The sequence below is a fragment of the Haliotis asinina genome, chromosome 9, assembly GCF_037392515.1.
Source record: "Haliotis asinina isolate JCU_RB_2024 chromosome 9, JCU_Hal_asi_v2, whole genome shotgun sequence".
In the NCBI taxonomy this organism is placed as follows: domain Eukaryota; kingdom Metazoa; phylum Mollusca; class Gastropoda; order Lepetellida; family Haliotidae; genus Haliotis; species Haliotis asinina.
The window spans coordinates 21,842,314-21,969,687 of record NC_090288.1 but is presented as its reverse complement, the minus strand read 5'-3'; the positions used below and the strand labels follow the sequence as shown (position 1 = coordinate 21,969,687).

Genomic DNA, 127,374 nt, shown 5'->3' with positions numbered 1-127,374 from the left:
ACTTTAAGAAAGCCTTTGACTCTGTGGATCGTTCTAAATTATGGTACTGCTTACGAAAATCTGGTTTACAGGGGAAAATGTACACTATTTTAAAATCTATGTACTTGAATATAAAATCATGTGTTCGTTGTGGTGATGATGTCACCGATTTTTTTGACTGCCCCATGGGAGTTCGGCAAGGGTGTATTTTAAGTCCAATATTGTTCTCCTTCTTTATAAGCGAACTGTATTATGATATTTCTAATTCAGGCAAACATGGTGTGCAAATGGTTCCAGATATTATTGAAATTTTTATCCTCCTTTTTGCCGATGATGTAATTTTAGTGTCATATACTATTGTTGGTCTACAAAACCAACTGAATATTTTGGAATGTTATACAAATGAATGGAAATTATCTGTAAATTTTGAAAAAACAAACATAGTTATCTTTAGAAGAGGGGGCCCTGTGGCCTCTAAAGAAAAATGGTTTTTGAATGGCAAACCTCTATCTGTTGTTAACCACTATACCTATCTCGGACTAGTGTTTTCTCATACCATGAACTTTAAAAAGAGTGTTATAGATTTGAAATCACGTGCTAAGAAGGCTCTGATTAACGTTATGTCAGTCTCCCAAAATATTGGAATTTTAACCCCGAAAATATATTTTAAATTGTTTGATGCACAAATTCAACCGATTATGCTCTATGGTTCTGAAATTTGGGGATTTCAACGTTATGAATGCCTGGAGAAACTGCACCTTTTAGCATGCAAAAGATTTTTAAATGTAGCGCAAGCAACACCATCTTGTATGGTTTATGGAGAATGCGGTAGATATCCGATCTATATAAATTCTCAAATCAGATGTCTAAAATATTGGTTAAAGATTCTTGGAATGCATGAACAAAGAATCCCAAAACTAGCTTATAATATGCTTGTATTTTTAGACGCTAGGGGTAAGACAACATGGGCTTCCTATATTAGAAATCTCTTGTTTTCTCATGGCTTTGGATTTGTTTGGCTAAATCAAACAGTTGGTAATATCAGTCTATTTCTTAAACAATTTCGAGATCAATCTGTAAATATGTATTATCAAGAATGGCATTTCTGTCTAGACAACAGTTCGAGATATCAGTTGTATAGATCTTTTAAGAGCTTAATCCAACCAGAATTATATCTGTCTGTATTGAGATCTAGAAATATCAGACGTATATTTGTTAATTTTCGATTGGGCCTATTAGACTTATCAGTCAATAAGGGCAGACGACTTTCAATAGAGAGACATTTAAGGTTATGTCCATTATGTAACTCGGCCATAGAAGACGAAATCCACTTCGCTTTTGTGTGTCCACATTACACTGATTTAAGAAAAAAATGTATCCCAAATAACTACCTGTTGAAATATCCATCAACTGCATTTACTTCCATTCTGTCCTCCAAAAATGAAAATGTAATACGTAATCTTGCCCTCTATGTGAAACATGCTGTTAACCTTAGAAGCAATATTTTATCTGCACTGTAAGTTCTTCCGTGAAATGTCTGTAACATGTGCTAACAATGTACTTGTATTACTTGTATATGGGCCGGAGGCCTTAAGTACAATAAATATCTTTGTCTTGTCTTGTCTGACAAGGGTTTCATCACACACGCCTTATGCGTACATGATCTGTGTGACAAGAGCTTCATCATGCTCGCCTTATGCGTACATGATCTGTGTGACAAGGGTTTCATCATGCTCGCCTTATGCGTACATGATCTGTGTGACAAGGGTTTCATCACACACGCCTTATGCGTACATGATTTGTGTGACAAGAGCTTCATCATGCTCGCGTTATGCGTACTTGATCTGTGTGACAAGGGTTTCATCACTCATGCCTTATGCGTACATGATCTGTGTGACAAGGGTTTCATCACACACGCCTTATGCGTACATGATCTGTGTGACAAGGGTTTCATCACACACGCCTTATGCGTACATGATCAGTGTGACAAGGGCTTCATCACGCTCAGAAAAGCTTTTACAAATGTAGGCATTAGGATTGCTATAAACAAATGATATAACGTGCTTCTATATAAACAGTGAGTCAGCTAGGCAAGTGCACGTGTTGTAAACACCATAAACAGATTGAATAAGTTTGTTAGTTCGACGTGTTAGTTCACGGAAATGGTCATGTGTAAGAATGTGCCATCGCCACACCTTGCTTCTCCACAGGACCAGTAACAACTCGTGCCGTCGTTTCACCTCACTGAGTCGGGTGAACAAAACAACTTTGTATATCGGGGACGTGTTTTGTCAGAGTAGTAGAACATGGCGCAAGGCAACATTCACGCCGTAATAAAATCTCAATTAGACCATTGACAGTTCTGTGTAGCAGATCCTTCCCACGATCTGGGGGTTTATAGGTATGCAGTTATATCATGGTGTGTATCAATACAACGCCTCGACAGTGTGATCAGTGAAAGGACTAACTTTATGTACTACAAATGCATACCGTCTGAGAGCTGTGTTGCGTCTATATAGTCACCGAGTATAACTTCTGAGCTTGGCGTAGCTGGTAAGTGTGTAAGCTCCTGTTATGGTCTTTTTAGTACGTTTTTTTCACACACCATTTGTTATAATGTCTAATACAATGTCTAATTGTATGTTTCAAGTGCCACCGTAAGCTACACTGTTAAAGACATTCACGATTTACCGTGTTGTGGTATCAAAAATGAAAATGCCGAATGACGTTTCCTAGTTATCGCAAGTTCAGTTTGACTTTGATTCTCTTCGTTTCGACTTCAGTGTTGTGGCACCATTGGCGCTGGGACATTATGAAACGCTTTTTAATATTTGGTTCCACGAAACAACATATTGCACAATAATAATAATAATGACTTCTTCAGTGAAGTAACTTTCCTAAATGGCCAGCTAATACTTCTAACACAGGTACTCGCGTCTATACGTATGAAAGATATTTGTCCGTAGAAACATTATATTACTGCCAAGAACAATACACACACACACACACACACACACACACACACACACACACACACACACACACACACACACACACACACACACACACACACACACACACACACACACACACACACACACACACACACACACACACACACACACACACACACACACACATATATACATCCACACTTATTGAATACTTTTAACACAGCTAAATTCAGTCACACTAGGAAGAGAAATTGGAAAAAAACCCGTTTATTTCAGTGCCGTTTTGTGGATCACAGGCTAGACCATTCAATGGCTATCGCTAACTATGCATGTAGTCCAACCTGACAGAATACCCAGTGTAAAGATCTTTCAGCATGTTTTACAAAGAGAGTGCAGGGTGTATATCGTGGTATGTCACGTTCATCAGGCAACACGCCATTGGAAATAAAAACCGGCGATAATCTTTATGCACACATTTGGGATTTTGTTTGTCTTTAGGTACACAGTTAGTGATTTGGTCTAGCATTATTGATTTCTTACTCATTTAATTTCTTTTACCTTAAAATATTTATTCGATGTTTAAGTAATCATTAGGATACAGGTACGGATTTGGTCTGTCTTTTGATAAGAATATGTGATTAAACAATCATATTCTCTTTAATTACCAACACTGTTAATGATTTTGTTTCTTTGTAACTACACGGTGAACAATTCGTTCCTCTTAAAGTATGCAGTTCTTGAACTTTGTTTATATCTGAGCAGAATGCGTGTTCTAGGACTTTATTATCTGTCAGGTTTTAGTAGAAGTTTAATAAATTTGTTGTAGAGTGGGAATTCAGCAACATTCGAAATACTTGCTGAAATACTTGCTGAAATACTTGCTGAAATAGTTCATTGATAGAATCCTAGAGTGAAAACTAGAGGAATGTAGGTATTTGTCAGAAGAACCATAACACAGAGCTAGATTCAAATTTACGTGGGGTATCTCTTTATGGAAATGTTACTAGTACTCATGATGTATGTTTAGTTGATGATTCTGGGGTGAGGTTACAAAGGAAAATTGATGTTCTTTGGTAGCTTTTGTAAGCAGTGGGGTTTACAAGTCAATATGACAAATACAGAAGTTGAGTGTTTTAGAAATGGTGGCATTTCACGGCACTATATGACAAGTGGTATATTGATGGTAGGTCAACGTATTACAATTATCTGGGTGTATTATGTACTCGTAGCCAAGGCAAGTAAGGCACTGTCTGGCATTAAGAAATTACAGTTTACTTTTACAAATGTCGTTTTTAATATAATGTTAAAAGTATTCGATACTTAAGTTAAACCCGTAATATTGAATGGGACCGAAGTGTGGGGATTCCAGCTACACCCAACTTTAAAATCGTTTCATTCTAAATTTTGTTAGTATGTGCTAGAAGCAGGAAAATATGTATCTAGTACTGCCTGCCATATTAACTGAGTTTGGGAGATGTGAAGTGTATAAAAATACTGGTGTAAACTTTTATATGTGAACAGTGGCAGGTACCCCTAAACACTGTTATTTGCTGATGAGAATGCTTGGTGAGGTTGGGAGAATAACCTGGGCAACTAATGTCAAATATTTACTATATAGCTATGGTTTCGGTGATGTCTGGCTACGTCAAGATATTGGTATTTTAGACTTTTTTCTGAAGTTATTTAGGCAACGCCTTCGTGATCGTAACACACTGAAAAATATTGGAAAACGTTTTGAATCGTCCAGGTTGACATATTATTCACAAATTAAAATTTTCAACGATACTGAATATTATATCACGAATATCAGATGTAGGAAATATAGAATATTACTGTGTTTACGTAGACTGGGCGTGCTGCCCATCCAGTCTACTTTAGGCCGTAGAAATGGAACTGATTCAGCTGACTGCTCATGCAGAGTCTGTAACTGTAACTATGTTGAGATGAGCAACATTTACTATTAGTTTGCCCTCAATCTGCAGTGTTAAGACAAATATATACCAGCCCAGTATTATATAAAACCTACTGTATTCTGTAATAAATGTTTGTTAAACTGTAAAAGGACTGATGTACTTGCGAATTTTGCAAAATATTTAAAGCAATGTTTACACATACGATCGTTATGCTTGTAAATTGCCCCTAGTTTGCAATATACACATACAGTTCTTATGTTATGTGTTGTACATGGGCCTATGGCCCAACTACCGAAATAAACTATCTACTAACTATCTACTAACACAGGGCCCAGAAGGAAATGATCGAGGTTTAGAGTCAAGATACGACCCTAGCCCAAAATGAATCTCCCCGGGTATGTCACAAACAAAGAAGCAATCATCAATGGTGGATTTTCCTTTTGCTCTGAAAGACTTTTAAAGAATACGGCATTTCTCTTTTCCATAACATATTGTCATTAGGTGTATTTCATTACAGAATACACATAGTTCAATGTTTTCATTGTTGACATGTATTGCAATAAAGGATAGAAAGTAATACCTATGACATCACGGACCCCACCTAGACAACAAACACGTTAGATAATGCTCAAAACTCACTGGATCGAAAACCTGTTTTGTTCTTGTGTCCAGTTTCTTTGTCTTGTTCGAGTCTTTTACATGTATGTTCTACCTGAGTCTTGTTACGGTCTTGTGCCTGTCTATTCTACCTGTGTCTTGTTACCGTCTTGTACATGTATGTTCTACCTGTGTCCTGTTACCATCGTGTACATGTATGTTCTACCTGTGTCCTGTTACCATCGTGTGCATGTATGTTCTACCTTTGTCCTTTTACCATCTTGTACGTGTATGTTCTACCTGTGTCTAGTTCCTGTCATGTACATGTATGTCCTACCTGAGTCTTGTTACCGTCTTGTACCTGTCTGTTCTACCTGTGTCCTGTTACCGTCTTGTACCTGTCTGTTCTACCTGTGTCCTGTTACCGTCTTGTACATGTATGTTCTGTCTGTGTCTTTTTCTGTCTTGTTCCTGTATGTTCTGTTTTTGTCTTGTTACCATCTTGTATGCTCTACCTCCCGTTTTGTACCTGTATCTTATACCTGTATTGTTTTCCTGTGCTTATTCCTGTCTTGAACAAAATTGTTGTACCTGTGTTTGACTCACATGTCTTATTCCTCCCTTGTAAGTGTGTCTTATATTTGTGTCACTGTGTTTCCCCAGAGTCACCGGGTACGATGTTGATATACCTGTTGTTGGCCATCCTGGCCTCGAATGCTGCAGCCCAGACCAATCTGTCGGCCCTCAACAGAGGTGAGTGTTTCATGTAGGGCGGCCCTGTTGCTAGCTTCTGGTGTCACGTCTTAACGAGAAGAACGGGAGTGAGAACGGGAGGTTCTCACAAACAGCGTTGTAAGCAACACGGTCGTACGATACATCCTGCTACTATGTAAATAAATATTAGGATACAACCATATTAACATACACGGGTGTAGGATACAACCATATTAACATACACGGGTGTAGGATACAACCATATTAACATACACGGGTGTAGGATACAACCATATTAACATACACGGGTGTAGGATACAACCATATTAACATACATCGGTGTAGGATACAACCATATTAACATACACGGGTGTAGGATACAACCATATTAACATACACGGGTGTAGGATACAACCATATTAACATACATCGGTGTAGGATACAAACATATTAACATACACGGGTGTAGGATACGACCATATTAACATACACGGGTGTAGGATACAAACATATTAACATACATCGGTGTAGGATACAACCAAATTAACATACACGGGTGTAGGACACAACCATATTAACATACACGGGTGTAGGATACAACCATATTAACATACACGGGTGTAGGATACAACCATATTAACATACATCGGTGTAGGATACAAACATATTAACATACACGGGTGTAGGATACAAACATATTAACATACATCGGTGTAGGATACAACCATATTAACATACATCGGTGTAGGATACATACTATACTAGCATACGATGGTGTAGGATATAACCACATTAACATACATCGGTGTAGGATACATACTATACTAGCATACGATGATGTAGGATACAACCATATTAACATACATCGGTGTAGGATACATACTATACTAGCATACGATGATGTAGGATACAACCATATTAACATACACGGGTGTAGGATACATACTATACTAGCATACGGTGATGTAGGATACAACCATATTAACATACACGGGTGTAGGATACAACCATATTAACATACACGGGTGTAGGATACAACCATATTAACATACATCGGTGTATGATACATACTATACTAGCATACGATGATGTAGGATATAACCACATCAACATACATCGGTGTAGGATACATACTATACTAGCATACGATGATGTAGGATACAACCATATTAACATACACGGGTGTAGGATACATACTATATCAGCTTATATAATCTACAGATATGCATAATACATACTGTTATAACCATGCAGAATACATACCTTTATTACCAGCAGGCTTGTCGAATACAGATTGTTTTATCATCCAAAACTGTGTTCCACAGGAGATATCGCTTGTGTGAGATCAGATCTCCTTTGAGATATTGCTTTGACAGTAGATTTTGCAACAAGCTTTAACAATGCTATGACGTCATGAACTTGATGATGTCACAATACTCTGGCATCATTGCACTGCAAATCAAATGCCAGTGTTGTGTTCAGAGATGTACATTTTTCATTACTTTATCAACTCGTGTTGATATATTTGATATCAGTAGACATTTGTGTGAGGTTCTATGTATATCCTACAGAAATGCAGAATATATACAGTCGAGCATCCTTGTATCGAACTTTGATAAGTCGGTATCTCGGTTTCGATATAACATCTCGGTCCCGGTAAAATCCTCCATGATTTATCATTATTCAAGTTGCTATAACTCGATATGGGTGTCTCGATATTTCGGATGTCCCAATATAATTTGATAGTCCCAACAAACAAAACAACCCTTTTAGTTTTATATTTACAAAGAAACTCGATATTCACCTACCTTTCGTGGGCAAGTTTTCCTCTGAACATTGTTTGTTTCCAGACGTTTTCACACAGTGGGGCATGAATCAAAGAGATACGCTAGTGTCAACTAACTAGGACTGATCGAGTTGACGGAGTCACTTGTTTGTTATTAAATTAGGATGGATTAAGATGGAGTTAATTGGGAAATACTCACTGTTACAACTAACAGCTACTGATAGCGGATCATGGTTTCGAATCAATTTGTGGTATGGGATGACATGCCCAGGTCGGTGGACGTCGAGTTAATTCTACAGGGTTTAATGGTCCCTTGAATATCGAGTCAACGCTGCTCGAATGTACTGTTAAGAAGGACAGGCGTGCAGAATACATACTGTTATAGCCCATAGAGATCCAGAATAAATACTCAATATATATAAACACATGATGCTTATCGACATTGTAAACACAAAAGTAAACAAAAGGGTTTTACTGTCTGCACTCGTTTACATCGAGTACTGGTACAGCAGTAAAGTGTCATCAGTAGGCCGTTTCAGCTGGTTCCCATGGTAGCGTCTGGAGTTGCTCATTTGTGACGTCATTCCAACTTTACGTCACAATATGATTTGAATGACGTCACCACTGTTGATGACTCAAGAACACAGTGACTTTTGGTTTACAATATATAATGTTATAACCTATAGACATCCAGAATATATACTGTTATGACCTACAGATACGCAGAATATATACTGTTATGACCTACAGCCCTGTAGAATATATACTGTTATGACCCGCAGACATGCAGAATATATACTGTTATGACCTACAGACATGCAGAATATATACTGTTATGACCTACAGATACGCAGAGTACATAATGTTATGACCTACAGAGATCCAGAATATATACTGTTATAACCTACAGAGATTCATGCAGAATACATATTGTAATAACCTACAGACATGCAGAATATATACTCCTTATAACCTACAGACATGCAGAAGATATACTTTTATAACCTACAGAAATGGAGAATACATACTATTACAACCTACAGACATGCAAATCATATACTGTTATAACCTACCTTCATGTAGAATACATACTGTTATAACAAGTACAAATAAGATGCGGGACAAGTGACCAGGGTTTCGTGTTTCAATGGGTTGTCCAGTCAGGCCATCAGAGCGGAATAATTTATCGTTGTGTTTTGTGAACTAATTAACTGGTCGTTGGAAATGTACTGGAAATGTACTCCTAGTATACCAAGCCGAAATGTTGCGGGAGGCTGAATGTAGACGGCGTGTCGGAGAGGGCCGGATATGAAACCATGCGGGTCTATAATTTCACGTGGCTAGGTGTACCTTACACATACCAAGCCGAAATGTTGCGGGAGGCTGAATGTAGACGGCGTGTCGGAGAGGGCCGGATATGAAACCATGCGGGTCTATAATTTCACGTGGCTTGGTGTACCTTACACATAAGTTTCATCTTGCGTCGCTCTGATAGAGCCTATTTCAACACATGTTTTGTAAACGGACGTGTTCCCCATCTCGTAAAGGGTAGGTATATCTCGGTAACTGCTGACCGGGTCGAGCGGAGAATTGGTCTCCAAGGGGAAAACTGTTCCTGGCAATAAAACACAAAATACACTAGAAAAACAGACATTAGCAGTGCACAGTGCGACACATCACTCGCAATATAATCATATAATAGTAATTAACTTGTACAGCGCCTAAGTTCCAGGCTAGGCCTGTTCAACAGCGCTTTTCAGGAAAGCAGTAGACGAATGTTACTGGATATACAAAACAAGTTTTAGAAACTTTTTGAAGGCTTGAACAGAGTCGACAGATTTGATGTCCACTGGGATGGAGTTGCAGAGTCGAGGAGCAGACTCAGAGAAGGCATTTACAGCGAGTTGAGTAGACGGGGATGGGATAGAGAGTTATTACATGGTTGAGGATCTGAGAGGTCTTGTGGGCTGGTACAGTTTATGCAGGTCTTTGAGATACTATGGTGATGACGAGACATATTTTTCGGTGTGTGATCGCCAAATGATGAGTGCGGTTTAACAACCCGATTACACTGGTATACTACACTTGATTACACTGGCATACTACACTTGATTACAGCTCAAATTATTTCCTATACACAGAAGAGAATAAATTTCTGTCAAATAAAACAACGCTTACGGACTTCGTGTTTCGTACCGTGTGTAGTTCTCCCCACACACGGCGTTTAGTAGTCCCCCTACAAACGGCATGTTGTAGTCCCCCTAGACATGGCATGTTGTAGTACCCCCTACACACCACACGTAGTAGTACCCCATACACACGACACGTAGTAGTACCCCATACACACGACACGTAGTAGTACCCCATACACACGAAACGTAGTAGTACCCCATAAACACGACACGCAGTAGTCCCCCATACACACGACACGTAGTAGTACCCCATACACACGACCCGCAGTAGTACCCCATAAACACGACACGTAGTAGTACCCCATAAACACGACAAGTAGTAGTACCCCATAAACACAAGTAGTAGTACCCCATACACACGACACGTAGTAGTACCCCATACACACCATACACACGATACGTAGTAGTACCCCATACACACGACACGGAGTAGTACCCCATACACACGACACGTAGTAGTACCCCATACACACGACACGCAGTAGTACCCCATACACACGACACGTATTAGTACCCCATACACACGACACGCAGTAGTACCCCATACACACGACACGTAGTAGTACCCATACACACGACACGTAGTAGTACCCCATACACACGACACGCAGTAGTACCCCATAAACACGACACGTAGTAGTACCCCATACACACCATAAACACGACACGTAGTAGTACCCCATAAACACGACAAGTAGTAGTACCCCATAAACACAAGTAGTAGTACCCCATACACACGACACGTAGTAGTCCCTCTACACACGGCATGTTGTAGTGCCTCTACACACGGCATGTTGTACACCCCCCTCCACCCCCCACCCCCCACCCCCCACACATGGCATGTGGCAGTCCCCTACACAGGCACGTTGTAGTCCCCCAAAAGAAAAGACGGCAAGTAATTCTGTTAACTGACAGTCGTAGACGAGCCATGTTGTAAGGTGTGGCAAAGAAACGGTATTTGTAATGGTAATCATCTCGACAATTCAGAGACGCGACTCTTGTTACACAACATTCCAAGGGAGGGGTGTGTTTAGGGGCTGGTTGTGTGTTAGGTCTGTCCTCATATAATGATATACTGTAACACAGATATGATATGACTGTCGAATTTGGGTTCTTAAAAGCAAGACATAGTTTTCGGCTTGTGATCGCCAAGTTATGAGAGTGATTCAACAATCAAAATGCACTGGTATACTACAGTTCCTTACAGCTTATGTTGTTTCCAACTCACATCATATTCTGTTTCCACCTTACAATGCAACATGATACTCTGTTGCAGACTGTTACTGACTTACAATACAACATGATATTCTGTTGGAGATTGTTACTGACTTACAATATAACATGATATTCTGTTGCACAATGTTACTACCTTACAATACAACATGATATTCTGTTGCAGAGTGTTACTTCCTTACAATACAACATGATATTCTGTTGGAGATTGTTACTGCCTTACAATACAACATGATATTCTGTTGCAGAATGTTACTACCTTACAATATAACATGATATTCTGTTGGAGATTGTTACTTCCTTACAATACAAAACGATATTCTGTTGCAGATTGTTTCCACCTTACAATACAGCATGATATTCTGTTGCAGAGTCTTACTTCCTTACAATACAACATGATATTCTGTTGTAGAGTGTTACTTCCTTTCAATGCATGATATTCTGTTGCAGAATGTTACTTCCTTACAATACAACATGACATTCTGTTGCAGAGCGTTACTTCCTTACAAAACAACATGACTTTCTGTTGCAGAGTGTTACTTCCTTACAATACAACATGATATTCTGTTGCAGATTGTTACTTCCTTACAATACAAAACGATATTCTGTTGCAGATTGTTTCCACCTTACAATACAACATGATATTCTGTTGCAGAGTCTTACTTCCTTACAATACAACATGATATTCTGTTGTAGAGTGTTACTTCCTTTCAATGCATGATATTCTGTTGCAGAGTGTAACTTCCTTACAATACAACATGATATTCTGTTGCAGAATGTTACTACCTTACAATATAACATGATATTCTGTTGCAGATTGTTACTTCCTTACAATACAACATGATATTCTGTTGCAGATTGTTACTTCCTTACAATACAACATGATATTCTGTTGCACAATGTTACTTCCTTACAATACAACATGGTATTCTGTTGCAGAGTGTTACTTCCTTACAATACAACATGATATTCTGTTGGAGATTGTTACTTCCTTACAATACAACATGATATTCTGTTGCAGAATGTTACTACCTTACAATATAACATGATATTCTGTTGCAGAGTGTTACTTCCATACAATACAACATGATATTCTGTTGCAGATTGTTACTTCCTTACAATATAACATGATATTCTGTTGCACAATGTTATTTCCTTACAATACAACATGATATTCTGTTGGAGATTGTTACTGCCTTACAATACAACATGATATTCTGTTGCAGAATGTTACTACCTTACAATATAACATGATATTCTGTTGGAGATTGTTACTTCCTTACAATACAAAACGATATTCTGTTGCAGATTGTTTCCACCTTACAATACAACATGATATTCTGTTGCAGAGTCTTACTTCCTTACAATACAACATGATATTCTGTTGTAGAGTGTTACTTCCTTTCAATACATGATATTCTGTTGCAGAATGTTACTTCCTTACAATACAACATGATATTCTGTTGCAGAGCGTTACTTCCTTACAAAACAACATGATATTCTGTTGCAGAGTGTTACTTCCTTACAATACAACATGATATTCTGTTGCAGAGTGTTACTTCCTTACAAAACAACATGATATTCTGTTGCAGAGTGTTACTTCCTTACAATATAACATGATATTCTGTTGGAGATTGTTACTTCCTTACAATACAAAACGATATTCTGTTGCAGATTGTTTCCACCTTACAATACAACATGATATTCTGTTGCAGAATGTTACTACCTTACAATATAACATGATATTCTGTTACACAATGTTACTTCCTTACAATACAACATGATATTCTGTTGCAGATTGTTACTTCCTTACAATACAACATGATATTCTGTTGCACAATGTTACTTCCTTACAATACAACATGGTATTCTGTTGCAGAGTGTTACTTCCTTACAATACAACATGATATTCTGTTGGAGATTGTTACTGACTTACAATACAACATGATATTCTGTTGCAGAATGTTACTACCTTACAATATAACATGATATTCTGTTGCAGAGTGTTACTTCCTTACAATACAACATGATATTCTGTTGCAGATTATTTCCACCTTACAATAAAACATGATATTCTGTTGCAGAGTGTTACTTCTTTACAATACAACATGATATTTCTATTGCAGAGTGTTAATTCCTTACAATACAACATGATATTCTGTTGCAGAATGTTACTTCCTTACAATACAACATGATATTCTGTTGCAGAATGTTACTTCCATACAATACAACATGATATTCTTTTGCAGATTGTTACTTCCCTACAATACAACATGATATTCTGTTGCAGAGTGTTACTTCCTTACAATATAACATGATATTCTGTTGCAGAGTGTTACTTCCTTACAATACAACATGATATTCTGTTGCAGAATGTTACTTCCTTACAATACAACACGATATTCTGTTGCAGAGTGTTACTTCCTTACAATACAAGACGATATTCTGTTGCAGATTGTTTCCACCTTACAATACAACATGATATTCTGTTGCAGAATGTTACTTCCTTACAATACAACACGATATTCTGTTGCAGAGTGTTACTTCCTTACAATACAAGACGATATTCTGTTGCAGATTGTTTCCACCTTACAATACAACATGATATTCTGTTGTAGAGTGTTACTACCTTACAGTATAACATGATATTCTGTTGCAGAATGTTACTACCTTACAATATAACATGATATTCTGTTGCAGATTATATCTGCCTTACAATACAACATGATATTCTGTTGCAGAATGTTACTTCCTTACAATACAACATGATATTCTGTTGCAGAATGTTGCTTCCTTACAATACATGATATTTTGTTGCAAAATGTTACTTCCATACAATACAACATGATATTCTGTTGCAGATTGTTACTTCCTTACAATACAAGATGATATTCTGTTGCAGATTGTTTCCACCTTACAATACAACATGATTTTCTGTTAGAGATTGTTACTGACTTACAATACAACATGATATTCTGTTGTAGAGTGTTACTTCCTTACAATATAACATGATATTCTGTTGCAGAATGTTACTACCTTACAATATAACATGATATTCTGTTGCAGAATGTTACTACCTTACAATATAACATGATATTCTGTTGGAGATTGTTACTTCCTTACAATACAACATGATATTCTGTTGCAGATTATTTCTGCCTTACAATACAACATGATATTCTGTTGCAGAATGTTACTACCTTACAATACAACATGACATTCTGTTGCAGAGTGTAACTTCCTTACAATACAAGATGATATTCTGTTGCAGAATGTTACTTCCTTACAATACAACATGATATTCTGTTGCAGATTATTACTGCCTTACAATACAACACGATTTTCCGTTGCAGAATGTCACTACCTCACAATAGACCACGGTAATCTGTTGCAGATTGTTCCTGCCTTACAATAAAACATGACATTCTGTTGCAGAGTGTAACTTCCTTACAATACAACATGATATTCTGTTGCAGAATGTTACTTCCTTACAATACAACATGATATTCTGTTGCAGAGTGTTACTTCCTTACAATACAACATGATATTCTGTTGCAGATTATTACTGCCTTACAATACAACACGATTTTCCGTTGCAGAATGTCACTACCTCACAATAGACCACGGTAATCTGTTGCAGATTGTTCCTGCCTTACAATACAACATGATATTCTGTTGCAGATTGTTCCTGCCTTACAATACAACATGATATTCTGTTGCAGATTGTTCCTGCCTTACAATACAACACGGTAATCTGTTGCAGATTGTCACTACCTCACAATACAACACGGTAATCTGTTGCAGATTGTTCCTGCCTTACAATACAACATGATTTTCTGTTGCAGATTGTCACTCCATCTATGATGCTGTGCTGGTTGTTGACGGATCCGAGAGTATTGGTGCCAGTAACTTCATCACCGTGAAGCGAGCCCTGATGGAGTTCATAAACACCACGCTGCAGACGAACGAGGACGTTCACGTGGGCGTTGTGTTGTACAGCACGGCGGTCACAGAAACCGTGAACATGACTCATGACTGGCGGTTCTTGGACAACAAGATCGAGAACATGTCGTACCCTGCCCGATCCACGTTCACGGACCACGGCATCGACTCGGCGACCGATATGCTGCTGACACAGGGCAGGAAGGTCGTGCCCCGCATCATGATTGTAGTCACAGACGGTCTCTCCACACGTCCTGAGAGGACACTGGAAGCGGCACAAAGGGCTAAAGACAGCAGCATCACCATCTATACAGTTGGAATAGAATTTTATGTTAAACGAAACGCCGGCATCTTGGCTCGATATCAAAGTGAGCTAGAGAGTATTGCGTCAGACGAAGGTCACGTGATACACCTGTCAGATTTCCAAACGTTCGAGGACACTGCCCCAGAACTCGCAGAGAAATTCTGTGCTGTAATTGGTATGTGGTCTTCTAGTTATTTCAAGCCTGTCTTTAAACAATACCATACCCACTCTTGTTTTATGGACACAATAAAACCATTACACCATCCACAAACACCCACACTCAACCAAGCACACTTACAACATATGTCATATTTGGGATTTCACTTTCTTATTACACACCTACCCACGTACACACTAACATGCATCCTACTGTACAGTTTTCACCCCAACACCCATTCGTGACAACTCGTGCTATTCCTGGACAAGCCGAATATCGACCCGTGCCATCCTAGATGGATTTCACGCTGGCGCATCAACATAAGAACTGCTCTTAGAAAGAACGATAACTCTATGTTACTTAAGACCACCTGTGCACTCGTGTATCGTATTGCTTTTTTTGTTAAAAACCCCCAGCTATATTAAATCTTAAGGCAGATATAAAAAAGTGAACATATTTCTCAAATTGAACATATAACCTTGCTGCCCTGGTAGAGTTTTAAAATGAATAGACTGAAAATCATATAAATGACCCCCCAAAAGTCAGTCTAAAATACCCCAACATAGGAAATCTAGTCCAGTGTTACAGATTAAAGTTGCTTAGTTACATAGAGATAAAATTTTATTGTTTTGAAGGTCGTAGCGATTTATAAGATTATTTCCTAAATATGCTCGAAAACGCACGTATAATCTCCAAAAGAAGCCCGTAAGTTCGTCAGAAATACTCCCAACTGTCACAGACACAGATCCCCAACTCTGCAACTGTCACAGACACAGATCCCCAACTCTGCAACTGTCACAGACACAGATCCCCAACTCTGCAACTGTCACAGACACAGATCCCCAGATCGCACACTGTTCCTCTTTCCTACTAAATGTCCATCTGTCCCTTCAGCTGAGGTCTTGACGGGTCTCCAGAACCTGACTGTGTACGAGGGGGAGAGATTCAACCTGACGGCCGAGATGAGTCATATCGCCGTGGTTGGGGGCAACTGGAGCCAGAACGGGAAGCTCCTTAATGCGGGGGGACGCTACAGCATCTCCAAGAATGGCTCTTTCCTTTCATTCTACGTACAGGGAGCGCAGTTGTCTGACGCCGGGAACTACACCTTCACAGCTGGGGGGCAGACAGCACACGGCTTCGTCACTGTTCTCAGTGAGTTTCTTTAACGCTTTGCAACAAAACCACGAAGAGTCGTGTGGCAAATCAAATAAGGACAAATGAAATAGTGTAACAGAATAGCAGTACCAGTGAAAGAAAGGCATTAGAAGGGATGCTAGAGTTGACAATGTTAAGTCATTGACATATGACATTACAGGGTTCACAGTGGTCAGTCACTGACTTAGGACATTACAGGGGTCACAATGTTAAGTCACTGACATAGGACATTTCAGGGGTCACAATGTTAAGTAATTAAAATTGCGGTGGGTACCGGCAGTAGAACCATGTGGACAGTGGAACCAGGTTGACAGTGACACCAGTCCATATATTCTCAGTCAAAGTAAAAATTTCACACACAGAAATTAGTAAAAATATGTTTTGAAATTTGCCGACAGTTGTCATGAATATTGACGGCAAAGACATTGTCAAAGACGACACGCCGCACATCAATTCACCTATCTGTATCATGCGAACGAGTTTTGAACCAGTGGTGTGTTTCACGTGCCACTTGTCACGTGACCACATGAGACACGTGCTTTCGTGCTGACTTACGCACGGTAGAGTGAAAACCAGGAAAACGAGTCCAAACAAAGACTGATACCTTGAATTTCAATGCCACGACTGTCAAATGTTCAGTGTCAACGTTCCGTTGGCATGGTGTACACGGGTACGTCCGTAGCTGACGTTGCGAGGGTGATGGGATGCAGTTGCCGTACAGTCTGTCCCCGTCCTGGTATATCACGTGTGACGTCACGATCAGAAATCCGCCATATTGAGTTGTCTCAACTTCGCAATGGATTTGTCGCGGCACCATCCACCAGAAATGAATTGTCCCAAGGTCGTGTGTTTGCGCAAACCTGCGAGTAGCACATGTTTCTGTACAGCGACCATATTATGGACCTATTTGACACCCATACACCGACGTCAACGGCAGCTCTGAACGGATGGACTCAGATGACGTGGAATAGGGGTGCAATTACTGATGAATCCAGATTTTCCCTACGATTATTTGATGGCAGGATCAGAGTATGGAAGGGACATGGTGAACGTCATGCCCAGTGTTGCGTTGGAGGCGGAAGTGTTATGACTTGGGGTGCATTGTGTGGACATGCCCGTTCCCGACTGCTTGCTATACAGGGAAACCTTAAATGTGCAGGATATGGTGACGAAATGCTAACTCCGGAGCTTCTACCCATGATAGCAGGTCATGGCCTAGGCCTGGTCTTTCAACACGATAACGCCAGGCCTCGTATTGCTTCCGGAACGATGTAACGAGTATCGATGTTATGGAATGGCCCTCATGACGCTCTTCTTACATGAATCCCATCAAACACGCCTGAGATGTGCTTGGCAGACGTCTCCGCCAAGTATCGAACCCCCAACAGAATTTACAGGAACTTGGTTCCATGCAGTAATGGCGTCCTATCCATCATGGCGTGTTTCGGCGCACCAGTCACTCCATGAGGGGACGATGCATCGGAGTTGTAAACGCACGCAAGGGGCATACGCGTTGTAAGCATTCAGCTCTGGGGACGGTGTCCAAGTTGTGAATTACAATATTAAGTCTTAGACGATTGGATGACTGTTCTGGTCGGAATGGTCACACGATGGACCTGATATCTAGGGTACTTTGCCAATGGGGTGCTCAGAATTAAACAATACCTTAGTCAATGCATCCTTTACTCATATGTTCTAACTAACGACTGTCAAACAGGTGTGAAGTTTTAAATTTGGCTGAGTTTAGTTCCAACTGGCTGTAGTTCCAACAGCTACATTTATGAGAGATGCCAATAAGTCCTCTAACGTCATGTGTTTGTAAAAACTGAAAGTTAGACCTCCGTCACATGTAAGTATCTATCTGTTAGGGGCCCTAAATGAGTTCAGTTTTACGCTGCACTCAGCAGTATTCCAGCTATATGACGGCGGTCTGTAAATAATCGAGTCTGGACCAGACAAACCAGTGATCAACAACATGAGCATCGATCTGCGCAACTAAGAACCGATGACATGTGTCAACCAAGTCAGCGAGCCTGACCACCCGATCTCGTTAGTCTCTTCTAACGACAATCATAGTCGCCTTTAACGGCAAGCATGTGTTGCTGAACGGCCATTCTACACTGGACCGTTACTGAAAGTTAGTGACATGTTTTACTACTCCTTATTTGATAATCTTGTGGAGAAGGGATGAGACATCAGAAAAGCCCAAACACAATGGTAGTCAGAACCACGTTATACATTGAACCTCGAGGTGTTTAGCTCATTTATCATGTTCTGTCGACTGAGTACTACTGTCAGGAATCAGGTCAATATATTAGTCTGGATTAAGGGTTTTCAGTTTTTGACTGTAGATTTTGATTCTCGGCACAGAGCGTTGGAGCGACTGGTCAGAGTGGAGTCAACTCCGATGTCGAGCAACCTGCGGAGTCAATATCATTGGAGACAGAGAGCGCACGCGCACATGTGAAAAGCCGGAATGTGTAGGAAACAACAGTGAAACGGAGACTGGGGCGTGTACATCAGTCGCTCCCTGCGATGGTAAGCTTGCTGTGCTGTTCATTATTTTCAAGGTTCAAGATTTATATTACCATGTTAGGGCGAGTAAGTGAGTGAGTTTAGTTTTATGCTGCACTCAGCAATATTTCAACTATATGGCGACGGTCTGTAAATATACGAGTCTGAACTAGACTATTCAGTGATCAACAGCATAAGAATTGATTTACACTACTGATAATCGATGACGTGTGTCAACCAAGCCAGCGAGCCTGACCCTCCGATCTCGTTAGTCGCGTCTTACAACAAGCATGGATCACTGAAGATCAGTTCTGACCAGAATCTTCACGGGTCTACATTACTAGAAGCCTCCAGCCCAAATGTTTTGTCTGACAAACCTATTTTCACAGAAAGCTTACATTAGAACAGTAATGAATGAATACAAACAAATGCTACAGATACAATACAAGAGAATACACTATGTGTGTCATCTCTCTTATTTGTGCTATATGACAACACTGGCAGACATCCACAAACAACATTGGACGTCAGGCAGAATGCCTAACCACAATACAATACATTAGACGCCAGGCAGAATGCCCAACCACAATACCATACATTAGACGTCAGACAGAATGTCCAACCACAATACCATACATTAGACGTCAGGCAGAATGTCCAACCACAATACCATACATTAGACGTCAGGCAGAATACCCAACCACAATACCATACATTAGACGTCAGGCAGAATGCCCAACCACAATACCATACATTAGACGTCAGGCAGAATGCCCAACCACAATACCATACATTAGACGTCAGGCAGAATGCCCAACCACAATACCATACATTAAACGTCAGGCAGAATGCCCAACCACAATACCATACATAAGACGTCAGACAGAATGTCCAACCACAATACCATACATTAGACGTCAGGCAGAATACCCAACCATAATACCATACATTAGACGTCAGGCAGAATGCCCAACCACAATACCATACATTAGACGTCAGGCAGAATGCCCAACCACAATACCATACATTAGACGTCAGGCAGAATGCCCAACCACAATACCATACATTAGACGTCAGGCAGAATGCCCAACCACAATACCATACATTAGACGTCAGGCAGAATGCCCAACCACAATATCATACATTAGACGTCAGGCAGAATGCCCAACCACAATACCATACATTAGACGTCAGACAGAATGTCCAACCACAATACCATACATTACACGTCAGACAGAATGTCCAACCACAATACCATACATTAGACGTCAGGCAGAATGCCCAACCACAATACCATACATTAGACGTCAGGCAGAATACCCAACCACAATACCATACATTAGACGTCAGGCAGAATACCCAACCACAATACCATACATTAGACGTCAGGCAGAATACCCAACCACAATATCATACATTAGTCGCTATATTCACAGAGGGCATCAGACATTAGATGCTATAACCACAGAGAGCATCAGACATTAGATGCTATATCCACAGAGATCATCAGACATTAGATGCTATATCCACATACAGCATCAGACATTAGATGCTATATCCACATACAGCATCAGACATTAGATGCTATATCCACAGAGAGCATCAGACATTAGATGCTATATCCACAGAGATCATCAGACATTAGATGCTATATCCACAGACAGCATCAGACATTAGATGCTATATCCACAGAGATCATCAGACATTAGATGCTATATCCACAGAGAGCATCAGACATTAGATGCTATACCCACAGAAAACATCAGACATTAGATGCTATACCCACAGAAAACATCAGACATAAGATGCTATATCCACAGTGAGCATTAGACATTAGATGCTATATCCACAGAGACCATCAGATGCAAATTTAATGTTCACTGATAGCATTAGACATTAGATGCTATATCCACAGAGATCATCAGACATTAGACGCTGTATCCACAAAGAGCATCAGACATTAGATGCTCTATTTATAGAAAGCATCAGACATTAGATGCCATATCCACAGAAACATCAGACATTAGACGCTCTATTTACAGAGAGCATCAGACATTAGATGCCACATCCACAGACAGCATCAGACATTAGATGCTCTATTTACGGAGAGCATCAGACATTAGATGCGATATCCATAGACAACATCAGACATTAGACGCTGTATACAAATAGAGCATCAGATGTAATATTTAATCTACACTGATAGCATTAGGCGTCAGATGCATGATATACAAACTACCTTGCATAAACTATCGACAAAAGACAACCGTTGACATAGTTCCTGCCACACACCCTCAAACAGCTGTAACAATCACGCCGATCATCAGTCAAACATGTATTTCAGCTAGAAATATTTCTGATCATTACATGGCGGCCCGGAGTATAGCATTGAGTCAGACACCTTGTCCTTGCAGTCAGCTTCACCACAGAGTTAAATAACGTGACGGTTCGCGGTGGAGACGACTTTACGTTGACCGCAACGGTCAGCGACACAGACAAGACAGACTGGCAGTGGTCAAAGGGAGGCACTGTGCTCACAGAGAGTGGCAGGATCAAGTTTGTGCAAGATGGTTCCGGGAAATATTCTCTGAATGTGATCGGAGCTGAGACAGCAGACGAAGGGGAATATACATTCTCCATTGGAGGCAAATCTACAAAGGGCTACGTCACAGTGACAGGTGAGAAAGCACGCGGTGTTCCTATTGTACACCTAACTAGCTTATCACACATCGTTAGGTGAGGATCTCTATCGAAATACGTCACCGGGGATGTTGATCAATTCTCACCACCCTGTTGACCTCACAGTCACCCAGTACACACCCCTCATCATTGATAACTTTTTCCCTTCAGTAATTCCACGTCTCTCATTACAGCTGAGATTTTGGACGGCCTGAAAGACATCCGAGTTCGCCAGGGGGATAACATCAGCCAGGCTGTCCTTCTGGTGGGCAGTGGGTACTCGGGGTGGCGCTGGATGAAGGACGGGGTGGCCATTACGGAGAATGACCGGATCAAGTTCGGCAGTGGTGATAGTTCCTACAGAATGGAAGTCATTGGAGCGAGACTGGCCGACTCCGGGAAATACTCCTTCATAGTCGCCAGGAAGACCTCCGAGGGAACAGTCACTGTGTATGGTGAGTTAAGAAGCTGCAAATACGTTCTCATCAACAACCAGGGTGTGAACCCCCTAGCCAGGTTCTTCACTACATAGGCAATGTATGTCTAGCCCATGCCTGCTCGCGTTACCATGGCAATGTTCCTGCAAGGCTAAAAGCGACTTAAGACCATACTGTTAAAATTTTGATACATTTTTCAGTTGATGGTGGATGGAGTGAGTGGGCGGCATGGACGCTGGGCTGCTCGTCCGACTGCAGTTCGGCCACCGCCACGGACACGAGGTCCAGGACCTGCAGCAATCCAGCCCCTGTCAATAACGGAAGCACTTGTTCTGGGAACGCTGAAGACCAGAGAACCGTTCAGTGTGACACTTCCACCTGTGGTGACTACCAACAATCATTGTTACCGACATAACGTCACCAAGACATTTTTGCTGAAATATTGTTACCGACACATTGTTACTGACACGTCACCGACACGTTGTTACCAACACATAGTTACTGACATGTCACTGACACACTGTTAGTGACATGTCGCGGACACATTGTTACTGACATACTGCCACCGACACAATGTCACTGACAGATTGTTACCAACATATTGTTAATAGTACATTGCTACTGGCATAATATCACCAGTACATACGATTGACATATTGTTCCTGACACATTGTTGCTGACACTTTGCTACTGGCACATTGCTGCTGATACATTGTTACATTCACATTGTTACTTACATAATGCCACCGACACATTGTTACCGACACGTTTGTTACTGACATTAGCACCGTCACATTGTAACTGACACGTTGTTACCGTCGTCTCCTTACTTCGTACTTTGTGGGGCTCAACACGTGGAAAGCTTCATCATGCTTATACTATCTGTTATTTCCAGCAACGTGTTACTTTATGACACGTGTGAGTTTGAAATGTGTTCCACGTTTAGATCCGTGTCACTTTGAGATACATGTAACTTTATGATACGTCAGACTGAGATGTGTTAAATGCGGGTTACTTTGAAAGGTATGAAAGCTTGGTATAAATGTTACTTTAAGATACGTGTTCACCTTATTGTGAACAAGTGACTTTCCTGTACAATGTTTGCGACAGGCGAAACGGTGAGACAGGTTGCTCTCACCTTTTCACCATGTTCTCACACAGTATGTATGACGATATACACTTTTAGCACATTGAAGTGCACCAGCTTATTACACATAGTTCATGCTATACATCTTCATCATACTGATTTAACCAAGGTGATGTTTCTTCAGTATACACAGTGATGCAAACTATTTGGTGCTGGCGGTCGGTACATACAGCCAGATGTGTAGTGCCGCACATTGCCAGTAGTACATAATACTGATGGACTCGAGCGTGCATGGGTGCAGAGACTGCCACTAGTAATCTGTAGGGCGGAATGTTAGGGCGGTACACATTAGTTAGCAGACATCAGACACCAGACGCCAGACATCAGACACCAGACATCAGACTCCAGACACCAGACATCAGACACCAGTCATCATGCACCAGACATCAGACACCAGTCATCAGACACCAGACATCAGACACCAGACGCATAATCCAGCTTACCAAGCAGTGTCACAAGATATGAATTCATGACATCTGATGTTCGACAAGCAGAAACATTTCAAACCTTTGACCACCTCAGTATAATATGTGTTTACAGTGAGCTTCACCACGCAGCTGAACAACGTCACTGTCCAGAGTGGAGGCGACTTCACTCTGACCGCCGAAGTCAGCGGAACAACTTCATCGGCCGGAGAGTGGTCGCTGGACGGCAGAGTTCTAGCGGAGAGTGACAGGATGAAGTTTGGACAAGATGGTTCCGGGAAATATACACTGGGTGTTACCGGGGCGACCTACGCAGACGACGGAGAATACACGTTCACTATTGGAGGAAAATCCACAAAAGGCACAGTCACAGTAGTAGGTGAGTTCCGATATCAAGTTACGTTCTTCAATGAGTTTTTACAGCCATGTCTAATTTATGTCTGACGCTAGGATACGGGCAGGCGGGGACTGGTGACACAGACGTCTGAGGCGACGGGATTCCGGAGTATTCTTCGAAGGCAGAGCGTGGCCACCTATTTTTCCTGGTGCCAGCTACACACTTCTGTTCCCCTCCACACACCAGATTGTCAGTACCAGTCATCATTGTGTCATATTTCTCCTGCTGTTCAGTAATATATTCATCATGTATGTTTATTTGTTTTAGTCGACGGCGGCTGGGACGCTTGGACCACCTGGCATATAGTCAGCTGCTCAGCCACGTGCGGCGTGAACGTGGCCGGAGTGTCAAGACGTGTCCGTTACTGTGACAAACCAACTCCAAGAAATGGCGGGAAAGACTGTGAAGGGGAAAGAGTGGAGAGAAACGCCACCACGTGCGAACTGCCCGAGTGTATCAGTACGTGTCAGCTGACAAACATGTGTCTGCACAACGTGTATGACGTACCTAGTACAACAACACTTGTGACTGTACAAATGTATGACGTACCTAGTACAACAACACTTGTGACTGTACAAATGTATGACGTACCTAGTACAACAACACTTGTGACTGTACAAATGTATGACGTACCTAGTACAACAACACTTGTGACTGTACAAATGTATGACGTACCTAGTACAACACTTATGACTGTACAAATGTATGAAGTATCTAGTACAACAACACTTGTGATTGTACAAATGTATGAAGTACCTAGTACAACACTTATGACTGTACAAATGTATGACGTACCTAGTACAACAACACTTGTGACTGTACAAATGTATGACGTACCTAGTACAACACTTATGACTGTACAAATGTATGAAGTATCTAGTACAACAACACTTATGACTGTACAAATGTATATCGTACCTAGTACAACAACACTTGTGACTGTACAAATGTATGTCGTACCTAGTAGAACAACACTTGTGACTGTACAAATGTATGACGTACCTAGTACAACAACACTTGTGACTGTACAAATGTATGACGTACCTAGTACAACACTTATGACTGTACAAATGTATGAAGTATCTAGTACAACAACACTTATGACTGTACAAATGTATATCGTACCTAGTACAACAACACTTGTGACTGTACAAATGTATGTCGTACCTAGTAGAACAACACTTATGACTGTACAAATGTATATCGTACCTAGTACAACAACACTTGTGACTGTACAAATGTATGTCGTACCTAGTACAACAACACTTGTGACTGTACAAATGTATGTCGTACCTAGTACAACAACACTTGTGACTGTACAAATGTATGTCGTACCTAGTACAACACTTATGACTGTACAAATGTATGACGTACCTAGTACAACACTTGTGACTGTACAAATGTATGACGTACCTAGTACAACACTTGTGACTGTACAAATGTATGAAGTATCTAGTACAACAACACTTGTGACTGTACAAATGTATGTCGTACCTAGTACAACACTTATGACTGTACAAATGTATGTCGTACCTAGTACAACAGCACTTGTGACTGTACAAATGTATGACGTACCTAGTACAACACTTATGACTGTACAAATGTATGAAGTATCTAGTACAACAACACTTGTGATTGTACAAATGTATGAAGTACCTAGTACAACAACACTTGTGTCTGTACAATATGCACAGCGTACCCAGTACGTCAACAACACTTGTGTCTCTACAACATGTGTGTCGCATCTAGTACAACCACGTGTGTGCATACAACATGTATGACATACCTAGGACAAGAACACTTGTCTGTACAACATGTAAAACGTACCTAGTACAAGAACAACATTTGTGTCTGTACAACAAGTATGACGTCCCTGCTACAACAACAACACTGTTTGGTAGTGACTCACTTCTACCAAAGAACACCTCGTTATACCATGACTTGTCAGACGGTTAATCGGTTACACAATGGCTGCCTCAAAGCTTCCAGATATATGTTGTGCCTTTCCAGTTCTTAGCGGGCTTCAGAACCTTACACTGCGAGCCGGTGAGGTGATGACAATGAACGCCGTCACCAAAGCGTCAGTGACGGGAGCGGCAGAGTGGTACCGCCACGGCCATCTTCTCCATGATAGTAGCAGAGTGGGCATAGTCAAAGACAACGCCAACCACACACTGACCCTACGCGACCTCACAGTTGGTGACACCGGCGCATACACATTTAGCATAGAGGGGCAGACAGCCGAGGGACACTTGGTGGTTGTAGGTAAGGCATATCGTCACAACACCGATTTATTTCCTTAATGAGAGTAATGCGAAGTGCGTGACAGGATGTACTAGAAGGCGTGATGTGTGTGACATGGCGCCATAGTTACTGGATATACAACACAGCCTGTGTAGGCTAAAACACACCTGCATTATATGTAGCACAACCCAGAAAACGATACCGACCCTGTATATAACACCAATCAAAAGTTTAGACTTACCAGTGTAGATGTTCGTTTTAAAAGTACTGTTTACACATCACCTGATGTCATGATGATGACCTGATGTCATGATGATGACCTGATGTCATGATGATATTGTTAAACAAATTCGTAACGTGGAAAGATTGTTATTTTTTCTGACTTCAGTAAATGATGAAACGTGGTGAATATTGTTGAAGTCTTTAAAAAACCCAAAACATTTGCACATGCTTTTCAGCAATTCGACGCATTATCAATTCAATTGAATTAAATTCTCATAAACCACTGTGGTGGTACAAGAGCATGTATTGTAAACTAATATGCAAATACAAAATCAGATTCAAACTCAACATGGCAGGAAAACAACATATTTAACATCTTTTTTTCTGACAAGAGATGATTGACGTAGAATGTGGTATGACTCATTACATCTTAAGAAGGTTTTACAGATAATATTTTCGTGAACTTTGTTCATCGGGAAAAGAGGTTAGATTGTGGGTGTATAATCTAAGTATCTAATATCAACAATGGCAATAAAACACGTTTTGGAAATGGGACATATGCATCAAGAGTAGGAAACGGCTTTAGATGTTGATAGTAAAGTCCCTTGGGGCTAGAAATAATGTCATTGTGTCAGTTTTGGATAAACTGGATAAAATGTGTTCAACTTTTGAGACCAGCCATTGGGTTGTATAATTTGATGGAGTTTCTTAATCCCGTAATGAGTCTTAAGAATTTTAATGAATTTTCTCTAAAATTTCAAGGTTTTTGAAAGAGCGTGCTTCATCAGAAATTGCATTATGACGAGTAGCCTTGTGTACAAGAATATTTACAATATCCTCCTCCCCGTCATCACTGTCAACAACGTCAACGTCGCCATCATCATCAACATCATCAGTATTCATTAACATCTTCATTATGGCCGTTCTGAATAGCCTTATGCACAATATTATCTATATGTACTTCTAGAATATATGGCTTATTTTTTTTATCCAAGGACAGTTCATCTACAGAATGTTTGTTAATTCTCTCAAGTTAGATGAGAAAATCATCTTCGATGTAACCATATATAGCTACATAACATAAAGTGAGGGCTTAAAGTGAGTCTAAACGTTTGACTGGTGGTACATGACAGAGACCCCGTATACAATACTGCCTCTGTAAACAAGTTGATATATGTATGCAATACAACCACTAACTACTACCACAGCTGACGGCGGCTGGAGCGTGTGGACCAGCTGGAAGAGAACTTGTAGCGCCACCTGTGGGAACAACCTCCCAGGGACGCGGGCCAGAAATCGGACCTGTGACAATCCGGCACCAGCTAATGGCGGCAATGACTGTGATGGAAGCGCGTCGGAAAACATCACTGCGGTGTGCAACCTGGGATCTTGTGAAACTGGTAGGTACCAACAGTGTCCACACTTATAGTCTGTACGTCAACTGTAAATGTAATCTGACAAATTTTAGGCACCACTTACAGATTAGAGATAACATCAAATACAGACACATCTATTAACAGATGCATGTTAGACGGTCACGAATCACAAAAAAAAAAAGATATGTGGTATAGAGATTTTGTATCATTGAAATCAAAGCAGGCACTCCTGTACTGAGCGGCGGTTTACTGTAGACGGTATCTATATCCAGGGTACTGAGTGTCTGCTTACTGGAAACGGTATGCGTATCCATGTACTGAGTGTCAGTTTCATGTGTTCTGTGTGGCATTCTACTGTATACGATAGGGGTATGCCTGCGCTAAGCGGCAGTCTATTGTAGACAGTAGGAGCATGAACGTGCTAAGCGACAGTCAACTGTAGACGTTAGGATTATCAATGTACTAAGCAACAGTGTACTGTAGACGGTAGAGGGTATCCCTGTTCTAAGCGGCACTCTGCTGTATACAGTAGGGGCATGAACGTGCTAAGCGGCGGTCCACAGTAGACAGGAGAGGGTATCCCTGTTCTAAGCGACAGTCTAATGTAGACGGTAGGTGTATGAACGTACTAAGCGGCAGTCTACTGTAGACGGTAGAGAGTATCCCTGGTCCAAGCGCCAGTCTCCTGTATACAGTAGGAGCATGAACGTGCTAAGCGGTAGCTTACTGTAGACGGTAGAATTATCCCTGTTCTAAGCGGTAGCTTACTGTAGACGGTAGAGGGTATCCCTGTTGTAAGCGACAGTCTGCTGTATACAGTAGGGGCATGAACGTGCTAAGCGGCGGTCTACAGTGGACGGTAGAGGGTATCCCTGTGCAATGCGGCAATTTAGTGTAGACGGGAGAGGGTATCCTTGTGCTAAGCGGCAGTCCACTGTAGACGGTAGAAGGTATCAATGTGCTAAGCGGTAGTCTCCTATAGACACTTCTCTTATCACCATGTTATACACCAGTCATTAAATACAGGACCTGTCGATGGAGGCTGGGATGAATGGACGAGCTGGCGCACCACGTCGTGTTCGGCAACCTGTGGTGTCAACGTTGCCGGTGAATTACGACGTGTCCGGTACTGCGACCATCCGAGGCCACGCAACGGCGGGGCCGAGTGCGTCGGGGAGCGAGTGCAGACCAATACGACAATCTGTTCCACGTTGCCCAAGTGTTTAAGTGAGTACACTATTTACAACCTAGTGAGACAGAAGCTGTGTTTTCTGAAGTCAAGTGAATAATTTGTTGATGCAAACTGAAGTGACTTTACGCCAGCCGTTGCCTCTCCATTCCGTTGACTAACACGTACCAGTGTCGGGACACAATGTCAATGAGGTAGCATGCAGACGTTCGTAACTATAAATGTCATGAAATATCGATGTCGACAGACAAACTTGTGTCAAATAAGAGAAACAAATGTTTTTGTTCCCGCAGTTCTGGTTGGGCCAAAGAACGTAACGCTTCGGTCTGGGGAGAAATTAACCTTGACTGCTGACGTGGACGAGAGCGTCCACTCCAAGGCGGAATGGCTCCAGAAGGGCAAAGCTCTTCACCCCGACACAAGAGTGAAGATCTACCACGACAAGGGCAACAACACGATTACTGTAGATCAAGTTACCGACGCCGACAGCGGAGCCTACACGTTCAGAATTGAAGGCCATACGTCGGCGGGTTACGTCACAGTGATTGGTAAAACATGACGTCACGTGATTGTAACCACTACTGTAGTCGTTATATTTACACTCGTGAACATGTGTACCGTATAACTGTGAGCTGATACTTAGTGTGTCTATCACCCGGGGGTGGGTGGGGTATACTAGGGGTTAAAGCGTTCGCTTGTCATCCCCAAGTCCCGGGTTCGATTCCCCACATGGGTACAATGTGTGACACCCATTTCTTACGTCATTATCGATACATTGCTGGAATATTGGTAAAAGCGGCGTAAAGCGAAAGTCACTCACTCACTCACACCCGGCTCAATATATGGTGGGTACGTCCGTGACGATGTTCTTGTATTCTATGGCCACTGTGAACATCCGCATGTCGTGGACGGGTAACGGGGCCGGGTCGCCAGACTCTCTGACTTGAAGCATGTCCATGTATCTTAATCTCGTAGACCGATACACAGATCGCAGTCATGAAGGAAATAGCTGCTTTCATCGTTAAACAATATACTAGAATATATCACATGTATATGCATATATAACCTGAAGTTCCAGTACTTTAACCCCTGTGATATTTGTATGTTCAGTGGACGGCGGTTGGGGTGCCTGGACGGAGTGGGTGGGGTCGTGTACTGTTACCTGTGGGAACAACATCACAGTGCAGAGGAAGAGGAACAGAACCTGTGACAACCCCACACCTGCAAGTGGTGGGAACGACTGCGCTGGCGATGCAACAGAGGAGACAACAACACCATGTGACGTGCCGCCCTGTGTTCCCAATAGTAGGTGACATAATCCCATGTGACGTGCCGCCCTGTGTACCTTGTAGTTGGTGACATTACCATGTGACATGCCGCCCTTTGTTCCCTGTAATGGGTGACATTACAATGTGACGTGCCGCCCTTTGTTCCCTGTAATGGGTGACATTACCATGTGTTCCTTGTAGTAGGTTACATTACCATGTGTTCCTTGTAGTAGGTTACATTACCATGTGATGTGCCGCCCTGTGTTGGTATTTCGAGTGACTGTATCTCAGTAGATCCCCATGGTAGGTCACGTTTTGGGTGGCTGTATGTCAGTAGATCTCAATAGTAGCTGCCTTTTTAGATGACTCTAGTTTTGGTAGATCCCAATAGTAGGTGTCTTTGAGGGTGACTGTGTATTTCAGTAGATCCCAGCAGTAGGTGAGATTGTGGGTAACTGTGGTTTCCTCGGTAGATCTCAGTCTGCAGGTTTACTCGTACTCCCGTAGAGAGGCAACAGGTCGTGTTTGAGTGGTGATGTACTCCAGTAGAGAGGCAGCAGGTCGTGTTTGGGTGGTGATGTACTCCAGTAGAGAGGCAACAGGTCGTGTTTGGGTGGTGATGTACTCCAGTAGAGAGGCAACAGGTCGTGTTTGGGTGGTGATGTACTGCAGTAGAGAGGCAGCAGGTCGTGTTTGGGTGGTGATGTACTCCGGTAGAGAGGCAACAGGTCGTGTTTGGGTGGTGATGTACTCCGGTAGAGAGGCAACAGGTCGTGTTTGGGTGGTGATGTACTCCAGTAGAGAGGCAACAGGTCGTGTTTGGGTGGTGATGTACTGCAGTAGAGAGGCAGCAGGTCGTGTTTGGGTGGTGATGTACTGCAGTAGAGAGGCAGCAGGTCGTGTTTGGGTGGTGATGTAGTCCAGTAGAGAGGCAACAGGTCGTGTTTGGGTGGTGATGTACTGCAGTAGAGAGGCAACAGGTCGTGTTTGGGTGGTGATGTACTCCAGTAGAGAGGCAGCAGGTCGTGTTTGGGTGGTGATGTACTGCAGTAGAGAGGCGACAGGTCGTCTTTGGGTGGTGATATACTGCAGTAGAGAGGCAACAGGTCGTGTTTGGGTGGTGATGTACTCCAGTAGAGAGGCAACAGGTCGTGTTTGGGTGGTGATGTACTCCGGTAGAGAGGCAACAGGTCGTGTTTGGGTGGTGATGTACTCCAGTAGAGAGGCAGCAGGTCGTGTTTGGGTGGTGATGTACTCCAGTAGAGAGGCAACAGGTCGTGTTTGGGTGGTGATGTACTGCAGTAGAGAGGCAACAGGTCGTGTTTGGGTGGTGATGTACTCCAGTAGAGAGGCAGCAGGTCGTGTTTGGGTGGTGATGTACTGCAGTAGAGAGGCGACAGGTCGTCTTTGGGTGGTGATGTACTCCAGTAGAGAGGCGACAGGTCGTCTTTGGGTGGTGATGTACTCCAGTAGAGAGGCAGCAGGTCGTGTTTGGGTGGTGATGTACTCCAGTAGAGAGGCGACAGGTCGTGTTTGGGTGGTGATGTACTCCAGTAGAGAGGCAACAGGTCGTGTTTGGGTGGTGATGTACTCCAGTAGAGAGGCGACAGGTCGTGTTTGGGTGGTGATGTACTGCAGTAGAGAGGCGACAGGTCGTGTTTGGGTGGTGATGTACTCCAGTAGAGAGGCAACAGGTCGTGTTTGGGCGGTGATGTACTCCAGTAGAGAGGCAACAGGTCGTGTTTGGGTGGTGATGTACTCCAGTAGAGAGGCAGCAGGTCGTGTTTGGGTGGTGATGTACTCCAGTAGAGGGGCAGCAGGTCGTGTTTGGGTGGTGATGTACTCCAGTAGAGAGGCAACAGGTCGTGTTTGGGTGGTGATGTACTCCAGTAGAGAGGCAACAGGTCGTGTTTGGGTGGTGATGTACTCCAGTAGAGAGGCAGCAGGTCGTGTTTGGGTGGTGATGTACTCCAGTAGAGAGGCAGCAGGTCGTGTTTGGGTGGTGATGTACTCCAGTAGAGAGGCAACAGGTCGTGTTTGGGTGGTGATGTACTCCAGTAGAGAGGCGACAGGTCGTGTTTGGGTGGTGATGTACTGCAGTAGAGAGGCAGCAGGTCGTGTTTGGGTGGTGATGTACTCCAGTAGAGAGGCGACAGGTCGTGTTTGGGTGGTGATGTACTCCAGTAGAGAGGCGACAGGTCGTCTTTGGGTGGTGATGTACTCCAGTAGAGAGGCAACAGGTCGTGTTTGGGTGGTGATGTACTCCAGTGGAGAGGCAACAGGTCGTGTTTGGGTGGTGATGTACTCCGGTAGAGAGGCAACAGGTCGTGTTTGGGTGGTGATGTACTCCAGTAGAGAGGCAGCAGGTCGTGTTTGGGTGGTGATGTACTCCAGTAGAGAGGCAACAGGTCGTGTTTGGGTGGTGATGTACTGCAGTAGAGAGGCAGCAGGTCGTGTTTGGGTGGTGATGTAGTCCAGTAGAGAGGCAACAGGTCGTGTTTGGGTGGTGATGTACTGCAGTAGAGAGGCAACAGGTCGTGTTTGGGTGGTGATGTACTCCAGTAGAGAGGCAGCAGGTCGTGTTTGGGTGGTGATGTACTGCAGTAGAGAGGCGACAGGTCGTCTTTGGGTGGTGATATACTGCAGTAGAGAGGCAACAGGTCGTGTTTGGGTGGTGATGTACTCCAGTAGAGAGGCAACAGGTCGTGTTTGGGTGGTGATGTACTCCGGTAGAGAGGCAACAGGTCGTGTTTGGGTGGTGATGTACTCCAGTAGAGAGGCAGCAGGTCGTGTTTGGGTGGTGATGTACTCCAGTAGAGAGGCAACAGGTCGTGTTTGGGTGGTGATGTACTGCAGTAGAGAGGCAACAGGTCGTGTTTGGGTGGTGATGTACTCCAGTAGAGAGGCAGCAGGTCGTGTTTGGGTGGTGATGTACTGCAGTAGAGAGGCGACAGGTCGTCTTTGGGTGGTGATGTACTCCAGTAGAGAGGCGACAGGTCGTCTTTGGGTGGTGATGTACTCCAGTAGAGAGGCAACAGGTCGTGTTTGGGTGGTGATGTACTCCAGTAGAGAGGCAACAGGTCGTGTTTGGGTGGTGATGTACTCCGGTAGAGAGGCAACAGGTCGTGTTTGGGTGGTGATGTACTGCAGTAGAGAGGCAGCAGGTCGTGTTTGGGTGGTGATGTAGTCCAGTAGAGAGGCAACAGGTCGTGTTTGGGTGGTGATGTACTCCAGTAGAGAGGCAACAGGTCGTGTTTGGGTGGTGATGTACTCCAGTAGAGAGGCAACAGGTCGTGTTTGGGTGGTGATGTACTGCAGTAGAGAGGCAGCAGGTCGTGTTTGGGTGGTGATGTAGTCCAGTAGAGAGGCAACAGGTCGTGTTTGGGTGGTGATGTACTCCAGTAGAGAGGCAGCAGGTCGTGTTTGGGTGGTGATGTACTCCAGTAGAGGGGCAGCAGGTCGTGTTTGGGTGGTGATGTACTCCAGTAGAGAGGCAACAGGTCGTGTTTGGGTGGTGATGTACTCCAGTAGAGAGGCAACAGGTCGTGTTTGGGTGGTGATGTACTCCAGTAGAGAGGCAACAGGTCGTGTTTGGGTGGTGATGTACTCCAGTAGAGAGGCAGCAGGTCGTGTTTGGGTGGTGATGTACTCCAGTAGAGAGGCAACAGGTCGTGTTTGGGTGGTGATGTACTCCAGTAGAGAGGCAACAGGTCGTGTTTGGGTGGTGATGTACTCCAGTAGAGAGGCAACAGGTCATGTTTGGGTGGTGATGTACTCGAGTATGTGGATGACAAGTTGTGTTTCTTTGTTTTAAATGTGGAGAGTTTGTAACAACAAATGTACATTTCTCTTTATCTTTACCGTTTATCTTTAACAGCGACTGTAAATATATGACGCTCCTCTTTTGTGCTCTTCAATTTTCATATCTTGAATCTGCCACAGTTAACGGAGGCTGGAGTGAGTGGTCGTCGGCGACGAGGGCCTGCAGTGCTACCTGTGGTCAGTCCGTCAGTGGGACGGATACGAGAACACGGACATGTACCAACCCTGTTCCCAGTGGCACCGGAAGTCAATGTGTCGGAGCTTCAGATGACACTCAAACTGTTACCTGTCCTGATATAATATGTCCAGGTTTGGAAAACCGTCTTTCCATATCATCAATGATATCAGCTGAAATTAATGTGGTGGCCCCACTGTCTTGGGGTTCTGTTTGAGTCTGACATTGCGCGTTTGTATGTGTGTCTGCTGTGTGTGTTTGTGTGTACGTGTGTGCGTCTATCTGCCTCCATGAGATCTAACACGGCTGCTGCATCCACCACGTCAGTGCCAGGTAACATCCATCTTCCAGGAGTCCTGGAGTATCACACTTGGTATGTTGCAGTGAACGGTGGGTGGAGCTTGTGGACGACATGGGCTAGGGTCTGTGACGCCGACTGTGGTGTAGCGGTCAGCGGGACAGACACGAGGTCGCGGACGTGTACCAATCCTGTTCCAGCTGGTACAGGCAGACCATGTGAGGGGGAGAGAACCCAGATAAACAGCATCACCTGTCAGGTTCAAGAATGTCCAGGTAAGACCTTTTGATTGCTTCCAGATTGTCCAGACAACAGTATTGACAGATTGGTCAGGTTTTATAACGTTGCTTGTCTGTATCCAGAATGTCCTGGTTAGATGTGTTACCTGTGGTTGTCTGAATGACTGAGTAAGATATGTTAGGCGTTGCTATCAAAAGGAGAAGGGTCTGTGTGACTCCCTTTCTAATATTCGGGTATTATTTTCAGTTGTTTTCAGGCAAGGCTTGCAAGATGTCCGCGTCCCTATTGGGGAAACTGTAGCATTGACAGCGGCGTTGACCACCGCCGGCCACACGGGGTGGACCTGGCAGAAGGACGGGGTAGCTCTCACTGAGAAGGACAATGTCAAGTTTTCCGAAAACGGGGATTCATACGGGCTAACTATAACTGGGGCAGGAGTTGCCGACTCAGGGACGTATACCTTCACCGTCGGCGGAAAGAAGTCGGAGGCAACTGTCACAGTGTTTGGTAAGATGTTTGTAATGATGACAGTGTGTGGTACTAGTTGGGCTTCGGCTTTATTGCTTGCCTGTTTCGTATGAGTGAGTGAGTTAATATTTATCGTCACATCTGCAGTATCTCAGCCATATTGTGACGAGAACAATACAAAAAACATGATATATATCAATAATACTTGAAACAATCTAAACTCTGTTGACAAAGAACAGCAAAATCACTAGTATATCACAGACATTCATTTAAATCTAGTAATGATATCTAAAACAGTTTAATTACTGAGAACACTACAATATAAAAACGGGCTATAGATTGCCAACAACTGAAGGTAGATCACCATACTAGGGACCATGGGGACTTACAGTACTTTTGCTACCTGCATGGACCCTAGCTGGATTTACATCATCCCTTCAGCCGTTAGCAATTTCGTCATATCTAGCCATATATTAAAACTACACGTATGCTACGAGTAAAACAGTGGAGAGCTTTAATTTACTTCGAATGTTATGGAGCTTACGTACCCTCTCGGGAGGACAATAATTTTACTGTACTTTAACCCCCCTTGAGGATACTGCCACTAACAATGTCAGTTACTAATTGAAACTTCCAGTCGTAAAATATTTATCTATTTACAGCTCAGACAACAAATCTGACTCTTTTAAAAAAGCAATAATTAAATGAGAACTATGATTAATAAAAAGATCCTGCAAAGTTTGTGATGTAAAATATTTATCCCTTGTGATGGAATACTCAACACAGTCAAGCAAGAGATGCTTGACCGTGATTCGTTCATCACAAGGGATACAAAACGGAGGATCTTCACCTTTCAATAGGTATTGATGTGTATACCTGGTGTGGCCAATACGGCATCGTCGGATGATGACCTCCTCAAATCTGGACTGACAACCCAAGTAGGTGTAACCAACATAGGGTTTTACCGCATGTAATTTATTGATACCTACTTGAGTGTCCCACCTCTTCTGCATGATATCCTGGATATAAGATCTGATAACAGCTTTATAATCAGAGTAGGGGATAAGAAGTGGTGTCACAGATTTGTTGAGTGCTACCTTCGCAGCACGATCGGCCATTGTGTTCCCAGTAATACCAACGTGGCTGGGTAACCAACAAAAGACGATGTCGTACTGGCCAGTAGCAAGATCATTATATAATTGAATAATTTCTATTAAAAGTGGATGTTTACATGATACGTTTTTAATAGCCTCAAGGCAAGAAAGAGAGTCTGAATAGATTATATATTGTTGATGTTTAGGGTGTCTTTGAATATATTTAAGAGCCGTCAATATGGCGTTTGCTTCAGCCGTGAAAATTGAACTGCTATCGGGTAATCTAGAAGATATTGTTTTAGATCCAATGACAGTAGCACAAGCCACTGCGCCACCGTCCTTGGATCCGTCTGTAAATAAGGATTTGTAATTGCAATATTTATTTTTTAGTTGATTATATTCTTGTTTATATTGTAATTCATTAGTTTCTGATTTTTTTAAATGTAGTCAGTGTAAGGTCTACTTGTGGCCTAACCAACTAATCAGACGGGAGGGAGCTATGTTGTCTAACTCTATGCCAGCAGCAGAAAGGAAAGGTTTCACTCTTAGTCCAAGAGGCGGAACAAGGGAAGACTTCTTGTTATACAAATCCTCATACAGAGGCTTAAAGACACAGTTAAATGCAGGGTTTGACTCGCTGGAATATAATTTGGTTATATACTGTAAAGATAATTTTATACGGCGTTGTTTAAGAGATGGTTCATCAACCTCAACGTACAGGCTGTCGACGGGTGAAGTTCGAAATGAGTCAAGACAAAGTCTTAGACCTTGATTGTGAACAGAATCTAAAAGTTTTAGGTTGCTTTTGCAGGCTCCGCCATAGACGATGCAGCCGTAATCAAGTTTTGAACGTATCAATGATCGATAAAGTTGCAGGAGGGTAGCTTGATTCCCTCCCCACTTACAATTAGAAATGACTTTCAACAAGTCAAGGGCCTTCAGGCATTTAGTTTTAAGGGACTTAATATGCGGTAAAAAGGTTAAATGCGAGTCAAAAACTATACCTAAGAACTTAGCTTCCTTTACCACTTTGATGGGAGTGCCATTGAGAAATAGTTCAGGGTCCTTATGTAGTTTATATCTTCTACAAAAATGTATACAATTAGTTTTCGATTTAGAAAATTTAAAACCGTTTTCAAGACACCACTTGTTAATTTTGTTTAAACACAACTGCAGTTGTCTTTCAATAGTACGCATATTTTTACCGCGACAAGAAATATTAAAATCATCAACAAAAAGTGATCCATCAATCGAATCATTTAAAACCTTAGATAAACTGTTGATTTTAATGCTAAATAAAGTGACAGATAAAATGCTGCCTTGTGGAACACCCTGATCCTGATTATAATGATCAGACAGGGTAGAACCCACTCGGACTTGAAATTGTCTGTCATTTAAAAAGTTGGAAATAAATTGAGGCAGTCGGCCTCGCAGTCCAAAGTCATGCAAATCTTTCAAAATGCCACATTTCCATGTAGTGTCATAGGCTTTTTCTAAATAAAAAAATATAGAGACTGCATGTTGTTTATTAATTATAGCGTTTTTAACAAATGATTCTAAACGCACTAAGTGATCAATGGTACTTCTGTTTTTACGAAAACCACACTGAATATCTGTTATGAGGTTATTGGTCTCTAAGTACCAAACTAGTCTATTGTTTATCATTCGTTCCATGGTTTTGCAAACACAGCTTGTGAGAGAAATTGGTCGATAATTTGAAGGATCAGTATGATCACGTCCAGGTTTAGGGATTGGGACTACAATAGCATCTCGCCACGAAGACGGAAATTTTCCCGAAGTCCAAATGTCATCAAATATATTTAAAAGGGTTTCTAAGCAAGATTCTGGTAAGTGTTTCAGGAGTTGATAATGTATATGATCAGCTCCTGTAGCAGTATCATGAGCTTGTTCAAGAGCAGTATGAAGCTCATGAATAGAGAATATTTCATTATAATCTTCACCATTATTTGAACTGAAATTTATAGCTTTCTTTTCTTGCTGACTTTTATATTTCTGAAATTCAGGCACATAATTTGAAGAAGAGGAGTGTTTGGCGAGGGTTTCACCTAGTTTATTTGCGATATCGGATTTGTTTGTCAGTAGCTGATCACCATCTTGAAGGTGTTGAATGCTGGATTTAGTGCCCTTACCCTTGATTTTCTGAATCATGTTCCATACTTTTGATATCGGCGTACGTGCATTGATCTTTGATACATACGTTCGCCAAGAATGGCGTTTACTTTGCTTAAAAGTACGCCGAGCTTTAGCATTAAGAATTTTATATTTGTTCAAATTGTGGACCATAGGATGGCGGCGGAAATAATGTTCAGCTTTTTTCCGTGCCTTCCGAGCCTGTTTGCAATCATCGTTGAACCACGGTTTTCTAATATGTGGAGTTGCGGAGGACTTAGGGATACACTCATTGGCTTTGTTGTTCACCTCATCAGTAAAACACTTTATAGCGTCAGCAACATCAGTGAAAAGTTCAGGTTTAAGTTTGTCAGCACAGAGAGTTTCATATAAAGGTCAGTTAGCCTTCTTAAAATTCCATCTGGATGACGGAGGAATATCAGAAGGGGTTACAGGTGTTAGAACTGTAGGAAAGTGATCACTTCCACAAAGGTCGTCATGGACGGACCATTCAAATTCATTCACGAGGATTGAGTCAGTGACAGATAAATCAAGACTAGAATAAGTACCATTCCCAGGATGTAGATAAGTGTGAGAGACATCGTTATAGATGCATAAATCATTATTTGAAATGAACTCTTCAGGTAACCTTCCTTTATTGCTTGTATGCACACTACCCCATAGTGGGTCTGTTTCGTATGGTATTGGTTGGGTATTGTTACGGTTTTTTAAGAATTGTGCCGTGTCAAAGGGTGTAAGAAATCTCCTGTGAACCATCAAAACAGAACAAAGACAAGTCTAAAATATTCAAATATTGTATTATTTAGCAAAGAGAGTAAGGTATACAAAGTCACAAGTCAATTTCACACTGCCGATTTCAAATACAATACAAATGAAACAAAATCTAAGGCAATGGGTCATAAAATATATATAGCAACCCACCAAAGTCTTAGTGCGAGAGAAAAACAGTTATGCAGAATGTAACACAGCGAGTGGTCTGACGGTGGCTATGCAGATCAAGCGTTGGCAGCGACTTCGTACATGTCTGGTTAGCTGGTTGCATGTTTGGTCAGGCATTGGTAGAGTATTGGGTTTCTTGCACACACACACCCACACACCTGCCTTTGTTGCATGTAATGTATTGATGGAGTATTGGAGTTTGCTGGTTGCAAATTGTGTATGGTATATGTTGGGGGTTGTTTTTTAGCACCACGTTCTACATTGTATCTACAGCTGACGGCAGCTGGTCGAATTGGGGATCATGGCGGAGGTTCTGCTTTGCTTCATGTGGAGTTGCTGATGGTGTTGACAATAGAACACGTGCGTGTAACAACCCTGCTCCTTCCAACGGTGGGGCTGCGTGTCCAGGAAAGGCAGTTGACAGCAAAGATGCACAGTGTGTGCTGCCACCTTGTCCCAATATAGGTAACGTCATGCCCTGGTACAGGTAGCACTGTGAATACTACAGGAAGCATGATGCTCCTCTACAGGCAGCACCTTGTCACAGTAAATGTAACTGAATGATCCTATACAGGTAACAACATAATCCAATACAAGTAGCTCCTTGTCCCAGTACATGTAACAAAATGATCCTATACAGGTAACAACATAATCCGACACAAGTAGCACTTGCCCCAGTACATGTAACTGAATGATCCTATACAGGTAACAACATAACCCAACACAAGTAGCACTTGCCCCAGTACATGTAACAGAGTGATCCTATACAGGTAACAACATAACCCAACACAAGTAGCTCCTTGTCCCAGTACATGTAACAGAATGATCCTATACAGGTAACAACATAACCCAACACAAGTAGCACTTGCCCCAGTACATGTAACTGAATGATCCTATACAGGAAACAACATAATCCAACACAAGTAGCTCCTTGTCCCAGTACATGTAGCAGAATGATCCTATACAGGTAACAACATAACCCAACACAAGTAGCACTTGCCCCAGTACATGTAACTGAATGATCCTATACAGGTAACAACATAACCCAACACAAGTAGCACTTGCCCCAGTACATGTAACTGAATGATCCTATACAGGTAACAGCATAATCCAACATAAGTAGCTCCTTGTCCCAGTACATGTAACAGAATGATCCTATACAGGTAAAAACATAATCCAACACAAGTAGCACTTGCCCCAGTACATGTAACTGAATGATCCTATACAGGTAACAACATAACCCAACACAAGTAGCACTTGCCCCAGTACATGTAACTGAATGATCCTATGCCCCAGTACATGTAACAGAATGATCCTATACAGGTAACAACATAACCCAACACAGGGAGCTCCTTCTTCCCAGTACATGTAACTGAATGATCCCATACAGGTAACACCATACCCAACACAAGTAGCTCCTTGTCCCAGTACATGTAACAGAATGATCCTATACAGGTAACAACATAACCCAACACAAGTAGCACTTGCCCCAGTACATGTAACTGAATGATCCTATACAGGTAACAACATAACCCAACACAAGTTGCACTTGCCCCAGTACATGTAACTGAATGATCCTATACAGGTAACAACATAACCCAACACAAGTAGCACTTGCCCCAGTACATGTAACTGAATGATCCTATACAGGTAACAACATAACCCAACACAAGTAGCACTTGCCCCAGTACATGTAACTGAATGATCCTATACAGGTAACAGCATAATCCAACATAAGTAGCTCCTTGTCCCAGTACATGTAACAGAATGATCCTATACAGGTAACAACATAATCCAACACAAGTAGCACTTGCCCCAGTACATGTAACTGAATGATCCTATACAGGTAACAACATAACCCAATACAAGTAGCACTTGCCCCAGTACATGTAACTGAATGATCCTATGCCCCAGTACATGTAACAGAATGATCCTATACAGGTAACAACATAACCCAACACAGGGAGCTCCTTCTTCCCAGTACATGTAACTGAATGATCCCATACAGGTAACACCATACCCAACACAAGTAGCTCCTTGTCCCAGTACATGTAACAGAATGATCCTATACAGGTAACAACATAACCCAACACAAGTAGCACTTGCCCCAGTTCATGTAACTGAATGATCCTATACAAGTAACAACATAACCCAACACAAGTTGCACTTGCCCCAGTTCATGTAACTGAATGATCCTATACAGGTAACAACATAACCCAACACAAGTAGCACTTGCCCCAGTACATGTAACTGAATGATCCTATACAGGTAACAACATAACCCAACACAAGTAGCACTTGCCCCAGTACATGTAACTGAATGATCCTATACAGGTAACGACATAACCCAACACAAGTAGTACCATGACCCACTACAGGTAGCACTATGACAGTCACGCTTATTGTGTGTGTGTGTGTGTGTGTGTGTGTGTGTGTGTGTGTGTGTGTGTGTGTGACACTGACACTCAGTCTGTGTGCGTCTGTGACACTGACACTTACTCAGTGTGTGTGTGTGTGTGTGTGTGTGTGTGTGTGTGTGTGTGTGTGTATGTGTGTGTGTGTTACGCTTACTGGGTGTGTGTGACCGAACTTGGTGCTGGTGACAGTGACATTGTGTCTGTGTACAGTAATTACTGCCCTCTGTGTGTACAGTTGATGGAGGCTGGAGTGAGTGGGGCGAGTGGGTTGTTGTCTGCGCCGGATCCTGCGGTTCTGTCAACGGAGAAGCAAACCGAACTCGCACATGTGACAACCCCCCGCCGAGTACCAGTGGCAGACCGTGTTCTGGTGGTTACATACAGAGGAGATACCAAGTGTGTCACCTCGACGCGTGCATTGGTACAGGTTGGTCTTATAATTTTCAGGATGATAAATAGACACACAACTGCGGCTGTATCAATAATGTTTTCTAATTTCTCGTATGTTTTAGTCAGTAAGGTATTTCATATCCGCACTGAAGATCAAAACTGACTCTGGCGAAGGGTATCTATTTCCCTGTAGTTTGTGACAAGATTGTTGACAACCATGGATATCTGTTTCCCTGGGGACCGTATTGAAGTAAGTTGGGTTGTCGTTAACGCCGCTATCAGCAATATTCCAGCTACATAGCGGCAGTCGGAAAATTATCAAGTCTGAACCAGATACCACAGTGATCAACAGCATGAGCATCGACCTACACAAATGGCATACGATGACATGTATCAACGAAGTCGGCAAATCTGTCCTTGTTTAACCACTGCCATGAAAAAGATTTCCAGGTATGAACTGTTACCTGTGTCATGACAGCGTTACCTGTGTCATGACATAATGTCTTTGCTGGGAGTGTTACCTGTGTCGAGGTAAGAAAATCGGCTGCTTTTTAAGTATGGCCAGCTATTTCCATCTTGCCCCACCCAGTGTCTCATTATATATTGTCGATTGCTGCCACAGTTAACGGAGGCTGGAGTGAGTGGTCGTCGGCGACGAGGGCGTGCAGTGCCACGTGTGGTCAGTCTGTGAATGGGACGGACACGAGGACACGGACATGTACCAACCCCGTTCCAGTGAATGGCGGCAGGGTCTGTTCTGGAAACCCACTGGACACTCAGATAGTAACCTGTCAAGTACCTACATGTGACAATGGTAAGATGTGTTACCCTGTCATGCCTGTCATGCCATCACGTACAGGTAAGATGTGTTACCCTGTCATGCCTGTCATGCCATCACGTACAGGTAAGATGTGTTACCCTGTCATGCCTGTCATGCCATCACGTACAGGTAAGATGTGTTACCCTGTCATGACAAAATATCCAGGTAAGGAGTTGTACTTACCCTAGTTCCAGACAAAAAGACCGACAACGTAATATGTGATGTAAACTTTGAGTAAGAAACTAGCGGTTAAAGCTGTGATACGTGGGAATACGGTGGTAAGACTTTTTGCCAGGTGTTAAAAAACAGAACCGACAAGGGCAAGAACCGAAAAGCTAAGCACACAAACAAGGTTACAATCTAGTGGGTTAGAGATTGCGTACGGAACGGTACTGTCCACGTGGAAAAAGTAATTGTACTGACCTCTATTGATGTGTGTTGGACGCGTCTATAGTTTCTTTAAGCGACTGAAGACAAGTGAATGTTCATTAGCGCTATGTTTGGTTTTCTTGTTGTTTAACGCCACACTCAGCAATGTTCCAGCTACATGGCGGCGGTCTGTAAATAATCGAGTCTGGACCAGGCAATCCAGTAATTAACAGCATGAACATCGTTATACGTAAATGGTACAAGATGACATGTCAACAAAGTCATCGAACCTGACCACCCGATCCCGTTAGTCGACTCTTACGACAATCAGGGGTTGCTGAAGATCAATTGTAACCCTGATCTTCACGGGTCGTGTTGGACATTGTTGAGTGAGTCGAAAGTTGAATGGACACTCAAATTTCTAAGTTTTTCCAAAAGTCTGAATTAAATGGTCAGTTACCATTTCTACATCTCCAGGTCAGGTTGCCATAGTTTCCGGTGTGAGCGACACTCAGGTTGAAGCAGGAGGTCCTATCGTGTTGTCTGCGCAGCTAAATCAACCAGTCGAAACCAACTGGCAGTGGCTGAAGGACGGCGTTCCCGTGTCCCAGGATTCTCGGAACGTGATGACACGAAACGGAAACGTCTACCGCTTGACCAGACTCCAGGCTGCCGTTTCCGACACCGGCAACTATACCTTCATCGCGGGAGGGGCAACATCGGATGGATCGGTGACGGTGTATGGTACGTAGCCTGTCTGTGTTAGGTGTAGTGTAAGGTCGTTACAGGAATCGGTTGGATGTTAGAGTATGGCCAGCTATTTCCATCTTGCCCCACCCAGCGTCTCATTATATATTGTCGTTTGCTGCCACAGTTAACGGAGGCTGGAGTGAGTGGTCGTCGGTGACGAGGGCGTGCAGTGCCACGTGTGGCCAGTCTGTGAATGGGACGGACACGAGGACACGGACATGTACCAACCCCGTTCCAGTGAATGGCGGCAGGGTCTGTTCTGGAAACCCACTGGACACTCAGATAGTAACCTGTCAAGTACCTACATGTGAGAGTAAGTAACATCGTTTTCAACAGAACACTCAAGTAAAAAGTTACCCTCTTTAAAATGTAGTTAATGATAGAAGACATTATATAAACCTAAAGTGTGCATCTCACGATATATTGGGTCATCTCTTGTTTTCCCAGAATAACAACATTTGAGGCTTTTGTTCTGGAGAGACGGGTTTTACTTTTCGTTAGTAAGACCGCTTCCCAGGGTTTACTTTTCGTTAGTAAGACCGCTTCCCAGGGTTTACTTTTCGTTAGTAAGACCGCTTCCCAGGGTTTACTTTTCGTTAGTAAGACCGCTTCCCAGGGTTTACTTTTCGTTAGTAAGACCGCTTCCCAGGTTTTACTTTTCCTAACTTTATATGAACATCAACATTCAAATGATACATGAGTGTTTGAAATCAACTGGAACGTATCGTTCAAGATTAAAGTCACAATACGAAGGATTTCCGAAGCGGGATTAGAACCGCAATTCCCCCATCCGTAGGCAGACGCTCTAACGCACGGCCACCTGCGAGTGGAGGGGTTAAATTATCTACTTATAGTTACTGTCATTATATTGATTTTACGCGCGCTTCAGTTATTGTCATGTAGCTTCATTAAATGATCATCTACATTGTAATTATGAATCATTGACGCTTTATATGTTAGAGAAAACACTTCTCCTCGGTTTTGAAAGACAATGTAAAACTATTGGGGTCGGGAAATCCCCCCCTCTCCGGTTTTACGTTGTCTACCAAACCTCGGAGGTGTGTTTTCTCCTATACTACACACACATCCCAGTTATATCACACCCAGTTGATGTTGACACTGCCTGTACAGATGTATCACAGCCTTACTAAACACAGCTGATGTTGACACTACTTGTACGGATGTATCACAGCCTTACTAAACACAGCTGATGTTGATACTACTTGTACAGAGGTATTACAGCCTTAGTAAACACAGCTGATGTTGACACTACTTGTACAGAGGTATTACAGCCTTAGTAAACACAGCTGATGTTGACACTACTTGTACAGAGGTATTACAGCCTTAGTAAACACAGCTAATGTTGATACTACCTGCACAGAGGTATTACAGCCTTAGTAAACACAGCTGATGTTGACACTACCTGTACAGAGGTATTACAGCCTTAGTAAACACAGCTGATGTTGACACTACTTGTACAGAGGTACTACAGCCTTAGTAAACACAGCTGATGTTGACACTACTTGTGCAAAGGTATTATAGCCTTAGTAAACACAGCTGATGTTGACACTACCTGTACAGAGGTATTACAGCCTTAGTAAACACAGCTGATGTTGACACTACCTGTACAGAGGTATTACAGCCTTAGTAAACACAGCTGATGTTGACACTACTTGTACAGAGGTACTACAGCCTTAGTAAACACAGCTGATTTTGACACTACTTGTACAGAGGTATTATAGCCTTAGTAAACACAGCTGATGTTGACACTACCTGTACAGAGGTATTACAGCCTTAGTAAACACAGCTGATGTTGACACTACTTGTACAGAGGTATTACAGCCTTAGTAAACACAGCTGATGTTGACACTACTTGTACAGAGGTATTACAGCCTTAATAAACACAGCTGATGTTGACACTACCTGTACAGAGGTATTACAGCCTTAGTAAACACAGCTGATGTTGACACTACCTGTACAGAGGTACTACAGCCTTAGTAAACACAGCTGATGTTGACACTACTTGTACAGAGGTATTACAGCCTTACTAAACACAGCTGATGTTGACATTACCTGTACAGAGGTATTACAGCCTTAGTAAACACAGCTGATGTTGACATTACCTTACAGAGGTATTACAGCCTTAGGAAACACAGCTGATATTGATACTACCTGTACAGAGGTATTACAGCCTTAGTAATCACAGCTGATGTTGACATTACCTGTACAGAGGTATTACAGCCTCAGTAAACACAGCTGATGTTGACACTACTTGTACAGAGGTATTACAGCCTTAGTAAACACAGCTGATGTTGATACTACCTGTAGCTGTGATACTACCTGTACAGAGGTATTACAGCCTTAGTAAACACAGCTGATGTTGATACTACCTGTACAGAGGTATTACAGCCTTTGTAAACACAGCTGATGTTGACATTACCTGTACAGAGGCATCCGAGCCTTAGTGAACACAGCTGATGTTGATACTACCTGTACAGAGGTATTACAGCCTTAGTAAACACAGCTGATATTGATACTACCGGTACATAAGTATCAGAGCGTTAGTAAACACAGCTGATGTTGACACTACCTGTACAGAGGTATTACAGTCTTAGTAAACACAGCTGATGTTGATACTACCTGTACAGAGGTATCAGAGCCTTAGTAAACACAGCTGATGTTGACACTACTTGTACAGAGGTATTACAGCCTTAGTAAACACAGCTGATGTTGATACTACCTGTACAGAGGTATCAGAGCCTTAGTAAACACAGCTGATGTTGACACTACCTGTACAGAGGTATCAGAGCCTTAGTAAACACAGCTGATGTTGATACTACCTGTACAGAGGTATCAGAGCCTTAGTAAACACAGCTGATGTTGACACTACTTGTACAGAGGTATTACAGCCTTAGTAAACACAGCTGATGTTGATACTACCTGTACAGAGGTATCAGAGCCTGAGTAAACACAGCTGATGTTGACACTACTTGTGCAGAGGTATCAGGGCCTTAGTAAACACAGCTGATGTTGACACTACCTGTACAGAGGTATCAGAGCCTTAGTAAACACAGCTGATGTTGACACTACTTGTACAGAGGTATTACAGCCTTACAGAGGTATTACAGCCTTACTAAACACAGCGGGTGAGTGAGTGAGTGAGTTAGTATTTAACGTCACATCGGCAGTATTGCAGCCATATCGTGACGAGAACGATTAATTATAAAAACACAAATGAATTACTAGCACGGACATTGTAAAACCCTGTCAACGAAGGACAGTAAAACTGACTAGAATATCACAGAATAGAATATAAAACTAGTGAATAGACCTAAAACAATGTATCTATGGAGGACATTGCGTTACAGGAAATACCTACGTGGCTGGATAACCAACAAAAGACGATGTCGTATTGGCCAGTGGCAAGATTATTATACAATTCAATAATTTCTATTAAAAGTGGATGTTTACAAGATATATTTTTAATAGCCTGAAGGCAAGAAAGAGAGTCGGAATAGATTATATATTGTTTACGTTTAGGGTGTCTTTGAATATATTTAAGAGCTGTTAGTATGGCGTTAGCTTCAGCTGTAAAAATAGAACTGTTATCTGGTAATCGAGATGATATTGTTCTGGATCCAGTGACAGTGGCACAAGCCACTGCGCCACCGTCCTTGGACCCATCTGTAAATAAGGATTTATAATTGCTATATTTATGTTTCAGTTGATTATATTCTTGTTTATACTGTAATTCATTCGTTTCTGATTTTTTAAAAGTCGTTAATGTTAGGTCAACTTGTGGCCTAACAAACTGCCAAGGAGGAGAAGAAAGAAGACGGGAAGGAGCTATGTTTTCCAGTTCAATACTGGCAGCAGAAATAAGTGGTTTTATTCTTAAACCAAGAGGCGGAACGAAAGAAGATTTCTTTTTGTATAAATCCTCATACAGGGGATTGAAAACACAGTTATATGCAGGGTTAGACTCATTTGAATATAGTTTTGTTACATACTGTAAAGCTAATTTTATACGTCGCTGCTCAAGAGATGGTTCGTCAGCCTCGACATACAGGCTGTCAAGAGGTGAAGTTCTAAAGGAGCCAAGACAAAGTCTTAGACCTTGATGATGGACTGAATCTAATAATTTTAAGTTGCTTTTGCAGGCTCCACCATAAACAATGGAGCCATAATCGAGTTTCGAACGCACGAGAGATCGATATAGATGGAGAAGGGTAGCTTGATCCCCTCCCCATTTTGAATTTGAAACCACTTTCAACAAGTCAAGTGCTTTCAGGCATTTAGTTTTAAGTGATTTAATATGCGGTAAAAACGTTAAGTGTGAGTCAAAAATGAGACCCAAGAACTTAGCTTCCTTCACAACTTTAATTGGTGTGCCATCTAGAGATAGTTCAGGGTCTTTATGTGGTTTATATTTACGACAAAAATGTATACAATTAGTTTTCGATTTAGAAAATTTAAAGCCGTTTTCAAGACACCATTTATTAATCTTGTTTAAACATAACTGTAGTTGTCGTTCAATGGTATTCATATTTTTACCACGACAAGAAATATTAAAATCATCCACAAATAATGATCCATCAATTGAATCGTTTAAAACTTTTGATAAACTGTTTATCTTGATACTAAAAAGTGTGACTGACAAAATACTGCCTTGTGGAACACCCTGATCCTGATTGTAATGATCAGACAGGGTAGAACCCACGCGGACTTGAAATTGTCTGTTATTTAAAAATTTGCATATGAATTCAGGCAAACGACCTCGCAAACCGAAATCATGTAAATCTCTCAAAATGCCATATTTCCAGGTTGTGTCGTATGCCTTCTCGAGATCAAAAAAGATAGACACAGCGTGTTGTTTGTTAATTAGTGCGTTTTTAACAAATGAGTCTAAACGCACTAAGTGATCGACAGTACTTCTGTTTTTACGGAAACCACATTGTATATCTGTGATAAGGTTATTAGTTTCCAAATACCAAACAAGTCGATTATTTATCATGCGTTCCATGGTCTTGCAAACACAGCTTGTTAATGAAATCGGACGATAATTGGACGGATCCGTATGATCACGTCCAGGTTTAGGTATTGGTACTACTATGGCGTCACGCCATGACGGAGGAAAGTTACCCGATGTCCAAATATCATCAAAAATATTTAGGAGAGTTTCTAGGCAGGATTCTGGTAAATGCTTCAGGAGTTGATAATGTATGTTATCAGCTCCAGTAGCAGTGTCATGAGCCTGATCAAGAGCAGTATGGAGTTCATGAATAGAAAACGTTTCATTATAATCTTCCCCATTATCAGAATTGAAATTAATAGTTTTCTTTTCTTGCTGTTTTTGATACTGCTGGAATTTAGGTAAATAATTAGAAGAGGAAGAGTGTTTAGCGAGGGTTTCGCCCAGTTTATTTGCGATATCTGATTTATCAGTAAGTAACTGATCTCCATGTTTAAGATGATGGACAGTAGATTTAGTGCCTCTACCTTTAACTTTTTGGACCATGTTCCATACCTTGGACATGGGTGTCCGAGAATTTATTTTAGATACATAATTTTGCCAAGATTGGCGTTTGTTCTGTTTAAAAGTACGCCGTGCTTTAGCATTTAAAATTTAAAATTTATTTAAATTATGCACCATAGGATGGCGACGGAAATAATGTTCTGCCTTTTTCCTTGCCTTCCTAGCTTGTTTGCAGTCATCGTTGAACCATGGTTTTCGAATATGTGGAACTGCAGAGGACGTTGGTATACACTCATCAGCTATGGAATTCAATGCATCAGAAAAGCATTTAATAGCATCAGGAACGTCAATAAACCGTTCGGGTTTAAGTTTTTCAGCACACAGTGTTTCATATAAAGCCCAGTTAGCCTTTTTAAAATTCCGCCTTGATGATGGAGGAACATCAGATGGAGTTACAGACTTTAGGATAGTAGGAAAATGGTCACTTCCACAGAGGTCATCGTGAACTGACCATTCAAATTCATTTAGTAGTTCTGAATTTGTAAGTGACAAGTCGAGAGCAGAATAAATTCCTGTACCAGGGTGTAAATATGTGTTTGAACCGTCATTATATAAGCATAAATCGTTATCTGAACAGAACTCTTCTAATAGTTTACCTTTAGTATTCGTAGTTGTACCGCCCCAGAGTGGGTTGTGGCCATTCAAATCTCCCATAATAATACACGGTTTGGGGAGTTGATCGTAGAGGGTTTGAAGGTCGGTCCTCTGAAGAGTTGTAGACGGTGACACATACAAAGAACATAATGCCTTTACCTTTGCCTTTAGCAGTTTGTTGCACGTTACACAACAACTGAGACCTTGTGGTAGACTGAGATAACAAATTTTGATCACGATCTGGCTCTGGCTGACTTTGAGACGTGCCAGGAAGTGGCTCAGCAGTTTGTGTAGATATTGCAGGTGCTAAAGTCTGTGGGGAATCAGTGTTCACCCACGTCAAATCTGTTTGACAGCCTGAAGTTGATCTGGTTGCTTTATTCGTCGCCTCAGATGATGTCTTAGTTTTTGAAGCATATGTTTCTGTTAATTCAGATCTCTGAACAAGCTGTTTTGCCTCTGAAAAACTAATATTTTGAGTAAATTTCAGTTTGTTGATCTCCATCTTCTGCTTCCATACTGGACACTCTTTTGAAAAAGAGGAATGGTCTCCTGAACAGTTAGTGCATTTCTTATAACTACTGTCACAATCTTCTGTTGTGTGTGTCTTCTCACCACAGTGAGCACACACAACAGACAATGTGCAAGTATTGACGCCATGCCCATACTTCTGGCACTTGAAACATCTCGGTGGATTCGGAATATATGTTTCCACTTTGATATGACAGTAACCAGCCTTTATCGATTTAGGAGCAGTCGGAGTAGAGAAAGAAAACAAATAGGTGTTTGTTTGTTGGATCTCATTGTGTTAACGGGTAGTGAAACGTTTTACATACAACACACCTTGTTCCTTCATCTCTGAGGCAATATCAATTTCCAGCATATCAGCAAAAAGGCGGTCTCGGTCTCTCACTATGCCTTTGCTGGTGTTAAGCGTTCGGTGGGCAGAGACTGATATGGGAATGCCAACAAAAGATTTAGTTGACAGGAGGTTATTTGCCTGTTGTCTCTTACTACATTCAATAAGAAATGAACCTGTACGCAAACGTCTAACATTTTTAACATCTCCTGCTATATGCCTTGTACGCCTTTTGAAACAGCAAAAGGGTTCAGCTTCAAGGGAGTCTTGTCAACAGTCTCAAGTACTATAAAACGTGGCCAATAGTCAATAGATGTGGACGGTCTTTGATCATTAACATCAGGATCCGTGTCAAGAGGACGTTTTTTCTTGGTCATAGGGGTTTCGTAAGCCATAGTTAGTGTTTTAAGGTTCATCATCCGAGCTCCCCACCCACCACGGAGTATCACAAGGACAATGTTAAAAACAAGTGGGTCTCCAACTTGCAGCACCAAGGATACTCGGATGATATACTCCAGCAGAAAAGTTATAAATAGCTAATCCACCAGATTGGCCCATGAGCCACCGCCTTCTGGCATAAGACTCTAGGCAAAGAGCAAAACATCACATTGCAAATCATTGACATCTGATATGTATAAATGTACCGAGTCCAAATGTAAAACATTTTCAAATTAAACGTACATGTTTAACGTACATGAGTGACGTACAAGTCCATACACAGGGCTTGGCGTGACCAGCCGATTGATAGAATCGGGCCGATTCTACCACCCGTCTAGGTGAAGTAAGGGTCGAAGTGGTGTGTTGAGCAACAGGAACACGGTTCAGGCTCCTACTGCCCTCAACCACCAGACTACCGTCCTCCACCGACACGGGACGCAACCCACGGCAAACAGGTTGCCCAATTGCAATGGGGTGCTATGGACCTAGTTGACCCGGGTCCACACGGGGGTTTGAACGGCTCTTTGCGTTACCCAGCACCCACCACGAGGAGGTGGCCGTTCACGGGTGCCTCAGAGCCTTAGTAAACACAGCTGATGTTGACACTACCTTACAGCGGTATTACAGCCTTAGTGAACACACCTGATATTGATACTACCTGTACAGAGGTATTACAGCCTTAGTAAACACAGCTGATGTTGATACTACCTGTACAGAGGTATCAGAGCCTTAGTAAACACAGCTGATGTTGACATTACCTGTACAGAGGTATCACAGCCTTACTAAACACAGCTGATATTGACACTACTTGTACAGAGGTATTACAGCCATAGTAAACACAGCTGATGTTGATACTACTTGTACAGAGGTATCAGAGCCTTAGTAAACACAGCTGATATTGATACTACCTGTACAGAGGTAATACAGCCTTAGTAAACACAGCTGATGTTGACACTTCTTGTACAGAGGTATTACTGCCTTAGTAAACACAGCTGATGTTGATACTACCTGTACAGAGGTATCAGAGCCTTAGTATACACAGTTGATCTTGACACTACTTGTACAGAGGTATTACAGCCTTAGTAAACACAGCTGATGTTGATACTACCTGTACAGAGGTATCAGAGCCTTAGCAAACACAGCTGATGTTGACACTACTTGTACAGAGGTATCACAGCCTTAGTAAACACAGCTGATGTTGACATTACCTGTACAGAGGTATCAGAGCCTTAGTAAACACAGCTGATGTTGACACTACCTGTACAGAGGTATTACAGCCTTAGTAAACACAGCTGATGTTGATACTACTTGTACAGAGGTATTACAGCCTTAGTAAACACAGCTGATATTGATACTCTCTGTACAGAGGTATTACAGCCTTAGTTAACACAGCTGATGTTGACATTACCTGTACAGAGGTATTACAGCCTTAGTAAACACAGCTGATATTGATACTACCTGTACAGAGGTATCAGAGCCTTAGTAAACACAGCTGATGTTGACAATGCCATTATACGGCTGCCACGGAGGGTGCTTGCATATATGGACAAGGAAAAATTGAAATCAGTTTTAAATTCTCGTGTTCTAATTGTTTAGATTCCTGCGGGTTTGTCAGCCCTGACCCAGACAACCCTGAAGGCTTCATCGTGACAGTGGGCAACATCAGCCAGAAATTGTCCTGTACTGCCGGGACCTCCTTCAACCCCACCAGTTGTCTGTGTGACCGAGGTAATGTTCTCTACGAACCTGAGGGTTGACAAGATCAAGCATGCTACCCAGCAGAGCTTGGTCTCCCTAGACATAGTGCATCAGTAAAATGTAAAGGTTACGTTACTTAATCGTTTGTGTTTATTTCTGACGTTCTTTCATGCATATTGAATAAAGTAATAATACACACCCTTTATCCCTGTGGTTAACGTACACCAAGAATTAACACATACACATAGTAAGAGTACAAATACAGTTAGTGTTTGGTTCAGCTCAGTGGCTCCTGACATTCATACCGGTATTAATCCCGTAGTGAACGGCGGCTGGGGACCATGGTCTGCATTCAGGAGATACTGCTCTGGGACTTGCGGATCTGTTTCCGGCATTCAGAACAGAACTAGGGAATGCAATAACCCACCTCCTCGTAATGGCGGTGCTCAATGTGCAGGCGAATCCGTAGATCAGGCAGTTGTCACGTGTTCCCTGACACCGTGTTCAAGTAAGTCACGTGATAGTCCAGATTGATATGTATTCTTAATTTCACGTATAACAGTATTGCAATAAAGAAGCACTTGCTTGTTGTGTCGGTTTCCATGTTAAATGGTCTTTTCCCATTTCTACATCTCCAGGTCAGGTTGCCATAGTTTCCGGTGTGAGCGACACTCAGGTTGAAGCAGGAGGTCCTATCGTGTTGTCTGCGGAGCTAAATCAACCAGTCGAAACCAACTGGCAGTGGCTGAAGGACGGCGTTCCCGTGTCCCAGGATTCTCGGAACGTGATGACACGAAACGGAAACGTCTACCGCTTGACCAGACTCCAGGCTGCCGTTTCCGACACCGGCAACTATACCTTCATCGCGGGAGGGGCAACATCGGATGGATCGGTGACGGTGTATGGTACGTAGCCTATCTGTGTTAGGTGTAGTGTAAGGTCGTTACAGGAATCGGTTGGATGTTAGAGTATGGCCAGCTATTTCCATCTTGCCCCACCCAGCGTCTCATTATATATTGTCCATTGCTGCCACAGTTAACGGAGGCTGGAGTGAGTGGTCGTCGGTGACGAGGGCGTGCAGTGCCACGTGTGGTCAGTCTGTGAATGGGACGGACACGAGGACACGGACATGTACCAACCCCGTTCCAGTGAATGGCGGCAGGGCCTGTTCTGGAAACCCACTGGACACTCAGATCGTAACCTGTCAAGTACCTACATGTGAGAGTAAGTAACATCGTCTCCAACAGAACACTCAAGTAAAAAGTTACCTTCTTTAAAAAAAGTGCAGTTAGTGATAGAAGACATTTACACACACATCTCAGCTATAACATGTGCAGTTGATATTGACACTACCTTTACATAGGTATCACAGCCTTACTAAACACAGGTGATGTTGACATTACTTCTACAGAGGTATCACAGCCCCACTAAACACAGCTGATGTTGACACTACTTGTACAGAGGTATCACAGCCCTACTAAACACAGCTGATGTTGACACTACCTTACAGAGGTATCACAGCTCTAATAAACACAGCTGATGTTGACACTACTTGTACAGATGTATCACAGCTCTCCTAAACACAGCTGATGTTGACACTACTTGTACAGAGGTATCACAGCTCTCCTAAACACAGCTGATGTTGACATTACCTTACAGAGGTATCACAGCCTTACTAAACACAGATTATGTTGACACTACTTGTACAGAGGTATCACAGCTCTACTAAACACAGGTGGTGTTGACACTACTTGTACAGAGGTATCAGAGCCTTAGTAAACACAGCTGATGTCGACACTACTTGTACAGAGGTATCACAGCCCTACTAAACACAGCTGATGTTGACACTACCTGTACAGAGGTATTACAGCCTTAGTAAACACAGCTGATGTTGATACTCTCTGTACAGAGGTATCAGAGCCTTGGTAAACACAGCTGATGTTGACATTACCTGTACAGAGGTATCAGAGCCTCAGTAAACACAGCTGATGTTGACACTACCTGTACAGAGGTATCAGAGCCTTAGTAAACACAGCTGATGTTGACAATGCCATTATACGGCTGCCACGGAGGGTGCTTGCATATATGGACAAGGAAAAATTGAAATCAGTTTTAAATTCTCGTGTTCTAATTGTTTAGATTCCTGCGGGTTTGTCAGCCCTGACCCAGACAACCCTGAAGGCTTCATCGTGACAGTGGGCAACATCAGCCAGAAATTGTCCTGTACTGCCGGGACCTCCTTCAACCCCACCAGTTGTCTGTGTGACCGAGGTAATGTTCTCTACGAACCTGAGGGTTGACAAGATCAAGCATGCTACCCAGCAGAGCTTGGTCTCCCTAGACATAGTGCATCAGTAAAATGTAAAGGTTACGTTACTTAATCGTTTGTGTTTATTTCTGACGTTCTTTCATGCATATTGAATAAAGTAATAATACACACCCTTTATCCCTGTGGTTAACGTACACCAAGAATTGACACATACACATAGTAAGAGTACAAATACAGTTAGTGTTTGGTCCAGCTCAGTGGCTCCTGACATTCATACCGGTATTAATCCCGTAGTGAACGGCGGCTGGGGACCATGGTCTGCATTCAGGAGATACTGCTCTGGGACTTGCGGATCTGTTTCCGGCATTCAGAACAGAACTAGGGAATGCAATAACCCACCTCCTCGTAATGGCGGTGCTCAATGTGCAGGCGAATCCGTAGATCAGGCAGTTGTCACGTGTTCCCTGACACCGTGTTCAAGTAAGTCACGTGATAGTCCAGATTGATATGTATTCTTAATTTCACGTATAACAGTATTGCAATAAAGAAGCACTTGCTTGTTGTGTCGGTTTCCATGTTAAATGGTCTTTTCCCATTTCTACATCTCCAGGTCAGGTTGCCATAGTTTCCGGTGTGAGCGACACTCAGGTTGAAGCAGGAGGTCCTATCGTGTTGTCTGCGGAGCTAAATCAACCAGTCGAAACCAACTGGCAGTGGCTGAAGGACGGCGTTCCCGTGTCCCAGGATTCTCGGAACGTGATGACACGAAACGGAAACGTCTACCGCTTGACCAGACTCCAGGCTGCCGTTTCCGACACCGGCAACTATACCTTCATCGCGGGAGGGGCAACATCGGATGGATCGGTGACAGTGTATGGTACGTAGCCTATCTGTGTTAGGTGTAGTGTAAGGTCGTTACAGGAATCGATTGGATGTTAGAGTATGGCCAGCTATTTCCATCTTGCCCCACCCAGCGTCTCATTATATATTGTCCATTGCTGCCACAGTTAACGGAGGCTGGAGTGAGTGGTCGTCGGTGACGAGGGCGTGCAGTGCCACGTGTGGTCAGTCTGTGAATGGGACGGACACGAGGACACGGACATGTACCAACCCCGTTCCAGTGAATGGCGGCAGGGCCTGTTCTGGAAACCCACTGGACACTCAGATCGTAACCTGTCAAGTACCTACATGTGACAATGGTAAGATGTGTTACCATGTCATGCCTGTCATGCCATCACGTACAGGTAAGACGTGTTACCTGTGTGATGACATAATGTCCAAGGAAAGAGTGTTACCTTTATGTTGATATAACGTTCAAATTTTATGTTCTTGATAACAAACTGTCTATATTTTTGTCAGTACCTCAAAGTACAGGTAACTCCCTGGAAGATGGTTTGCAACAGCGTCCTCCCCGAATGGGATTGTAAGACTCAGTGACTTGCCTTGCACATGTCAGTCAATTAAATTGCTGGAATATTTCTTAGTTATTGCACCTTGCAGGACATTCTACATGATTGTTTTGATGTGAAACAGGACTGAGCGCCAGCCTTTCTGTCTCTCAGGCTCTTTTGATTATTAACAATAGAAAACTGTTAAAACGTCTCGTGTCTCATATCCGAACCTCTGACGTGAGGTGAAACTTGATGTTAATCTGTTCAAAAAGACCCATCACCTCAGTGTTTGTTAATGTTTACGCAGATGTGTGCGCGTGTGAGCCATATTTTTAAATGCATATGTGCAAGAGTGTTTTGATGTATGCTTGGCTGTGCGCGTGATCATTTGCGTACACGTGCATGTGCAGGTGTGCGTCGATGTAAAGCCTCCCGCCTCATTTCACTACCCATAGTGGGCGACCTGATGTCGCCCCTTCAATCACCGATCTCATGTCACGCCTTCATGTCACCAACGCAAACCACTGTAACCCGTGGGGAGTATTTACTACTCCTGTATCTGCCACCAGCTACCACGGTTGTAAGGATTTTCAACAACAGGTAGCCAATAAACTGAATCTTTGATGTCTTTGAACATTCTGTACCAATTCTGCAAGACTAAATCTTTACTTTAGGAAGACTGTAACACTGTCTTGTCTCTATTGTCAGGTTGGGGAGAATGGTCATTCTGGAGACGGTACTGTTCAGCCACGTGTGGAGGGCAAGTCTTTGGTGTAGAGAACAGAACCCGAGTGTGTCTGACCCAGCCCTGCACGGGGGAGTCGAGTGAACAGAGAAATGCAGTCTGCACCCTCGACCCGTGTACAGGTAGGTGTGATTGTTATATTAATTCCTGGATGTGTGATTGCTGTATCGTCTGCATGTGATTGTTGTACCACCTCCATGTGAGTGTAATTGTTGTACCAAGTGCAGGTATGTGAGTAATTCTTGTACCACGTCCAGGCATGTGTGATTGTTGTTGAGGCTGCCACCAATTGCTTTTAATACCTGTCTCAACGTAAACTTCGACCAGTCACGCCTCAGAATGAGGATATGAATTTGTCGAAGTATTGTCGAGGTTTCAGTGTGAGGCTACGAACGTGGCAAAGTGTTTTCCATATCTCTGCTTGGGAATACGAACATGCCCACGTGTTGTCCATGTCTCAGTATGAGGCTGTGAACATGCCCACGTGTTGTCCATGTCTCAGTATGAGGCTGTGAACATGCCCATGTGTTGTCCATGTCTCAGTATGAGGCTGTGAACATGCCCACGTGTTGTCCATGTCTCAGTATGAGGCTGTGAACATGCCCACGTGTTGTCCACGTCTCAGTATGAGGCTGTGAACATGCCCACGTGTTGTCCATGTCTCAGTATGAGGCTGTGAACATGCCCATGTGTTGTCCATGTCTCAATATGAGGCTGTGAACATGCCCACGTGTTGTCCATGTCTCAGTATGAGGCTGTGAACATGCCCATGTGTTGTCCATGTCTCAATATGAGGCTGTGAACATGCCCACGTGTTGTCCATGTCTCAGTATGAGGCTGTGAACTTGTCCACCTTTTGTGCATGTGTCAGTGTGAGGCTACGAACTTGTCCACGCGTTGTGCACGTCTTCATTGTGAGACTACCAACCTGCACACGTGCTGTCCATGTCTCAGTATGCGGTTAAGAGTACCCGCCACTCCGTTTGAGGTGTTAAGAAGGATACTCTGTAAACGATTTCAAAGGAGATCCAATGATGGCAGAAAAGTCGACGTCCTAGTCGTTTAGAAGTTGCGTCGAAGATGAAATATATAACTTTATGGATGACAACTTCTTCTTGTTGCATACAACGTTTACGTGTCATAAATAAGAAGTCGACATCTGTAAAGTTGTATGTTGTGTGTTGTATGTAAGTAGGGATCCGATACAATTCCACAAGCTGTCTTACATCACTGGTTCCCGTGGCTTCCTGTCTATCTTGCAAGTGTTTGTGACGGATGCCCCACATGGATCATAATACGCTCACCTTATCACGTTCATCTTGTCACATTCATCTTGTCACACTCACCTTTTCACGCTGACCTTGTCCCGTTCCCTTTGTGATGCTCACGTTGTCATGCTCACCTTCTCACGCTGGCCATGTCACACTCACGTTGTCATGCTGACCTTGTCACATTTGCCTTGTCACACTCACTTTGTCATACTCCCGTTTGCCTTGTCCTATCTACCTTGCTGGTGGTGATGCATACACGTCTGAGTATTTGAGTCAAAGTGAAATTGTTAAAATGTCTATTTTGATGGAATGGCTTTGACGATTGTATTTCCAGGTCCATGCAGTACCAACAGCCCAGACCCAGACAACGCGTTTGGTTACATACTGAGGACCAGCAGCGCCACCTACCGTGTTAACTGTCCGGGAGGGAACTTATTCAATCCCATCACTTGCCTCTGCGACACTTCAAATCAATTAGGTAACACAGACCTTAGCATAGACTTCACACACACGTCACCATCTTATGACCACCAGTACCTTCACACACACGTCACCATCTTATGACCACCAGGTACTGTGGACCTGTATATGTCCTACGTACCTGTCTATATCCTATTTACCTTCACACACACGTCACTGTCTTGTCATCATCTTATGACCACCAGGTACTGGGGACCTATCTATTTACTACATACCTGTCTATATACTACATACCCTCCTACACACGTCACCATCTTGTCACCATCTTGTCAGCACCAGGTGTTGACTATATATCTTCACACACACGTCACCATCTTGTCACCATTGGTGTTCTAGGCAGGAGACACACAGGTCTGTTTAGTGTTCTAGACAGTTGACACAGGTCTGTTTCGTGTTCTAGACAGTAGACACACGGGTATGTTCCATGTTCAAGGTAATAGACACATGCCTGTTTCCTGTTCTAGGCAGTAGACAAACAGGTCTGTTTCCTGTTCTAGGCAGTAGTCACACGGGTATGTTTCGTATTCAAGGTAATAGACACAGGTCTATTTCGTGTTCTAGGCAGTAGACACACAGGTCTGTTTCGTGTTGTAGACAGTAGACACACGGGTATGGTCTGTGTTCAAGGTAATAGACACAGGTCTGTTTCGTGTTCTAGGCAGTTGACGCAAAGGGATGTTTTGTGTTCTGGGAATTTACACACAGGTCTGTTTCATGTACTAGGCAGCAGACACACAGGTCGGTTTCGTGTTCTAGGCAGTTGACGCAAAGATATGTTTAGTGTTCTAGGCAGCAGACACACATGTCTGTTTCGTTTTCTAGGCAGTGGACACACTGGTCTGTTTCGTGTTCTAGGCAGCGGACGCTAAGGTACGTTTCGTGTTCTAGGGAATTTACACACAGGTTTGTTTCGTGTTCTAAGCAGTTGACACATAGGTATGTTTCGTGTTCTAGGCTGCAGACACACAGGTTGGTTCCGTGTTCTAGGCAGTATATACAGATATGTTTCGTGTCCTTGGTAGTAGATACACAGATATGTTTTTGATTCATATAGATTGTAGACACATATATGATTCATGTTCTAGGTAGTAGACAAACAGACGTTTCATGCCCGAAGTAGTAGACATGTGTTTCGTGGTTTAGGTACAAAACGAAAATTTCGTGTCGTAGGTACAAGATACACAGATATGTTCCATACTCAAGGCACTAGACACAGATATGTTTCATACTCAAGGGGCCAGACACAGATATGTTTCATACTCAAGGGGCTAGACACAGATATGTTTCATACCCAAGAGGCTAGACACAGATATGTTTCATACTCAAGAGGCTAGACACAGATATGTTTCATGTTGCAGGTAGTAGAGCCACAGACATGGTTCGTGTTCTAGGTAGCAGACACATACGTCAGTTTTTCACCAACACTTTTCACTTTTCGCTGGTACAAGAAGCAGATCCTCCATTTCCAGTGTCGGACAATATACACAAACCTACACAAATGTCCGGACACCTCAAACTGCAATGACCCATTAACCTTCACGGTGTGCGGATTATCATCTTCATATCTTCTTATGTCAGGTTGGGGAGAATGGTCATTCTGGAGACGGTACTGTTCAGCCACGTGTGGAGGGCAAGTCTCTGGTGTAGAGAACAGAACCCGAGTGTGTCTGATGCAGCCCTGCACGGGGGAGTCGAGTGAACAGAGAAATGCAACCTGCACCCTCGACCCGTGTACAGGTAGGTGTGACTGATATACCTCCTCCAGATAGGCATGATTGTTGTCTTCTCTCCAGGTACACGTGTATTGATGTATCGCCTCCAGGTACACGTGTATTGATGTATCGCCTCCAGGTACATGTGGCTGTTGTATCTGCACGGTAGGTTATTGTACCACGCCCAGATACGTGTATTGTTGTTGATTGTTGTATTACCCACAGCATGTGTGATTGCTGTATTAATTACAGGACATGTGATTGTTGTACCACCTCAAAGTACGTGTATTGTACTGTCACCTCCAGTATGTGTGATTGTTATATAACCTCAAGGTACTTGTATTGTTGTATCACCTGCATGTACGTGTGATTGCTGTATCACTTCCCAGTAGGTATGGATGTATAGGTAGTGATTGTTTCAGCACCAGACATGTTTAATTGTTCAGGCACTATTGACTGTTGAACCAGAAGCTGGTTGATATCATTGTTGGGCAGCAGTGGAAGACTTAAAAATAATTCAACAATTTTCAAAGCTCATGTAGTGTTACTTGCATACCTTTGAATCGACGAAATATTCCAACGTCACTATATTCCCCAACATGTCCTGATTTGACACGACACACGACACGATATAGACAACGGTCCTTATGTGACTACTGAACCATCTTGTGGTATAAAATTGAAGTCCTTATTTGACTTCTAATACTTGTGCTCTGATTTGGCACTGTATGCGAGACAGTCACCGATGGCGTGGCTGCCCCAACGAAAACATATCTAAACCTCTCCCTGCTCAGTGGCCGTATACACCGATGCAGGCGTCTGCGCGTGATGCACGTTTTTTACGAATCGCTGGCCACCGTGTTCAAGTGGTGCGTTCGTTCGAATGTTTTGTGTTCGTTCGGACCTTCTGTCCAATCATTGTTGCATCACTGCAGGTGCAGGTTGGGGAGAATGGTCATTCTGGAGACGGTACTGCTCAGCCACGTGTGGAGGGCAAGTCTTTGGTGTAGAGAACAGAACCCGAGTGTGTCTGACCCAGCCCTGCACGGGGGAGTCGAGTGAACAGAGAAATGCAGTCTGCACCCTCGACCCGTGTACTGGTAGGTGTGACTGATATACCTCCTCCAGATAGGATGTATGTATGATACTTGTACCACCTGCAGATAACTGTGATTGTACTATCATCTGTAGGTACATGTGATTGTTCCATCACCTGCAATTAAGTGTTTAGTTGCATCACCTCACGTGAATTTTGTACCGCCTCCAGGTACGTATACTTATTTTATCACCATAAGGTGCGCATAGTGTTGTATCACCTCAACGTGAATGTTGTCTTACCTCCACTAATTGTTGTATCACCTCAAAGTATGTGTGATCGATGCATGGCTTCCAGTTATGGATGATTGTTGGATCACCTCCAATGCGTGTGGTTGTTGTATCACATTCAGGAACGTGTGATTGTTGTATCACCTCCACTATGTGTGATTGCTGTATCATCTTACTAAGCGTGATTGTTGTATTACCTCCAGTATGTCTGATGTTTCACTTCCAGAGACCCGTGAAGGTCCCGGGGTAGAATAGGCCTTCAGCAACCCATGCTTGCCATAAAAGGCGACTCAGCTTCTCGTAAGAGGCGACTAACGGGATCGGGTGGTCAGGCTCGCTGACTTGGTTGACACATGTCATCGGTTCCCAATTGCGCAGATCGATGGTCATGTTGTTGATCACTGGATAGTCTGGTCCAGGCTCGATTATTTTCAGACCGCCGCCATATAGCTGGAATATTGCTGAGTGCGGCGTAAAACTAAACTCACTCACTCACTCACTTCACTTCCAGAAATGTGTGATTTTTGTGCCATCACAATGTAATTGTACTGTTACATCACATCCAGTACTGATGATTATTGCATCACTTCCAGGTGCATGTGATTGTTATATTACCTCCAGATATATGCGATTGTTGCATCACTTCCAGGTGCATGTGATTGTTATATTACCTCCAGATATGTGCGATTGTTGTATCACTCCAAGGTGCATGTGATTGTTATGTTACCTCAAGGTATGTGTAATTGTTGTATTACCTTCAGCACGTGTGATTGTTGTATTACCTTCAGCACGTGTGGTTGTTGCATCACCTCCAGTATGTGTGATTGTTGCATCACCTCCAGTATGTGTGATTATTGCATCACCTCCAGTATGTGTGATTGTTGCATCACGTCCAGTATGTGTGATTATTGCATCACCTCCAGTATGTGTGATTGTTGCATCACCTGCAGTATGTGTGATTGTTGCATCACCTCCAGTATGTGTGGTTGTTGCATCTCCTCCAGTATGTGTGGTTGTTGCATCACCTCCAGTATGTGTGGTTGTGGCATCACCTCCAGTATGCGTGGTTGTTGCATCACGTCCAGTATGTGTGATTGTTGCATCACGTCCAGTATGTGTGATTTTTGCATCACGTCCAGCATGTGTGATTGTTGCATCACCTCTAGTATGTGTGATTGTTGCATCATCTTACTACGCGTGATTGTTTTATCACCTGCAGGTATGTGTGATTGTTGTATCATCACAATGTATGTGTATTGTTGTATCATATCCAGGTACATGTGGTTGTTGTACCACCTCCAGGTATGTGAGACTGTTGTATCACCTGCAGGTGTGTCTGATTGTTGTATCACCTGCAGATATGTGTGACTGTTGTATCACCTGCAGATATGTGTGATTGTTGTATCACCTCCAGCATGTGTGATTGTTGCATCACCTCCAGTATGCGTGATTGTTGTATCATCTTACTACGCGTGATTGTTTTATCACCTGCAGGTATGTGTGATTGTTTTATCATCACAATGTATGTGTATTGTTGTATCATATCCAGGTACATGTGGTTGTTGTACCACCTCCAGGTATGTGAGACTGTTGTATCACCTGCAGGTATGTCTGATTGTTGTATCACCTGCAGGTATGTGTGACTGTTGTATCACCTGCAGGTATGTGTGATTGTTGTATTATCTCCAGGTATGTGTGATTGTTGTGTCACCCCTGTGTGTGTGAGTGTTGTATCACTTGCAGGTAGGCGTGATTGTTGTATTACCTCCAGGATTGTATATATGATTGTATTACCTGCGGGTAGGTGTGATTGATGTATCACCTGCAGGTATATGTAATTGTTGTATATCCTCCAGTATGTATGATTGTTATATAACCTCAAGGTACTTGTATTGTTGTATCACCTGCATGTACGTGTGATTGCTGTATCATCACAATGTATGTGTATTGTATCATATCCAGGTACATGTGGTTGTTGTACCACCTCCAGGTATGTAAGACTGTTGTATCACCTCCAGGTATGTAAGACTGTTGTATCACCTGCAGGTATGTCTGATTGTTGTATCACCTCCAGCATGTGTGATTGTTGCATCACCTCCAGTATGCGTGATTGTTGTATCATCTTACTACGCGTGATTGTTTTATCACCTGCAGGTATGTGTGATTGTTTTATCATCACAATGTATGTGTATTGTTGTATCATATCCAGGTACATGTGGTTGTTGTACCACCTCCAGGTATGTGAGACTGTTGTATCACCTGCAGGTATGTCTGATTGTTGTATCACCTGCAGGTATGTGTGACTGTTGTATCACCTGCAGGTATGTGTGATTGTTGTATTATCTCCAGGTATGTGTGATTGTTGTGTCACCCCTGTGTGTGTGAGTGTTGTATCACTTGCAGGTAGGCGTGATTGTTGTATTACCTCCAGGATTGTATATATGATTGTATTACCTGCGGGTAGGTGTGATTGATGTATCACCTGCAGGTATATGTAATTGTTGTATATCCTCCAGTATGTATGATTGTTATATAACCTCAAGGTACTTGTATTGTTGTATCACCTGCATGTACGTGTGATTGCTGTATCACTTCCCAGTACGTATGGATGTATAGGTAGTGATTGTTTCAGCACCAGACATGTTTAATTGTTCAGGCACGATTGACAGTTGATTGTTGAACCAGAAACTGGTTGATATCATTATTGCATCACTGCAGGTGCAGGTTGGGGAGAATGGTCATTCTGGAGACGGTACTGCTCAGCCACGTGTGGAGGGCAAGTCTTTGGTGTAGAGAACAGAACCCGAGTGTGTCTGACCCAGCCCTGCACGGGGGAGTCGAGTGAACAGAGAAATGCAGTCTGCACCCTCGACCCGTGTACAGGTAGGTGTGACTGATATACCTCCTCCAGATAGATGTGATTGTTGTATCTCCTCCAGGTATCTCCTCCAGGTATCACCTCCAGGTACGTGTTTTGCTGTATCCCCTTCAGGAATGTGTGATTATTGTAATACCTCCAGTTATGTGTGATTGTTGTATCACGATCTGGTAGGAGTGATTGTGATATCACTCGCCGATACATATATTGTTGCGCCACCTTCAGGCAAGTGATTGTTGTATTATCTGGATTGTACAAGCAGGTGTGAGATCTGTGTGTGATACACGTGCAGTATAGCCATGTACCACACCTGTTACACTGCCTGATCCACTGGTAGCACAGGTATTCCGGCTGTGACTGTCATCGTGCTATTCTGATGACAGGTGTCCCTGGACTTTTGTTGTCCCGGAGCTATTCTTGTTTCGGAACACCACATTGAAAGTATAACGAGCGAACAAAGAAGACAAAACATGCGCCTGCATGTTATTTGTGCCACTTTTCACTGTAGGGGGAGAATGGGGCCAGTGGTCGTCATGGACGCCGCAGTGCACAGGGAGCTGTGCAGCAGCGACATTGTCACAGTTTCGCCGACGAACATGCACAACAACGAGCTGTAGTGGACGTGGGTTTGAACAGAGAGACTATGTCTGCCCCACACCATCGTCATGCAATGGTAAGTCACTACGCCGTGGTTTTAATAGTAATGTTAATCCTTCCAGCGTCTAAGAATATGACACGCTCAACTTTGACAACTGGTTATGAATGACATGTAGTTACTGATAGCTGACATCTTGCAGCTGTTGATGGGTGACACGTAACTACTGATAGCTGACATCTTGCAGCTGTTGATGGGTGACAAGTAACTACTGATAGCTGACATCTTGCAGCTGTTGATGGGTGACACGTAACTACTGATAGCTGACATCTTGCAGCTGTTGATGGGTGACACGTCACTTCTGATAGCTGACATCTTGCAGCTGTTGATGGGTGACACGTAACTACTGATAGCTGACATCTTGCAGCTGTTGATGGGTGACACGTAACTACTGATAGCTGACATCTTGCAGCTGTTGATGGGTGACACGTAACTACTGATAGCTGACATCTTGCAGCTGTTGATGGGTGACACGTAACTACTGATAGCTGACATCTTGCAGCTGTTGATGGGTGACACGTAACTACTGATAGCTGACATCTTGCAGCTGTTGATGGGTGACAAGTAACTACTGATAGCTGACATCTTGCAGCTGTTGATGGGTGACAAGTAACTACTGATAGCTGACATCTTGCAGCTGTTGATGGGTGACACGTAACTACTGATAGCTGACATCTTGCAGCTGTTGATGGGTGACACGTAACTACTGATAGCTGACATCTTGCAGCTGTTGATGGGTGACAAGTAACTACTGATAGCTGACATCTTGCAGCTGTTGATGGGTGACACGTAACTACTGATAGCTGACATCTTGCAGCTGTTGATGGGTGACACGTCACTTCTGATAGCTGACATCTTGCAGCTGTTGATGTGTGACACGTAACTTCTGATAGCTGACATCTCGCAGCTGTTGATGGGTGACACGTCACTTCTGATAGCTGACATCACGCAGCTGCTGATAGGTGACAAGTAACTACTGATAGCTGACATCTTGCAGCTGTTGATGGGTGACACGTAACTACTGATAGCTGACATCTTGCAGCTGTTGATGATTGACACGTCACTTCTGATAGCTGACATCACGCAGTTGTTGGTAGGTGACAAGTAACTACTTATAGCTGACATCTTGCAGCTGTTGATGGGTGACGCGTAACTACTGATAGCTGACATCTTGCAGCTGTTGATGATTGACACGTAACTTCTGATAGCTGACATCACGCAGTTGTTTGTAGGTGACACGTAACTACTGATAGCTGACATCTTGCAGCTGTTGATGGGTGACACGTAACTACTGATAGCTGACATCTTGCAGCTGTTGATGATTGACACGTAACTTCTGATAGCTGACATCACGCAGTTGTTGGTAGGTGACAAGTAACTACTGATAGCTGACATCTTGCAGCTGTTGATATGTGACACGTAACTACTGATAGCTGACATCTTGCAGCTGTTGATGGTTGACATATAGCTACTGATAGCTGACATCACGCAGTTGTTGGTAGGTGATATGTAGATAATGATTGGTGACATGTCTTCTAGGTACAGTCAATGGTGGTTGGGGTGTGTGGGGCAACTGGACCAGAGAGAGCTGTTCAGCGTCCTGTGGTGAACTGGTGACGGGGACTGTGAGGAGGGAACGGCGCTGTGACAACCCCCGACCGACCGGTAATGGATTACCGTGTTTTGGGAAATCCTTTGAAATCAAAGACAGCCCCTGCTCTGTCCCGGCATGCCCTTTATCACAAGGTGAGGTAGTAATACACCCAGACACAAGAAGGCACAAACCCACTTTGGCAGGCACACATGGGCACACACCAACACATGCAGGCGTACTTGGGCACACAGCAACACATGCAGGCACACATACATGCAGACACACACACACCGACCCATGCAGGCACACACACACGATCCCACTGAGAAAAGCAAGAACAGACACACCCAGTTATAGTAGGGCACACACAGAGACACATAAGCAGACACGAGTAGGCCCAGAATGGCACACACAGACACGAGTAGGCCCAGACTGGCACACACACAGACACGAGTAGGCCCAGAATGGCACACATACTGACACGAGTAGGCCCAGACTGGCACACACACAGACACGAGTAGGCCCAGACTGGCACACACACAGACACGAGTAGGCCCAGAATGGCACACACAGACATGAGTAGGCCCAGAATGGCACACACACAGACTAGAGTAGGCCCAGAATGGCACTCACAGACACGAGTAGGCCCAGACTGGCACACATACAGACACGAGTAGGCCCAGAATGGCACACACACAGACACGAGTAGGCCCAGGATGGCACACACAGACACGAGTAGGCCCAGACTGGCACACACACAGACACGAGTAGGCCCAGAATGGCACACACAGACACGAGTAGGCCCAGAATGGCACACATACAGACACGAGTAGGCCCAGACTGGCACACACACAGACACGAGTAAGCCCAGACTGGCACACACACAGACACGAGTAGGCCCAGACTGGCACACATACAGACACGAGTAGGCCCAGAATGGCACACACAGACACGAGTAGGCCCAGACTGGCACACATACAGACACGAGTAGGCCCAGACTGGCACACACATGTGTTAACAAAGGCGTTATTCACCTACTGTCAATTCATCACTGAAGTGATGCGGTCAGACGCAAAGTACATAATCATCCGTTAACCTACAAAGACACATGCTACATGTGACCCTGGTTACAGAGGAGTAATAGCCTAATTTCATAGAAAAACCTGCAAGTTCAGCTTAGATCACAACCATAAAAAATACAAACGTCATGAATTTCTTCCCTCAGAATACAGCATTAATACTAACGTATTTTGAAGACACAGGGATAATGATCCATCAATGGAAACAAGACGGCATAGTAACTGGTAACCATCATAAGTCGCTGCCTGGAACAATGCACAGAAAATATTAACCTGATAGCCTAGCAACGCAGAAATATGGAATCTTTCCACTGGTAGTACCCAGGTAGTAAGTCACTGAGTGGGTTGTGGTCCTGTACAGCCTGCCCGAACAACATCAGTGGCCGTGTCATGTCTGATGCTATTTTGTTCTTACTAACAGTTGGGCTCTGTAGCGACGTCTTCAACGCAAGTGGAGTGGGGTATCGCTACCACCCTACTGCATGTGACAAGTACCTGCAGTGTTACTATGGTCCAGGTGGTGAGGTGAGGGGTCTTTATCGCACCTGCCCCTTCGGACATCACTGGGACCAGCTCACCCGTAGATGCAACAACGTCTGGGAGGTTGACTGTCCTATGGGTAAGTAGTCCATGTATAGAGAGCTGATGTGTCTCTGTCCCTTGTGTGACCAGTCCTGTCATGAAGCTAGGTTCCAAGCTGCACTACAGGCAACGTCTCTGAGTGGCGTTTTAGACGCTGGGAAGTACAAAATTGACAGACTTTATGGATACCAGCTTCTTTATTACGAGAGTGTGACATTCCTGCTTGACCACGCTACAAGAATCCGTATCGAAACGTCGCACACTCGTAATAAAGAAGCTGTTATCCACAAGGTTTGTCAGTTTTGCACAACAGACATTAACCCATCTTATGGAGCAGTCCAGCATAAGCCTTTCCGTCCCGTAACAGTATGAGGATCACACGACCCTATATGGACTAGAGAAAGAGTGATGTGTGGTTGTGTAACGGTATATTAATGGAATGGTGCCCTGGTATGTTAGAGATATGGTGTCCTGTTATGTTACTGGTATGGTGTGCTAGTATATTACAGATATTGTCGTCTCGTATGTTACTAAAATGGTGTCCTGGTATGTTACTGATGTGGTGTCCTGGTGTATTACAGGTATGGTCTCCTGCTATGTTACTAAAATTATACCCTGGGTTGTTACTGATGTGGTGTTCTGATAGGCTACTAATGTGGTGTCCTGGTATGTTACTAAAATGGTTTCCTGGTATGTTACTGGTATGGTGCCCTGTTACGAGCCTTGGCTGAAAAGTTCTAAGCCTCACTGTGAAAAAAAGTTACAAAGTCCACGTTTGTAATTTATTTTTCTACATAGTCCCCTTCCAAGTTCACACACTTTTGCCAGCGATGCTGCAAGGCCCGAATCCCGGTTAGGAAGAAATCTTCTTCAGCTACCCTAAAAAAAATCAGTCACAGCGGAAATGACGTCATCATTACTTGCAAAATGGCGACCGGCGAGTTCCTTTTTCATTTGGGGGAACAGGTGGAAGTCAGAAGGAGCCAAATCAGGTGAATAGGGAGGATGGTCAATGAGTTCAAAGCCACAATCGCGGATTGTTGACATGGCCACCACAGATTTGTGAACAGGCGCATTGTCTTGGTGGAAGAGGACACCTTTAGCGATCATCCCTCGTCGTTTGGCTTTGATTGCTTCTCGCAACTGGTTCAGTAGATCAGCATAGTATCTGCCGTTGATAGTTTGACCTTTTTCAAGATAATCAATGAGCAGAATACCCCTGGAATCCCAAAAGACTGATGCCATCACCTTTCCAGCTGAAGGAACAGACTTGGCTTTCTTCGGAGCTGGTGAATCAGGATGCTTCCACTGTTTTGACTGTAGTTTTGTTTCTGGTTGAAAGTGATGTATCCAGGTCTCATGCATGGTTACAAATCGTGCCACAAAATCATCGGGATCTGCTTCAAAACGACGCAAATTGTCAACGGACATCTGGAATCTGACACGTTTCTGTTCTGCTGTCAAGAGCTTTGACACCCATCTTGCAGAAACTTTAGTCATTCCTAATTCGTTGGTGATAATATGCTCAACCCTCTCATGAGAGATGCCCACTACACTAACAATATGTCGAGTAGTCAATCGTCGATCATCCATCAACATATCGAGCACTCGCGTGATCTTTTCTGGAGTGGTTGCTGTTGAAGGCCTTCCTGAGCGTGGGTCATCATCAAGGCTTTGTCTGCCACGCTTAAATTCTGCAGCCCACTTCTTTACTGTGGAAATGAAGGAGCATGATCCCCTAGAGTGGAGACCATGTCAGCATGTATCTGTGTTGGGGACATCCCTTTCTTTTGCAAGTACTTGATGACTGCCCTGTATTCAGTTTTGTCCATTTCTGATGATTTCAGAGGGTAGGTTTACCAAAAGAGCTGTAGTTGAGATAAAACTATTAGTATGTTTGTAGTTCTTGTGTCTATGATTCACTAAATGATTGTCCTCATTGGTGGCAAACACCTGTCTCTGCCTGGTGGGGAAAAACCACTAAGGCTGAGAACTTTTCAGCCAACACTCGTATGTTACTGTATTGTGTCCTGGTATGTTACTGGTATCGTGACCTGGTACGTTACTGGCATGGTGTCCTGTTATGTTACTGGTATTGTGTCCTGTTATGTTACTGGTATTGTGTCTTGTTATGTTACTGGTATTGTGTCTTGTTATGTTACTGGTATTGTGTCCTGCTATGTTCCTAGTATCGTGACCTGGTATGTTACTTGTATGGTGTACTGGTATATTACAGATATGGCGTCATGGTAAATTACAAAAATGGTGTCCTGGTACGTTACTGATGTGGTGTCCTGGCATGTTATTGATTTGTCATGGTATGTTACTGATGTGTCTCGGCATGTTACTGATGTTTTGTCCTGGTATGTTACCGGTATGCTGTTGTGGCATGTTGCTGGTGTGGTGTCTTTGTACGTTTCTGATGTGGTGTCCTGGTATGTTACTGATGTGGTGTCCTTATATGTGACTGATGTGTTGTCCTGGTATGTTACTGATGTTTTGTCCTGGTATGTTACTGATGTGGTGTCCTGGTATGTTACTGATGTTTTGTCCTGGTATGTTACCGATATGCTGTTGTGGCATGTCACTGGTGTGGTGTCCTGGTACGTTTCTGATGTGGTGTCCTGGTATGTTACTGACATGGTGTCCTGGTATGTTACTGATGTGGTGTCCTGGTATGTTACTGATGTGGTGTCGTGGTATGTTGCTGATGTGGTGTCCTGGTATGTTACAGATGTTTTGTCCTGGAATGTTACTGATGTTTTGTCCTGGTATGTTACTGATGTGGTGTCCTGGTATGTTGCTGATGTTTTGTCCTGGTATGTTACTGATGTGGTGTCCTGGTATGTTTCTGGTGTGGTGTCCTGGTATGTTACTGATGTGGTGTCCTGGTATGTTACTGATGTTTTGTCCTAGTATGTTACTGATGTGGTGTCCTGGTATGTTGCTGATTTTTTGTCCTGGAATGTTACTGATGTGGTGTCCTGGTATGTCACTGATGTGGTGTCCTGGTATGTTACTGATGTTTTGTCCTGGTATGTTACCGATATGCTGTTGTGGCATGTCACTGATGTGGTGTCCTGGTACGTTACAGGTGTGGTGTCCTGGTATGTTACTGATGTGGTGTCCTGGTACGTTTCTGATGTGGTGTCCTGGTATGTTACTGGTGTGGTGTCCTGGTTTGTTACTGATGTGGTGTCCTGGTATGTTACTGACGTTTTGTCCTGGTATGTAACGGATATGCTGTTGTGGCATGTCACTGGTGTGGTGTCCTGGTACGTTACTGGTGTGGTGTCCTGGTATGTTGCTGATGTTTTGTTCTGGTGTGTTACTGATGTTTTGTCCTGGTATGTTACCGATATGCTGTTGTGGCATGTTCCTGATATTTTGTCCTGGTATGTTACTGATGTTTTGTCCTGGTATGTTGCTGATGTGGTGTCCTGGTATGTTACTGATGTCTTGTCCTGGTGTGTTACTGATGTTTTGTCCTGGTATGTTACCGATATGCTGTTGTAGCATGTTTACTGGTGTGGTGTCCTGGTACGTTCGTGATGTGGTGTCCTGGTATGTTACTGATGTGGTGTCCTGGTATGTTACTGATGTTTTCTCCTGGTATTCCTGATGTGGTGTCCTGGTATGTTACTGATGTTTTGTCCTGGTATGTTCCTGATGTGGTATCCTGGTATGTTACTGATGTTTTGTCTTGGTGTGTTACTGATGTGGTGTCCTGGTATGTTACTGATGTGTTGTCCTGGTATGTTACTGATGTTTTGTCCTGGTATGTTGCCGATGTGCTGTTGTGGCATGTTGCTGGTGTGGTGTCCTGGTACGTTTCTGATGTGGTGTCCTGGTATGTTACTGATGTGGAGTCCTGGTATGTTACTGATGTGGTGTCCTGGTATGTTACTGATGTTTTGTCCTGGTATGTTACTGATGTGGTGTCCTGGTATGTTACTGGTGTGGTGTCCTGGTATGTTACTGATGTGGTGTCCTGGTATGTAACTGATGTGGTGTCCTGGTATGTCACTGATGTGGTGTCCTGGTATGTTACTGATGTGGTGTCCTGGTATGTTACTGATGTGGTGTCCTGGTATGTTAGTGATGTTTTGTCCTGGTATGTTACTGATGTGGTGTCCTGGTATGTTTCTGGTGTGGTGTCCTGTTATGTTACTGATGTTTTGTCCTGGCATGTTACTGGTGTGGTGTCCTGGTATGTTGCTGATGTGGTGTCCTGGTACGTTTCTGATGTGGTGTCCTGGTATGTTGCTGGTGTGGTGTCCTGGTATGTTTCTGATGTGGTGTGCTGGTATGTTTCTGATGTGGTGTCCTGGTATGTTACTGATGTTTTGTCCTTGTATGTTACTGATGTTTTGTCGTGGTATGTTACTGATGTTTTGTCCTGGTATGTTTCTGATGTGGTGTCCTGGTATGTTACTTTTGTGGTGTCCTGGTATGTTACTGATGTTTTGTCCTGGTATGTTACTGATGTGGTGTCCTGGTATGTTACAGATGTTTTGTCCTGGTATGTTACTGATGTTTTGTCCTGGTATGTTTCTGATGTGGTGTCCTGGTATGTTACTGATGTTTTGTCCTGGTATGTTGCTGATGTTTTGTCCTGGTATGTTACTGATGTTTTGTCCTGGTATGTTGCTGATGTGGTGTCCTGGTATGTTACTTTTGTGGTGTCCTGGTTTGTTACTGATGTGGTGTCCTGGTATGTTACCGATATGCTGTTGTGATATGTTCTTGGTGTGATGTCCTGGGATGTCACTGATGTGTTGTCCTGGTATGTTACTGATGTTTTGTCCTGGTATGTTTCTGATGTGGTGTCCTGGCATGTTGCTGGTGTGGTGTCTTGGTACGTTTCTGATGTGGTGTGCTGGTATGTTACTGATGTTTTGTCCTGGTATGTTACTGAGGTGGTGTCCTGGTATGTTACTGATGTTTTGTCCTGGTTTGTTGCTGATGTGGTGTCCTGGTATGTTGCTGATGTGGTGTCGTGGTATGTTACTGATGTTTGTCCTGGTATGTTCCTGATGTGGTGTCCTGGTATGTTACTGATGTTTTGTCTTGGTTTGTTACTGATGTGGTGTCCTGGTATGTTACTGATGTGGTGTCCTGGTATGTTACTGATGTTTTGTCCTGGTATGTTACTGATGTTTTGTCCTGGTATGTTACTGATGTTTTGTCCTGGTATGTTGCCGATATGCTGTTGTGGCATGTTACTGGTGTGGTGTCCTGATACTTTTCTGATGTGGTGTCCTGGTATGTTACTGATGTGGTGTCCTGGTATGTTACTGATGTGGTGTCCTGGTATGTTACTGATGTGGTGTCCTGGTATGTTACTGATGTTTTGTCCTGGTATGTTACTGATGTGGTGTCCTGGTATGTTACTGATGTTTTGTCCTGGTATGTTGCTGATGTGGTGTCCTGGTATGTTACTGGTGTGGTGTCCTGGTATGTTACTTATGTGGTGTCCTGGTATGTTACTGATGTTTTGTCCTGGTATGTTACTGATGTGGTGTCCTGGTATGTTACTGATGTTTTGTCCTGGTATGTTACTGATGTGGTGTCCTGGTATGTTACTGGTGTGGTGTCCTGGTATGTTACTGATGTTTTGTCCTGGTATGTTACTGATGTTTTGTCCTGGTATGTTACTGATGTTTTGTCCTGGTATGTTGCCGATATGCTGTTGTGGCATGTTACTGGTGTGGTGTCCTGATACTTTTCTGATGTGGTGTCCTGGTATGTTACTGATGTGGTGTCCTGGTATGTTACTGATGTGGTGTCCTGGTATGTTACTGATGTGGTGTCCTGGTATGTTACTGATGTTTTGTCCTGGTATGTTACTGATGTGGTGTCCTGGTATGTTACTGATGTTTTGTCCTGGTATGTTGCTGATGTGGTGTCCTGGTATGTTACTGGTGTGGTGTCCTGGTATGTTACTGATGTGGTGTCCTGGTACGTTTCTGATGTTTTGTCGTGGTATGTTGCTGATGTGGTGTCCTGGTATGTTACTGATGTTTTGTCCTGGTATGTTACTGATGTTTTGTTCTGGTGTGTTACTGATGCTTTGTCCTGGTATGTTACCGATATGCTGTTGTGGCATGTTACTGGTGTGGTGTCCTGGTATATTACAGATATAGTGTCTTGTCTTTATGTGGTGTGTCTCTGTGTTTCAGAGAAATGTCGGTCGGGGAACGTGCTGAGTTATGCCATGGACGGAAACTGTCGTGGCTTCTGGTCCTGTGACTCCAACGGAAGGGCGGCGGCGGAATGCTGTCCAGAAGGGTACAGATACACTACCCGAGGTTGCAAGCCGGATTTCAACTGCCAGGACCACTGTCCTTCATCCTGCTTCGGAACAGGTAAGTCATGTATATACATGTTGATGATACCGGCAAGTGAACCATCTGGAACGTGTGGTGTGTACTTGTGTATGTGGCAGATATGAAGATATTAACGTTGTGTGTCCTGTGACAGGTGGCTGTGAGAGATGGGTCTGTGTGTCAGATATGAAGATATTATCGTTGTGTGTCCTGTGACAGGTGGCTGTGAGAGATGGGTCTGTGTGTCAGATATGAAGATATTATCGTTGTGTGTCCTTTGACAGGTGTCTGTGAGAGATGGGTCTGTGTGTCAGATATGAAGGTATTATCGTTGTGTGTCCTGTGACAGGTGTCTGTGAGAGATAGGTCTGTGTGTCAGATATGAAGATATTATCGTTGTGTGTCCTGTGACAGGTGTCTGTGAGAGATGGGTCTGTGTGTCAGATATGAAGGTATTATCGTTGTGTGTCCTGTGACAGATGTCTGTGAGAGATGGGTCTGTGTATCAGATATGAAGGTATTATCGTTGTGTGTCCTGTGACAGGTGTCTGTGAGAGATGGGTCTGTGTGTCAGATATGAAGGTATTATCGTTGTGTGTCCTGTGGCAGGTGTCTGTGAGAGATGGATCTGTGTGTCAGTTATGAAGGTATTATCGTTGTGTGTCCTGTGACAGGTGGCTGTGAGAGATGGATCTGTGTGTCAGATATGAAGGTATTATCGTTGTGTGTCCTGTGACAGGTGGCTGTGAGAGATGGGGTTGTGTTTCAGATATGAAGGTATTATGGTTGTGTCCTGTGACACGGGTCTGTGTGGCAGATATGAAGATGTTATTGAAGAGTGTTCTGTGGCAGATGGCTGTGAGAAATGGGTGTGTGTGGCAGATATTAACGCTGTATATTCTGCGACAGGGGTCTGTGACAAGCTGCCAGTGTGGGGTGACTCCTCCAAGTTCCAGATAGATGGAGGTCAGAATGGATGGCTCTCCGCCGATTGTCCAAACGGAACAGAATTCAGCATCCTGGAATGTGCATGCATGAAGCGACGAAACCATGGTAACAACCTTCGTGCTGTCTATTTTGACTTTTGTCTCGAATCATTGCTCTTAACATTTTCACTGTGTCACAGTCCCTCGCTGTCCCGATTACATGCCACCTCTACCCCTCCCCTCGGACCAGCCTCTGAATCTCCTCCCAACTCCTTTCAGACTGCAGTCCTCAAGCGTTTGTGGTATTTGATGAAGCCTTCATCAATTCTACTTCTTGGGTCAGAGCTTCTAACATGAGGTTTCAAGGCGGCATCGCCCAGTTTGGCCAGGGCCGGATTGATGTTGACTTGACCACAGCAGCTGCGACTCCACAAAACCCACAGGTGTTGTTTCTGAGGTACAGGGAGGCCGCCCAGATGGACCCTACCAGACAAGTGCTTGTCTCCGGCACCGACTGTAACGGCAAAGAAAACCTAGTAATAGCCCTGGAGAATAGACACCTGGTGTTTGAAATAACGTCATGGGTAGGAACTACGCACTCAGTTACCATGGCAACACAGGTAAGTTTTAGAACAGAAGTCCATAACGCCCATAGCGCCTACACGCTACTCCGCCGGTTTCCAAATGGTATACACGGACATACATACATACATACCGCTCACGTCTTTCACGGATGATATAAACATACATGCCGATATGAGGTGCCCACACCTAACTCACTCGGCTCCCTGATAGTTACCTCAGTAATCACCTGTGAATCCTAAAGAGTAGGTATCAGAAATCTCAAATGCATTTAGAAAAGGATGTGATCTGAAGTTTACTGAAAGAACCTGAAACAAGATACTGTGGATAGGAAAACTTTTGAAACACCACACAATTAGATGTGGAAGCTGTGTACCAAGTACGATGGTGTTTGGGCATTGCGCACAAAACTGCTGAGTTAATTGTTATTTTTATTTACATACCGCCAATATCCAGATCACCTTCTCGTCGATCAATCAATGTCAGTTATCAATCTCAACCCCCTGGGGATCATACAATGTGGCTTTCCCATCCTTAAGAGGTACCCCTTCACAGCTGGGTGGACTCATTATGTGAAGTTGCCCGGCAGATTGGTAAATCAAAAAGTGTAATTTCACGCCTGTGGGATAAGTACCGTCAAACGGGTGGGGTTGCAACGAGACCTGGGCGTGGTAGACCAAAATCAACGACACCACGACAGGATCGTCTCATTACGTTAATTGCTCTACGCGATAGGTTTAAATCGGCCCCTGCCATCAATTGAGAATTCTGCACACTCACTGGAAGACGCATTTCAACCTCAACCGTTAAAAACCGACTCTATCAAGCTCGTCTGAAAGCAAGACGGACTTTTAAGGGTGTCACCCTTCCAGCTCACCATAAGCGCCAAAGATTGGCATGGGCTATGCAGCATCAGGGGCGGGCTATGCGCCACTGGCGTTACACCATGTTCTCTGATGATTCACAGATGGCAGAAAACGTTGTTGGCGTCGGAGCGGGGAGCGATATGCCAGAGCAGCAATTCTTGACCATGATCGATATGGAGGTATATGTGTGTCATGGTGTGGGGTGGGATTACACATGACAGACGATCAGATTTGGTCATCATTAACGGAGCCATGACTGGTCAGCGATACGTTGACCAAATATTGCGTCCTGTTGTGGCTGCATTGGCTAGAGTTATCGGCCGAAATTTTGTATTCCAAGATGATAATGCCAGACCACATCGGGCCCGAAATGTCTCCGCTTATCTTCCATAAGAAGGTATCCAGACATTGGACTGGCCCTCTAAGTCCCCAGACCTGTCCCCAATTGAACATCTCTGGGACGTTCTTGGTCGAAGGGTGTACGCCAGGGACCCAGGACCCGCCAACCTGGCCCAGCTAGGTGCAGCTCTCCAAGAGGAATGGCGGGCAATACCACGGGCAACCATCCGGAAATTGATTAACAGCATGCCATCAAGGTGCCGTGAATGTGTTGCCCAACATGGTGGACACACCAGATATTGAACTTGACGCCTAAAATTGATTTAGTGGATATTTCAAGCAGTTTCAAAGTCGCTATTATTTCATTAGTTCCCTTATTTCTTGTCGGTAGTATATTTAATGAAGCTACATAACAATAACTGAAGCGCGCGTAAAATCAATTTAATGACAGTAACTGTAAGTAGATAATTTAACTCTACCACTTTCTCCCCGGTGGCCGTGCGGTAGACAGTCTGCCTACGGATGTGTGATTTGCGGATCCCGCTAGTGAAAACATTTATATTGTGAGTTTAATCTTGAACGATATTTTTCAGTTGATTTCAAACACTCATTTGAATGTTGATGTTCATATAAAGTTAGGAAAAGTAAAACCTGGGAAGCGGTCTTACTAACGAAAAGTAAAGCCTGTCCCCCACAACAAAAGCCTCAAATGCGGTTATTCTGGGAAAACAAGAGATGACCTAATATATAGTGAGAAGCACACTTTAGGTTTATATACCCGGTCAAGGGTGAGCTCGACTCTGTCACCAAGCTGGCTGGATCACTAACCTGGCGCTTTAGACGGCTCTCCCACCATGTCCCCAGTATTCCGAATGTCCTCTAACTGCAGCCATGACTGTTAGCAGTACTACGTGAAAATATTTGACAGTTATGTCAATACATTCTTGTTGATATCTGACACGGTTGTTACTTCCACGATGTTCAATATACTCGAGTTGCACAAATGCAAGGTTATTGACAAGTTGTAAAATGAACCCACGCTTGAACTGAGCATAGTAGAGGTTTGAGAACGAAATAGATTGTGAAATTCACCGTCAGCACAAGACGAGTTACACCACGTACACAATGAATTATCTTTTCCCCAACAACCGAGTGGAGCTTCTAATATTGTTATATTGTTATTTAAAAACTGGTACTTCACAAATAAGGGTAACTATGTTTGGTTTTCTTAACCTTCTAAAGAAGTTCTTAAAAATCACAATTGCAAATATTAAGTATTCAATGTAACCTTGCAGGTAATGCCCAGATATTTTGTGTTTTAGATACAGGAACGTTTACATTAGTTGTCAGTAAGAACACATTTATACCGCACTTTTCTGTATGCCTTTCCCAGTTGAAAGAGCTTCCAGTAATCAAATCAAATAATGTAACCTTGTTGGTGCCAAGTAAAATCATGATGTAAGTCATTTGTGTCGTCTGTCCTGTCAGTATAAGGAGTGCTCGTCACCATCACCAATTCCAAGACCTCAGTCACAAGTATCACAATCAAAACCTGTCATTACATTACTGAACTGAATATAAAGACCTTCCAATAATTTACACATGATGGCTGTTGCGGTTTCTACTGTAAGATGTGGTAGTTATACACGTGGGTCAATCCTGCAGGGGTTCCCTCTCTCAGACTGGAAGGATGTGATCCTGATGTACAACGGCAACACAATGGTCGGCATCATCAAGTCGGACAAGACCAGGTTCTTCAGCCATACATTGGGTGAGTGAGTGAGTAAGTTAGTGAGTTACTGAGTGTCAGGACGTGTGTGAAGGACTGATGTGCATAATAGTCATCTGACTGAATGTTTAAGACTTGCACCGTCCTAAATTTAACACACCCTGACCTACAGCCTAGTCTGTCTATGTATGTTATTATGTCCACCCACTTACTTCGATCCTATACCCTAGACTGTCATGTATGTTGTTATGTCCACCCACTTACTTCGATCCTACAGCCTAGACTGTCTATGTATGTTGTTATGTCCACCCACTTACTTCGATCCAACACCCAAGTCTGTCTATGTATGTTGACATATCCATCCACTAACTTCGATCCAACACCCAAGTCTGTCTATGTATGTTGTTATATCCGTCCACTAACTTCGATCCTACACCCAAGTCTGTCTATGTATGTTGTTTTGTCCGTCCACTAACTTCGATCCTACACCCAAGCCTGTCTATGTATGTTGTTATATCCGCCCGCTGACTTAGTTCCTACGCCGTAGCTTGTCTGTTTATAGTGCTATATAATCTCATTTTTAAGATCGGTATTTCTTTTCTGCCTTCGTATTTTTGTACAACTTCACAAAAGTACACACAGTTCGGCGTCCTGTACAAACCACTTCTCTAGCAGTTTCAAACATACGTAATGTCACTGACATGGCTAATGTGTTTGTCGGATCTCAACCTTGGCTAATGTGTTTGTCGGATATCACACTTGGCTAATGTGTTTGACGGATCTCAAACTTGGCTGATCTGTTTGTCGGATCTCACACTTGGCTAATGTGTTTGTCGGATATCACGCTTGGCTAATGTGTTTGTCGGATATCTCACTTGGCTAATGTGTTTGTCGCATCTCAAACTTGGCTAATGTGTTTGTCGGATATCACACTTGACTAATGTGTTTGTCGCATCTCAAACTTGGCTAATGTGTTTGTCGGATATCAAACTTGGCTATTGTGTTTGTCAGATATCAAACTTGGCTAATGTGCTTGTCGGATATCACACTTGGCTAATGTGTTTGTCAGATATCAAACTTGGCTAATGTGTTTGGACGTTATTAAACATGGCTAATGTGTTTTTTATGTTTTTACACGACTCGTGTTAAAATATCTCGTTTACGAGTTATCGGATCTAAACAATATGAAACAAAACCATTTTTTGTTTTTTCAGCTCCCAAGAGTAGCATCATGGAGTGTGGGGTGACCCTTGGTACTGACCTCACGCGAACTAGGAACTTCATGGGCGAAATCACCATGGTATGTGTGTAGACAAACCTACATGGCCGTGATATGTATGTAGTGAAAATAGACCTAGATAGGTTTACTTCTTTCAACTGAAAGGTTAATATAAGTTTGCTATTGTTGTAGCTATGGGCCTACAACTTTCTGTCATAATTTCCCACTCTGCTTAAGAGTTTACTTTAATATGCACTTTTGCTTTCACTGTGGAAACTTGTAGTATACTTACTGAATGTTCTGCTTCCATGTTCTTGCAGCTGGACATCTACCAGTGTGACCCCGACTATCTGACCTAGCGCCTCTATGCCACAAACCCCTGCAGGAAGGGGAATAACTCTGACGACTAATTGTCAGGGTTGATAGACAAGCACGGAGGTTGCCAGTGTATATACTAGCCGTACTAGAGCTACATGTTACTGTGTATATAGAAACATGTGTACGCCACTGCACTCGTAGGTACAGTATGCATGTGCAGTACTTGTGTGTTTCGTCTAAGTAGTGTTGCCTAGCAGTCGTCATGTCCGTTTCGGACATGCCTGTATATGTACGCGCCGGGTGTTTTGCAGACGTGTCGTGGTAGTCTCCCCTTGTGTTGTTGAGACATGCTCGCATCAGAAGACCACGGTAAGGTAACCAGATGGTGAATAACCGTAATGAATATAGGTATTTCGCATCATTATCTGCTGGTTAAGATATTGTATGTGACGTCACATCCGGTGTTTTCTGGCGGTTGCCTCTTGTGTTTTGAAGTTCGAAAGTCGCGTTTGTAGCGTGGAGTCTTCCATATGGGACTTGTGGAGTCTGAACTGAATATCGGACTTGGCCATTCACTAGCGTTGATTGGATGGTCACTTCGATCTAGATCTACAGCCCCATACAGCTCTGCATTACACGCACCGACCCTAGTGTTGACTGTATCCAATTTGCATCAACCGTAGTGCTGGACGCCTAGTGGCGCCGTTACCTGGGTTACATAACTGCCCAATCACAGGCATTAACAGATAGCCACTGCGGCATATACATTTTTCGGGGACTCACAATAGCTCACCGATCTGAGGGCAAATCGCAGTGATTAATCAGTGCCACTGGCAGCTGATCATTGGTCAGCCAGCCAATCACAGTTGTTCCCAGGTCAACAAAACTGTCCATTGATCGATCCTCCTGCCAATCCTAGGCCTGAGCTGCTGGTGTGTGTATATTCAGCAGATGAAGAGGAGACAACGGTTTCCCCTGAGAGACTCATCTATTATTATACTACAATCCTAATGTTCCAAACTTAAATTCGAAATGTGTTAAAATATCTATGGATGGTAAAGTGAGATTGTAAACGTGTGTACAGTAAAGCGACTGTGCAGAGATTAGGAAAAGGTCTCGTGTGTGTATCAACAATCTATTTGCTTTCGGCAATGAAGTACACCGACCTAAGTAGGTATGATTGTTAGCGCTGGTTCACAAACAGTCCTTTAGTCGCTGATACGAGGTGATGTCAGAAAGTAGTTAGCCTAACTATATTCCCGATGTTTAATGTTTGAAAAGTTTCCGTTTTATTGTGCAGGTATCAATAGGAAAGCCATATTCAAAGTTTCACATAAATTTATGTAGGTAATGTGGTTCGCGAGATAATAATATTTGTCAAATAAATGCATTAAATGAAAACGATATGTCATTTTATTACCTCTTGAATAATGATATGTCTTCAGATGATATCATATGTTCAGAATGATGTTGAATTTATTCCCGTCATAATCAACAGACAAACATTTGGATTACAGCAATGTTTGATTTGGATTTAGACAGGGGTCGTATTTTTAAGGACACTCACGCTCTAATCTTTCAGAAACACTGTTATGTTTCAATGTACATGAAGGGGCGCTCACATTAACGAGAGATTGTAGTTTCAAATTGCTTTTTTATGCACATTAATATATTTAAATATAGTTTGATTTTAGCGAACTTCTACCTACCTCATCACACACTGGGGTATGATATTATTAAAATAAATTAATTCCAGGTAAAGAAAACGATGTCATTTGGTACCTCTTGAATAATGATATGTCTTCAGATGATATCATATGTTCAGAATGATATTGAATTTATTCCCGTCATAATCAGCAGACAAATATTTGGATTACAGCAATGCTTGATTTAGATTTAGACAGGGGTCGTATTTTTAAGGACACTCATGCTCTAATCTTTCAGAAACACTGTTATGTTTCAATGTACATGAAGGGGCGCTCACATTAACGAGAGATTGTAGTTTCAAATTGCTTTTTTATGCACATTAATATATTTAAATATAGTTTGATTTTAGCGAACTTCTACCTACCTCATCACACATTGGGGTATGATATTATTAAAATAAAATAATTCCAGGTAAAGAAAACGATGTCATTTGGTACCTCTTGAATAATGATATGTCTTCAGATGATATCATATGTTCAGAATGATATTGAATTTATTCCCGTCATAATCAGCAGACAAATATTTGGATTACAGCAATGCTTGATTTAGATTTAGACAGGGGCCGTATTTTTAAGGACACTCACGCTCTAATCTTTCAGAAACACTGTTATGACCAGATATTGAAGCTTGCAATGTTTGCAGTATATTAGGAGCTGACCATTTAGTATTTAGCTTGAACCGTTGGCACCATGTAAGAATAGTGAAAACATTATGTACAGTCAGTTATGTCCTTATAGTGAAGTCATCTGGAAGATGGCGGGTAGTGTCTCCAAAACAAGCTCTTTCAGTAAACATGAAGCGGGGACTCACTGTAACAAGAGATTATAGTTTCAAATCGCTTTAGTATAATCCATAAGGTTGCTTTAAGCGGACTTCTACCTACCTAAAACACACATAATGTTTCATGCATACTTTGTTTCCTGTAATTTGTGATGCATTTATTGTCGATTTTGCGCTTTTTGATTTTGGGAGTAGTACCCGGTTTTAAAGTAGTAGTATCCGGTTTTAAAGTAGTAGTACCCGGTTTTAAAGTAGTAGTACCCGGTTTTATAAGAGTAGTACCCGGTTCTAAAGTCAACCAAAATGGGAATCGTGAGGCAGGTGCACAGCAAATCAGTTTGCTTGAGTTGACAGAAATTATGTAGAAAAATCAAACATAATATCAGCTCCAGTTATGTCATTGTCGTGGTGAGGTTCACTACTGTTTGACATCCCTCCGTATCAACATGCCGCTATGCTGCTTTCATCTCGGTCGTACAAGCTCAACTATCGTCACTTCTCTTGGGGACAATGTGAACAGATGCAAATCTGTCCACACCGGGCCTATTGGGATGGACATTCATGTCCACTGTGTAGATCGGGTAATATTTATACCTTTTTATGTCTACTGTCTAGACAGGATTTATTGTTATAGACATTTATATCCTCCGTTCACGCCACACTTAATTTACAGACGAACAGTCCGTTGCCTCCAACGGACTTACAGGGATATACGTGTAAAGCCACTGTCCACGCTGGACTTACTGCTGATACAAGCCAATTGTCCAGGCCTACTAGGGGCAGAGACAGATATCCACTTTTAAAATGTTTAACGAATGAGACCAGTGGACGGAAACTGCAAGATAGTGTAATTGAAATAATATTGGCCCTTATCCATCCAAACAGGTTTCTGGTATAATTAGATTGTTTGTAGGTATCATAAAGTTGATGTTGTGTGAAGCAGGCCGGTCTACCAATGGACAGATGTAAGCAGCTTACGATTGATGACGACAAGGAGTGCCCGGGGCAGATTTCAGACAGGTCATTAATTGCCCCTACACCGTGCTGCTGGTGCTAGCGAGTCGTCGTTTCCGCGAGGTCATCTAGTGGGAGAGGTGGGGCTGCCGTCACAAAGACAAGCTTGTTACAACAAAATACACTAAAGAAGCTTAATACTCAGCCTGGGATTGTTTGGGCATTGACGCCTAGGTTTATTAGTTATGAGAGTGTTGACACAATTAAACATTGTTGACGTAACTAACGCCACGTGGGACAGACACCGTTCCGCATACTCGTACACACTAGGATTGACTGGCACAAAACAGCTACTGCAAGCTACAAAAAGTCAGGAACTTGGTCACCAGTTGACTACAGACGCGATTCATTGATTCAAGTGGTCTTCAACGCATGGATTCTGTCATCAAATATCGATGCTTAATGAAGGATCAACATTTCAAATACAGCAAACTTTGCCAATTCAGTCAGAAGTAGAATCTTTTCATTTGACGTACATATGCTGACTTAATCTGTATAACTTATGTTTGGAACATAGGACATATGATAGGATCTGTTGTTGAACATTGATTTTGGTATTATTGTTGTTAAGTTGGATTTGAAACAACGCCACAGAATATCGGTGTATGTATTCGACATGCGTCAGGATTCATAATCACGACACTATTAACACCATCGCCGACAACAGCAACACCATCGCCGACAACAGCAACAACACAATTACACTTTTTCCATTTTAACTATTTCTAGTGACCCCCGCTGGAATACTGCTAAAAGCAGCGGAAAACCTAAATCGCTCACTCTATAATGACGAGATGTTCACAGCCCTTTACCAGCCCTTTGCTCGTAGATTTGTCTCCAAGGTTCATTCTTGGACATCATGTATATGTACAGAGCACCATGGAAAATGATAATTTTGCAGCCTCAGAAGTATTCAAGCCGACAAACATAATCTTGACTTTTTCCACAAATCTAGTATAACAGCCACATGTGTCATCGCTTTCCCAGTCTCTATTGACACCGCTGTGATTGACAAGTCTCAGGAACGAAAACGGGAGATATGCGGACCTCGATCACAAAACTGTCACACTAGCATCACGTCTACCATGTCGTTATACTCCCCTTTGTTCTCCTTGCCTTTCGCAGGCTGGGAGAGGACACGTGTGTACCATCAGGAACATTGCCCTTCTGACATTGGCATTAGGAGAGCACCCGGATGTGCTGTCACGAACACACACCTTCTGACAATGACATCAGGAGAGTAACCGAATGTGCTGTCAAGAACATACTCTTATACCACTGACATTAGGAAAGTACCCAGATGTGCTGTCACGAACACACCTCTTTTGACAATGACATTAGGAGAGCACCTGGATGTGCTGTCACGAACACACACCTTAAAACAATGACATCAGGAGAGTAACCGGATGTGCTGTTAGGAACATACCCCTTATGATAATGGCATTAGGAGAGTAACCGGATGTGCAGTCAGGAACACAACCCCGTCTGAAAATGGCATTAGTAGAGTACCCGGATGTGCTGTTCATGAACACCCCTCCGTCGTATATTTCACATGTATAGGACTACCCTGAATCCGACTATACGTGAGGGGATACATTTGCGATGACGTCAACTACTTTGACTACATTCAAGATGACAACAGCGTTACTGACGAGCATTGACACTGCAACATCATCTGATACATTTAGAATGACGACAGCATCACTTCTACTACTGCTTTTACATTGGTCCTTCATCCCCATCTCCATACACCTACCCACAAACCCCTGCGAAAGTATGTTGTTAGATGAGAGCGTGGACGAGTGCTGCCTGGATAGTTATCTCGTCAGGATACTCTGTCCGCCCACATGTGGTAATGGATGAATGATGAAGATGTTAAGAGGCATTTGACTGTTCAGGTCATCCGTGTTGACCAGCGAGGACAACACGAGGCTTCTGCAACCGTGGTGTCAGTGTAACTTACCACTCCCATACAAAACTCCGCATCTTGTCTCAGCTGTTCGTCCACGGAGTCATCAGTTTTGTCAAAACGTTTGTAGAGATGCAGCCATAATATGTTCCTTTCGATACTTGTCATAGTAAACCTGATGCAACGTGGCAGATACCTTGTAGGATGTAATATACAAGTATGTGGAGGTGTAAACATGGAGACGGTATGAGGGATGTGTGCAGATAGGACGATGGTGGGTAAATCCTATCCTGGTGGTGTGGGTTAGTGTTACCATGGAGAGAGTTGACGATGTGGGATAAAACCTATCCTGGTGGTGTGGGTTAATGTTAGCATGGAAACTGTTGACGATGTGGGGTAAATCATATCCCAGTGGTGTGGGTTAGTGTTACCATGGAGACAGTTGACGATGTGGGGTAAAACCTATCCAGGTGGTGTGGGTTAGTGTTACCATGGAGACAGTTGACGATGTGGGGTAAATCCTATCCAGGTGGTGTGGGTTAGTGTTACCATGGAGACAGTTGACGACGTGGGGTAAATCCTATCCAGGTGGTGTGGGTTAGTGTTACCATGGAGACAGTTGACGATGTGGGGTAAAACCTATCCAGGTGGTGTGGGTTAGTGTTACCATGGAGACAGTTGACGATGTGGGGTAAATCCTATCCAGGTGGTGTGGGTTAGTGTTACCATGGAGACAGTTGACGACGTGGGGTAAATCCTATCCAGGTGGTGTGGGTTAGTGTTACCATGGAGACAGTTGACGACGTGGGGTAAATCCTATCCAGGTGGTGTGGGTTAGTGTTACCATGGAGACAGTTGACGACGTGGGGTAAATCCTATCCAGGTGGTGTGGGTTAGTGTTACCATGGAGAGAGTTGACGATGTGGGGTAAATTATATCCTGGCGGAGTATGTTAGTGTTATCTTTCTTCATTCTTTATAGTGTTCCGTACACTTCCACGTCGTTAAGGATGAAAGATTCTTCGAGTAAAAAGTAATATACACATGCCTTGAATTAGGATAGACACCTGTCAAGGCTAAGCTATTGAAGAGAAAACAGTTAAATTTAATTCTTATCAATCAACATGCAGTATGGACCATTTCTGTATATGTGAGACTCTTTCTTGAAAACTATTTGTTTCTATTCGACAATAACATGGTATTCTTTCAATGAGGAGATTTAATTGTGAAAAATAACCCTAACCCTAACCCTAACCCTAACCCTAACCCTAATGAGATTTAATTGTGAAAAAGGGTTTTCTGCAATGACTAATATAAATACATTCTTTTATTTTCAAAAAGACATGACGAATAGTCTTATTAGGGAACCCCAGAATAATCGGGGACCCCAAGGATAATCGGGGACCCCAAGGATAACCGCCCTAATACAGACATCAGTATTTACACTTGTAAGAGATGTATGCCATTACGGAAGCATGTCAAGAGTGCACTCAATTTATCACGAACAAGTGAAGAAAATATGTTGCATTGCTTCATGTTCAGCCTTTCAAAACGTGTAAAAAATTCATAATTGTGTTTGATCAATAAATTCTTGACGCGAAAGAGTTTGTTGTTAGAACTCTTTGAACTTGGCATCTTTCCTGGATATCAAGTTGTGCATTAAATTATGAGTGTCCCTGGACCAGTAAAGAGGTTTATGAGGCGACTGTTTATCAGATGAACCGGTTTGGGATTCAAGGCAAATTGCTGAGGATTAGTCATAATTAGCCCTGAGAAATTGCAAATTCTTAAAGAGTCTTCATGACTTCTTATGGTCTCTGTTCTGTAGAACGAGAAATTTCTATCATCTGTAAGTTGAAAACAGAACATTCTACTCCTTTCACATAAATCCCCAACTGTATTTTTGTTACAACAGAGACAACAAAGATAAGTCCATGAAGTGTCTCCCGGCCCAGACACAGACTGAAAAAAAGATACATGTCCCGACTTTCCTGTAGCACTATGACCATTGTGACCAAAGTTCAATGAACCTGACGCGTTATCGATAAATTACTATTCTGAAGATTCAGATGCCTTTTCCAATCGTCTGTTCATGCACTTCACAGTGATTTATTTCTCCGATAAATCTGTCTTTCACCAAATCATCCTGGTGGAATATCTTGGTTTTACATGGAAAGAGCTGCTGTTGACTGATGGGATATACACTAGTGTCCCCTGCACTGAACTACTATGTAAGCATTATGTTGGGATTGGAAGATGGAGGGTGGGTACATTAATATGGAGATTCTAGCACCGATGTAGTGTACACGTCTTATATTGATACAGCACAAGTGTAACACAGATAAACACAGAGCCAGGGGTTATCATATGTGTCCCTCCCTCGCCCAAGTGATGGATGACCGGTGTTACATTAGATCATCTGTCCTGGAATTGTGACCCTACATACGCATAGGGCTGAACAATATGTTCCCACACCTGCTTGTGACCCCGTGACGACCATGACGACATCCGCAGCACCGACATATGCAGGACACCCCGCCCTGGGAGCTACCGTTGCATCCACACTACACGATAATCGCCAGTGATATTGGGAGGACATCCATGCACCGATTTTACATATCATATACCACAAGAAAGATATATGAAAGAAATATATATGTATATATATATAAAGCTTCGAATAACATTTTCATATCCCATACCACAAGATAGACAATTCTCCGTAACGTTTAATTGTGCTGCACCACTTGAAGACTAATGCTCTATATTTCAAATCCTACACAACATGAAGGTACCAACTTTGCATCGTCATCATAACCAAGACGCCAAGAACAGTCACAAACTGCCGCGTCAATTAATATGACGTTTCATTGCAAGACAAATTGCGCTCTGTGTCGTTTTCATTCTCAGTATCACAAAACTATTTCTGTATATCACTTCCCATATAAATACACACGGAAGCCCGCACATGTAATAGGAGAATTAGAAGATAATCATTCTGTGTTGGACAATCAGAGGTATATAACGAAATAACATGAGCTTAATGTTTTCTTTACAACCTCACGCAGCGCTACGGTTAAAATCAAATTTAGAGTTATTTTCCAACACAGTATGTTTATCTCCATTCTATCTTAACCTCGTTATTAAGAGTTTAAACAAATTGATATAAGCTGTGTTGGAAAATCAGAGGTACATAAAGTGATATTTAACTCCGAATGACTAGGATTAACCAATCGCAATCAAATCCAATCACAATTAACCAATCTTAAGAGGTATGAGAGACAAGTTATTTTAAGATAATATCACAACAGTAAAATACCATAAACACTATATATTATTCCTGTAAAAGATGCTATCTGTGTTTTAGTATTATACAGCCAAATTTGGCAACTAAAACACCGACGTCACCATCAATGAATATGAAACTAAAAGTCCCAACATTTAAACAACTCCTACATTTAACAATGCATTCATTCACCTCGATATCGTCAGATAATATGCAGTGAAATAAAACATCAGCTTCATCTTCTACAAATCTCTCAATAAAATGAATTTTTATTTTGTACAGGGATGCATTAATATGGATCTGTTTAAAGTTTAACTGGAACCACAAATCGAAACGTGGCAAGACGCGACCTGTAACCTTTTGGAAGTTTCCTTAAAATGCATTCCTGTTCTATGATCTTGTTTAAGACACTAATAAACTCTGGGTTTGTTAAGAGAGCATTGTCCCTCTATCCTATATAACTTACACTTCCAACAAAGTCATCATACACACATTTTGCACATAGCTCAAACATTTAACAAATAACCCTAAACCAGTATCGTAAAACTTCTTTCGTGTCCTTCCATTCCAAATTTTACGTTCTTTTATAGCAAACCCTTCAGCCCAATTAAAAACGTGCTTATTATATGACTTGCCATATGTTTAAATTCGACAATAATGTCTTGATACGCTATTCCATTGTTTGACAGCAGGCGGTATCAACCTGTATCCCCCACTTACGTTAGAGGCACATCAACCACGTCCTAACTAAAATCTACTGGCCCAAACATGTGTGGCCGGCTTTCAACACCTAATACTGGTCGGGGTGAGGACTGTTCTACTGTCGGTATAGGACAGGAAAACAAATCACCCTGCAACATTTGACATAAATATTCAAAAATGAATTGCAAGCTCGTGCAGAAATCACAATTGTTCCGAGAACTGCACAATACAATACCAATCTGTTTTACTCTTTATCACAAATATATCTCACACAACACACATGACGCTGGTTGCATGGAGTGATTAATATATCTTGATAATTACACTCACACAAAGTAGCAATAGTAACGAAAATAAACAAGTCACGTACGCAGTGACACCAGGGAGCAACATTTGCTTCTGCAGGTATATCCACCCAAAGTGCACACACTAAGAACAAATGTTGACCTATAAATAAATAACTTGCACATTCTTCTTTTATAGTATTGTATGATTATAATTCAAACATATGAATATTTACCTGAACATCTTTTAGCAATAGTTTGCTATTTTGGAAGGCTACCATTTGAAGTAAGTCTGAGCTGACATTCTGGGATACAGCTATCCATAATCTCTATGGAACAACTCTGAACCAAGAAAACCACATGTTTGGAATTTAGCCGTTTATACTTTAGATGCATAATCAGTTGATTATATAGACCAGCATCGCCCGATAACAGTATGACGTGTCTCCAAATTTAACAGGATTCTATTGCTTGCTTCACACGAAATAACACTTTGTCAATCGGATTTTGCAAGACGTTTAACTGGAGCTCAACATCTATGGATAACCTGATATTGTTTATAACCCATGAATAACCCATGTCAAATAGCCATTCCTTAGAAAAACTACAACTTGGAACGGAACATGGTTCATCTATTTCATAATTCATATTTCAACATTCCCTGCAAGCAATGTTCCCTTAGCTCCAGGGCCCCGTTTCACAAAGCTCTCGTAAGCCTAAGATCTCATAACTATTCTCGTAGCATCCGTATCTCATGCTACAGTGTAGGAGGCATAATGGCTACGAGAAAACTTACGAGATCTTTGGCTTACGAGAGTTTTGTGAAACGGGCCCCAGGTCTGATTATTATATGTCTCAATGTTCTTCGTACAATCAATCATTTTCTAACTATGTAAACCTCTCTTCAAATGTTGGTCGACTACAGCATTCCAGGTCTTAGTAAACCTTTTTCTGGGTACATGTTACGGACATTTGTTAAATTGAAGGATCTTGGACACGTGAGGCCAATGCCATAGTTTGCCTGTACATTGGTCGGGGACGGGGTGGCATCTTCACTCTAGATTCATCAAAGCATCAATGCTGATAATATATTCAGACGATCCGCTCAGCTATTACTGATTTAGTAATAGGTTTCTTTGTTAAACCTTACTCTACAACAACCTTGTCACAAACGTCCATGCAAACGTATTATCACTGGAACCAGCACTGGATTCCTCCCTGTATCAGCTTGGAGACCGTGGCCCCCTGTAACACGTGACTGGTTGCAGGCCGACATGGTGAGAATGCTTACGGGTGCGGAGGGAGTGTGGTTAGTGAGGCACGGAGACTGACATTTCCTTGATCCTGTTTGTCTTGTGATGAATGTCACACTTATGAATGTGTCATTCATGGAAAATGCATGTGATTTATTAAAAGCATACCTGTATGCTTAATGCAAGACTCAGTACTGTTTGTTTTAATATACTTCATCAAACAGATCGGTGCTGACAAGTGGAACACAGTAAAACTACATAACAAGTCAGGATTATAATGCTAATCGTCTCAGCATTTATAACAGAAAAACATGTTAGGGATTAATGCCACATTTCTAGTGTTCGTGGTCGCGAACTACTACTACTTCTACTACTACTACTACTACTACTACTACTACTACTACTACTACTACTACTACTACTACTCTCTCCTCTCTTTCTCTGCTGTTGCTGCTACTATTACTACTATTTAGTGACGTAAGCACGTCGACATTTATAACTGAGCATGATAAGTACATCTAAACAAGAATAAACCAGATGGTTAGTTCTGCTGGTCAGTGTATTGAGGATGCTGATACTATCTGATGGAATACAACGACTCCGAAGGCACTACACAGAAAGTGATGATGTGCACTTGATAAGTATAGCGCTTGGCTATTTTTGTATAAACCTTGTGGCGTAAAAAGCGTCTTACGAGTGAAATGTACCTGTCATTCGATGGAACATAAAATAATGTACTTCCTGATCTTCCTTCCTTCATTATGACGTACGTCTTGCGATGATCATGAAATATTTGATGATTTAATTTAGCAAAACAAAGGATTAATATTTAGATGCAAACAGGAGTGACCGCCAATCACAGTCCGCCTGGTGGGTTGCCCAGCCGTTGATGACGTCACACCACGTGACCTCACTGTCATACCTACATGAGGGACGTGTATATAAGTGTTGGTGCGAGCAGGGGATCCCATCTGCTTTAATTATTCGGGGAAACAAGCACAGGGGGAGGAACAACAACTGGTAAGAACAAACACAAATTGCAATACGTTCATGTATTTTCAAAAACTATTTTTCTTTGCAAAAACAAAATAGAAGCTGCAACTAAATGCGCATTAAATCACAAATATTTGCTTAACTGTTCAGAAAAGCCATTTCAAATAACTATATATTTCTTCAAAGATATAACATGGTGCTTATTCCTCTACAAACAGAAATAAATAAAATGAGGCTGCTACTGTCGTCGCTGTTGATGTTGAACATATGTGGAGCTGTCGCAGATGATGACGAGGGACTTTCGATGTGGGGTTCGTCATGGTCACAGAAAGGTAAAACTAAAACATTGAATCATTCTATAGAAACTTAGCTGACCCGTCAATATATGGTTTAAATATTCTCGACATAAGTCAGTACTGCTCACTAATAACTGACATAGAAACACCTGCAATTTTCTCCATTTGAAGAAACGCTGACCAGTAGGAAGTGCATCTGTTGCATGTCGTGGCTTGCTGCAGTATCAACTGTGACAGTTTGTGATGTGATAGATGGTTCATGTGATATCACAGAGCTAGACAACACGATCTGGGATTGAGCGGGTCTAACCGGCTCCTCCAGTCGTACTGGTAGCCTTACACCGCTGAATGGACGACCCCTCTCGTCAACGTCCATGAATATATGATGGAGCACACAGTGGAATCATTTCGTAAATTACGTTTAACTGAAGAAAACACTCAAAATCAGCAGGAATATGAAACATATCATTATGCTCAGATTATGCGCTTGATAAGGATGAGCAGGAATGTCTGCCTCCTCAGGGAAACTCCCGACTGTCTGAACGACAGAACCTTTCGGATTCGTTGTCTTGGAAGTGCTTAAAGATACATGGTAGTCACTACAAGCAGGCAATGACATGTTCAGTAGATAGCAAGAACATATTGAGTTAGTGAGTGTTTTTGACGCAAATGTGAACAATATTCTAGTTACACCAACTTCTCGTGTCAGTTTATGCTGGAGTCCGATGTGGGGCAGGCCTTTGAAGCTGAGAATATTGAGTATTGGTCAGAAATAGACACACTGCAGTGTTAGCGATGACAATTGTACATACATTGTCATATAGAAACGTGTTTGGGCATGAGAAATTTATCCTGGCATTGGTCTCGACTGCTATGAGTTCCACATACTTCTGCTGTGTGGTATAACGTGTTGTGACGTGGTGTCATGTGTCGCCCGCAGACATACAGCTGACACTTACAGCAGGTCTCCTCATTGGGTCACACTTCTACATGTTCTTTCTGAAATATGTCTTGTATCAGGAAAACGTTGCGTCTTACTGAGAGGAATGTGACTTATATTCTTTAATGTTCTTCTCTATAATTCCCGAATAATGTTACGTAAGACTGTGCCGTACTTACTTTCGCCAAACATGCTTATATGAAGATTGAATCATTGTTTATTAAGTCAACGAAATGTTTGAATAATGAAACTGTTTTACTATGGAACATGGCGACAGTTGTAGGTTTGATTCTTATTCCTCCTTGGGTCGTTAGGAAAATTTATTCGCTTTTCAGCCGAGTACGGTTAAAGTATCCTAACTTACCTACTTTACTTTCACATCTAGATGGCCTGAAAAAGCCCAGCTCACCAGTCACATCCAGTGTATCAAACTGGCCATTATATTTAGAAAGTTTCACACACACCATTGCATCAACTGCATTTGGGAGGTCATCATACTCAGCATCTAAACCCCCTCCTCCCAAGTCAGTTACTGCGTCACTGCATGCACCAGGTTCCCACAAACCCCCACATGCCTCAGCAACTATTCCCAGTTGATGACACTGCCATTTCGGCTAGAACTAAGTAACCCTAATTTCTTTACTGCATCCTCGACGTGATGGAGACTGTTGTGTTCGTCTTCATCGACGGTCAGTAGTTGACTTGGGGCCTCTGAGGTCGCAGGTAGTAACATGTTGAGATGCTGTAGCGGATTGTCGTGACGGATGGTGACAACAAAACCTAATCCCACTAACTCCCGCGATGGACAATACTGTCCTGAGTAGCTTGGAAGTAAGTAATGTAAGGTAGATGTATTGGCGTGTTTGCAGACAGTTCATACCAACCATGGGTAATATTGAGTATTGTTGTCAAGTCACTTTGGAATGGCTCGAACAGACACAAAGTAAATGCACTTTGTGAATTAGGCATACCATTAATAATATTCATCTGTAGATTATGAAATTCCCGACAGGCCAAGGCATGGTAATCGCGCAGGGTCCATATTACAGAATATATATAGGGATGGAATGCTTTGATGTTGCTGACGAGCGTTCTTTGATCGCAGGTGGAGGCGACAGCGGAGAGGTGCCTGGCGGGTTCGGTTACCAAGGGAACATGTACTACGGCACTGGCCAAACCGGACAATCGGGAAATTACCAGGGTTACCCTGTCAATTACGGAAACCCGCTTATTCAAGGTTACCCTGCTAACTATGGGAACGTAGGTAACCAAGGTTACCCCATGTATCCCGGGTTATCAGGAGGGCGATCAAGCCAGGAGATGAGCGGAGTACAGGGTGGCTGGTACCAGGGCGTACACCCTACCAACACTTTCGTCTCGGGTGGCGTGTCCCCCAACTTGTACCAGTACACGGATCAGAGGACTGGCAGCTTTATGTCCGGTGGAGACAGTTCCGTGGAGCAGCCAGCTGTCGTCTACCCGCTACCCACCCGGGCGTCTAGCGAGGAACACCATGTATCGCCGGTCGCTGACTACTATGATTATAGTGACGAACATGTGCCGTCCACAGCCACTACCGGGGGAGACTCGTATGACAGCGTGGAAAATGCCCTCTCGACTGCAACAACAGGACGTGAGTCTGACGATTCTGACGAGGAACAAGTGCCTGTTTCCGTAACAACAGGGGGAGACTCCGGCGACAGCAGGGAAAATGTACCTTCACCCACGATCGGAGTAGTGGGAGGCGACTCTGGAGACAGTGGAGAAAATCAAGTCAGAGTTATCTACCCTGGGGAGACAGTTGTTGGTGACGGTGATAACTCTGCGGAGACTGTCCTCGGCGGCGGAATCAACCTGACTCCATCAGGTGAGTGAGTGAGTGAGTTGGTTTTGCAGATAGTGTGTCGAAGTCCTAGCTTGTTCAAGTCTCACTTATCCTATAACATTTGGTTGCGTTTGTCAGAAACAGAGTCCGTTAATTGTGAGTGTTACATGGCTCATGAATCGTTCTTACAGAGTCTTATGAGTTGAAGATTAGCACAAGCCGAGGTACGCGCCAGCCACATATCTATATATTTGTCATTGTCAGAGATTCTGAAGCTTCATGGAAGTGACACATTGCATCTTTTAATCAGTTTACTGGAATCAGTTGTTTAATGTTGGCATCTTGTCATTCCAGACTGCCAGGAGCTCTTAGAGATTGTAGCCGTTGTCGACGGCTCGGACAGCATCTCCACCATCGACTTCCAGACGCTGAAGCAGACCCTCCTCTCAATGGTCGACCAGTTGAACATCAACGACAACAATCAACGTTTCGGTGTCGTCCTGTACAGCACCAACATCTCCGCTGTCATCAATCTGAGCGGGGACAGGGTCTATCTGAGACGTCAGATTAGTCAGCTGGGCCATCCCCGTGACGGCACAAACACGGCTGACGGCATCAGCGCCATGAACGTCATGTTGCAGCAGTATGCACGACCAGGCGTCCCCAAGGTGGCAGTGGTCATAACCGATGGGATGTCGAAGAACCCTGGCGCCACCGCCCAGGCGGCCAGAGTGTCAAAGCTGCTTGGAGTCAACATGTTTGCTGTTGGCGTCGGATTGAGCACAGACATCATGGAACTTCAGTCAATCGCTTCCGGTTCAGATCATGTGCTGACGGTCGCACAGTTCCAGCAACTGGACGGACTGATGAGGCAGCTGTTCAAGCGAGTGTGTCCCGGTAGGTCAAACTACAGCAATAGTTCTGGGCCATCAGAGGGAGATGTAAAGTACAGGAGTTATGACAGCTATAGTTGTGGGCCATCACAGAGAGATGTAAAGTGCAGGAGTTATGACAGCTATAGTTGTGGGCCATCACAGAGAGATGTAAAGTGCAGGAGTTATGACAGCTATAGTTCTGGGCCATCAGAGGGAGATGTAAAGTACAGGAGTTATGACAACTAAAGTGCTGAGCCATAAGAGAGAGATGTAAAGTGCAGGAGTTATGACAGCTATAGTTCTGGGCCATCAGAGGTAGATGTAAAGTGCAGGAGTTATGAGAGCTATAGTGCTGGGCCATCAGAGGTAGATGTAAAGTACAGGAGTTATGACAACTAAAGTGCTGAGCCATAAGAGAGAGATGTAAAGTGCAGGAGTTATGACAGCTATAGGTCTGGGCCATCAGAGGTAGATGTAAAGTACAGGAGTTATGACAGCTATAGTGCTGGGCCATCAGAGGTAGATGTAAAGTACAGGAGTTATGAGAGCTATAGTGCTGAACCATCAGAGGGAGATGTAAAGTAAAGGAGTTATGACAACTATAGTGCTGGGCCATCAGAGGTAGATGTAAAGTACAGGAGTTATGAGAGCTATAGTGCTGGGTCATCAGAGGTAGATGTAAAGTACAGGAGTTATGACAACTAAAGTGCTGAGCCATCAGAGGGAGATGTTAAGTACAGGAGTTATGAGAGCTATAGTGCTGGGCCATCAGAGGTAGATGTAAAGTACAGGAGTTATGACAACTAAAGTGCTGAGCCATAAGAGAGAGATGTAAAGTGCAGGAGTTATGACAGCTATAGGTCTGGGCCATCAGAGGTAGATGTAAAGTACAGGAGTTATGACAGCTATAGTGCTGGGCCATCAGAGGTAGATGTAAAGTACAGGAGTTATGAGAGCTATAGTGCTGAACCATCAGAGGGAGATGTAAAGTAAAGGAGTTATGACAACTATAGTGCTGGGCCATCAGAGGTAGATGTAAAGTACAGGAGTTATGAGAGCTATAGTGCTGGGTCATCAGAGGTAGATGTAAAGTACAGGAGTTATGACAACTAAAGTGCTGAGCCATCAGAGGGAGATGTTAAGTACAGGAGTTATGAGAGCTATAGTGCTGGGCCATCAGAGGTAGATGTAAAGTACAGGAGTTATGACAGCTATAGTGCTGGGCCATAAGAGGTAGATGTAAAGTACAGGAGTTATGAGAGCTATAGCGCTGCGCCATAAGAGGTAGACGTAAAGTACAGGAGTTATGAGAGCTCTAGTGCTGGTCCGTAAGTGCTTTGTGCTGAAATGCTTTGCTGCCTTATAGGGACGTAAATACTGATATATTCCGAGGCGTCAGTGTGTGAAGGGTTCGACTTTCTCAGGCAGAACAAAGAATCAACTTCTTACCTAACAATCAGACAATTAGACGGTGGTCACAGACCACATGGATTAAATTCTTATTTCAAACTGATGCGATGTCAGCCGAACCTCTAAGGTTCTTTGTAGCGTTGCGCATGACACGTGTAATGGATGAAGGTGGCCATCACAGCAACGGGGTGATAGATGACCCATGCCCTGGTCGTGATCTCAAAAAGGGGGATCAGGATAGACGTCACGTGACCTCTCCTATAATTAGTAACTCGTGATTCACGTGACGACATCAAAGATTTTCTCGTGTCCGGGAATACGAGTGATGTACAGGACGGGGGTGTACAGGAGAAGGGTGTACTGGAGGGATGTACAGGAGAGGGGTGTACTGAAGGATGTACTTGAGGGATGTACTTGAGGGGTGTACTGGAGGGGTGTACTGTTGGTGTGTACTGGAGGGAGAAAACCGTTTATTGGCACGTTCCTTTTACCGCTGTTTCATAGAATATGTCAGTAAAGCCCGCCATGCTAGCTCTTCTTTAGTGGACATGGTGGGTTCATCTATATCGATTGTTACTGTGATTAGTTCGTGTCATCATATGATCTTTTCCTGAAATAGTTTCATGAAATGTATACATGTGAACAAGGTATCGCGGGCACAATAAACAAGTGATATATTTCCCATAAATGTCAGTTGACAATCCTGTGCTGTCAGTTGACAAACCTGTGCTGTCAGTAAGCTGTTTCGGTGGACGGCCTAATTACGTTTTACATATATAACTGCAGTGTACTGTGTTAAATTGTCATATCTCCTCCCTCATCGTCTGTCGTCACGCTGACGTACGTAGGTGTTTTTGTGAGCGCGTGCCGCCATAGCCTGAACCCACCAGTCAATGCACGTCATTGTACATTTGCCTGCTGTCATAAAGCTCTCATAGTGCTGCTTGATGCATGAACCGCTCGTGTGAGTGACTTGTAGGTGGAAAGCTGGTGGAAAGTGCACGTCTGGATGTATAGGTGTAAAGTGCTTGCCTTGCCTTCTGTTCAACAGGGGCACAGTGCCTGGAGGTTGTTATCTGTCTGATTTTCTGTATCAGTTCAAGGAGGATGGACCCACTGGGCCGATTCTTACGGCGCATGCTCAGTGTCTTGTGGAGGTGGATCACAGATCATTACGCGTACCAGAACGTGTACCAACCCTTCCCCTGCAAATGGCGGCCTGTATTGCGTCGGTGACGCCATGGTGACCTTGACAGTCGACTGCAACACACAGGGGTGTCCAGGTATGTGTCCAACATATATCTACAACATATATCTCGTTATTAGCATCCATGTCTAGTGATTTATAGCATCTATTCTAATGATTAATAGCATCAATATCCAGCGAATATAGCATCCATATCTAAAACGTATAGCCATATCTCTAGTGACGTATAACAGCAATATCTAGTGAATATGGCGGCCGTATCTTATGATGTATAACAGCAATATCCAGTGAATACAACATCCATCTAGTGACGTGCAACATCCTATATAGTGACGTATAGCAGCAATATCCAGTTATAAATAGCAGACATATTAAGTCAATCATATCTAGTAATGCCTAAAACGATATCTAGTGATGTATATAGTCCATGAGCTGACTGACGTGACTGTCACGACGACGACGACGACGATGATTTAGGTATTAGTCACGTGGATAGTGCCCCTCATCGTCCTTGAACTACCCTTGTCCCCAGTTGACGGAGGTTGGAGTCTGTGGACGGACGAGGTAGCCCAGTGTTCTGTGTCCTGTGGTGGAGGAACTCAACTTGTGACTAGAACCAGAACCTGTACAAACCCCGCCCCTGCCTATAACGGCCAATACTGTGTTGGAGTTGACAGAACTACATTCACACAAGCATGTAACACCCAAGGATGCCCAGGTATTGTGTTGTCGACTGTGTTCTTGGGAATACAGTAAGATCGAGCTATTGCAATCAGTAAACATTAGTAGTGAGACTATACAGAGTTAAATTGCCTTTGAATTTGAATCAGTTGTCATATTCAAAATATTCACCTATAAATTTGAAGGGAAAGCAGGACGTAGCTAGCCTTGCCATTAACTCCTATACAAACTGGACATTAATCCTTGCACCAAACTACCAATATGATCATTTAGTAAATATTCTTGCCCAGTATCTGAATGTGGCCTATTTGTAACCAGTTGACGGAGGTTGGAGTCTGTGGACGGACACTGTAGCTCAGTGTTCTGTGTCCTGTGGTGGAGGAACTCAACTTGTGACTAGAACCAGAACCTGTACAAACCCCGCCCCTGCCTATAACGGCCAGTACTGTGTTGGAGATGACAGAACTACATTCACACAAGCATGTAACACCCAGGGATGTCCAGGTACCTAACACAATAAACTTATTGTAGATTCATATTTCCGAAAGAATCCCACTTACTGTGAGCATACGAGTGGCATCTGATGTTACAGGGAGTGTGGCTGTGCATCCCTACCTCGCCACTTGGTTTACAACCAGGAAAACTTGAAACTTAGGAAGGGGATCTTCCCAACCCGACATTCAGTGTCGTTTCACCACCCCAGGGTTAGGGTTAGGGTTAGGGTTAGGGTTAGGGTTAGGGTTACCCAAGTAAATGCCATGCAATATATAATACATACGATCTCTCTCCGCTTCAGAAGAATACTTCTCTCATTCTGCATGGACTAATCTGGCAAGTCACTCCCTCTGTTATGTCTGTGCCACGGCCAGTAGTGTCTAACATCCAGGGTTAGGGTTACCCAAGTAAATGCCATGCAATATATAATACATACGATCTCTCTCCGCTTCAGAAGAATACTTCTCTCACTCTTCATGGACTAATCTGGCAAGTCACTCCCTCTGTTATGTCTGTGCCACGGCCAGTAGTGTCTAACATCCAGAGTGCGAAATAACCACTTGCCCGCTAGTCAGCGGCTAGTAAAACACAAATCGGACCAGTAAATCCTCTGTCACAGGTCCGACTGGCTAGTGAATTTTCATGGAGTCATTCTGTAAATAAATCACTCTCTCCGACTTGTTCACAATACGCTTTCTAATTATGCAGGAATGCGGCCTGATAAAAATATTCGTAACATGACCAGCATACTGATGAAGTCTGGGTCATGTCATCATTATTCTCAGCTAATTTTCTACTATTTTACTTAATTCATACGTTCAAAGTTCGGGCTAGTAAAGTATTTTGTGGGCAAGTAACTTTCAGGCATAGCTAGCAGGTAGGGTTAGCCAAATTTAGAAACTATTTTGAACATTTCCGAAAACACATATATTCATAGATATCCATGCATGATATATTCACAATGTATTGATATATATTGTCACCATTGTCGTCATAACACACCTGGCATGCTTATAGATCCTAAAATCTGTGTCAATGTATACCATGTGTTAATGGACTCTCAGCACTAACGTGTGTAGAGAGCTGCTTCCTGTAGTGATGTATCTGCACCGCTAACCTTCTTGTGTCCCCAGTTGACGGAGGTTGGAGTCTGTGGACGGACGAGGTAGCTCAATGTTCTGTGTCCTGTGGTGGAGGAACTCAACTTGTGACTAGAACCAGAACCTGTTCAAACCCCACCCCTGCCTATAATGGCCAGTATTGTGTTGGAGATGACAGAACTACATTCACACAAGCATGTAACACCCAAGGATGCCCAGGTACATAAGACTGTCTTACCGTGACGTGCAGGCTACATCACAAACAACCACCCTTATCGTCTAGCGTTTCACCTTCTGTCACGTCTACATGGGTACATATTGTTACGTGTATAGCCTGATACTTGATTCCAAACATGTCATCATAATTCCTATCGCACATGTATTTTGTCACAGCGTGCAGACTTCAGTGATGTGGCGCCACGTTACATATTGTCAGTGCCAGGCCTAAACGTTCATACAAACACCACACGCAAATATCAGACAGTCCGCAACATTCATGAACACTAAACGCAGACATCAGACAGTCCGCAACTTTCAGACGAACATTACAAGCAAATATCCGACATTTTGTTTTCTTCTTGGCACAGATGGTTACATTGCTACCATCAACATTTATGAGATCATTACACGTTCTGTTCCGTGTCTGATTGCCTTCATGTGAATGTTCCCCTTGTGTCCCCAGTTGACGGAGGTTGGAGTCTGTGGACGGACGAGGTAGCCCAGTGTTCTGTGTCCTGTGGTGGAGGAACTCAACTTGTGACTAGAACCAGAACCTGTACCAACCCCGCCCCTGCCTATAATGGCCAGTATTGTGTTGGAGACGACAGAACTACATTCACACAAGCATGTAACACACATGGATGCCCAGGTATAAAATAATATGGAGCATATTTGCCAAACCTATGCTATCATTCAGGTTTGCATAGTCTCCTTTAATGATGTCAGTTAAAATGTAAAATGCTCGTATTCTTGATTCTCTCTATCATTGATGTTCACAGTTGTATATGGTATGGCGTTCCTGAGCGTACCACCTCCGCGATATTCACGAACACAATCGATCATGTCGCATTTACACCTTTTGTCTTGGATTTGTTTTGCATTTATTCTATTTTTTGTGTCCCCAGTTGATGGAGGTTGGAGTGTGTGGACGGACACTGAAAGTGAGTGTTCTGTGTCCTGCGGTGGAGGAACTCTGGTTGTCACAAGCACTAGAACCTGTACAAACCCCGCCCCTGCCTATAACGGCCAATACTGTGTTGGAGATGATAGAACTACATCCAGCAAGGCGTGTAACACACATGGATGTCCAGGTACTTGTTGCAGATGTGTGAATGTAGCAAACACCTGCGTGTAACACACATGGATGTCCAGGTACTTGTTGCAGATGTGTGAATGTAGCAAACACCTGCGTGTAACACACATGGATGTCCAGGTACTTGTTGCAGATGTGTGAATGTAGCAAACACCTGCGTGTAACACACATGGATGTCCAGGTACTTGTTGCAGATGTGTGAATGTAGCAAACACCTGCGTGTAACACACATGGATGTCCAGGTACTTGTTGCAGATGTGTGAATGTAGCAAACACCTGCGTGTAACACACATGGATGTCCAGGTACTTGTTGCAGATGTGTGGATATAGCAAACATCTGCATGTAACACACATGGATGTCCAGGTTCGTTATGTTTTCACTGGTAACACAACATAACATTTTGCTTTCATGTTATAAATGTGTATAGATTGTTGAGGTCAGATACCTGCATACGTGTTATCAACACACTCATGTAACACATTTTTATGTTAGATCCTGGTACTGCTTGTGTTAAGTCACATCCGTGATTCGAACCCACACCCTCAGAGTCAGGCACCTGATTGCTAGCAGTCAAAGTTAGCCATCTAACCCACTCAGTCACAAGGGCTTTTACAAGAGTGGAAGTAGGGCAAGTGGTAGTCTAGACCACGGACGTCTTGTACCCCTGACTTACTCTCAGGGGGTGGGGTCGAATCTCGGATGGCACTCGACCAAAGAAAAGTCCACACAGACTGCATGTGACATGATATACCAACAAACACATTCAGATGTGTCTCTAGTCCATTTGGCGGCAATGCTTTGGGCCGCTGAAGCAGCACAAGCCGTCGTGTTCCAATCACCGACAGTAACTTGTAAACACACTGTTGAAAACGGGAGAAACAATTCTCATGTGCCAGACACATCGCGCTAGATGCTCGGTATTGTGTCTTGTATATTCTGTGCTGATATATGTATATTCTTCTGGGACATGGTTGGGGTGAGGGTTTTGGGACTGTCTCTATCATGATACACTGCATGTCTAACCTTGCGCTGCTGATACATTCTCCACGAACTTTTTAGCTTACCAGTTAGAATGGCGCCTACGAGCGCATGTACTGATAGACAGAAATCATCCATTGAATATAAGATTGCATCTATAAGGTGTTGCCTCTTTGTACAGTTGACGGAGGTTGGAGTCTGTGGACGGACGAGGTAGCTCAATGTTCTGTGTCCTGTGGTGGAGGAACTCAACTTGTGACTAGAACCAGAACCTGTACAAACCCCATCCCTGCCTATAATGGCCAGTATTGTGTTGGAGATGACAGATCTACATTCACACAAGCATGTAACACCCAAGGATGCCCAGGTATCTTACTTTTGAAACAAAACGTCACACACTTTATGCCTATGACCAAACATGTCTAAAGGGATGTTTTCCATATTATAGATAACGCTTTTGATACAAAAATTCAAATATCTCAGCTGAACACGAAATCGTAAGTGTTTTACATCTTATGGTAATAAATTCCTCACGTTTGCCTCCATGACGTCTTGTCCCCAGTTGACGGAGGTTGGAGTCTGTGGTCGGACGAGGTAGCTCAGTGTTCTGTGTCCTGTGGTGGAGGAACTCAACTTGTGACTAGAACCAGAACCTGTACAAACCCCGCCCCTGCCTATAACGGCCAGTACTGTGTTGGAGATGACAGAACTTCATTCACACAAGCATGTAACATCCAAGGATGCCCAGGTATCTAAATAAACTTACTGTAGAGTCTTTCCTCGTGTAATGCCCTGGGGTGCCCAGATGGGTGCCGGCATTGTGTATGCTCCAGGGGTTGAACGCATCCCTCTTAGTTGGATGCGAAGCGTGGCATAGGAGAGATAAACATAGTGGTACCTGCATCGTCACTTAGTAAAACATCCGTCACTATATGTTACAGGAAAAACATCGTCACTATATGTTACAGGAAAAACATCGTCACTATATGTTACAGGAAAAACATCCGTCACTATATGTTACAGGAAAAACATTCGTCACTATATGTTACAGGAAAAACATTCGTCACTATATGTTACAGGAAAAACATCCGTCACTATATGTTACAGGAAAAACATTCGTCACTATATGTTACAGGAAAAACATCCGTCACTATATGTTACAGGAAAAACATTCGTCACTATATGTTACAGGAAAAACATTCGTCACTATATGTTACAGGAAAAACATTCGTCACTATATGTTACAGGAAAAACATTCGTCACTATATGTTACAGGAAAAACATTCGTCACTATATGTTACAGGAAAAACATTCGTCACTATATGTTACAGGAAAAACATTCGTCACTATATGTTACTGGAAAAACATTCGTCACTATATGTTACAGGAAACACATCCGTCACTATATGTTACAGGAAAAACATTCGTCACTATATGTTACAGGAAAAACATTCGTCACTATATGTTACAGGAAAAACATTCGTCACTATATGTTACAGGAAAAACATTCGTCACTATATGTTACAGGAAAAACATTCGTCACTATATGTTACAGGAAAAACATCCGTCACTATATGTTACAGGAAAAACATTCGTCACTATATGTTACAGGAAAAACATCGTCACAAATAGCAGTAGAAACATTCGTCACTACAAGTGAAAGCAGAAACATTCGTCACTACATATTACGATATAAGATATCTAACGTTGGACCTATATACTTTACAGAAATAATGTTGCATGTATTTGGGGTCATGCCGTTTATTTCATTGCTTGTCACTTGAACGCTGTAATGCACAGAGAACACGTATATTTGGAATTCAGAAACGTAACATTACCAGATGACAAATCAGTTGAAGTCCATTAGTGAAACCTGTGAACGTATACAGTGTGGATTTTCTTTGTCCCCAGTTCACGGAGGTTGGAGTATGTGGACGGACACTGAAAGTGCGTGTTCTGTGTCCTGTGGTGGAGGAACTCTGGTTGTCACCAGCACCAGAACTTGTACAAACCCCGCCCCTGCTTATAACGGACAATACTGTGTTGGAGATGACAGAACTACATCCACCAAGGCGTGCAACACCCAAGGATGCCCAGGTATTGTGTTGTCGACTGTGTTCTTGGGAATACAGTAAGATCGAGCTATTGCAATCAGTAAACATTTTAGTGAGACCATACAAAGTTAAATTGCCTTTGAATTTGGATCAATTGTCATGTTCGAAATATTCACCTATAAATTTGAAGGGAAAGCAGGACGAAGCTAGCCTTGCCATTAACTCCTTTACAAACTGGACATTAATCCTTGCACCAAACTACCAATATGATCATTTAGTAAATATTCTTGCCCAGTATCTGAATGTGGCCTATTTGTAACCAGTTGACGGAGGTTGGAGTCTGTGGACGGACACTGTAGCTCAGTGTTCTGTGTCCTGTGGTGGAGGAACTCAACTTGTGACTAGAACCAGAACCTGTACAAACCCCGCCCCTGCCTATAACGGCCAGTACTGTGTTGGAGATGACAGAACTACATTCACACAAGCATGTAACACCCAGGGATGTCCAGGTACCTAACACAATAAACTTATTGTAGTTTTTTGTCCGATCCATAATTCCCAAAGAGTCCTACGTACTGTGAGCATACATAAGTGGCATCTGATGTAACAGGGGATGTGCCTGTCCACCCTAAAGCCTTCATCTTTACACTTTTGAGAAACAACACTCTGTGTGAGACACGTGCCCCTTCAAGTAAAAACATGCCTTGACCTAAACATACTGATGAACTATAAACTGCAAATATTCAGTAATGGATGAAAAAGAAGGTAATACTTGGTCCTCAGTTGACGGAGGTTGGAGTCTGTGGACGGACGAGGTAGCTCAATGTTCTGTGTCCTGTGGTGGAGGAACTCAACTTGTGACTAGAACCAGAACCTGTACAAACCCCGCCCCTGCCTATAACGGCCAGTACTGTGTTGGAGATGACAGATCTACATTCACACAAGCATGTAACACCCAGGGATGTCCAGGTACCCATTTCAAAAAAAGATTTTAATTTCTACCTCAAAATTATCAACGTGTATTGAACTGACATGCCTGATGGTGTGATACTCATGATGACTGTTGTCTGCAGTGGACGGTGCCTGGACGGAGTGGGAGGAGGCAGCAGGTACTTGTTCGCTGACCTGTGGCGGAGGAAGTCAGACAGTCGTGAGGATGAGAAGCTGCACTAACCCCGCCCCTAGCTCCGGTGGCAGCGACTGTGTGGGAGAACCCAGGGAGGTCATCACCCGTGCTTGCAACACACAGCTATGCCCAGGTGCGTCATCCCTACTACACTGGCACTAAAGCCCACTGATTTGTACAAGAACTAAACCCCACTGATCTGTACAAGAACTAAAGCCCACTGATTTGTACAAGAACTAAACCCCACTGATCTGTAATAGCAAAAGTGCGACTTCCTGCCTGTTCCTCGAGATCAGTGTAATTTTTGGCTAGTTCGTGTACAGAGTGTGTAGTGCTGTATGCTCCACGTGAAAGGCTGTTTTATATTCTAGCGGAACGTTTTATGAGATCCAGTATCCCTGATCTGAAACAGTCTGTTCATGAAAGGACCGTAAACGTTCAGCACAATTTGTCATAGTTACCATGCAGTGTATTAAGCAATAGTGGAACTTCCTTCATGCACATGTTGTAATGTGTATACCCTGAGTACCCTAGAGAGAACAAACACAATGTTGAGTTGCCGTGTGTATACATTTGCAGTGTAATGCCACCATCAGAGATTCTTCCAAAGCACTAAACTAGATTTAAGTTTTGATAGAATAAAACCATCAATAATAAATTGTACGTTTTCTTTTCCAGTGACGACTACAGAGAAGCCAGATCTGGGTATGTGTTTACTTCCTACATTGAATACATAAAACACAGTGTTTACTACCTATATTGATTACATAAACAACACTGTTTAATACCTATGGGTATTTTATAAACAACCGTGTGTTTACTACCTATATTGATTGCATGAGCAACAGTGTGTTTACTGTATATAAATTGATTTTATAAACAACGGTGTCTTAACTACCTACACTGATTGCGTGAACTTACTTGAGTACTCAAGCAACAGTGTGTGTACAATCTCTACTAATTGCATAAACAACGTGTTTACTACCTACACGGATGATGTAAACTGGTATTGTGTTTACTACACAGAAAACGTTTTTTTAAACAAAACTTTATGTCTATATGTCCCCAGGCCTCTGCAACGACTGCAAGATGGACAACGGCATCGGCTACAACCCCCACCCCAGCGACTGCAACAAGTATATTCAGTGCATGTTCGACAACAACCAGCTGATCAAGGTCGAGGAGATGGAATGTCCTCATGGCTTATATTGGGACCAGGATAAACTGACTTGCAACAGACCCGAGGAAGTCAGCTGTCCTGCTGGTAAGTGATAAGTCATCATTAAAACAAAGGCAGCACCTGACACGTATGTCATTATGACATAGGTAGCACCTGACACTAATGTCAAGATGACACAGATAGCACTTGATACTACTGTCAGTCTGACACAGTTAACACTTGACACTAATGTCTGTATGACGTATGTAGCACCTGCTACTGTAGGTATGACATACCTAGCTCCTGCTAATGCCAGCATGACCTAGCTTCAGTGTAACAACACATGGGACACAGTTGGAAGGTTGTGGGTATAGACGTCGTCCGTGCATAATCTTGTGTGATATATTCATAGATGCGTGAAAAAGTTAAAAGATTTGTAGAACATGTGTAGGAAGTGTCCGAACTACTAGCTCATTACGTATCAAACTTGTGTCTTCAGAGCGGTGCAACGACCCCATGACGACCACCTACCCCAGCGCTACGACCTGTAGTGGCTACTGGGAGTGTGTTGGAGGCGTGTCCAAGGGCAGGTGTTGCCCTGCGGGTCAGGCCTACAGCATCGCCGGCTACTGCGTCCCAAGCACCACGTGCACAACTCCCTGCGAGGTGGACGGGGGTCAGGGTATGTATCACCAACATCTTGAGTCAGAAGTAGATGTCCGGGTCTGATATTATCATAACTTGCTAATCGCAGGTGTCTGGAATCCTACCCAAGACTCGGACATTATCCCCCTGTGTTAAAGTCGCCTTTGCTTTCAGATACATGCGACAAACGACCAATATCAGGGGACAGAACCCGGTTCCAACAGTTCGCTAAAGGTCACGGATGGATCACCATGACCTGTGCCCCCGGAAGCAGCTATAACTCTACTGAATGCAGGTGTTCCATACAGGGCGGGGTCGTTTCTCCTGACAGTAAGTGTCAAGTTATTTCCCTTGAACACCTGTCAGATACTCTCGTGTTTCCTTAACACACAACACAATATGGCCCCATGCGAAGATACTTCCCTTCTGCTTTTCTCATGGCCCCATATGTACATACCTCCCTTCTGCTTCCCAGAAATAGACCCGTCCTCTCATTCATTTGAAACATTTACCCACACCACCACGGCATCGCACAGCCGGAAGTACCGCAGTTCTCATGTCATTTTACCATATCTTGCCAGCTTGCAAACCGGACGTGTATCTATCCTTCACTGACGACGTCGGCGACAAGTCCGACAGCGGCGTCTACATCCAGAACGATGGCGTGAAGGTCCAGAACGGCGTGGGCTACTTTGACGGGAAGAGTGGTCTGCGGATCCCCAGGTTCGCCAACGCGGAGCTAGGCAGTACTGTGTACATAAGGATCAGGTACCGAGGAGAGGGCTCGGCCACCAGGAAACAGGCGCTGCTGTCCAATGGCGACTGCGGCAAGGATGCATCTATCTCCGTTGCTAGGGGACCAGCGTCAACGTATTTCGGCGTCCGCTCTGGAGCTGGCAAGTCCGCCAGCGTGTCCGTCAGCAGTTCGGTGAGTCTCCAGGTCCGACAGGGATTTTATATCTGCACTAGATACTTAGCACACATTTCATTGTCTGGGTGACGATCAACAGCTATATGAAAGTCGATATTTTGTTTGTGAGCAAAAGTCAACAGTCACTGGATATGAGTCAACAGTCAGTATATGTCAGTCGTAACCAGTATATGTCGGCAGTCAACAGATACTTTCTCACCATTATTCATCAAAAGTCATTAATTGTGTCAAGTACGTCACTGGTCACTGGTATGTTTTCTTGTTTTGAGTTCAACAGAAAGCTCCAGCTGTATTTACTTATGTACGTGTCACGTGTTGCAGACTAATGGGTGGAACGAGGCTTTCTTTAAGCTGGACGGTGGGATGCTGAGTGGTAGCGTTGGATCTTCTGCCAAACAAACAGCCTTCCTTGGTAGGTACTGGCGAGGCACGACCTGCTCTTTCTATGCAAACAGTGTGGCAGTCTCTTTCAACTTCATTTCTGTCATTGGGTGGAGTGATATGTCACGTTTAACTGATGGTACATGCCACTGACAAAACGGTACATGTGTGATAGCTTGTCCCTGTTGTGACTTACCTCCCCTGTTTGTTCTCCAGGTAATATCCAGAGAGCCAACTGCGCCCTGCAGATCGGAAGAGGAACAAATTTTGCTAATTTCCGAGGTTACATAGACAATGTAAGTTGACATAGTATGTACCTCGTGTTTTGTATCTGGAGCGTGCATCAAGTGCGGTTGTTGTGTGCTTGTTTCATGGGCACCGTTTCATGTCTGTAGGAAACACACCAGTGTGACATGTCACAGTACGTACAGTGAGTGACGGGACAGGTTGTCTTCCCACCTCATGCAACTTGGATGTGCTAAATACGGAAGTAGAATACTAGTCGATTACTCTCACTGTTTGTGATGTGTTTACGGCGTTTAATGCTGGCAAAACTTTCTCACTGTTTGTGGTGTATTTACAGAAGTAGTACTTTTGTGTTTGTCTTTCAGGTTACCATCTACCTGTGTCGGCCGTGACCGCCTGGAGACCTACAATCCACTCTGATCACATCTTTGAATTCCATTCGCCCGTTTCTAGTCCAAGTAGGATAGGTGTTGTAGGAACGTTACGTGTATATAGCTCGTAGACTGTAGGGATGCTTGACTACTTACTGTTTAATATAAATATCTGTCTCTTATTTATTTCAAGACGCTAATATTTATTGTACAGTGACGAGTAGTAAGTTACTAGACCACCTATAGATGTGGTCTGTTTGAAGATGCCCGTCTCTGCACCGTATGTGCGAGAAGCCCCACTGTCCAGTGTGTGTAAATGTTCGTGTATATAGGCTGGCTCTAGAACACAACCAAATTTTGTAAGAATGAATTGTCTTTATCTCCGGTCATGCATATTTCGTATATTTCGTCTTGTGTGGTTTAGCGAGAGCCTGACTGCGACGAGACCGCGTGTTGTTATAGCAACCACTGCTTTTGTTTACAGTTTCTTACTTTTTATATCCTACTGTTGGCACGAAAAACAGTTTTGTTTTTGGAATAAGATACCTATAAAATCATGTTGCAAATATTTTGTCTCGTTGTTTTCTTAGACCTTGTAGATGAGAAGTACTAATCACAAATGTCACATCTACAGACACAAGTCTAGTCTTTGAACTGTCACAGGTCAAATCTACAGACACATGTCTACTCTTTGTTTCGTGACAGTTCCCATCTACAGACACTAGTCTAATCTTTGTCTGTACTGGTGAAAACACCCCAGGCTGTGCAGGTCTGGGCAAGCGTTCTGGTGAAAACACCCCAGGCTGTGCAGGTCTGGGCAAGCGTACTGGTGAAAACACCCCAGGCTGTGCAGGTCTGCCGTAACGTCATAGGGCTAACCCTAACCCTCAACCGATGCTGTTTCTGAACACTGGGGCTGTTAATTACACTAACAGTCGATACTAGACAGTCGATGGTTGATACTGGAGCATAACACTGATACCAACAATTACAGTTCATGGCAGCACACAGGGCGTCTCCACTCACGTTAATGCTACGAATATACACAGAGCATAACCATTAACGACAAGACTACAACTGCAAATACAAGCTTGTGCATTGGTTCACGTGTCGGTTCTCACAACACAGTTGATTCCAATATATGGTTGTGACTACTTAATGTCTGTCACCTGCGGGTAGGCTCTGACACAGGAGAGAGAGTTAGTAGACTGGATAACTGCCACTCCGCGAAGCAGTTTGCTACACACAAACCAGTCAGCACCACACCTCTTTCCGTGTCAACTGTTTTTGAAATAGAAAACACGCGTTTGTCCAGGGCAGGAAACAAGCTTTGAAAAGTTAAACAGATTGATCGGTGGAACACTGTGCTGGAAATTTGGGCGGCAGTTTGCATTTCTTCCTTTGTCAGTTAAGTTGTGTGTGCGTGAGGAGACACGCGCGCCTCTCTAACCATGCACTACGAACATCAAAACAGCTGTTTGACCGGACACACTCTACGAAAGTAACTCTCTCAGAGTTAATGTATGATCTATACTGGCGATGTGAGTCACTAAAGTAGCTGTTTCACTGGACACACTCTACGAAAGTAACTCTCTCAGAGTTAATGTCTGATCTAAAGCTGGCGATGTGAGTCACTCAAGTCGTTGTCTCAGAGCTGAATGTCTGATCGATACTGGCGATGTGAGTCACTAAAGTAGTTGTCTCAGAGGTGAATGTCTGATCTAAAGCTGACTACGTGAGTCACTAATTTAGTTGTGCCTTAGAGGAATGTCTGGTCTATACTGACGATGTAACGAATGCAGTGGCAGCGCTGTTGAATGTCTGATCCCACTCAGACGAGTAATTAAAGCAGTTACTGAGCTGTTAATGGGGGTAATAAAGTTAGAATGTTCTTGAATCAGGCACTTTCTATCCCCACTGAAAGTCAATGAAGTCTCAAAACAGTGAGTCGGATCATACTTCAATCTAGCTTCACGTATCTATCTTTAGTCTCGAAGAGGCACATAATCTTTTCGCTGTTTGTGTAAAGCAGTAAGTTTGTTTAATAGCATCCATTATCTATTGAATGCTAAATTGATAACTTTTGATGGTCATTATACCAAGATTAAGTGTAGTCGTATCATTTGTCATACTAGTACAACAGACAAAATACTGGATGCATCTTCTATCTGCGTGTACGCACAATGTCACCACAAGTAGTCGCAATTTGGTCCTAGTTCCTACTCATCAAGTCAGCAGTCAATAAGGCTGAAATACTGACGAACAGACAACGTGAAGTAGAACTTCAGTAGGAGTCCTCGAACAATATTCTCTTGTTTTAGTTTGACGAATCAGGGACCAAGTTCATTTCTGTACAATTGCTTAAAATATCAACCACAACCTGTCCAGATGGATAATGTGCGCGTTGTTTCAGCCACCCAGCCAGCTGGGTTCTCCAGCCAAACAAACCGCGACTTGTCACTGGGTAACAAGCCACTGGAGCAGAGAAGATATGTAGTGGTAGAAAGTACTGGTAGAACAAAACCATACGTCGAGTTTACTGGGGAGCGCTTGAATCAAACAACAACCACTTAATTCCGCTGTAGATTCACTTGCAGTAAATACTGGTTGCTTATTATTTACCACGACACGAGTGTCATCTTCTTAGATACACAGATCGCTTCACGAATATCACCACGAGTAAATCTACTCAGAATATCTTCACGAGTAAATGTACACAGAATATCTTCACGAGTAAATCTACTCAGAATATCTTCACGAGTAAATTTACACAGAATATCTTCACGAGTAAAATGTACACAGAATATCTTCACGAGTAAAATGTACACAGAATATCTTCACGAGTAAATCTACTCAGAATATCTTCACGAGTAAATGTACACAGAATATCTTCACGAGTAAATCTACACAGAATATCTTCACGAGTAAAATCTACACAGAATATCTTCACGAGTAAATCTACTCAGAATATCTTCACGAGTAAATCTACACAGAATATCTTCACGAGTAAATGTACACAGAATATCTTCACGAGTAAATCTACACAGAATATCTTCATGAGTAAATCTACACAGAATATCTTCACGAGTAAATCTACACAGAATATCTTCACGAGTAAATCTACACAGAATATCTTCATGAGTAAATCTACACAGAATATCTTCACGAGTAAATCTACACAGAATATCTTCACGAGTAAAATCTACACAGAATATTTTCACGAGTAAATCTACTCAGAATATCTTCACGAGTAAATCTACTCAGAAAATCTTCACGAGTAAATCTACACAGAATATCTTCACGAGTAAATCTAGACAGAATATCTTCACGAGTAAATGTACACAGAATATCTTCACGAGTAAATCTACTCAGAATATCTTCACGAGTAAATCTATGAACATCTGCATCAAGAACGGACATATCAGTATGGATATAATTATCTCCTCATACAGTTTCATCAGCCCAAGTAGGTTGTACTCGTACCAAGTAGCTAGTACCCAAGTAGGTGGTACTTGTACCAAGTAGGTAGTACCCAAGTAGGTGGTACTTGTACCAAGTAGGTAGTACCCAAGTAGGTGGTACTTGTACCAAGTAGCTAGTACCCAAGTAGGTGGTACTTGTACCAAGTAGGTAGTACCCAAGTAGGTGGTACTTGTAGCAAGTAGGTAGTACCCAAGTAGGTGGTACTTGTACCAAGTAGGTAGTACCCAAGTAGGTTGTACTTGTACCAAGTAGGTAGTATCCAAGTAGGTTGTACTTGTACCAAGTAGGTAGTACCCAAGTAGGTGGTACTTGTACCAAGTAGGTAGTACCCAAGTAGGTGGTACTTGTACCAAGTAGGTAGTACCCAAGTAGGTGGTACTTGTACCAAGTAGGTAGTACCCAAGTAGGTGGTACTTGTACCAAGTAGGTAGTACCCAAGTAGGTGGTACTTGTACCAAGTAGGTAGTATCCAAGTAGGTTGTACTTGTACCAAGTAGGTAGTACCCAAGTAGGTTGTACTTGTACCAAGTAGGTAGTACCCAAGTAGGTTGTACTTGTACCAAGTAGGTAGTACCCAAGTAGGTGGTACTTGTACCAAGTAGGTAGTACCCAAGTAGGTGGTACTTGTACCAAGTGGGTAGTATCCAAGAAGGTGGTACTTGTAGCAAGTAGGTAGTACCCAAGTAGGTGGTACTTGTAGCAAGTAGGTAGTACCCAAGTAGGTGGTACTTGTAGCAAGTAGGTAGTACCCAAGTAGGTGGTACTTGTACCAAGTAGCTAGTACCCAAGTAGGTTGTACTTGTACCAAGTGGGTAGTATCCAAGTAGGTGGTACTTGTAGCAAGTAGGTAGTACCCAAGTAGGTGGTACTTGTAGCAAGTAGGTAGTACCCAAGTAGGTGGTACTTGTACCAAGTAGGTAGTACCCAAGTAGGTGGTACTTGTACCAAGTAGGTAGTACCCAAGTAGGTTGTACTTGTAGCAAGTAGGTAGTACCCAAGTAGGTGGTACTTGTACCAAGTAGGTAGTACCCAAGTAGGTGGTACTTGTAGCAAGTAGGTAGTACCCAAGTAGGTGGTACTTGTAGCAAGTAGGTAGTACCCAAGTAGGTTGTACTTGTACCAAGTAGGTAGTACCCAAGTAGGTGGTACTTGTACCAAGTAGGTAGTACCCAAGTAGGTGGTACTTGTACCAGGTAGGTAGTACCCAAGTAGGTGGTACTTGTACCAAGTAGGTAGTACCCAAGTAGGTTGTACTTGTACCAAGTAGGTAGTACCCAAGTAGGTTGTACTTGTACCAAGTAGGTAGTACCCAAGTAGGTGGTACTTGTACCAAGTAGGTAGTACCCAAGTAGGTGGTTTAACGATTGAAACAAGACTTAGTTGTATATCATCACTGGGTGTCTTGGTAACCAGGGTAGCCAGTGTTTGGGAGACAGGTCGTTGGGTAACCAAACAAATGTCTGGGCAACCAGTGTTGATGAGAGAGATGGTAACAATAGTCTGAGTCGACATGGGGAAAAAGGCATGGTAATAGGTGACTGGTTACCTATTGTGGTAACAAGTGACTGGGTAACAAATGAATAGGAATAAGGAGTGGTAACAAGTGGCTGGTAACCAATGGATAGAAATGGGGTGTGGTAACAAGTGACTGGTAACCAATGGTTAGGGATAAGATGTGGTAACATGTGGCTGGTAACCAAAGGATAGGGATAAGATGTGGTGACATGTGGTTGGTAACCAATGGATAGAAATGGGGTGTGGTAACAAGTGGCTGGTAACCAATGGATAGAAATGGGGTGTGGTAACATGTGGCTGGTAACCAAAGGACAGGGATAAGGTGTGGTAGAGAAATGTCACAGTTTAGTAGTTATAGGACTGGTTACCAATGACGTCACTGCAAACAATCGCTCCTTACACCCGTGACGACTGGAGTTATACATGAACTCTTTTACTGATCATTTCAGTGAAGTCCAGATGCTATTGTGCACCTTGTCAACTGTTCCGAAATATATATTACTAATATTTGTCTGTTGCTATGATATAGTGATGCTTCCAGGAGCTTACAACTACCGTTGATACAGGATTAGTTTAGTTTCAGCTGTCGGAGCAGGTGAGTTTACACATGGCGGGGCTAAAGGATGGTAACTAGTGACAGTGTAGCATGTGTTGGGTAGGATGGTGTGGAACGATGTGGAAGGTAAGATGGTGTGGTAGCAGGTGGTGGGTAGGATGGTGTGGTGGATGTGGTAGGTACGATGGTGTGGTAGCAGGTGGTGAGTAAGATGGTGTGGGAGGATGTGGAAGGTAAGATGGTGTGGTAGCATGTAGGATGGTGTGGTAGGATGTGGTAGGTAAGATAGTGTGGTAGCAGGTGGTGGGTAGGATGGTGTGGTAGCCAGTGAATGGGGAAGAGTTGTAGGGTGTCAGATGAAAGATGTGGTGGCAGGTGGTGTGTAGGATGGTGAGGTAGCCAGTGAATGGGGAAGAGTTGTAGGGTGTCAGATGTAAGATGTGGTGGCAGGTGGTGTGTAGGATGGTGTGGTAGTCAGTGGATGGTTAAGAGTTGTAGGGTGTCAGATGAAAGGTGTGACATAGTGGGGTACCAAGTGAAGGTTATGAAGTACCAAGAACAGGACAAGGTAATCCAAAGGAATCACTGCCTTGGTTTGGCAATCAACAAATGTGAGACTAATCCTCCATTGTCAAAACAAGCTACACCACCACGAGACGTCATCGCGCATTGATGATGACATGAAGTTTACCGTTATTACTTCGTTACACTCCTCCATCAGAGTGATTATTACTTCTACAAGTCTTCTGAAACATGCACTTTGTTGACAGCATGAGAGTTGCTGACACTTTCCAAGTCGTATGCAATAAATGCGACGACAACAAAGGCTATGGCTACGTGAGAGATCCACACGACTGCACATTTCACTGCTTCCATGGTCTTGTGTGGAACAACCAGGCTCTGATCTGCAACTGGCCGCATCTCCTCTATGACTGCAGTATATTGCATGTATTTTCTCCATTTGTCTTAGCTGTTGTCAGTTGGTGTTACTCCATCCCTCTGTGTTAGCTGTTATCAGCAGGTGTTACTCCATCTCTCTGTGTCGACTGTTGTCAGTAGGTATTACTCCATCCCTCTATGTCGACTGTTGTCAGTAGGTGTTACTCCACCCCTCTATGTCGACTGTTGTCAGTAGGTGATACTCTATCTCTCTATGTCGACTGTTGTCAGAAGGTATTACTCCATCCCTCTATGTCGACTGTTGTCAGTAGGTGTTACTCCATCCCTCTATGTCGACTGTTGTCAGTAGGTGATACTCTATCTCTCTATGTCGACTGTTGTCAGTAGGTATTACTCCATCCCTCTATGTCGACTGTTGTCAGTAGGTGTTACTCCATCCCTCTATGTCGACTGTTGTCAGTAGGTGATACTCTATCTCTCTATGTCGACTGTTGTCAGTAGGTGTTACTCCATCCCTCTATGTCGACTGTTGTCAGTAGGTGATACTCTATCTCTCTATGTCGATTGTTATCAGTAGGTGATACAATGAGTACAATGAGGCACTACAATGCTAAATTCAACGGCTAAATATCCAAATCTAGCACTTGGTCTCTTACAGTAGTCTGCGGTACTCACGAGTTCACCAGTGTCAGAGTCAGTAAAGTTATTGTTCTTACCTGTAATCAGTCATACCGTGGCTGGCTGGATTTCAGGATCTTGTCAGATCACTATCAGGCCAGTTTGTGTTCATGTGGCTCTCCACTATGTGGTGGACAGGACACATGTAATATCTGTATCCCCGCTGTATGGCTGACTGACCCATGTGATATTATCTGTATAAGTACCGTGTCTACCTACAGGTTGACAGATTCATGTTATCATCTGTACATCTGTTGTGTGGTTCACAGACCTATCTAATATCATCGGCATGCCTACTGTATGGTTGAAATACACATGTGATATCATCTGGACGTCTACTGTGTGGTTGGCAGAACCATGTGATATCATCTGTATAACTACTGTGTCTGCCTACAGCGTGGCTGATAAACCCATGTGATACCAGTAAAAATATAGCGAGTCTAATTATATTCTCGATGTCCAATGCTTGCAAAGTTTCCATTTTATTGTGGAGGGATCATTAGCAAGGCCATGTCCAGAGTGTCACAAATGTGGGTAATGTGGTTCACGAGATATGAGGTATGATATAAGTAAAATAAAATATATTATAATTGCAGTAAAAGAAAACGATGTCATTTGGTACCTCTTGGATAAAGATATGCCCTCAGATAATATGATATGAAACATGTTCAGAATGGCATTCCCGTCATAATCATTAGTTAAAGATTCGGATTGCTTGATTTAGACAGGGGCAGTTTTTTAAGGACACCCCTTCTTTGATCTCACACAAATATTGTGTCGAGATAGTCAAGCTGGGACAGTTTCCAACATATTGGGAGTTGAGACTTGTGTGACCATTCATCATTTAGCTTAAACCGTTGGCATCATGTAAGAATAGTGAAAACATTATGAACAGTCAGTTATGTCCTTATGGTGAAGTCATCTGGTAGAGGGCGGGTAGTGTCCCCAAAATTAAACAAGCTCGTTCAGTAAACAGGAGGGGGCACTTACATTAACGAGAGATTGTAGTTTCAATTTTTTTACGCACTTTAATATATTTAAACATAGTTTGATTTTAGCGAACTTCTACTTACCTGAAACACATAAAATGTTTCTTGCATATGTTTTCTGAAGTTTGTATTGCATTTATCGCAAATTTTGTGTTTTAGGGGGTACGAAGATAAAAAGTGAAACAAAACGGGGATCGTGAGTCTGGAACATAGCAAACAAATTCGCTTAAGTTTGACATATTTTATGTGGAACATAAAACAGAACATGAAAAACACCTGCATTTACATCATTGTCCTGGTGAGAAGCACTACTTCTTGACTGACATCCCCTCGTACACATGTGTACATCTGCGGTGTGTTTGACAGACCCATGTGAGTTCATGGCCCCGGACCCACACAACCTCTACGGTTACAAGCTGCTCACCTCAGGAAAATGGCCATTCTAGACTTGTTCAGTCGTAGAGATGTATGCCCATCACACATGCACGTGTGTACAGGATCCGTGTTTCAACAAGGACTACGACCAGTGAAACTCAAGGGGCTACAAGCTGTACGTCAGTGGGATATGGGTAATGATCATGAGGATGTTCCCATTCTGGCAGATCTACAATCCCATAACCTGCACCTGTGTGGCCGGTAAGTCTCATGGGCTGGTTCTGTGTGGTGGGTGACATACCATTGTCCTGTGTGGTGGGTAACATACCATTGTCCTGTGCGGCGGGTGACATACCATTGTCCTGTATAGTGGGTTACATACCATTGTTCTGTATAGAGGGTAACATACCATTGTCCTGTGCTTTTGGCATGCTCCATGCCAATCTGTCTCACACATTTCCTCAGCCAATTTAGGCATTGACGATTGAGGATGAAGGATGAAGGATGGACTCCCCACCTTCATTTCCCAATGATGACAATAGAGTTAAAAGCTGTTTATACATGAAATTCAGACGCTTGCTACCAGCCAACAAGCACATGTACCTGCAATATGTTAACTATAAGTAGATCGTGCGCCCGTGTCCACAAAGAACGGCTTACAGCGAACACTCCTGTAACTGCGACGTACACTATACCTGTCCAGCATTCCAGACAGGTGTTATATAGTGTCTTAGCACGTGGTGTCTTAGCACGTGGTGGCGTGTGATCCTGTGCAAAAAGCTCAGGTAAGAAACGATGGACGCGGACCATGTTCGGATGGGTGACCGACAGCTGAGCGTTTCTAGGACTTCAGTCTTGACCCACAATGAAGCACATGACACATGTGGTCTCACCTTAGGCAAGTGAGTTTGTTCAAACTTGCCTGTTCACCCAGCAGAAAATGGGTACCCGGTGGGATAAGTCATGTGACTATAGCCTTCCAGCACCTAACAGGCAGCTTTGGTTATCCGGGTAATAATATGCCCGCTTTGAATGTTGAGCATTCACCTCATGAATTTAGTTTGGCGCAGTATAAATGCACATATTATTACATTCCAGGCAGGTGTTATATAGTGTCCTACATTCCAAGCAGATGTTAGATGTTGTTCTACATTCCAGGCGGGTGTTAGATGGTGTCGTACATTCCAGACAGGTGTAGATACGAGAGGATATCAAAAGGTTTTGAGCCTTGCATATTTATACTTCACAAATAGTAATGGGCAGGGCACCTAACGTATATTAGTGTAATAGCTACATATTCCCGGTAGGATCACATAGCTGGATGCATTTTTTGGCGGTGCCTTGTAAAAGAGATATACCCCCTAATGAATGTGAAAAATGGACAAAGTTTCTTGTCCTGGGGGGCAACACAGCCAAGCAGGTTGAAGAACGCCTCACTGCTGTTTACAAGGTGTCTTCCCCTTCTGCTGCAACCATCAAACGTTGGGTGAAAGAGTTTCAGCGAGGAAGAGAGAGCTTAGATGATGACCCCCGTCCAGGACGACCCTCAACCCAAGCAAATTTTGACACGGCGGCGAGGAAAGATCCGGCGAGGGATTCTTCTTCACCAGGACAATGCGCCAGTCCACACTAGCCGAGCTGCAATGGAAACTGCGCGCGAGTGCTGGTAAGAAATTTTTCCCTCACCCTATTCACAAGACCTAGCCCCGACTCCTCGACTGAAAAACACATCCGGGGCCAGAAATTTCAGGATGATGATGAGCTTATCGCTGCTGTGGAGGGTTTTTTAGGGGACCAAGATGTGGAGTTCTTCAGATCAGGAATCAGCAATTGGCAAACCAGATGGGAGAAGTGTGTGAACTTGGAAGGGGACTATGTAGAAATATAAACCAGTATGAATTCCAAAATCTTGCTTTTTCAGGACGAGGCTCAAAACGTTTTGACATCCCCTCGTAGTGTCTTTCATTCCAGGTAGGTCTTAGATAGTGTCTTACATTCCAGGGAGGAGTTATATAGTGTCCAGACATGTGTTAGATCGTGTTCTACAGTCCACTGAGGTGTTAGTGTCCTACATTTGAGCCAGGTGTTACATCGTGTCCTTCATTCCAGACAGGTGTTTAATCCCGTGGTGTTCGCTGACCGTTGTTGGTTGTAAGCCCGTTCTGTGTGAAGATGTACATGATGCTGTTGTTGATTGTGGGTCTGATCTGTGTGAAGATGTACATTATTGGTCACAAGGGGGCATTGGTTGATGTACCTCGAGGGACCAGTGAACAACGTCACTGCTAATTGTGAAGTGGTTAAGGCATGGGTATAGATCAACCGTTGCGAATCTTACAGTTTGCTGTTCTTTACCAGTTATTGTCTTGGAAAAATCGCCCTTGTGTAGTTCCCCTTCTTAATATTCACAGGAACTACATTTGAATGCTTTGTCAAAGTGTGTTTATTGGAATGCGAGGACAAAATCTTTTCAGAGCCATCGTTACATTTTTCAGACGACACAAGAAAAACAATTTAGGGTTATCTTCCCTCCATCGATTTGAATTCGCAAGACATCGGTAATTGCAGTCCATCATGCGTGATTCAGTGTTATTCGAGATAAAAAGAAAGTACTACCAAGAAGTTCCCAATGAGTTGCCATCGGCAGCGGGGTACATTTCAATGTATACAAAATGGGTATACTGAAAATAACAGATGAGCGCTTAGCCAATACAGACATTTATGTGTGAGGTAAGATAAAATGATGTTGTATGTCTTGAGCCTGATCTGTGTCAAAACGTACACAATGATGTTGTAGGCTGTGAACCCGCTCTGTATCTACCGAACACCAAAGACTTCGCTCACATTCACCAAGTGGACAACCACGGCGTCTACATCCACTGCGACATCCCTGCAGCAGCGAGGGACGGCAGTAGTTTTCTCGGCATGCCATTCTTCAGGAACGGTTACTATGGTGATGAGCTGACCATATCCCTTTAATACTTCCGTGCTGACAACGCCACCGGCGTCGTTGTAAGCAACTCATTGTGCGATGGTGAAGAAGCCACCATTTACATCATCGTGGTCCTCGACGGCTTCTGTTTCCATGTCATAAACAACTACAGAAAAAAAAATGTCATGTGTGTTCCATGTCCGGTAAGTAGGTCAGGCGACACAACGCAAGACGTTTACTGTTTGACAAAGGTGTCCCCATCAATGGAGTCTCCGTCGCCATTCCCATACTTCTAGTGATCTGTCTGACTCCCCACACAGATGTGACTTCCTCTGACATAAAACTTTCCGTTTCACCTTCATTATTTTATCAAACACTGTTTACGACATTTATTGTGGCTCTCACTATCTTGTTGCTAATTCTCTCCCTCTCAGCGCAACCTGTCTCAACTTCTTTCTGTGTTTTGACTATGGTCTCATCGTTTCTGATAACTTTGATACTGCGAAAACTGAATTAAGAACGCTATTCTACGTCCGAGCAGGCAGGGAGCTGGTGTTTTCTCCATAAGTTGTAGTGTAGTGGTGTGTATACACTGTGACGTACTTCATTTCAGTTTGTGATGTACGTACGCGTTGGGTGCAGTCCAATCCTCATCTCTTCCACAACGCCTCTGCCCTTATCAGAGAAGGAGGAGTCAGTAATTCCCTTGTCGAAACCACATGTCCCCAACCTGTGAGGTAATACATGAAAAATACAGCTTTATGGATTATAACGTCTTGTTTATTACTTTGAGCGACGTTTCGATCTAGATTCTTACATCGTTTTCTAGTTAAACGTCATGAATGAAATGAGAACGATGTCAGAATCTACATCGAAACGTCGCTCACCGTAATACACAAGAAGTAGTAACCCATAAAGCGGTATATTTCATTTGATTCACCAACTTCTGGAATGCACATTAAACAAGCTGTGAGGTCATAAAGGTATGGGACAATCCTACCACGTGTCTGAACTTCTTGTCTGAACTTCGTGTCAGCTGTATACACATTTCTTGAGCATTACATCTCTAGCCATTTCCCTTCTTCTTGTAGTAGCTTCTTTATACTTACTTGCTGTGCAATACATCTCCAGTCGTCTCTTACTGCTGTCCTGTGTATACTTCCTGTGTGCTGCATCTAGAGCCAGTCTGTCTCTTGCCTTAGTGCCCTCTGTGTACTGCCTGTGTGTAGCATCTAGAGCCAATCTGTCTCCTGCCTTAGTGCCCTCTGTATACGTCCTGCGTGATGCATCTAAAGCCAATCTGTCTCTTGCCTTGGTGCCCTCTCTTTACGTCCTGTGTGATGCATCTCCAGTCCACTGGTGTCTTTCCCACGTGGTCTCTGTATGCTTACGTCCTACTTGTTTACAAAAAAATACATGTTGCACCTTCTGAGCCTGACAGTGGACCACCTCTCTCAACCTAACACTGTAATCTTCTGTACAGCTTCCTGTCACCTGCACCTGTTTTCAACGACGGTGGACCACCCATCTCACCTCAACCTACACACTATTCATCTCTACTGCTTTCTGTCACCTACATCTGGTTTCCATGACAGTGGACCACCCCTCCCGCCCTATCCCACGCCATATCCTTCTCTACTGCTTTCTGTCACATGCACTTTGTTTCCCCGACAGTGGACATCTACTAGGTTATACCAGTTTGGCAAGGAAATGCTGAACGCGCAGTAAGCTGTTGACGCTACCGGAGACTAGCTCCCACCCTCTTCTCTTGTTTCTATATCTCCTCCTAGTTGATCGTATTAGCATTTTGAAGATTGATGCACGACAAATATATGTTTCTCAGCATGGTTTACTGCGTGATTAATGACAACTATCTCGTGTGTCACACCAGTATCTGACAGTAGACAGTGCCTAGACAGTATCCCACTGCATCAGGGGTGCGCTAGTTATTGCCTACCGTTAAACGTGTGCCAGTAAACGTTCGGTAGATGTATACTCGCACAACAACCCGCAGTCATTACATCCATAAAACCAACAGCTGCCATCAAGATATACACATCCACAACAATCAATAACTGCCATCTACAGATACACATCCACACAATCAACAACTTCCATCCATATATACACGTCTGAACAACCAACAACTGTCATCTATATATACACATCCACAACCAGCACCTGCCATCAAGATATACACATCCACAACCAACAGCTGCCATCAAGATATGCACATCCACACAACAAACAGCTGCCACCTAGATAAACACATCCACAACCAATAGGTGCCATCAAGATATACACATCCACAACCAACAGCTGTCGTCTAGATATACACATCCATACAACTAACAACTGCCGTCTATTTATACACATCCACACAACCAACGGCTGCCATCTAGATATACATATCCACAACCAATTTTTGTCATCAAAATATATATATACAGCCATAACCAACAGCTGCCATCAAGATATACACATCCACACAACCAACAGCTGCCATCTGGATGTGAGGCGGGTCAGAAACCTAGTTTTCATAGCTTTCTGTCGTCTGAACACAGCTTGTGGAGTCCATTTCTGGTGTCCCCAGTAGTGATGGGAAATTGCTAAACACGGCGTAAAAGCGTAAAACGTAACTCACTCACACATCTAGATATACACGTATACACATCCACACAAGGTCATGAATTAAAAGAGAGTATTAAGAATGGATTTAGCATGAAGTGAATAATTGCAAAGAATTAACATATGCCTTGACTACATAAATTTAGTTCATGTGTTTTACTGCTCACCATGACACTTTAGTTACCGCACCTACCCGGTTTGGAATTCTGTCATTTAATACGACTGGTCTCGCGAAACTCGGACCATATTCCTCTGTCAGTTTTGGGATAACTCGAGAAGATGATTACCATAAATCTGGAAAACATGCACCAAAGACGTTGTAGGGTGGGCATCACGACCTGTTAGTCAAATGACCCTGTCCAAGTTGGGTTTTCTTACATTTTTCCAAGAGCACAGTAGCTGGCTGGTGTGTTTTCATATGTTTATTATGCCATGTATAGTAGCTGCCTGGTGTGTTTTCATATCTTTAATAGTGTCATGTATAGTAGCTGCCTGGTGTGTTTTCATATGTTTATTAGTGTCATGTATAGTAGCCGCCTGGTGTGTTTTCATATGTTTAACAGTGTCATGCATAGTAGCTGCCTGGTGTGTTTTCATATGTTTAATAGTGTCATGTATAGTAGCTGCCCGGTGTGTTTTCATATGTTTAATAGAGTCATGTATAGTAGCTGCCTGGTGTGTTTTCATATGTTTATTATGCCATGTATAGTAGCTGCCTGGTGTGTTTTCATATGTTTAATAGTGTCGTGTATAGTAGCTGCCTGGTGTGTTTTCATATGTTTATTAGTGTCATGTATAGTAGCTGCCTGGTGTGTTTTCATATGTTTAATAGTGTCATGTATAGTAGCTGCCTGGTGTGTTTTCATATGTTTAATAGTGTCATGTATAGTAGCTGCCTGGTGTGTTTTCATATGTTTAATAGTGTCGTGTATAGTAGCTGCCTGGTGTGTTTTCATATGTTTAATAGAGTCATGTATAGTAGCTGCCTGGTGTGTTTTCATATGTTTAATAGTGTCGTGTATAGTAGCTGCCTGGTGTGTTTTCATATGTTTAATAGAGTCATGTATAGTAGCTGCCTGGTGTGTTTTCATATGTTTAACAGTGTCATGTTTAATAGAGTCATGTATAGAAGCTGCCTGGTGTGTTTTCATATGTTTAATAGTGTCATGTATAGTAGCTGCCTG

The 127,374-nt window shown here is 43.1% G+C and overlaps 2 protein-coding genes and 1 pseudogene across 2 annotated transcripts; all 3 read left to right on the top strand.

The window, feature by feature from the left end:
• The first annotated feature begins 6,120 nt into the window (after nt 1-6,120).
• LOC137297165 (SCO-spondin-like) lies at nt 6,121-83,575 on the top strand. Its single transcript, XM_067829178.1, has 44 exons — nt 6,121-6,196; nt 15,214-15,789; nt 16,666-16,926; nt 19,300-19,467; nt 21,858-22,121; nt 22,317-22,577; nt 22,760-22,942; nt 24,247-24,510; nt 24,796-24,987; nt 26,539-26,793; nt 28,203-28,394; nt 29,397-29,597; nt 29,853-30,107; nt 30,670-30,864; nt 34,770-34,958; nt 35,209-35,397; nt 35,609-35,869; nt 40,288-40,479; nt 42,666-42,857; nt 43,443-43,634; nt 44,487-44,753; nt 44,884-45,072; nt 53,783-53,914; nt 54,523-54,789; nt 54,920-55,108; nt 56,024-56,155; nt 56,448-56,642; nt 56,764-57,030; nt 57,161-57,352; nt 58,253-58,411; nt 59,895-60,038; nt 60,505-60,570; nt 61,619-61,783; nt 62,688-62,858; nt 65,797-65,967; nt 66,465-66,629; nt 68,151-68,357; nt 69,706-69,903; nt 76,049-76,234; nt 77,105-77,248; nt 77,401-77,741; nt 80,574-80,679; nt 81,852-81,937; nt 82,177-83,575. Exons 1-44 carry the CDS (start codon nt 6,121-6,123, stop codon nt 82,213-82,215), a joined length of 8,736 nt encoding a protein of 2,911 aa, XP_067685279.1. The 3' UTR covers nt 82,216-83,575.
• A 10,467-nt stretch (nt 83,576-94,042) lies between these two features.
• LOC137296869 (SCO-spondin-like) lies at nt 94,043-112,641 on the top strand. Its single transcript, XM_067828746.1, has 24 exons — nt 94,043-94,128; nt 94,320-94,433; nt 96,443-97,204; nt 97,517-98,059; nt 100,545-100,730; nt 101,187-101,372; nt 101,654-101,839; nt 102,964-103,149; nt 103,613-103,798; nt 104,055-104,240; nt 105,403-105,588; nt 105,784-105,969; nt 107,133-107,318; nt 107,599-107,784; nt 108,059-108,244; nt 108,349-108,534; nt 109,080-109,106; nt 109,471-109,665; nt 110,060-110,242; nt 110,380-110,535; nt 110,787-111,133; nt 111,458-111,548; nt 111,734-111,813; nt 112,129-112,641. Exons 2-24 carry the CDS (start codon nt 94,331-94,333, stop codon nt 112,153-112,155), a joined length of 4,746 nt encoding a protein of 1,581 aa, XP_067684847.1. The 5' UTR covers nt 94,043-94,128; nt 94,320-94,330; the 3' UTR covers nt 112,156-112,641.
• A 5,258-nt stretch (nt 112,642-117,899) lies between these two features.
• LOC137297164 (uncharacterized) lies at nt 117,900-124,298 on the top strand (annotated as a pseudogene).
• The last annotated feature ends 3,076 nt before the right edge of the window (nt 124,299-127,374 follow it).

Bases quoted from the DNA above. Each gene is read 5' to 3' on its own strand.
- LOC137296869 (XM_067828746.1), top strand. From the start codon at position 94,331: ATGAGGCTGCTACTGTCGTCGCTGTTGATGTTGAACATATGTGGAGCT. The intron at 97,205-97,516 runs GTGAGTGAGTGA...TTGTCATTCCAG, and splicing joins AATCAACCTGACTCCATCAG to ACTGCCAGGAGCTCTTAGAG. The intron at 105,589-105,783 runs GTATCTTACTTT...TCTTGTCCCCAG, and splicing joins TAACACCCAAGGATGCCCAG to TTGACGGAGGTTGGAGTCTG.
- LOC137297165 (XM_067829178.1), top strand. From the start codon at position 6,121: ATGTTGATATACCTGTTGTTGGCCATCCTGGCCTCGAATGCTGCAGCC. The intron at 15,790-16,665 runs GTATGTGGTCTT...CTGTCCCTTCAG, and splicing joins GAAATTCTGTGCTGTAATTG to CTGAGGTCTTGACGGGTCTC. The intron at 62,859-65,796 runs GTGACTGATATA...GCATCACTGCAG, and splicing joins CGACCCGTGTACTGGTAGGT to GTGCAGGTTGGGGAGAATGG.